The 144,179-nt window shown below is 44.2% G+C and overlaps 1 protein-coding gene across 1 annotated transcript; it reads left to right on the top strand.

Moving 5' to 3' along the window:
• Window positions 1-67,771: 67,771 nt before the first annotated feature.
• Window positions 67,772-138,372, top strand: PAMR1 (peptidase domain containing associated with muscle regeneration 1). Its single transcript, XM_082660689.1, has 11 exons — window positions 67,772-67,876; window positions 89,972-90,148; window positions 95,654-95,782; window positions 105,846-105,960; window positions 110,046-110,263; window positions 112,851-112,958; window positions 129,059-129,271; window positions 131,046-131,112; window positions 134,310-134,542; window positions 135,506-135,798; window positions 137,314-138,372. The coding sequence occupies exons 1-11, from the start codon at window positions 67,804-67,806 to the stop codon at window positions 137,848-137,850; spliced, it is 2,163 nt and encodes a 720-aa protein (XP_082516815.1). The 5' UTR covers window positions 67,772-67,803; the 3' UTR covers window positions 137,851-138,372.
• Window positions 138,373-144,179: the final 5,807 nt, after the last annotated feature.

Below are 144,179 nucleotides of genomic sequence, written 5' to 3'. Positions count from 1 at the left end.
GAAATTGCGTAGTGTCATTCTGTTACTTTCTATTGGCCAAAAGAAGGCACGGGAGCAGTTCAGATTTAAAAGAGAGCAGAGAAATAGATTGAGCTTCTTGATGGGAGCCGGGCCAACCCCACAGTGCAAAGTAGCATGCGTGCAGGGATGGGAAGAATTTGTAGCTGTAGTTTTCAACCTTCTATACTCTCTGCTGTTCCTTTCTTGGGCTAGGATACCAGAAGGTGGAAAGTGTTCTTCCTTCCGCTCCTGCCTCTTCCGTGCGGTGAGCATACCAGGGCAAGCTCTGCCCTTGAGGGAAGTGGCCTGCAGTTGTCCAGCTGCTGTGACCATGGCTAAGTGCAATTTGGAGAAGGAGCAGAGAACTCACTCAGGCTCAGGGTCAATCCCCAGGAACCAGTTTGGGTAGCCAGCAGGACAACTATTATTAGGACATCTGTCTGACTCCTTTGTATATTTCTCAGTTGCTTTAGAACTTGGGGTGGGAAGAAGGCATGATTAATTAATAACTCAAGAACTTTGCAATAACCGAGACTTCCCTGGTGGCACAGTGGTTAAGAATCCGCCTGCCAACGCAAGGGACGTGGGTTCGATCCCTGGTCCTGGAAGATCCCACATGCCACAGGGCAACTAAGCCCATGCACTACTACTACTGAGCCTGCGCTCTAAAGCCCATGAGCCACAACTACCGAGCCCCCGTGCCACAACTACTGAAGCCCACACGCCTAGAGCCCATGCTCTGCAACAAGAGAAGCCACTGCAATGAGAAGCCCCGTGCACCACAACAAAGTGTAGCCCCTGCTTGGCGCAACTAGAGAAAGCCCGTGCACAGCCAAAAATAAAATTAATTAATTAATTAATTAAAAATAATCTTGTTTAGAATAAAAAAAAGGAACTTAGCAATAACCACCTGAAGGAGATAGAAAAATAACCAATGACAAGCAAGGGGAAGTTCAATAAGGACAAAACCAGACCATTGTTCTAAAAGAGAGGGTACAGACAAACACTGTCAGTATAAGTGGTAGAGGCACAATGGGAAGGGCTTTCGCCATCTTTGTGGACTAACTATAAAATGTCCAACAGTTAGGATGTTTAAAAAACACTGGCAAAATTCTGGAAAGCATTTGCTGATTTTGTGTTTCCATTCTGGTTAAGTGTTTTTTTGCAGGATAGTTGCTATATGGACAGGTCTCTTGAGACCGCAGTGGAGCATAATATAAACTGACAGATAGACATTCAAACATTTCCATTCTCTCTAGTTCATCTTCTTCATAGAAAACCCACAGGAGTATATATTGAACATACTCATACACAGACACATTTTCACTCTTGTTGTTGATGCAATTTATAATGGGACACATGAAATGAAGGGTCTCTGGGCATGGGTGAGACTTTTTCAATTAGCACTGCATCCAGAAGTCGTTCTCTTCCTACAGAAATGGCAGTGAAAAATCAGAGCGTTACATAGACGCTCTTGTTCTATAGCAGTGGCAGCAGGATGGAGAGAAGACATTGGTGCGTGGCTGCAGGCAGCTTTCTGGTTAGAGCAGATGTAAAGAATTAGTGCACCGTGGTGGAATGAACATGTGCTTTGATTAAAGAAGGGCCTGGGTTTTCTACTCCTGGATTTACAGATCACTCAGTCTGAAACCTTGGGAAGGTAATTTCATCTTCTTCCATCTCCATTTCTTCTATAAAATGAGGCTCATGATACTCAAATTCACATGACTCTTGCAAGGATTAAATAAGATGCATGTATAACATCTAAGATATTACAGCTAAGATATTACAAATAAACACAGGAAGGAAGTAGCAATAATAATATCCAGAGGTGCACATCTATGGATAAGGAGGGATGTATTAGTATAAGCATTCTCTAGAAGAAACAGAAGTAAAAGAATGTGTGAAAAATATTTTCACACATTTTAATACATATATATATATAGTATACTTACATATACATATATACTTATATGTATACATATATGGGGGGGAGGGGAGAGAGAGATTTACATTAAAGAGGCAGCTCATGTGAACGTGGCCCTGGGGAATCCAAAATCTGATGGGGTAACCTGGCAGGTTGGAGACCCAAGGAAGAGTTGCAGTTTGAGTTTAAAGGCAGTCTGCTGGCCAAAGTTCTTCTTGCTTGGGGGAAGGGGCAGAGTCTGTTTCATTCAGGCCTTCAATTGACTGGATGAGTCCCACCCACACTGTGAAGGGAAATCAGCTTTACTCAGAGTCCACTGATTTAAATGTTTTTTTTTTTATATATTTATTTATTTAGGCTGCACCAGGTCTTAGTTGCAGCATGCGGGATCTTTAGTTGCGGCATGCGGGATCTTTTAGTTGTGGATGCGGACTTCTTAGTTGCAGCACGCATGAGGGATCTGTTTCCCCAACAGAAATCGAACCCAGGCCTCCTGCCTTGGGAGCATGGAGTCTTACCCCCTGGACCACCAGGGAAGTCCCAAACCCCTTCACAGAAACATCCAGGATCATGTTTAATCAAGTATCTCAGTACTGTGGCCCAGCCAAGTGGACACATAAAACTAATAGTCACAGGGAGTTATGCTTTTCGTCATGAACTAGAAAGATATTGACAAAACCCCGTCTCAGGGGGTGACGTTTCCAGAGAGTTAGAGATTACATTGGACTTCAGTTTTAAGTGGCTGATGTGGGCAGCACGTCAAGAAAGAGGGGAGGTAAATGATGGTGAGGAAGGTGTGTGCCTCCACCCGCCTTACTTGGGTCATGTTTATAAGCAGAAAAACCCAGTTCAAGCACCCTTTGTCTAAAGGGGGAGTTTTTTGGAGTGTCTTTGAAGCCAACCACAGCAACAAAATGGAACCTTGGGAAACATCTAAGATCAGGACCCAGAACACAAGCCAGACTTTTCCTGAGTCCCTTGCCTCTGATCTCCTCTTCTCCATTCTTCTTATTCCCTGGAGACTTGCTTCCTCTGCTTCTTGATTCCCGTGGCAGCTGGAACATGTTCAACACACAGGTCCAGTTATCCAAGTGAGGTCATACTTCCTTTTTCTAATTCCTGGGGGAGCTTTGATCAACCCAACTTGGGTAAGTGGCCCAACTCTGATTCAATCAATCATGGTAGAGGATCGAGGGGATGGCTCAGTGACCGCCAGAGGCTCACTGCTGTGGATGAGGAGGGAGTTGAGGGTTTCAACCTGAACTGGGGAGATACTGCCAAAAAATGATCCACTCCCCCCATCTCAGTGGGTAAGGATTCCAGGGAGTTGATCACATCCATGAGAATTGGGGTGGGGCTGCCTACCTCTCTCTGGCACTCTGCCCACCCTCCCTTCGAAGGATGCTGGCCTCTGTGACATTTCTCAGTAGCTTGTCAGTAGCAAAGAGAGCCTGTGAGGAACACCAACCTCCCTCCTGCCTTTAGTTGAGGACACATTAGGGCTTGTAGCTGCTAACACCTGTGAGAAACTGAGAGTTACGCCAGTGCATTGCCTGAAACAGAATGTCATTCACTATTCAGTTCATGGTCCAAGAAACAAAAATAATATATAATGAGGAAAATCTTCTTTGCTTAATTATGGTGAATGTCAAGGTCGAATCCAAGTGCTTTGCTTGAGATCAAATGCTCATTGCTATCAGAAAGCATTTAACCAGAGTGGATGGGCTATTAAAACCCAGATAGTTAAAATGAGGCACCATCCTCTTTCAGTAATTTATTTCCCCAGTGGAAGCGGTAATGTTGGAGCTAGAACAATCCTCTTGTGTTTTTCTCTTCTCTGATGTTCTCTTTAGGCTGATGAGGAATCCCCTAATGAAATCAATACTCCAAGTCTCCCAAAGAGTTACCCACAAGTCTCAGGAATCCTGTTTCCATTTGACCAGTGGCTTAGGAAGATGCTGATGCCCAGAGTTCTCTCTCAGGGCTTTTTATTTGATTGATCTGAGTGAGACCTGGGCACTGGTATTTTCTTAAGGCTCCCAAGTAAAGCGTTTCTAATATGCGGTAGGGTTTAGAACAACTGGGTTAAATGCTCAACTTAGTCAAAATGCCAAAAGCTGATGCTCTGTGTGACCTGAGCTTTCTGCCACATTGCACTGTTCTTTCTTATAGTTTTTATTGAATCCAAATTTATATTCTTCCCTGCTGCCTCTTATTCTCAGAGCCCAGAGTTGCCTCCTAAGAGAGAGCATGTGCTGTGAAGCTCCAGAAAGGGCAAAGTTGCAATAGCATGCTCCCCTTGTACTTGGCAGTGAATGAAATGGGAACTATCCCGCAAACGTCCCTAGCTCCCCACCACGTGGGTTAGCAAAGATCAGTTTCGAAGGCTCAAGAAAGAGATGAGAATTCAGACCCTGGCGTTCAGACCATTATCCTGTAGGTAAACAGAGGTGCCAGTATATCATGGGCAGAACACAAGTCAGTGGGAGAATAGTTGATTAAACGTCTCTGTAACTTATATAGCACCTCTCATCCCAGAGGATCTCCAAGCACCAGATAGACCAATGTATGTGCCACTACCCAGCCCCTATATATGTCATTTTCTACTCCATTGCCTCAGGGGGTGTGGAATGTTTATTGCCTTTTTCATATAGTTATTTCGAAACTGGAGTCGTGGTTTAGACGGGAGGCAAAGAAAGGAACTTTTCACTTCCTTGTCCTTTCAGGGAGCAGAAATCAACTACCCACCAGGAACTCAGCAGCAGTCAGAGAGTAATCTCCCTGCCCTTTGGGGCAAAATTTCTTTGGTTCGTGAAATGCTGCCAGTATTAGAGAATTCCCTGCTTATTCTTTTAAAGTTGGCAACAGTAGGGCAGGCATTGAGATTGAGGGGTGAGCTAGGACAAGATCTAAAGTAAGGGTTACCAAGGCAGAAATGTTTTAGGATCTGCTAGAATCATTGTCTAGGAGAGAATCACTTGCAGGGAGGATTACTTACAAGACTTTAGAACTATTCTTGATAACTCTGCTCTTTAAACTTTAGTAATACTTGGGCCCCTTTGAAAGCAGAAAACAACTTCCACTTCCCTCCCAGGGTTTCCTACAATTATAGTGCTTTCAAACTTATTGGTACAGCTCTGATATATGTATAAAACCAAAAACCAAGTTATATTCAAGCAAGTTAAATTCAGTTCAGTCAAATTCAGTTCAATACAAGCTAAAACCAAAAAGCCAATGTGATTCAATTTAACAACATTAATTTAATGGGAAAGGTGATGTTTTGCTGAAACCAAATTACCTCTCAGATGAGAACATGATATTGACTGCTGCCTCATTAGTTCTTTTAAGTTTCATAGAATTATCCTACAGGGTGCCGTGACCCAATTTTCCACCATTTCTCTCTATTTGAATGGCAATGGAAACTCCCTTTGTGCAGCACACTATTAATTTATTTGGCCTTAAATTGGGGTGAGCACAAAGTTTCTGTGCTAAGTCTACATATGTGCCACTGGAACAAACAAGGCCGACGGGACCCTGTGGCATGATCGATAATGTCAGGTTGTGAGAATGATGCAGAAGATGGTAAAACTAAATTTTAACACTATGATCAAAAGGAAAGCCCCCAATTAAAAAGTCCTCATAAAATTTTTTAAAGACTCTTCGGGGTCTGTGGGAACCATGGACCCCACATTAAAATACCTGCATCCAGAGTCATTAGGTTTAGGCTAATATTGGGTTTAAAGCTGGAATCAGTGAAAAATTCTGGGAGAAAAGCAAAGGAAAATTAAAAGGCAGCATGACAATAAAATTCATTCCTAATTGGAATCGTGGACTCGAGTATGGAATCTTGTCATAGCCATGGCAGACACTGCTGAATGTCCAAGTGTGTCTGCTGTCTCCTTTTCCCTTATAGTAAGAGGCTCCCCCTTGACCCCATTCCACAGGTGCTCTCCGGGAACTTGGCTAATCAGCTAGAGGCCACATTCCCCAGCCTCCCTTGAAGTTCCTCATGGGCATGTGAGCAGATTCTTGCTAACAGACATGGGAGCAGAGGGGTGCAACTTCCACATCACTCCTTGACAGGGAAATTGCTTGCTTTCCACTCTCTTTGCTCCTCACTTTGGCAGGTGCTTGGATGTGATACTGCTGGATCATCACCAACCAGGCAGCATCACCCTAAGAGGATCCAGAGGAAGAAAGTAGAAGAACCTGGGTCCCAGGATAACCTCGTAGAGCACAGTTGTCAGTCTTTCCTGCTTACTGCTATTCTGCTATATCAGAGAGACATAAACCTCTTTGTTGTTTATGCCGCTGTATTTTGGGATCTCTTTGTTATAGCCTCTGAATCTATACTCTAGCTGATACAGAAAGTGATAGCTTAAGATCCTGTTTCATTCACTCAGCAATATATATTATGCACTTATTATGTGCCAAGAATCAGAGAGGAAAGGATTTATTTGAGACTGTGTATTTAGTTCCTGGTAGAGCTGGGGGAAAAATCAGGTCTTCTGACTTTCAGCCCAGAACTCTTGCCATTTCATGCTTCCTCTTCTTCTGGTTCTGTGGCTAACACTCTAACCATTACGATTGATTAGGGGAGGGCCAGTGTTCCCAGAACTGAGTGTGACCTGGTAGGCTTTATTCTCACATGGCTTGTTTGATTCTTGTTTGTTTGGAGTTTATTTTTTTAAAGGGAAGAATAAGGATAGTCCAAAACAAATTAGAGGAGATACTAACCCAGAAGAAATGTGTATTCATCGCTGCAGGACCAACCCCACCCCCTGTGTATAGAGGGATGTACAGGGAAGCTCACAGTATTCCAGGGGTATGACTTTCCAGCAATAACATTGTTAGAGAAAGGCAGGAGCTGGAGTGAATAGAGCTAGCCGATGTTTATGCCGGGGAAGAAAACAAATGGCAGTTGGGTTCAATGCCCCACTTCAGTGTTTCAAAATAGAGTCTGAGGGATGAGAAAAGAAAGGAGCAGAAAACGTGATCGAACACGATGGCTTCTCTTCTCCCTCCCCTTAAAAATCCTTCCTTATTGCATCATCCAGTTTTGTTTTCCTCAAGGTATGATCATGATCAGAAACGTTCATCTTCATTTTTTCATTCACAGTTTTATGGTCCATCTTCTTTAAAACAAGATATTTCCATGGCTGACTTGTTTACCATTGATTCTCTAGTGACCAGAACAGTTAGGCTCTCAAAAGCATTGCTGAGTCAATGAAAGAAGTAGTGAATAAATGAATGAATGAGTGAATAGGAAATGTGACCACACAGAAAATGTAAATTATGAAACATACACAGTTCTGCTTCTTTGGTGACAGTATAAAGATCATATGTTTTCAATAAAGACAAATTGAGTGTTACCTCTTAGAGAAGTGCTATTATTCCAGAATCACCTCCCTGCCTTACTGAGCTCAGAATTTTCATTGTTAAATGCCCTGGTGGTGACCATGAGACTGCTCCTCACAGACCTCTACTACAGGGAGGTTGTGTGCTGACGCCACACTTCCTATTCCCAGCCAACACCTGGCAGGGCAGGGATACTCAGGCAGACATGTTCGCGGGAGACCTAGGACTCCACTGACAGCTGACTTTGGCTTGGAGACTCCCTGACAGCTTTGAAGAATCCTCCTTGGGCTGCATGGTGGTCTAGGGTGTTCCCACCCAACTTTCCTTCTCTCTCTTGTTCACTCAGGGACGAACTCACATTGCAATTGATGGCTCTCCCAGCCTTTTCTGACCCCTGTTTCCCCCAACAAGTCCTTGCATATTTAATCTCATGTTGGAGCCTGATTCTCAAAGGACTTGGGCTAACACAGGCTCTGAGAATAGCTCTGGGGCCTCTGGTGGTGGGGAGGCTGCCTAACTCCAAGCACCATCCAATTTTGAATCCAATGCCCTCTCTCACAGAGCCACCATCCAATTTTGCCTGCCAGAGCCAGACCCAGCTTAAATCTGGAAACCCTAACGCAAAAGCAGAGGTCTAAGGCAAACACTACTTATTAGTCCATACTCTAGATTCAGGCACTGACAAGAAGAGTAAATATTAGAAGACGGCTAGGAAGTTTAACAGGGAAAACAAAGCCATAAAAATCTCTTACGAGTTCAGAGCCTTCCTCACCATGGGGGACGATGTCAACTTTGACAAGCAGTAGCATGGTTACTGAATTTTTGGAGGCAAAAGAAGAGAGATTGGACAATTCAAATGAGAGTAGCAGCTCTTGGAATGAAGGCACTTAAACATACATATCTCTTGACTTTGTTTAATTACAGAAGTGGGAGGAAATTGGACAGGGCATGTTAAAAACTAAATTTCATAGTATGCCTTGGAGAAAGACAATGGATGTGAACATTTGTTTCTGAGGAATGGATTTTCCAGTTCCAACCTGCTGCATTCTCTGGAACACTATTAGCCTGCCAAGGCACTGAAATTTTTTCTCTTTTACTAAATGTAAAGAAAATTTTTAACAATTTGTAACATAACAAAAGAAAATGTATTCATTATCTATGGCTGCATAACAAAGGATCCCCAAATGTAGTGATGTAACAATATGTTTTATATCTCAGTTTCTGTGGGTCAGGAATATGGCAAAGCTTAGCTGGTTCTCTGGCTCAAGGTTGGTCATAAATTGCAATCAAGGTATCATCTGGGATGCTGCCAGTTTTTTTTTAGCATCTTTATTGGAGTATAATTGCTTTACATTGTTGTGTTAGTTTCTGCTGTATAACAAAGTGAATCAGCTACACATGTACATATATCCCCATATCCCCTCCCTCTTGTGTCTCCCTCCCACCCTCCCTATCTCACCCCTCTAGGTGGACACAAAGCACCCAGTTGATCTCCCTGTGCTATGTGGCTGCTTCCCACTAGTTATCTATTTTACATTTGGTGGTGTATACATGTCAATGCCACTCTCTCACTTTGTCCCAACTTATCCTTCCCCCTCCCCGTGTCCTCAAGTCCATTCTCTATGTCTTCATCTTTATTCCTGTCCTGCCCCTAGGTTCTTCAGAACCTTCTTTTTTTCTTTAGATTCCATATATATGTGTTAGCATACAGTAACTGTTTTCCTCTTTCTGACTTACTTCACTCTGTATGACAGACTCTAGGTCCATCCACCTCACTACAAATAACTCAGTTTCGTTTCTTTTTAGGGCCAAGTAATATTACATAGTATATATGTGCCACATCTTCTTTAACCATTCATCTGTGGATGGACACTTAGGTTGCTTCCATGCCCTGTCTATTGTAAATGGTGCTGCAATGAACATTTTGGTACATGACTCTTTGAATTATGGTTTTCTCAGGGTATATGCCCAGTAGTGGGATTGCTGGGTCATATGGTAGTTCTATTTTTAATGTTTTAAGGAACCTCCATACTGTTCTCCATAGTGGCTGTATCAATTTACATTCCCACCAACAGTGCAATAGGGTACCCTTTTCTCCACACCCTCTCCAGATTTATTGTTTGTAGATTTTTTGATGATGGCCATTCTGACCTGTGTGAGGTGATACCTCATTGTAGTTTTGATTTGCATTTCTGTAATGATTAGTGATGTTGAGCATCCTTTCATGTGTTTCTTGGCAATCTGTATAGCTTCTTTGGAGAAATGACTATTTAGGTCTTCTTCCCATTTTTGGATTGGGTTGTTTGTTTCTTTAATATTGAGCTGCATGAGCTGCTTGTATATTTTGGAGATTAATCCTTTGTCAGTTGCTTCATTTGCAAATATTTTCTCCCATTCTGAGGGTTGTTTTTTCATCTTGTTTATGGTTTCCTTTGCTGTGCAAAGGCTTTTAAGTTTCATTAGGTCCCATTTGTTTATTCTTGTTTTTTTATTTCCATTTCTCTAGGAGGTGGGTCAAAAAGGATCTTGCTGTGATTTATGTCATAGAGTGTTCTGCCTATGTTTACCTCTAAGAGGTTTATAATGTCTGGCCTTACATTTAGGTCTTTAATCCATTTTGAGTTTATTTTTGTGTATAGTGTTAGAGAGTGTTCTAATTTCATTCTTTTACATGTAGCTGTCCAGTTTTCCCAGTACCACTTATTGAAGAGGTTATCTTTTCTCCATTGTATATTCTTGCCTCCTTCATCAAAGATAAGGTGACCATATGTGCGTGGGTTTATCTCTGGGCTTTCTATCCTGTTCCATTGATCTATATTTGTTTTTGTGCCAGTACCATACTATCTTGATTACTGTAACTTTGTAATGTAGTCTTAAGTCAGGGAGCCTGATTTCTCCATCTCTGTTTTTCTTTCTCAAGATTGCTTTGACTATTTGGGGTCTTTTGTGTTTCCATACAAATTGTGAAATTTTTTGTTCTAGTTCTGTGAACAATGCCATTGGTAGTTTGATAGGGATTGCATTGAATCTGCACATTGCTTTGGGTAGTATAGTCATTTTCACAATGTTGATTCTTCGAATCCAAGAACATGGTATGTATCTCCATCAGTTTGTATCATCTTTAATTTCTTTCATCAGTGTCTTATAGTTTTCTGCATACAGGTCTTTTGTCTCTTTAGATAGGTTTATTCCTAGGTATTTTATTCTTTTTGTTGCAATGGTAAATGGGAGTGTTTCCTTTCTTTCTCTTTCAGATTTTTCATCATTAGTGTATAGGAATGCAAGAGATTTCTGTGCATTAATTTTGTATCCTGCTACTTTACCAAATTCATTCATTAGCTCTAGGAGTTTTCTGGCAGCATCTTTAGGATTCTCTATGTATAGTATCATATCATTTGCAAACAGTGACAGTTTTACTTCTTCTTTTCCGATTTGGATTCCTTTTATTTCTTTTTCGTCTCTGATTGCTGTGGCTAAAACTTCCAAAACTGTGTTGAATAATAGTGGTGAGAGTGGGCAACCTTGTTTTGTTCCTGATCTTAGTGGAAATGGTTTCAGTTTTTCACCATTGAGAGCGATGTTTGCTGTGGGTTTGTCATATATGGCCTTTATTATGTTGAGGTAAGGTCCCTCTATGCCGACTTTCTGGAGAGTTTTTATTATAAATTGGTGTTGAATTTTGTCAAAAGCTTTTTCTGCATATATTGAGATGATCATACGGTTTTTCTCCTTCAGTTTGTTAATATGGTGTATCACATTGATTGATTTGCGTATGTTGAAGAATCCTTGCATTCCTGGGATAAACCCCACTTGATCATGGTGTATGATCCTTTTAATGTGCTGTTGGATTCTGTTTGCTAGTATTTTGTTGAGGATTTTTGCATCTATGTTCATCAGTGATATTGGCCTGTAGTTTTCTTTCTTTGTGGCATCTTTGTCTGGTTTTGGTATCAGGGTGATGGTGGCCTTGTAGAATGAGTTTGGGAATCTTTCTCCCTCTGCTATATTTTACAAGAGTTTGAGAAGGATAGGTGTTAGCTCTTGTCTAAATGTTTGTTAGAATTCACCCGTGAATCCTTCTGGTCCTGGGCTTTTTTTTTGTTGGAAGATTTTTAATCACAGTTTCAATTTCAGTGCTTGTGATTGGTCTGTTTATATTTTCTATTTCTTCCCTGGTTCAGTCTCAGAACTTTGTGCTCTTCTAAGAATTTGTCCATTTCTTTCAGGTTGTCCATTTTTTTTGGCATATACTTGCTTGTAGTAATCTCATGGTCCTTTGTATTTCTGCAGTATCAGTTGTTACTTCTTTTTCATTTCTGATTCTTTTGATTGAGTCTTCTCCCTTTTTTTCTTGATGAGTCTGGCTAATGGTGTACCAATTTTGTTTATCTTCTCAAAGAACCAGCTTTTTGTTTTATTGATCTTTGCTATCGTTTCCTTCATTTCTTTTTCATTTATTTCTGGTCTGATTTTTATGATTTCTTCCCTTCTGCTAACTTCGGAGTTTTTTTGTTCTTCTTTCTCTAATTGCTTTAGGTGTAAGGTTAGGTTGTTTATTTGAGATTTTTCTTCTTTCTTGAGGTAGGATTGTATTGCTATAAAGTTCCCTCTTAAACTGCTTTTGCTGCATCCCATAGGTTTTGGGCCATCGTGTTTTCATTGTCGTTTGTTTCTAGGTATTTTTTGATTTCTTCAGTGATCTGTTGATTATTTAGTAGTGTATTGTTTAGCCTCCATGCGTTTGTATCTTTTACAGATTTTTTTCCTGTAATTGATATCTAGCCTCATAGCATTGTGGTGAGAAAAAATACTTGATACGATCTCAATTTTCTTAAATTTACCAAGGCTTGATTTGTGACCCAAAATATGATCTATCCTGGAGAATGTTCCATGAGCACTTGAGAAGAAAATGTATTCTGTTGTTTTTGGATGGAATGTCCTATAAATATCAATTAAGTCCATCTTGTTTAATGTGTCATTTAAAGCTTATGTTCCCTTATTTATTTTCATTTTGGTTGATCTGTCCATTGGTGAAAATGGGGTGTTAAGGTCCCCTACTATGATTGTGTTACTGTTGATTTCCCCTTTTATGACCGTCAGCATTTGCCTTATGTATTGAGGTGCTCCTTTGTTGGGTGCATAAATATTTACAATTGTTATATCTTCTTCTTGGATTGATCCCTTGATCGTTATGTAGTGTCCCTCCTTATCTCTTGTAACATTCTTTATTTTGAAGTCTATTTTATCTGATATGAGAATTGCTACTCCAGCTTTCTTTTGATTTACATTTGCATGGAATATCTTTTTCCATCCCCTCACTTTCAGTCTGTATGTGTCCCTTGGTCTGAAGTGGGTCTCTTGTAGACAGCATATATATGGGTCTTGTTTTTCTATCCATTCAGCCAGTCTCTACCTTTTGGTTGGAGCATTTAATCCATTTACATTTAAGGTAATTATCGATATGTATGTTCCTATTACCATTTTCTTTTGGTTTGTTATTGTAGATCTTTTCCTTCTCTTGTGTTTCCTGCCTGGAGAAGTTCCTTTAGCACTTCTTGTAAAACTGGTTTGGTGGTACTGAATTCTTTTAGGTTTTGCTTTTCTGTAAAGGTTTTAATTTCTCATCATATCAGAATGAGGGAGATTGGTTCAAGATGGTGGAGTAGAAGGACGTGCGCTCACCCCGTCTTGGGAGAGCACCAGAATCACAAGTAACTGCTGAACAATCATTGACAGCAAGACACTGGAACTCACCAAGAAAGATACCCCACATCGAAGGACAAAGAAGAAGCCACAGTGAGACGGTAGGAGAGGCGCAATCACAGTAAAATCAAATCCCATAACTGCTGGGTGGGTGACTCACAAACTGGAGAACACTTATACCACAGAAGCCCACCCACTGGAGTGAAGGTTCAGAGCCCCATGTCAGGCTTCCCAACCTGGGGGTCTGGCAACCGGAGGAGGAATTCCTAAAGAATCAGACTTTGAAGGTTAGTGAGATTTGATTGCAGGACTTCAACAGAACTGGGGGAAACAGAAACTCCACTCTTGGAGGACACACAAAAAGTAGTGTGTGCATCGGGACCCAGGGGAAGGAGCAGTGACCCCATAGAAGATTGAACCAGACCTACCTGCTAGTGTTGGAGGGTCTCCTGCAGAGGCAGGGAATGGCTGTGACTCACTGTGAGGACAAGGACACTGGAAGCAGAAGTTCTGGGAAGTGCTCCTTGGCGTGAGCCCTCCAAGGGCCCACCATTGGCCCCACCAGAGAGTCGGGTAAACTTGTGTTGGGTCGCCTCAGGCCAAACAACCAACAGGGAGGGAACACAGTCCCACCCATCAACAGACAAGCAGATTAAAGTTTTACTGAGCTCTGCCCACCAGAGCAGCACCCAACTCTACCCCAGTCCCTCCAGTCAGGAAGCTTGCGCAAGCCTCTTAGATAGCCTCTTCCACCAGAAGGCAGAGAGCAGAAGCAAGAAGAACTACAATCCTGCAGCCTGTGGAACAAAAACCACATTCATGGAAAGATAGACAAGATGAAAAGGCAGAGGCCTATGTACCAGATGAAGAAACAAGATAAAACCCAAGAAAAACAACTAAATGAAGTAGAGATAGGAAACCTTCCAGAAAAATGATTCAGAATAATGATAGTGAAGATGATCCAGGCCCTCGGAAAAAGAATGGAGACAAAGATTGAGAAGATGCAAGAAATGTTTAACGAAGACCTAGAAGAATTAAAGAACAAACACCTAGAAGAATTAAAGAACAAACAGAGATGAACAATACAATAACTGAAATGAAAAATACACTAGAAGGAATCAATAGCAGAATAACTGAGGCAGAAGAATGGATAAGTGACCTGGAAGACAGAATGGTGGAATTCACTGCTGTGGAACAGAATAAAGAAAAAAGAATGAAAAGAAATGCAAACAACCTAAGAGACCTCTGGGACAACATTAAGCGCAGCATTCGCATTATAGGGGTCCCAAAAGGAGAAGAGAGAGAGAAAGGACCTGAGAAAATATTTGAAGAGATTATAGTGGAAAACTTCCCTAACATGGGAAAGGAAATAGCCACCCACGTCCAGGAAGCGCAGAGTCCCAGGCAGGATAAACCCAAGGAGAAACATGCTGAGACAAATAGTAATCAAACTAACAAAAATTAAAGACAAAGAAAAATTACTGAAAGCAACAAGGGAAAAACGACAAATAACATACAAGGGAACTCCCATAAGCTTAACAGCTGATTTCTCAGCAGAAACTCTACAAGCCAGAAGGGAGTGGCATGATATATTTAAAGTGATGAAAGGGAAGAACCTACAACCAAGATTACTCTACCCGGCAAGGATCTCATTCAGATTCAAAGGAGAAATCAAAAGCTTTACAGACAAGCAAAAGCTAAGAGAATTCAGCACTACTAAACCAGCTCTACAACAAATGCTAAAGGACCTTCTCTAAGTAGGAAACACAAGAGAAGAAAAGGACCTACAAAAATAAACCCATAACAATTAAGAAAATGGTAATAGGAACATACATATTGATAAGTACCTTAAATGTGAATGGATTAAATGCTCCAACCAAAAGACACAGCTTGCTGAATGGATGTGAAAACAAGACCCATATATATGCTGTCTACAAGAGACCCACTTCACACCTAGGGGATATTCCATGCAAATGGAAATCAAAAGAAAGCTGGAGTAACAATACTCATGTCAGATAAAATAGAATTTAAAATAAAGAATGTTACAAGAGACAAGGAAGGGCACTACATAATGATCAAGGGGTCAATCGAAGAAGAAGATATAACAATTATAAATATATATGCACCCAACATAGGAGCACCTCAATACATAAGGCAACTGCTAACAACTATAAAAGAGGAAATTGACAGTAACACAATAATAGTGGGGGACTTTAACACTGCACTTAAACCAATGGACAGATCATCCAAATAGAAAATTAATAAGAAAACACAAGCTTTAAATGACATAATAGACCAGATAGATTTAATTGATATTTATAGGACATTCCATCCAAAAACAGCAGATTACACTTCCTTCTCAAGTGCGCATGGAAAATTCTTCAGCATAGATCACATCTTGGGTCACAAATCAAGCCTCAATAAATCTAAGAAAATTGAAGTCATATCAAGCCTCTTTTCTGACCACAACGCTATGAGGTTAGAAATCAATTACAGGGAAAAAACCGTAAAAAGCACAAACACATGGAGGCTAAACAATACGTTACTAAATAACCAGAAGATCACTAAAGAAATCAAAGAGGAAATAAAAAAATACCTAGAGACAAATGACAATGAAAACACGATGATCCAAAACCTATGGGATGCAGCAAAAGTAGTTTTGAGGGAAGTTCATAGCAATACAAACCTACCTCAAGAAACAAGAAAAATCTCAAAAAAACAATCTAACCTCACACCTAAAGGGACTAGAGAAAGAAGAATAAACAAAACCCAATGTTAGCAGAAGGAAAGAAATCATAAAGATCAGAGCAGAAATAAAGGAAATAGAAACAAAGAAAACTATAGCGAAGATTAATAAAACTAAAAGCTGGTTCTTTGAGAAGATAGACAAAATTGATAAACCATTGGCAGACTCATCAAGAAAAAGAGGGAGAGGACTCAAATCAATAAAATTAGAAATGAAAAAGGAGACGTTACAACAGACACTGCAGAAATACAAAGCATCCTAAGAGACTACTAAAAGCAACTCTATGCCAATAAAATGGACAACCTGGAAGAAATGGACAAGTTCTTAGAAAGGTATAAACTTCCAAGACTGAACCCGGAAGAAATAGAAAATATGAACAGACCAATCACAAGTAATGAAATTGAAACTGTGATTAAAATTATTCCAACAACAAAAGTCCAGGACCAGATGGCTTCACAGGTGAACTCTAACAAATATTTAGAGAAAGCTAACACCCATCCTTCTCAAACTCTTCTAAAGAATTGCAGAGGAAGGAACACTCCCAAATTCATTCTATGAGGCCATCATCACCCTGATACCCAAACCAGACAAAGATACTACAAAAAAGAAAATTACCAACCAATATCACTGATAAATATAGATGCGAAAATCCTCAACAAAATACTAGGAAACAGAATCCAACAACATATTAAAAGAATCATACACCATGATTAAGTGGGATTTATCCCAGGGATGCAAGGATTCTTCAATATATGCAAATCAATCAATGTGATACACATATTAACAAATTGAAGAATAAAAACCAGATGATCATCTCAATAGATGCAGAAAAAGCTTTTGACAAAATTTAACACCCATTTATGACAAAAACTCTCTAGAAAGTGGGCATAGAGGGAACCTACCTCACATAATAAAGGTCTTATACTTCAAACCCACAGCAAACATCATTCTCAATGGTGAAAAACTGAAACCATTTCCTGTTAGGTCAGGAACAACACACAGACGTCCACTCTTGCCACTATTATTCAACATAATTTTGGAGTGCTAGCCACGGCAATCAGAGAATAAAAAGAAATAAAAGGTGTCCAAATTGGAAAAGAAGTAAAACTTTCATTGTTTGCAAATGATATGATACTATACATAGAGAATCCTAAAGACGCTGCCAGAAAACTACTAGAGCTAATCAATGAATTTGGTAAAGTTGCAGGATACAAAATTAATGCACAGAAATCTCTTGCATTCCTGTACACTAATGATGAAAAATCTGAAAGAGAAAGTAAGGAAACACTCCCATTTACCATTGCAACAAAAAAAAATGAAATACCTAGGAATAAACCTACCTAAGGAGACAAAAGGCCTGTATGCAGAAAACCATAAGAGACTGATGAAAGAAATTAAAGATGATACCAACAGATGGAGAGATATAACATGTTCTTGGATTGGAAGAATCAATATTGTGAAAATGACTATACTACCGAAAGCAATCTACAGATTCAATGCAATCCCTATAAAATTACCAATGGCTTGTTTTACAGAGCTAGAACAAAAAGTCTTAAAATTCGTATGGAGACCCAAATGACCCCAAATAGCCAAAGCAGTCTTGAGGGAAAAAAACGGATCTGGAGGAATCAGACTCCCTGATTTCAGACTATACTACAAAGCTACAGTAATCAAGCCAGTATGGTACTTGCACAAAAACAGACATATTGATCAATGGAACAGGACAGAAAGCCCAGAGATAAACCCACGCACCTATGGTCAACTAATCTATGACAAAGGAAGCAAGGATATACAGTGGGGATAGACAGGTTCTTCAATAAGTGGTGCTGGGAAAACTGGACAGCTACATGTAAAAGAATGAAATTAGAACACTCCCTAACACCATACACAAAAATAAACTCAAAATGGATTAGAGACCTAAATGTAAGACTGGACACTATAAAACCCTTAGAGGAAAACATAGGAAGAACCCTCTTTGACATAAATCACAGCAAGATCTTTTTTGATCCACCTCCTAGAGTAATGGAAATAAAAACAAAAATAAACAAATGGGACCTAATGAAATTTAAAAGCTTTTGCACGCAAAGGAAAACATAAGATGAAAAGACAATCCTCAGAATGGGAGAAAATATTTGCAATCGAATCAATGGACAAAGGATTAATCTCCAAAATATATAAACAGCTCATGCAGCTCAGTATTAAAAAAACAAACCCCATCCAAAAATGAGCAGAAGACCTAAATTGAAATTTCTCCAAAGAAGACATACAGATGGCCAGGAAGCACATGAAAAGCTGCTCAACATCACTAATTATTAGAGAAATGCAAATCAAAACTACAATGAGGTATCACCTCACCTCATTTAGAATGGGCATCATCAGAAAATCTACAAACAATAAATGCTGGAGAGGGTGTGGAGAAAAGGGAACCCTCTTGCACTGTTGGTGGGAATGTAAATTGATAGAGCCACTATGGAGAACAGTATGGAGGTTCCTTAAAAATCTAAAAATAGAATTACCATATGACCCAGCAATCCCACTACTGGGCATATACCCAGAGAAAAGCATAATTCAAAAAAGACACATGCACCCCAATGTTCATTGCAGCAGTATTTACAATAGCTGGGTCATGGAAGCAACCTAAATGCCCATCGACAGGTGAATGGATAAAGAAGATGTGGTACATATATACAATGGAATATTATTCAGCCGTAAAAATGAACGAAATTAGGTCATTTGTGGAGACGTGGATGGATCTAGCAACTGTCATACATAGTGAAGTAAGTGAGAAAGAATAACAAATATCGTATATTAACGCATATATGTGTAACCTAGAAAAATGGTACAGATGAACTGGTTTACAGGGGTGAAATAGAGACACACACGTAGAGAACAAACGTATGGATACCAAGGGGGAAAAGTAGCAGGGGGGTGGTTGGTGGTGTGATGAATTGGGAGATTGGGATTTACTAATATAGAGTAATATGTATAAAATGGATAATTAATAAGAACCTGCTATATACAAAAGTAAAAAAATTAAAATTCCAAAGTTCAAAAAAAAAAATCTGAATGAGATCCTTGCCAGGTAGAGTAATCTTGGTTGTGGGTTTTTCCCTTTCATCAGTTTCAATATGTCCTGCCACTGCCTTCTGTCTTGCATAGTTTCTGCTGAAAGATCAGCTCTTAACCTTATGGGGATTCTCTTGTATGTTATTTGTTGCTTTTCCCTTGCTGCTTTTAATATTTTTTCTTTTCTTTGTACTTAATTTTTGATAGTTTGATTAATATGTGTCTTAGCATGTTTCTGCTTGGATGTATCCTATATGGGGCTCTCTGTGCTTCCTGGACTTGATTGACTGTTTCCTTTCCCATATTAGGGGAGTTTTCAACTGTAATCTCTTCAAATATTTTCTCAGTCCCTTTCTTTCTCTCTTCTTCTTCTGGGACCCCTATAATTTGAATGTTGGTGCATTTAATGTTGTCCCAGAGGTCTCTGAGACTGTCCTCAATTTTTTTCACTCTTTTTACTTTATTATGCTCTGCAGTAGTTATTTCCACTATTTTATCTTCTAGGTAACTTATCCGTTCTTCTGCCTCAGTTATTCTGCTATTGGTTCTTTCTAGAGAACTTTTAATTTCATTTATTGTGTTGTTCATCATTGTTTGTTTGCTCTTTAGTTCTTCTAGGTCCTTGTTAAATGTTTCTTGTATTTTCTCCATTCTATTTCCAAGATTTTGGATCATGTTTACTATCATTACTCTGAATTCTTTTTCAGGTAGACTGCCTATTTCCTCTTCATTTATTAGGTCTGGTGGATTTTTACCTTGCTCCTTCATCTGCTGCATATTTCTGTGTCTTCTCATTTTGCTTAACTTATTGTGTTTGGGAATCTTCTTTTTTGCAGGCTGTAGGTTCATAGTTCCCGTTGTTTTTGGTGTCTGCCCCCAGTGGCTAATGTTGGTTCCGTGGGTTGTGTAGGCTTCCTGGTGGAGGGGACTGATGCCTGTGTTCTGTTGGATGAGGCTGAATCTTGTCTTTCTGGTGGGCAGGACCGCATCTGGTGGTGTGTTTGCGGGTGTCTGTGAACTTATTATGATTTTAGGCAGTGTGCTATGCTACCATTTTGAAACTCAACTGGGGAAGGATCCACTTCCGTTTGGTTGTTGGCAAGAGTCAGTTCTTTGTGGGCTGCTGCTCTAAGGGTCTCGGTTTCTCATTGGTTGTTGGCTGGAGGGCACCTGTCCTGAGTTCCTTGCCAGGTGAGCCTCTCCATGGGGAAGCTCACAGTGGGTGACATTGGAGTCCATCAGAGTGATCAAGTGATTGGGCCCGAGAGAGGCTGCGAGCAAGAAAGGAGTCAGAGTCTTTTGTAACCTAATCTTGGAAGTGACATTTCATCTCCTGCCATATCCTATTCATTAGAAGCAAGTTATTAGGTGGAGCTCACACTCAAGGGGAGGAAATTATCCAAGGGTGTGAATACCAAGGCGAAGGGATCTTTGGAAGCCATTTCAGAAGCTGTCTACCACACAAAACACAACTGAAGCCTAAATAAAAATAAACGTGACTTGAGGGCATAATGGAAGAATGACATGGAAGAAGGAGAAGAAACCACACCTCCAAGGGTATGATTCTTTGTAGGGTTTTATTGGGTTTTGCAGAGGATGAATGGTTGGTTGGCATTCAAATAGTACTGGGCAAACTTCTCCACCAAAGTATTAATAATAATAGAAGGTTAGAAATGTACCCATGAGTCCCAAGGCTGTCAGTTTGAAATGGAAAATGACCTTAAGTTTTATGCTTTGTTGCTAAAGTTCACATGAGTTGTGTATACTAGGCTATAATATATGGGTTTGTTTGAATATAAAAGTATAAGAACTACTTACTAGGAGCAGAGTTGATTTTCCAAGGCAAGGCACCATGTGGATTTAGTTTGAAGAGCCTGACTAAGATCTCATAGCACCAGCTTCTTTTCCGTGGGTCATCTCTGCTGAGTCACAGAGGCCCATTTCCTCTGTGACATGGAGAAGCTAACTACTATCATCTGCTGATAGGAGAAACATGAGACATTTTGCAATGTCTCTTTATCTTCTCTTTTGTTAGGCATCCAGCCCCTCTGCTTGCTAATCCTTGTGTGGTCTACACACCAGCCATGTTAAACACCCACTTGCTCTTCCTTGAGTATCGCAGCTCTTTCTCACCTCGGGTTATGTGAACGTGTAATTCTCTCAGCCTGGACTGTCTTTTCCTGCCTTGTCTCCCTGTGTGATTCCTCCTTACCTGTTTATATTCCCCTTAGGGAGTCAGGGGTGGTATTGGAGAAGCAGTGACACTTCATCTGAGTTAAGGGCTGCACCTGCCCTGCATTCCTGGAGCCATCCTTGTGCACCCTCATTAGATTGTTCAGACAAATAAATCTATAATGGCCATCTAATATTCAACACTTCCTCCTCTTGATGTAAGCTGCTTAAGGACAGACTCTGACTTTTCTCCTTTATACCCCAGCTGTCAGTATAAAGTATCCACTGTTTGACATATAGTAGATGTTAAAAAAAATGGCTGTAGACTAAATCAATGGTTCTCAAACTTTTTTGTCTTAAGACCTCTTTATACTCTTAAAATGTATTGAGATCTCTGAAAAGCTTTTGTTTATATGGATTATATCTATTGATATTTACCAAATTAGAAACTATAACTAAATAATAAAATATATTAAAATTTTTATTAATTCATTTAAAAATAACCACAAACCTATTACATGTTAACTAAATAACAGATTTTTTCCCTAGCTCTTGTATTTTAAAAGCCTGGGCCTTTGGAGGAACCTCAGTATCTCAAGGCAGAGATAAAAGATTTGGGAGAAAATGTTATGAGTGCAAAGCATCATTTTTCCTCCAGGAGAAGTTCTTCTTGTCCAGGAATAGTTGACCTGGGATTAGGGGGTGTGGGTTGAGAAGAAGTGAAAAGATTGTTGGTGTTGGTGGAGCCCTGGATAGGAGCTAAGCCCAGAGATAGGAAAGAGTGGTTACACACACCAAAGGGACTAAGCTCCATTCACTGGTACCATCTAAGAGAGTCCTCCGGACTCACCAAGAGAGAGGAGGAGAGAGAGGCTCTGTGTGATGGGTCTCACCAGGTGGCACCTTAGATGGCATACTCCAGGGGGCCTGGGAGCAGGAGAATGACTCCAGGCACCCAAATGTGTCAAGCAAGTTGTGGCGAGGGCCCCAGACAAGAGGGAAGGTTGCATCCGATGTGGATCTGAGTTGCTGACTGCTGTGGCTACCAGCCTGGACTATGAAAAACACCAAAGCATGGACATTTTTGTAGATTTCTTTATGGTTATATATGGTAGGGGTGAGATAAGCCCTCCAGAGCTTAGCACTTTATAACCCCTTCAGAACCATGTCACAACCACGGGGAAAAGGGCAGAAGACGTTGAGTTGATGGAGATAAATATCTGCCGTTCAGATCCAAACGGAGCTCAAGATAAAAATGAAGCTGGGTTATAGAAAGTAAAATTAGATTTCTTCATTATATGAATTTCTGGACAGAGATTTGTCCTCGCTACCACCATTTTACTGATGAGGAAACTGAAACTTCAAGACAGCAAGGCACTCGCCCAAGGATTAAAGCTAAGGGATTGGCTTTAATTGGCTGGGATTCAAACACCAGAGTCCTGGTTCCTAAACATGCATTGTTTTGTCTCTCGGAGGACTAAACTGAAGGCTGGAGGTATTCAGTGTCCAAGACCACGTGACCATTTGGGGTAGACTTAGACATGGAACCATATCTGTTGACTTCTCAGCCTGTGCCCTTTTCTAAGACAATAGGATTCTGTATTTCGAAGGAATGTGGTGAATTCCTACAGTGAGTTCTGTTATATGTGAATTTCTGTTGACTTCTCTAAAGGTCATGAGAAAAATCTGTTGATCAAGCCTGGGTATTTTAATCGTTTCTTTGCAGACTACTAACTTTGAAATCTTAGAAAAGTGATTTAACCTTTCAGCTACTTTTTTTTCTGTGAATGGGACTCACAGTATTTGTCTCCCCACTCCTTAAATGTGCGCTGTGCATAGTGACTTGCTTCCAAAGATTACACTATGGAAAGGGGAATTTTACAGTGGAGAAACTTCACAAACACTACCTCATCCAGGTGATCAAAGTCAACGTCATCAGTGCTAAGTCAAGCTGAGAAAGGAACCCTGTGTTGTGCTGACTTGACTTCTGTGGTTTCTTCCACCAAATTCATAGCCGCAGTATAATCATGATAAAAGTGCCAGAAAAATCTCAATTTTGGTCCATAGACTACCAGACCAGTTTTCCTCAGGGTCATCAAAAACAAGGAAAGTATGAGAAACTTTCATAGCCAAGAGGAGCCTAAGGAGAAATGGTGACTAAAAGTAACATCCCTGGATGGGATCCTAGAACAAAAAAAGGACATTAGGGAAAAACTCAGGAAGTCTGAATAAAGTATGGATTTTAGTTGATAATAACATATGCATACTAAGTCATTAACTATAATAAATGTACCATACTGATGTAAGATGTCAATAATGAGAGATTGGGTGTGGAGCATATGGGAACTCTCTACACTCTCTTTGCAACTTTCTGCAAAGCTAAAACTAATCTAAAATTTAAAAGGGTTGATGTAAAAAAAAGGAAAAAAGGTAGGATATTGGTAAATGAGAAAATAACATTGGCTGTAACATGGAGGTATCCTTGAATATGCTTTATTTTATTAAAAGGAAACTAATTCTCAAACTGAATTTTTTATGGTGGTTAAAATACATGTAACGTAAAATTTACCGTCTTAACCATTTTTAAGTGTACAGTTCAGTGGAATTAAATACATTCAAAATGTTTGGCAACCATCACCACCATCCATCTCCAGAATGCTTTTCATCTTTAAAGCTAAAACTCTACACTCATTAAACAGGAACTCCCCATTCCTTCCTCCTCCAGCTCCAGGCAACCACCATCCTACTTTCTGTCTCTATGATTTTGACTAGTCTAAGTATCTTATATAAGTGTACTCATATGGTATTTGTCTTTTTACATCTGACTTATTTCACTTAGTATAATAATAACAGCGCACATAACGTACTCAAAGTTCATCCCTGTTGTAGTATATGTCAGAATTTCCTTCCTTTTTAAGGCTGAATAATACTCCATTGTAGGTATCATTGGCCCTCCATATCCACGTGTTTCGCATCCACACATTCAACTAACCATGGATCAAAAATACTTAAGAAAAAATTCCAGAAATTTCCAAAAAACAAAACTTAAATTGCTGCATGCTGACAACTATTTATGTAGCTTTTACATTGTATTAGGTGTTATAGGTAATCTTGAGATGTCTTAAAGTATGTGGGAGGATGTGTGTAGGTTATATGCAAATATATTTTTGTATGTTCAAGCTTATTTGTAATTATTTTTAGAAACAAAGCACTAGTGACATACCTGTGGGTCAAGAAACTTGAGTTTCAACTGCTGAGGTAGATGGTGTCTATAAAATGCTTTTTGGCAACTCAGGCTTCTTGATTCAGATCTTCAGATGGTGCCTGAGGTTCTTTCCTGAATTCAGTCATTATCTAGTACTCAGTGGGAGTTGTAGCTGGACTTAGCTGATCATTAGCACCACAGGAAAACATATAATTTTTAAAAATGTATTTTGATTAACCCAACGTATCCAAACTATTATAATTTCAATATGTAACCAATAGAAAAATACTCATGAAGTCTTTTAATTTTTTTATATACTAAGTCAAATCGGTAGAAAGGGCACTATCACACACACACACACACACACACACACACACACACACACATGATCACGATCTCTGAATTTTTTAAAATGAAATTTAGGTGAATAAAGGAACGAATTACCTGTCCTTGTTTTCCTCGGCCTTCGTTGTGAACGTCTTGGAGGACCATGCCAGTTCACAGACGCTGTTTCCCAATTAGACACTATGGGGTGGGTTGAGTTGCACCATGGTGTCTGGGACAGCCGTGCCCCGACCTGAGTTGACGCCTTCCTTCATTGAGCAGATATCATTGAGGATCTACCTTGTGCTAAGCCCTGCTAGATACTGGGGATACAGTGGTGAGAGTCCCCTGCAGCTTCCAGTCTACACAAATGAAATGTTAATTACAAAGGAGCTGAGTGCTCTGTGGTGTGTGCTAAGGGTGGGGCAGGTGCAGGCAATGAGGGTGTGTGTTGTCTGTAGAGAATTTAAAAACAGTAATAAAACTGATGGAAAGTTGGTGTGCTTTTTATTATCACCATGAGCCTGCAATTCTAAATGATATTAGTGATAAAATGCTCCTCACAGGAAGACTCTTAAGCACCCAGATTCCCATGCCCACCTCTAGCCCACTAAATCAGGATTTCCGGGGGGTGGCTCAGGCCTCTGAATGGTGAAGGAGCTCCCCAGATGCTATGGACTGAATAATGTTCTCCCCAAGTCCATATGTTGGAGCCTTCATGCACCCCCCAATGTGATGGTGTTTGGATATGGGACCTCTGAGTGAGAATTAGGTTTAGATGAGGGCCTGAGGGTGAGGCCCTCATGATGGGATTAGTGCCCTTACAAGAAGGGACACCAGAGAGCTTGCAAGATTGTAGCCACCTATGAGCTAAGAGGAGAAGCCTCAGAATGAAACCCACCTTGCTGGCACCTTGACCTTGGACTTCCCAGCCTCCAGGATTGTGAGGAAATAAACATATGTTGTTTAAGCCCATTAGTCTATGGTATTTTGTCATGGCAGCCTGAGGTGAGGAAGACACCCGGTGAGTCTGAAGTTCATCCAGATTTGGGAGCTCTTAAACTAGACCAGGAATAACCAGTAGGGTTCTTCTGCCATGCTGTCTGGGAAGGACTTTGAGCCCTCAAAGGAAACAAGTGCTCTATCTCATTGAATAGTGATGTTTACCAAGGATGTCAAGGTGGTGACATGGAGTGAGGGGACTGGGGAAAGTATTTGCCACAAGTGCCATGTATTTGCCATCCTCTAATTCTTTAAAGTTTTAACAGCGTCTTTTCTTATTTCCTTGAGTCCTCTTTTTTCCTTCCTGGCATTGTAGTTTTGATAACAATGTTAACGAATCCTCAAAAAACTTTACACCCTTCCCCTTGACTCACTCACGCTCCTTGGATTTCGAAAACATACTGAAGAGCCAAGAGTCACTGTCTACATTTGGGCTTTTCCTTTTGGTGTATCTTGTTTTTTTCCATTTCTTCTCTTCAGAGTTCTGGAATAAGCTTGGGAGTGATTCATCAGTCAAATGTTCTAACTTTAAAACAAAAGAATCTCTGACATTAGAAATCAGACAATTAAAATGTAATATCGAATTCCTTATCTTTTTCATTCATTCAACTGTCATTTTTGAGCACCTTCTAGGAGTCGGTCTCCATGTTACTGAGCCTTTGGGAGACAGATAAATAGAAGATAAAATCTCTGCCCTAGGGAAGCTTCAAGTCAAACAGGGGAGCCAGATTCCATATCAAATAATTATAATGTGTTGGGGCTATAATGGGAGGTCTAAGGGAGTGCAAAAGAGAGCCCATTTCTGTATGGAGGGGGTGATTAAGGGTTTTCTTGAGTGTTAATCATGCTTCTTCCCCCTGTGGATTCAGTAATTCATTAAACAAATAAATCCTGAGCCTCTTCTATGTGCCAAGCTCTGCTCCAGGCATTTAAGATATATAAGTAAACAAAACAAAGATTCCTGCTCTTATCAAGCTTATATTGTAACAGGGAGATCAAATAGATTGAGGCGTCAGAAAGAGACCAGCATATCGACCCAGCAGTCCCACTACTGGGCATATATCCTGAGAAAACCATAATTCAAAAAGAGTCATGTACCAAAATGTTCATTGCAGCTCTATTTACAATAGCCAGGAGATGGAAGCAGCCTAAGTGTCCATCATCGGATGAATGGATAAAGAAGATGTGGCAATATATACAATGGAATATTAGCCATGAAAAGAAAGGAAATTGAGTTATTTGTAGTGAGGTGGATGGACCTAGAGTCTTGTCATACAGAGTGAAGTTAAGTCAGAAAGAAAAACAAATACCGTATGCTAACACATATATATGGAATCTAAGAAGAAAAAAAAAAGGTTATGAAGAACCTAGGGGTAAGACGGGAATAAAGACACAGACCTACTAGAGAATGGACTTGAGGATATGGGGAGGGGGAAGGGTAAGCTGTGACAAAGTGAGAGAGTGGCATGGACATATATACACTACCAAACGTAAAATAGATAGCTAGTGGGAAGCAGCCGCATAGCACAGGGAGATCACCTAAGTGCTTTGTGACCACCTAGAGGGGTGGGATAGGGAGGGAGGGAGGGAGGGAGATGCAAGAGGGAAGAGATATGGGAACATATGTATATGTGTAACTGATTCACTTTGTTATAAAGCAGAAACTAACACACCATTGTAAAGCAATTATACTCCAATAAAGATGTTAAAAAAAAATTTATTAGCTGGTAAAACGGTATGGGAAATTGTGGTTTGGACTTGTGGCTGGAGTCAGTTGCTCCTCCTTTCTGCCCAAGTTCCCTTCCTTCCCACCGTCTTCAGGGGAGATAAAACCTGTCTCATCCTGCCCAGCCTCAGTACTGACCTTAAGAAGGGAAACCATGGGCCGTTACCTGATGTGCGTACTGCAGGGGTGGAGGAAGGGTCCAGTGAGCCTGAAAGAGAGGGTTTTTCCTAATCTTGGCATTCAGATGAACTACTCCTTCTCACTAGGAGAAGAGTGCAGGAATTGGTGGTGGTGGTGGTGGTGGTGATGGGGGTGGGATGGAGAGGACAGAAGTTCCTGCTTTAGGAAGGAAGGCAAGGAGAGGAGAAGGGCGCCTCCTTACTTTAGATCTGGAAAAAGTACAGAGATAAGGAATTTGATGATAAGGAATTGTTCACCAGGCAGATAAGAAAGAGGGGGTTTCAGTTCAAGGAACATCATATGCTGAAGCATAGGCTCTGTAAATAAAGCCCCTGTAATGTTGCTATTTTTACCTTCACGATATGGATGAGGAAACTGCATTGGACATCTCTTGTGCTCCTGGGCCCACCGTTTTTTCTAGCCATTGCTGCAGTGACCAGCTTGGCGGAAGGTATAACCTACCTGACTATACCTCATCTACGCCACACCACACTTTTCTTGCGTTCTGCTGTTGAGGAGGAAAAACTGTTCCTCTGCACCCTTAGGTACTGCGTAGGGTGGCCTGCGAATTAAACCAACAAAGACAGATTAATAAGAGAACAATTTTATTTGCCTGTGGAAGCTAACAAAAGAAGTAGCTAGCTTGTTAAATGTTTAAAGTTAGAGGCTTATATACCTAACTTATTAGGGGAAAGGGCAGGAGGAGAAACGGCTTCTATGGAAAGAACAAATAGACTTTAGGAAAGACACAGGAATTTTTAGGAGAACAAATGGGAGATAGGAAAGTTCGTGATAATGTTTGTTTATGCAGGTGTGGGTGGTCTTTTCATCTTTTTATGGCCATGAAACTCCCCTGAGAGGGAATTTTTGGCAGCCTCAGTTCTCAGAAATTGCTGCTTTTAGTCAAATGAGGGAAACTCTGAGAAGCCTTCTTTCTGCATCTGTTGATTCTCAATTGCTTTTAACTCAAAATAATCCTTATGCCAGAGTGGCCTATGTTAGGGTGGCAGATTCTGATCCCCACCACTGTCTCAGGACTCTCTGACACAGCTGCATGGGAAGTCTGCAGGAAACCATCTGGCGTTCATGCAGGCGTGATCTGGGCGTGGATGGTGGAGCCCACTGAGAACTGTCTCCTCCTTTGTCCCTTGGGCATTCCACATAGCCCCCAGAACGTCCCTATATCGCTGGGCCCAGCTGCCCACAGGACGGGCTAACTCTAGAATACCCCTTGCAATGGCTTTTCCTCTTTTCCTGTTGTACTTCTGTCACTTCCCAATCCTTTCCTTAGGTCATTTCTCAAAAATACCTGCATAAAAGCCCTTGGCCAGGCTCCCTTTCTGGGCGAACCCAATCTAAGATAGAAACTGCAGTTCAAAAAGGGTAGTGATGTTGCCAAGATGCCACAGATAACATACGGTAGAAAAGGAATTCAAACCTGGGCTTCACTCAAAAACAAATCCTTTTTCCTCCATCTCTGCATGTTTTCAGTTGCTAAACTCTACTTGCATTCACTGCTTGAGTCTCCTGGGCCAACAGCTAAAATAAAGTAGGAGTGGAAAAGAATGATATTTTGTAAAGTTTGAAAACATGGAATTTACATCTGGTTTCTCTGGAATTTAGAGAGCCTTTGCCATCAACGGTTAAATTTGGAAAGTTTTTCGAAATACTGGTTTTAGAATGGTTTTCTTAAAATTATTTGATTTGAAATCTATTTCATGTGGTTTTCATAACATGTAAGTGTTTTTTAAAGACAGTGTAAGCGCGTTGGGCTTCAAACTGGTTTTTGAAACCAGACCACTTAGGCAAAATATTTTTGTAACATTTTTATACTATTTAAAAATTAAAGAATTTTTAATCCAAACAATTTAAAACTCTTTAGAAACCTATTTATCTGAATACCAAGATTTCTGGAGAAGTTTCACACTATTGAACGTCAAAACATTTAGTCAAAATAGCCTGGATCTGAGACAGATTTCAAAGCTGTATACTTTCAAAATGGCTCATCTAGATAACATCCAACGCTCTGTGGACCATTTTATTGTCTCAAAACATTGGTTTCCCATCATATAAATAGGAGCCTCAGTAATAACTTCACATTATTGCAAAAATCAGCTATATATTTTTTTAATTAAAACATCTGTGCAATGTGGAAGTGGATTGAAATGTTTTCTTTGTCAATAATATGGAAACTATTTTGCAAAACTTTCATCCCTGTCCCCCTCTTTCCCTCCCATTGGGTTATAACCGTGGTTGTACATCACTCGATGGAACCAGCAATTTGTGGATTCACCTTGTGCTTCTTCTTTTACTAGTATTATTCCTTGTAATTCTCACAACAGTGCTGTGAGGTGTACACTATTATTATGCCTTTCACAAAAGAACACCCAGGGTCAAAAGGTTTCAAGTAACTTGCCTAAAGTCTTAAAGTTACTGAGGGCAGAACAAGTTTCAGGTCTTATTGGTTTGGTCCACGTCTCAAGTTCTTAACTGTGGTACTTCCTGCCTCATGCCCAGTATTCATAACTTTAACTTACTGAACCAGTCTATCTTGTCTGTATAGTTCCCCTCTTTCTAGTCTGTTCCGGTAGATCGCAACCAAAGAATTGCCACGTCCTTGCATTCAGTTGCCAGATATATTACAAGTAATCTACCATCAATAACAAATGCTAATTTGAGTAAATTATGATTTACAGTGAGACATTACAGTGGATTCAGGATGATCTATAAAGTAATATTGTTCCCACGCATTTCTATTCATATATGATTCTTGAGTGGGAACAAGGGGGAAATGGTAGAATTAGAGAAAGAAATGCCACCATCCAGATGAGCGTAGCATCTTCAGCATCTTCCAGGATGCTGGAAGATCCAGGAGGATGCACCTTCAATTCTTGGTCATTGGCCAAGAATTGAATGCTCTCTTTACACGTGGTTCCTCTAAGTTTAGGCTGGAGCCGACAGGAGGTAATTTAGAGGCTGCCTAAGGGGCAGAATGTGGAAGAGTGAGGGTTAGGAGTGGGGGAAAGGAAGTGACACTTCTGCGTAATAACAGAAAGGAGTACCTTCTTTTCTGTGAGAGATCGCCTCATAAATAGAGAATTATAGGGAAAAATAAAATATTTCTCCTGCCCCTCATAGGATGACTGTGCTGACTCTGAAACTGATGTTTGTTTTTGGAAATGTGAGTAGCTGTGTTTGATTTCAACAGTTAAGAGCTGGATGGTAAGGAGAATTATGAGGTGTGTTTCTCACTTACATTCGTAGACAAATGTCAAAAGATAGCAAAGACATTCTGGAATAACTTGTGGGCTTTAGGGTGGTGGAGGGCAATGTTGGATCCTGCTGGGGCTCCCCGAAGCCCCGACCCGGACTAAGGGAGCTCAACTTGGGGATATTGACTGCTGGCAGAGGGATGCTCCTGGAACAAGCATCCTGGAACAAGACCAGTTTCTTTGGATGAGGGTAGGGTTGTGCCAAAGGTTGTTGGAGAAATTTATGGGAGAGACTGACAGGAGGTGCCTTGATAGATCTGAAGACCAGAAAGCGAGCCTGGGAATGGTGGTGTGCTCACGGGCTGCACCCCGAAAGCCTTAGAGACAGGCCACTTCCGAAAATTGCTCATTTTCTCTTGAACCCATTACATATGGCCCTTGCAGATCAGAAAAAAACTGCCCTGGATCCCAAATTGGGCCCTAATTAAAATAATTTGTCATGGACAGATATATCCTAACTGCTGGTTAGGGCTCATGAACCAGAATTAAACCATTTTGCCTCTGACTTGGTTTAAACCTGTTGAATTAAGTGAAGAACGAAGACAATTATAGAAATAATTTTTTTGTTTTGTTTTGCGGTACGCGGGCCTCTCACTGTTGTGGCCTCTCCCGTTGAGGAGCACAGGCTCCGGACGCGCAGGCTCAGCGGCCATGGCTCACGGGCCCAGCCGCTCCGCGTCATGTGGGATCTTCCCAGACCTGGGCACGAACCCGCGTCCCTTGCATCGGCAGGCGGACTCTCAACCACTGTGCCACCAGGGAAGCCCTAGAAATAATTTTGTCTTCAAATATAGTTTTTCCTGAAAAATTCATTTAATTAAAGCAAAGGATTTTTTTTTTTTTTTTACTTGAATTTTCCCCAAACTCTTTTGAGGTTGTGTTAATAAAGCCACTGTCTGTGGGAGAAGTGCTACGGGGTTGGTGGGGGGGGGGGAGGAGTGGGGGAAGGGCGATCGAGAGTCTGGTGTAGTGGGAAAAATTATAATTTAACAAATAAAATGGCTGGCTCCATGTCTGCATTCCAGGGCACAAGCTGATTGACTTTGTTTTCATTTTCACTATATTTATAATTAATTTCACCTTAGAAGTGGGTGAGTCTTTTGTGAAGGAAATCATCTTGATAAGCATTGATGAATCTTTTGGATTGAGAAGGGTAATACCACCCCACCACCACCGCCGCCCCGCCAACACACACACACCCCGTCCCTGGCTGAGTTTGGATGGGCAATCGAAAATTGCTCTAGAGATAAAGTCATAAGAATTAGGGTTTGGGAAGCTGACAGCTGGAGCAGAGTGGAGAAGATCTCCCGAGAGGGAAAGACCCAAAGATGAAGGAGACAGGAATCCATCCTAGAGGAATTTCCCACAGCAGAGAATGATCCATTTTAGGGGAGAAATGCCAAATATTAACTTTGGACAATGTATGATTGTATCAATATGTATTTTCATCTAGGAAATAGAACAAAGTCAAACAATATGAAAGGATCTAGGATAAATCTAAAATGTTGATTTGGGTCCAACATTTCTTAGCAACATGGTCTTGGGCAGGTGAGTTCCTTAACCTTTCTGTGCTTCCACTTCCCCAACTACAAAAGTAGGGCAGTGATGGTGCCCACTTCACAGAGTTGTTGAGAAAAGTAACTGAGTTCACATCTGCAAGGGGTTAGGAACAGTATTTGGCCTTTAATAAGCACTTTATAAGCCCCATATTTATATTATTATTATTATTATTAAGCACTTTAGAGGCACTTTGCTTTCTTGTTTTCTTTTTTTTTTCTTTTACAGGAGAAAAGCATGCAAATTTTATTCGATGTTAATTTTTACATGACACGGGGGTGGGGGAGAAGTGGTTCCTAGAAAAGAGGACTCAGAGAAGTAGATAGTTCTGAGAGCTTATATACCACGTTTAGCAAAGAGAAATAAATTGTGGAGACATGACAAGACAAAGAAAAAGCATTCTTAGGCTTCCAGGAGCTGCAAACTGCGGGAAGGGAATACAGGTATCCCTCTCCCCACTTTTCAAAAGTTCACTGTGCGCCACTAGAGGCACTTCTCTTAACTCCATGTTTTCCACCAGCTATTGCTCCATTTCTTTGATCCCTTTTGCACCAAAATTTGTTACAGCATTATTTATCTTCTGTCCCTAATTCCTTTCCTCACGCTGTCTCTTGAACCAGTGTTTCTTAAACTTTCTTTTCCATTATTGTCGCCCTAAGGAATCTCTTTGGCTTTTCTAAAAAAATCGCCTCTTCCAACACTTGACATTTAATACCACAGATGAACTATAGAGTTGTTTATCTATGTTTTATACATAAAAAGAGCAAGATTTTTTCATCCCCCAAGAATCCATTTCTCCTCCCTTGGGAGTGCTATCACCCTCAGTGAGAATACATGTCTTAAATCTACTCCAGCCCTTCTTCGCCTCCACTACACAATGGTTCTTGTTCAAGGTCAGATCACTGACCTCTGTGTTGCTGAATCTCCGGTCAATTCTCAGTCCTCATCTTACGACACTTCCCACCAGCATTTGCCATGGTTGGTCACTCCCTCTTACTTGATACACTTTCTTCAGTGGCTTCTGGCACACCCCATTCTCTTGGTTTTTCTCCTAGTCACTGGTTGCTCCTCCTCAGTTCCTTGCTGGTTCCTCTCTTCTTGTCTTCCTCTTAATGTTGGAGGACCCCAGGGCTTAGTCCTTGATCCTCTTCCTTACCTATACTCACTCCCTGTGTGATCTCATCAGATATCCTGGCTTTATGATCACCTATGTACCCATGATTCCTTACTTTATGCCTCCACCAAAAGTCTCTCCAGGACTCCAGGCTCATATAATAACTGCTTACTTGATTCCTCCACTCGGGTGTTTAATGGACCTCCCCCTACTAACATATGCAATATTTAACTTTTGAAATTCTTCCCCCAAACTGCTCTATCCGAGTTCTTCTTCTCTATTTTTCTCACACCCCACCAACACATTAGCAAATTCTGATATCAAAATAAATCCAGAATGCTCCTCGATATTTACCCAAATGAACTGAAATAAACTTACATCCACACAAAAACCAGCACAGGAATGCTTATAGCAGCTTTATTCACAATTTCCAAAACTTGGAAGCATCCAAGATCTCCTTCAGTAGGTGAATGGATAAATAAACTGTGTTACATCCAGACAATGGAACATTATTCAGCACTAAAAATAAGTGAGCTATTAAACCATGAAAAGATATGGAAGAAGCGTAAAGGAATATTACTAAGTGAGAGAAGCCAGTCTGAAAAGGCTACAGACTATATGATTCCAACTATATGACATTCTGGAAAAGGCAAAACTATGGAGACAATGGAAAGATCACTGCTTGCCAGGGGTTGCGGGGAGAGAGGGATGAATAGGCAGAGAACAGAGCGCAGAGGATTTTTAGGGCAGTGAAATTACCATGTATGATATTACAATGGTGGATACTTGTCATTATATATTTGTCAAAACCCATGAAATTTACAACACCAAGAGTCAACTCTAATGTAAACTATGGACTTTGGGTGATAATGATGGGTCAGTGGAAGTTCATGATTGTAACCAATGTACCCCTGGGGTGCAGGACATTGACAGAGGGGGGACGCTATACATGTTGGGGAAGGGAGTATATGGGAATTCTCTGTGCTTGCTGCCTAATTTTGCTGTGAACCTAAAATTGCTCTAAAAAAGTAAAGCCTATAAAAGAAGAATTCAGAATCTGCTAGCAGCTTGGTGAGAGCCACATCCTACTCTCTCTCCTGAATGACAATAATCCCCTTCTAACTGGGCTCCCTGCTATGACCTGTTTCACTATAATCTGTGCTTTTCCTAGCAGCTGAAGGGTCCTACTAGAACACAAGTCAGATCATATTACTTCTCTGCTCAGCACCCTCCAGTGACTCCCCATCTGACTCAGAGAAAAGCCCAAAGTCCTGACTGTGGCTTTCCAGGCCCTCCTTTCTGACCCCCATTCTTTTAGTCTCCCACTTGTTCACTCTGCTCCAGCCACACTGGTCTCCTTGCTGTTCCTCAGACACACCAGGCACACTCCTGCCTCATGGCCTTTTCACCAGCTGTTCCCTTCCTGGAAGCCTCTTCTTCCCTGTGTCCTTGGGACTCCCTCGCTCACCTCTGCAAGCCTTTGCTTAAATGCCGCCTTCTCAATGGGGCTTTCTTGTCTACCTATTTAAAACTGTAACTCTTCCATCCCCTGCATTCTGAGCTCTTTTATCTGCTCTATTTTATTCATAGCACATCATTATTTAGCATACTGTATTGTTTACTTACTTTCTAATTTGTTGTGTGGACAAAGAATGTCCACTGCCATGTCAGTAAACAAAAGATGTGGTGGCCATGAAGCCCTCAGCCACTGCAGCCACCCGCAACTGTGTACCCCGAGGGATTCAGGATGGAGAAAAAAGGATACTGGCCCTAGATAGCTAAGGTGCATATCGAAGGAAAATTTCAGGAAGCCCGTCCTGAAATTATACTCTGTATCTTCCTCCACATAGGAAAGCACTAAATTCATCCACTTCGGATGTCTGATTTTTCTTTAATTAGCAGTAATCTTTTGATGTTTGACTACCTGTTTTGTTTTGTTTGCAAAAGCTCTTCTATATCCTGGCTCCTTTAACTCTTTGGAACAGTCCCTCAGAGCTATCTGAGAGGCTGCATCCTAGGCTTAAGTCCTCAGTAAGTCTGCTGGATAAAACAGAATTTTCAGCTTTTACGTTATGCATTTGTTTTTCCGTGGACAGTTTTTTTTATTTGGTCTCCCCTTGACAAAATAAAAGGTCCATGAAGACAATGATGTGTGTCTGTTTTGTTCTCTGCTCTATCCTAAGTCACTAGAACAGTGCTTGACATGTATTAGGTGCTCAGTCAAAAGTTATGGATAAAGGAGAGTCTCCCTACTGCCTCTGATTCGAGGTCCTTCTGCAGTGTATGCTTCCAGGGATGTTCTGGGCACATATGAGCAAATGATTATAATTTAAGCCAGTTCTCGTATTTTGCTGTGCTGTAATTCTGTTGCTTACAACCTTCAGTCAAAGTCTGCTGCATACAACTTTAACAGTACTTGGAAGGGCTGAAGTGATGGGGTGTTCAGCGTATGGCAAGTGGGATGGAGAGAAGACAAGAACAAAAGGAGGTGAGTCAGGGAATGCAGAGAAATAATTCCACGGAAGCACAAACTCAGTAAAGAGGTGACCAGAAGAAACATATGGCCCCAAAGAACCCTTGGCGTCATTTGAATAATGGTGCATATTCTTATTGCCTGCTCATTTACTATGCTAGTTGAATGAAAACTGAAAGAGCCACCATCCCACTAAGGCTGGAAGACTTGGTGATATCCAGACAGCAGACGTCTTGATAAGAATTGAAGAACTGCCCCGATTCTTCATTTTATTATGCTGATGTAACTATAACCAGGGACAAGCTCTCAAATAATGATTCTTCAGGCTTCTGTTTTCTTCTTTTTCCTGTTGCTTTTATTAGACGATCTCAGTTCTGGTGGCTGGGACCAAAGGTGTTGGGGGAAGAGGATGGACCATTGTGGGACTGGCTAAAATTCTTCAGGATCCAGTCCTGCTGGTCCAGAGACGGGCTCCACTCTCCTCCCCTCGCTGATGCAGTGATTGAAAACACTAGGACTCAGACTTCAAGGCAGGGCTGGCCTTCTCAGTTGATTTTACAGCAGGGCAAGTATGTCTCCTTCTGGCTGAAATGCCTGGGATTGAAGGTCTGGAACATGTATTAGTGGAGTAATGTCTCAGGAGAAAAAGACAATAACATGGAAATACTGACTGCTATGGCAACAGCTGGAATAATAAACAACATTTTTTCCCCCTAGGAAAATCACAGAGTTTGGCCTTGTGGCAACTTTAGGAAGGGAAATAAGTAATACCCCAAGTTAGATCTTGTGTTTGGCTTGATTTTTCCCCCCTGGGTTGAAGAAATTTGCTAAGTGCCTTATTGGGCAAATAGAGGATGTTATGTGTCATTCAAAACTCATGTCTTTCTAGAAAATCTTTTAAACAAAAGGAACTCAGAATGTATGAATTGAAAAGTCAAAATCCCTCCTCCCCCTTCTCATTCTTTCTCTTCTGGGGTAATCACTACACAGGGAATTGTTATAAAATTTCTATATACATACAAATGTATTACTAACTGGTTTCGTGTTTTTGGTTTGTTTGTTATTAAGTGGGTGAGACTTGATAGGGTACATTGAGCAATTAGTGTAATCCTCCCCTCGATTTCTTGCTTCAAACATACTCTAATGATTTCCCTTCTTGGCATCTCAGATGGTCTCACAGCTTTCCAACCACTAGCAAGTATTCAAAAGTCCAGCTCAGTATAAATTAAAACTTTAATTTCTCATCTAATTCAAAGTTTCTTTCCTCACCACCCTACCAGGACGCCTGACCCCAGCTAAGTGCTGACCTTATGGGGAAGGAGGCGTGGCTGTGATATGATCCATTCTTTCCAACTTCTTGCACCATGATGTCCTTTGTGACCTTTGTCTCCTCCAGCGTGGGGAAGAGGGAATTAGAAAAACAAAGGCGCAGTCTTATTTGACTGACATTGTTGTAATCTGTAATACAGTTGCCCAAACACTGGCTCTTCAGAGACCCCATGACCCTTACGCACAGGGAAATCAATCTCTTTTATACCGTTTGATGAATTTATAGCTCCCCAAACTTGCACCCTACCCTAGCCAGCTTCCCTGGGTATTATGGAAATGTATCTGTCAATGTAGGATGATAGAACATGTTTTATTTAGCTTGATTCATGCTTTAAAAATATTTAGACATAGGGTATGTGAGCCTTCCTTTGTGCTCTTGGTCTGGGTCCTGGAAATATTAGGGGTGGTCCTGATTCAGCCCGCAGGGAAACTCATGCCTCCATGACATGCTCAACCTTGGAAGTACAGGCAGGTTCTGCTGCTGTCCTCTCTCCTCTCTCCAGCATCCCAGGGAGCTTCATCCAGCCTCCCACCTTTCCACTTCTTCAGGCTAGAGGTAGGCATTTCTCTCTCCCTTTCCATACCCCCCAAACTCGGAGGGCTACCTTTCAGGTTCTCTCAGAACCTTTTGCCCTCTACTTTAGGTAGCAGCACCTGGTAGTGAGTTTGTGAGTTGTTCCCAGGACACATTAAGCTGAAGGATGGAATGTAGCTGCTCCTCCTGGCAGACAAACTCAGACTCCATGAGTGGTTCTCTTGGGGAGCATCTCCCTCAGTCTGAAGGGGAAGGAGGAAAAACATGCCTGTGCTCTCTACTCCTACGGATTCCCTTCAGACGATTTTCTCTACTGGATCTCAACCTTTTCTTCTATGACCTGCAGGTGGGTGAGCGGGACCCATAGTGAAGGGCCCCTCTGGGTACCTCCTGGTAAGACCTGCGTGGGTGTGTCTAGAACTTCTCTTTAGAATGTGTGTGTGCTCCTCACCCAGTTGTTTTCACCTTTGGGCTTTAGCAGAATTCAAAGGCAATGGGAAAACTCCCACCTAGTAATCTGCGACACATACACATCTACTCATTTATTAATTATTTATTAAGCCCTAAACTTGCCTTTTTCATTTGGATGACTGTTTATATATTTCTTTAATAGCTACATAACATTTCATATGGTACATGTGGCTGTACCATAACTTATTTAACCATTCTCATATTGATAGTTATTTAGGTGGGTTTTTGATATAACAAGGAAGGCTGCAATGAATAATCCTTTAACATATATCCTTGTGCCCTTATGTAAATATTCTTAGAAGTGTGATTGCTAATCCAAAGGGTCCACAGATTTTACGTTTTGTTAGGAATCACATTTTGTTTCATAGGTGGAGCCAAATTACCCTTCAAAAAAACTTTAGCAATTTACACTCTTACTCAATGTCTTTCCCTAAACCCTTGCCTACACTGAATATTGTCAAGCTAATCTAATCAGTGACAAATTCTATCTCTTTGCTATTTTAGTTTGCTTTTCCCAGATCACTAATGAGGTTGAACACCTTTTCATACATTTACTAGCCATTTGTAATTCTGTGAATCATGTTTGTATCTTTTGATGACTTTTAAATGTTTAGAGCTCTGTGTTTTAGTCATAACTGCTTGACTATAAAATATGTGGCAAATATTTTTTCTCTATCTGTTATCCTCAGGATGCTTTAATCATAAATAGATTCTTGAGACCAAAGGATTATTCTGTTGACTTAAGTTAGTATCTCCAGAAAACAGAGTAATGAATTACATATTAGTCAACAAATTTGCTATAACAAATTATCCTCAAATTTCTGTAGCTTCATTCAATAAAAAGTTTATTTTTCATTCTTTTTTAAAAAAATTATTAATTTAATTTATTTATTTTTGGCTGTGTTGGGTCTTCATTGCTGTGCGCAGGCTTTCTCTAGTTGCGGTGAGCAGGGGCTACTCTTCGTTGCGGTGGCGGTCTTCTTCTTGCAGTGGCTTCTCTTGTTGCAGAGCACGGGCTCTAGGTGCCCGGGCTTCAGTAGTTGTGGCACACGGGCTCAGTAGTTGTGACTTGCGGACTCTAGAGCTCAGGCTCAGTAGTTGTGGCACATGGGTTTAGTTGCTCTTGCGGCATGGGGGATCTTCCCGGACCAGGGCTCGAACCCGTGTCCCCTGCATTGGCAGGCGGATTCTTAACCACTGCGCCACCAGGGAAGCCCTATTTTTCATTCTTGCAACACTCCAACATGGGTGTTCCCGTTCAGCTCTTTCCAAAGTGACTCATGGTTCCAGGATCCTTCTACTTTGTGGCTCTGCTCTCCTCTAGATTCTTGAAGTTTTCCCCACTCAGCTAGCAGATGGGGAAGGAGAGAGCACAGGATTTCACAAGATGTTTTACAGACCAGGTTTGGAAGTGGCATACATCACTTGCCCTCTTATTCCTTTGACCAGAGCATAATCATATCATAAAGAAGACTAGAAATGAGATCTAGCTATGAGCCTACAGAAGTCTCTGCTACAATAAGTGGAGCACACCGACATCTCAGCAAATAAACTCCAAATCTCACTGTGTTATTGAAGGAAGTCTAGTGACTCTTGAATAGAGCATAGGATGATCCCTACCAAAGAGTTTTCAACACAGAGTGCTGTTTGAATGTCAAGGATCATGATGCCATTGAAGTCTTATAACTCTTCCTTATGGAACAAAATTCAAAGTCTCTTCAGAGGGACAAGGGATTCTTCTGAATTCTTTTACAAGAGGAAAAGATGATCTCTCTCTCAATCTGAAAACATTTCTGGAGGTTTCCTTGCCCTTGTTAGACTCAGAGGCTTGGCGTGGGGTGTTTGGGTGGAGGGGCCGGGATCAGGCAGCTCCGGCGAGGGCGGGTTCTAGGGGTCATGAGATGAGGAGGCGGTTGGCTGAGAGCTCACAAGCCAAGCTAGAGCTGGGGTGGAGGTGAAATAAATGTTCCAGTGTTGGGGAATCACTGTGGAGGCTGGTGAGGGGTGAGCTTTGGGAATGTAATTCTTGTAAGGGGTGACCTTAATAACAGACAGATTAGGGCAGAGGGAGGAAAAAGTTAAGAACAGCCTGGAACATGGATTTCTGACCCATGTTTAAAATGGGGAGGAGAGGGGCAAATGCTAAGGCTGGTATGGAAACAGCATTCGGAATTGCTTCCTAAAAGTGCCACGTGAATTTCCAGACAAATAAAACATTTTATAATCTTCAGCAGCCTTGACCCTAGCACAGCTCTCCCACACCTTGGCCATCGTGATGTTCTCCTAACCCAAGACTTTATGTCATTAGGAAGTAGTGCTTCACCACCTGGACGGCCAACCACCTGCAGGGGTTATCCTGGGGCTGCTGTTTGGTGCAGGGGCACTGAAAATATTTGGCTACTCAGAGAAGTGATATATAGACATTCATAACTAGAATGGCAGTGAATGACCTCTGGCCTTGTGACCAATGTTCACATTCCATTAGACGGTCTGTTGAAGTCAGCAAGAGTCATGCCCTCTTCTTTTATAAGGGGTAATTAGTCCCAGGATCAAGCGAAAGAAGACAGCAACTTCTCGCCAAACTCCTCAGGCTCCAGTGATGTTCTTGACCTCAGGCAAGTTACCTTCTCTCCCTAGGACTGTTTTACCATCTGAAAAAATAGGGTAGAGTCTGTGGGGGTGACTTACTCTTCCAGCTGTGACTTTCTAGGAACCTAAATACAATGTGTGAAAACCAGAGTTTTCAGGAGAAGGTAGGTTCTGCCCCAGTGTGATCAGGGTGGTCTTCCCATTGCTGAGCTCACGTATAACCCAGTAGTCTTTATGATACCCTAGACTACTCAGGGGCCTTAAAGTCTTCCTTATCACTCACATTGGAAGACAAAGATGTCCCAGGGGGATGCTTACTGCTCTGTTCTGGTGGCTTCACTCCCTGGTACCCCCCACATCCCAGTCCCAACACATCACTGATTTCTCTCCTGTGGCTTCTCCCTGTTTGAGTCATCCTTTCAAATAAATCCATGTTGGCGGTGCCCTGGCTTTAAATTTTGGCTTCTCTCTATATCATGGGGTCCCCCATTCTCTCTGAAACTACACACCAAAGTTCATGGTTAAGTCCTAACCAGTCTTGCAAAGGCTTAAGAGTCCCAGGTGTCCCCACGGAGAGAGAAATTGGACAGTTGTGCATCACAGCACTTGTTCTGGTTTTTCTGTTTGACCAAACTTCAGAGGGTGGCAGATGGTGGTCAAATGACCTTTAGCTCTGAGAGGCCAAGAATCAGCTCTGTGAGAAGGTGTATTTTTAAAAACTCTATTATTTGTTTGGCTGTGCTGCACGGTATGTGGGATCTTAGTTCCTTGACCAGGGTTTGAACCTGCACCCCCTGCAGTGGAAGCGTGGAGTCTTAACCACTGGACCACCAGGGAAGTCCCGAAGTTATCATAATATTTTCAGGTCTAGGATATTCCTATCATTACAAAAAAAAAAAATCAGGATGCACTGTTTGGGGCCTTATATGGGGCTGGGAGTAATCAGGATGATGAACACTGAGCATATTTTTTCCTTATGCCACCCAGCCCCTTCTAATTCAATAATCAGGAAAGGCTAGTATTATGGAGGGAAGTGTTACATTTGTTAATTAACTTCTTCAGCATGGCTGGCACACGCTGACATGACTCTCCACTCTGACCAGATCTTCATTTCCTCCACTTTGTAAAGGCACATCTGGGAAAGAAAAATGAACCTACCAACCCAGAGAGACAATTGTGGGAGAGAAGCTCCTTTGTGGCAAGAGAGAATTTTCTAGAAGAAACTTCTCATTCAGGGAACCCACCCTGGGCTGTGGGCTCGATGAGGGCAGGGTCCATGTCTTAGTCACCATCGTTTCTGGTGCACTTAGGGTGTCAGCATCTGGAATGAACAGGTGAATCCAGGCCTGCCCCACAATGTCCATGACGGACACTCCCAGGGCTGAGATGCCCTCTTTGATAAGTAAAGCCCCACAGTGTTTGCCCTACAATTTGGCTCTTACTGTCCTATTCTGTTGTGTTCTAAATCTCACCCTGTTTCTTACTGTTGGCACTGAACATGGTTTTTGAGATCCAGCCTTATTCCTAGATGTAAGTTATGGTTTCTGACTGCTGTGTAAGATTTCGTTATATATCATACAAAACTCTCTAGAGATGGATATCTAGGTTGCCTCTGACAACTAACTCTAGTTCCCAGCCATCCCTACGCTCAAAGTATTTCCTCATACTTGTCTTCTTCCGAAATGCAATCTGACTTTGTTTAGTGTTTACTTGAATGGTTTCAATCGCAAATTCATTGCTTTCTTAGTGTGTAAGTTCCCTTCGAGCAGATAATCATAGTCTCTACCTCTTAGGGTGGTTGGTGTAGATGAGATTATGTGAGTGAAGTGCTTAGCACATTAGCTGGCAAGCAGAAGGTCCTCAGTAGATGGTATAATCCTTCCAGAGCCTAGAACACATTAGGACTTTAATAAATAGCAATTACAAGAATGAATGTTTAATTACCTCTGGTGATTTGGGGTCTCCTTCCCCATAAAGCTCGGTCCCAGAACACTCGAAACATTAGGTATTCATTCAGGAGATAGTAATTACGATAGTCACCATTAATCCTCCCAAATTGTTCCCCTTTTACAGATGATAAAACTGAAACTCAGAGAGGTTTTGCATCTTGCTTGTGATCATTCAGCATAGTTAGTGGCAGAATTGGGGCTTAAACTGTGGTCTAACTCCAAAGTTTCTATTTCTAAGCACCCTGCTGTATCACCACCCCTGGGGAAGTGTGCTTAGATGATTACTATTTCAGCAGCAATAGCTTTTATTTTCTCTGTGTGCGGATAACAAAGAATTTAAGATTCAATTAATATTTACTGAGACCTCACATGTGCCAGGCCCTGCCAGGGCCATGTTTAAGGGACATTTGTGTAAATTACCGACAGATGCTCCCTGGGTGGATTCAGCAGTGGGCACATGGCTTGGTGAGTAGAAGCCGGGCTGGATTCTGGCCTCTGCTTGTCCCCTACCCTGGGCACCTGTGTGCAGTACACAAACTGCCCAAGTGTATGCCGTACCTCTGGGAACATGCTGCTTACTTCCTCCGTGCCATGCCACTGAATCTTCCTCTCCACAACAGTCCTATGGGGCAAATACAATTCTGCTGGACAGATGAAGAGACTGAGGTTCAGAGTTGTGACGTAGTCTCAAGGCGCAGATCCAATGTTCAAATGGGAGTTCTTTGGCTTCAAATCCAGAGACTGGCTAAATATAAAGCAGAGTGATCGATTGGGGTCCCATGTAGGGAAGGAAAAGAGATTCGGGAATCCCTGGGAAGAACCTGCCAAGTCTGACAACTGCTGCTGGGATGATCCTCATGCTTTGCTGGGGCTGCCTCCCTGGAGAGTGATGGATGTGGTCCCCCATCAGAACTCCAGAGGAGACGAAGTTCCAGGCAGACTGAAACCACTGTCTGGTGAGCTTAGGGCTGTGGAATGTGCGTGCTGGAAGGCTGTTATGAGCTCCTGGAATAGGCTTCAGGTTTCAGGGCACACACTGCTTCTTCTGCACGAGGGATCAGTAAATATACCTGCAGGTACAGAGTAGCACACGCTCAGCCGGGGGCCAAGAGATCCTGCCAGTGGCTCAGTGGAGAGGGACAGGCTGTTGGGTAGTGAGGTGACGATGAGGCCCCTGGAGAAAGCCAGACTGGGCTTGCCCTCCGGCTTGGCACTTACGAGCCAACCTCTCAGAGCTTTGGTGTCCTCATCTCCTCCCTTATTCCTCTGTGACTTTTCTAGTCCTTTGGAGATTGAGTTTATGATCTCCCTGAAGATACACCCATGCCCCAGGGTCAAATCAGGACCTCTGATTCTAGAATGTTCTACAAAATCATTATCTCAAAGAGGTATCTGCCCCCCCACCATGTTCACAGGAGCATTATTCACAATAGCCAGGATATGGAAACAACCTAAGTGTCCATTGATGGCTGAATGGATAAAGAAAATTTGAGATATATAAATAAGAAAATAAAGTATATATAAATGTGGTATTCATATATATATATATATATGAATATTTACTATCCAGCCTTTAAAGAGGAGAAAATTCTGTCATTTGCAGCAACATGGATGAACCTGGAGGGCATTAAGCTAAGTGAAATAAGCCAGACAAGGAAGGATAAATAACTCATAATATCACTGATATGTGGAATCTTAAAAAAATTGCCAAACTCATAGAAATAGAGGGTAGAGAGGGGCTGGGGCTGGGGGCACTAGGGAGGGGTTGGTTAAAGGGTACAAACTTTCAGTTACAAGATGAATAAGGTCTGAGGATCTAATGTATAAGATGGTGACTAGAGTTGATAACACTGTATTGTATGATTGAAAAGTGCTAAGGGAATCGAACTTAGATGTTTTCTCTCACACACACAAAAGATAAATACATGAGGTGCTGGGTGTGCTAATTAACTCTATGGCAGGAATCCTTTGACAGTGTATACGTGTATCAAATCACCACGTTGTATACTTTAAATATCTTACAATTTTGTCAATTATATCTTGGTAAAGCTGGGGGGAAAATAATGTTGTTCTAAAGCACTGGGGACTTTTCTGCCAGTGAAGGAGATGTGTATTTGGATGGGCTATTCTCAAGTTACTCTGTAGGTATCCTTCCCTCTGAAGCTGGGGACTCCCTGCCCCCTTTCCTGCCCCCCAAACTGTGTTACGTGCTGGAAATATTGTCGTAACCATTCCTACTTCGAGGAAGTTTACATCTAAAGGGAGGCAGACTAATAAATAAGCATTTATAATCCAGCATAATAAGAGCTAAAATAGGCACTGCAACACTGGGGGGAATCAGAGAAGACTTCCTGGAGGAAGTGATCTCTAACCTGAGTCCTGAAGGATGAGTAAAAAGCAGAATGGGAAGAGAGTTCTAGGTGGAAGGCACAGTCTGCGCAAAGATCCAGAGCAAGTCAAAGCCAGCTTGTTTGAGGAACAGAAAGATTGGGAAACAAAAGACCCCACAGGGTTCGTTTGTCTGTTTGGCTACATTCATGCTTTTGGACTTTATCCTGGGGGCCACAGGAGGCCTGGAAGGAATTTGAACAGGGATTAACCTGCTCTGAAGTTGAGAAAGACCACTTTGGCCTGATGCAGAAGACAGCGGGGGTGGGGCAGAGATTGCACGCCGGGAGATCTGTTAGAAGGCTGTTCAGATATGGGATTATTTAAGGAAACCTAAAAATCCAAGTCTAACTGTGCTCCTCAGGAGAAAAGCCTTCCTCCTCCCACCCCAGAGTAGTCACCTCTGGAATCTTTGGAATCTCTATGATCTTGGAGGCCAGTGAGAGCCCATAGTTCTCCTGGCTCCCAGGCCAGTGCTGTGCTCCAAACCTTCCCCATCCGTTTCCCTTCCAAGAATCAGTCCTTTCCCCCAGCAGCTAATCTTTCCTTCCAGCATCCCCACGGCCTCCAGACCGATCACGTGTATTTCTTCCTATGCCCTTTAGTTTCCCTTCTGACTCTCCTCTGATTTTCTCTTGACCTCCCCGGGGCAGACCCAGAGATAAATCTGTTGGCTTCTTGGTGGGAGAGTTTAGTCTCGTTTCCAGCTCTGGCAGAGGCAGCAGCTTCACTCTGGCCTGGGACCGCGCCGAGGGGGCAGTGAAGGAGCTCTGGCTGCCGGAAGTTCTTGCTATGGATTTAAACATGGAAAGAGAAACTGATTGTGGTCCCTTCTGTCAGTAATGTGGTACCCTGTCTCATGGTTCTCAACCCAGACTGCAGAATAGAATCACCTTCTGTGGACTTAAAAAAAAATTGCCTGGTTCCTCAGAGATTCTGATTTAATTGTCACAGGAAGAATCCAAGTATCTGTAGTTTTCAAAGCTGCCTGGCTAATTCTAATATGTAGGCAGGATGGATAGCAGTCTTAGCATCACATTTCAGAGATAAGATGACACTTAGGTGGATTGTAGGCTCTGGCTTTTTTTTTTTTTTTTTTTTTGTGCTGGGCTTACCTTGGGCAAAGCATAGCCTCTCTGAGCCTCATCTCTTCCCTCCTCTGGACAGGGAGGTTAATAGCACCTATCTCTTAAGATGGTTGTGAACCTGCCGAGTCAAGCGTTTGCATTGCCTGGTACAACTTTTCTCCTCATGCCCAGCTACTTTAGTGTGAGTTGGATGAGCAGATTTTTAAGACTTAACTGTGAGAGAAGATGTACTCTATGAGGGAGAAAGGTACAGGGTTAACATTTTTGCAAAGTGATTAAATAGAATAAGTTTGTCTCCAAGGTCCCCACCCCCATTTCCACTCCCTGTGCCCTAAGGCTTTTAGACAGGATTTGAGGCCACTGGAGGTCCCTCAGTACCAAGCATGCATCCCCAAGGAGGATGGAGAGAGGATGCTTCTGTAAAATTTTCCTTTACTAAGTGGTTTCAATGCCATTATAAAATAAGACTTTCCATCGCTTTCCTGCCAAATGTGTTTCATTGGTCCCTAGATGTAGCCTGTGTGGTCTTTTCCTATGGGTGGGCTCTCAGAGTCCCTGCCCATTCTATCTTCTGTGATGAAGGGGGGTAATGCAGGGGCAAGAGTGAGTCCTCCCGGGCACAGTTAGCTCGGCCAAGAACTCTGTCTCCTTACTCCCATTGTCACAAGTGTGTTTTCCTGGGCACAGCAGAAATGTCAGTGGAAGAGGATAAGGTCAGTGCAAACTCATCACCACTCCAGGAAAAATAGCTCGCAACACACTCTTCCTAATGAGAAGAGGGATGTGTCTCTCTCAAGACATTTGAGATTCAGAGATTGGGAGAGGCGCTCTGGAACAGCTGAAACTGAGTTCCGAAGAGGTGCTCAGAGATCCAAGTGACAGCTGATGGGAGAAGCCCACGCCTTCACAGTGGTTGTGATAGAATTCGAACTCAAAGGATATTGCCTTTCCATAGAGACCTTCATTAAGATGGAAAACAAACAACGCTTTCAAATCTGAGCCCTTAATGGGTTAAGCTAAAGAGTCCAGCAGCAGTTCAGTTTCTGAAAGTCAAGCTATTTTAAGAAGCAATATATTATCCCAAAGAATTTTTCGATGCTATGACAGAACCTGGATGTCCTATGCACTGACTCACTTCGTAATTCAATAAACATTTACTGTTCCAATGAGCATTTGTTTCTTCTCCTTTACCACAAATACATCGCAGGAGCAGATCTTTCAAATTGCAGGCATTGACTGGTGATGAAACTGCTTCTCACACAGGCAACTCAACGTAGCATGATCCAGGGCGAGTAGCTACATGAATTTAATTGTGTGTCTTGGAAATTGAATGACCAATTCACTGTGTAAAAAGCTTTATTGCAAAATTTAAAACTATCATAGCTTGGTATTAATTATTAACAATTATAAAAAATTAATGCTGACATATAATAATTTTTACTTATAAAATTATTATGACGTCAGCATTAATTTTTATCATTTTCATAAAACTTTATTTAATAATGGTTAATCGCTTTTACTGAGCCAACCTGGCAAAACAGTTAAATGAGATAAAATATGTCAAGTGCTTAGCACACGACATTTAAATAAGCAGGCAAGAAATGGTGGTTCTCATTCTATCATGGGAAAATTATAATTTTTTCAAAAGATAAAGGCATTTTGAAAAAAACTTGAATTTTTCAGAAGAGGAATAAAAGTGGTGCAAGTCTAATGGCTAGTCTGATTATCTAGGAATCACAGTATCCATGAAATTCAGGTCTAGATATTCACTGACACTGTCATTTTGATTGGTTTTGCCCTTTCTTGAATGCCTAATAGTATTAGCAACAACTACTGCAACTATTATTATTCTAAATATTAATATTAGTAGTAGTAGTGGTCATAACTGTAGTTGGTGTTATTTATTTCTGCTTGCCCAGTATCCCAGCCCCCTGATTTTGGAAGTATCTAGATTATCCTTTGGATAATTACCCTTCCCCGTTGGCTTTGGTCTTCGTTGGGATGTCAAAGTGTACACCTTCCTTTGGAAGGTGACTCAGAGATGGTGGAGTTGTTTCATCCTTACAGCAACACGTTGAAGATACCCTCCAATGATTCCTGTGACTTACCTGGGGGCTCTTCTGTCTCCTGCTTCCTAGTTCCTTCCAAAGCTTGGCCATTCAATTTATCCTTTGATTCTGTCAACTATCTCAGAGCTACTCAATATATTTTCTTTTTTTTTTAAGTTAGCCAGAGATGATTTGCTTTGCTTAATAATCAAAAAAAGCCCAAATAGTAAGGTAATATTATTAATAGTAGCTCTGATTGTCATTGTCATTATTTTCAAAGTCATAGTAATAGCTACCATTTACTTGCTATGCGTTATGTTCTAGGGACTATTCAAAGCATTATCGTATTGCATCCTCATAACAATTCAGTGGATATACACTGTTATTTCCTTTTGCATATGAGAAAACTGTAGGTCGGAGAGATTAAGTAATTTGCCCATAGCTAGCAAGCTGTGCTAGCAAATGTGGCATCTCCAACTCTGGCACCAACACCCTCAATCACTATGCTACTTTTCTATGACATGACTGAGATGGGATGTGCCTGGTAATATGCTAATCACTTTACATCAATTACCTCTTAGTTTTCACAGAAACAATCATGTCTCAGTATGGGTTCTGACTGCAGCCATACAGATGAGGAAACAGGGGCTCAGATGAGTTAAATGCTTTGTGCAAGCTCACTCAGCTACTAACATTCCAGCACAAAGCTATCCAGCAAGAAAGGTCTGAGCCTGTTGGCAGAGGGACGAAGAAACAGGCCAGGTCTGTCCAGACTTAACCTCACTTGCTGTTAATAAAACAAAAGAACCTTTAAAAGATGCTGAGAACCAGGCTGCCTTCTGAGGAGTCCCAGAAGGCTTACAGCGGAAAGGGAAAACTTCCTTGTACTGAGATAACTTTGAAACCCTCATTTCTTGGCCAGTTTTGTTTTGTTTTTTTCTCTTTTCTTCTTTGAAATTCCAGGCCTGATTATATCATGCTCTGGACTTGAGTCGGCCAAGGGGCATGCTTTAAATCACTGTGATCCTGATGACCTTACAAGAACATCTTAAAAGGATAAATCTATTTGTTTTACACTGAGATAATGGAAAATAAAGCAACCTCTGCCCTCTCCAGGAGACCTTGCTTGCCACGTTGGTTTTTATAACATACTTTTACAGTTGATTTATCTGCTCTGAAAAATGAGATTTAAAAACTAAAGAATAAAGAAGCCCTCAGTGGTGCTTGTGCTAAAACCACCATTGAAAGCCAAGAACATCATCGTAGACCCTGTTACCAGAGTCGGCAGGTTGATGTGTTTCCATACATGGGAACAAAGGCCTCAAATTCCACTGAGTCTGGAGAGACTTTCAGGGGCTGTATTTTCAGGCCTGTGTCAGGAAATGAATGATGTGGAAGGCACTCGTGTGGCTGCTGTTTGGCCTCCACCACCAACACCAAATCCCACCAGCATTTATGGCCCTCGTCCCCAGACTTCTAGGTCCGCGGGTTGGAAATTCAAAACTTGTGCCCCGAAAGTGGATAAGGCCATTTTAACAGAATTATCTGGCTGGGATGATTTTCTAGAGGATGCTGATGGGGATGGCGTGGGGAGTCATCAAAGTGATGACAGAAGAACACGTCACTTCTGCTTTGCCTTTTGTAGCAGTTATTTCTAGACCAAACCAACTTTTTCATAAATTTCAGAAGCATGGAAGGATGAGATTGTCATTGGACTACACAAGGGCATGCCTGCCAGCTGGTGGAGGTCATTGGGCACCATCTTGGAAACTGGCTACTACTTAAGACTGGCTACTGTATAAGCCTTAAGGACAAAAGCCCTTAACATGGTCCACAGGGACCAGCTTGCCTCACCAGCCTCCACTCCTTGATACTCTCTGGGCTGCATTTCACTCTGCTCTTTTTTCAGTTCCTTGCATGTAACATGTTCCATCCCAGTCTGCCTTTGCAAGTGTTGCTCCCTCACCTGGAATGTTAATGTATCACTCTGTGTCATCACTACCTCTTCATCCTTTAAAGCTCAGCTCCACCAACGCATCCCCCAGGAAGCCGTCCCTGATCCCCTAGACTAGGTCTGGTCTTCTGGTCCCGTGCACTATATTGCTAATAACTGAGTCATCGACTAATTGATTAATCATTAATTCATACAGGAATGTATGGTCTGACTTGTGCTCTCTGGGTCACCAGCAGGGAGCACAGATCATAAAGTCAGACCCAGATTCCAGGTTTCTTCACTCGGAATGCTGGGGTCATACTCTTCATAACCACTTTTTTTTTTTGCTATACGCGGGCGTCTCACTGTTGTGGCCTCTCCCGTTGCGGAGCACAGGCTCTGGACGCGCAGGCTCAGCGGCCATGGCTCACGGGCCCAGCCGCTCCGCGGCATGTGGGATCTTCCCGGACCGGGGCACGAACCCGTGTCCCCTGCATCGGCAGGCGGACTCTCAACCACTGCGCCACCAGGGAAGCCCCATAACCACTTTTTAATCCCTATTCCTATGGGGAGAAAAATGACCATTATTGTACCCTGTCCTTATACAAGGCTCTTTTCATTAGTTCTAAAAATAGAATCATGCTGATTTTCCAGACTGAGCATCTAGCCTATACTTTTGCTTCCATGTCCCCTACATTAACCACAAGAAAGCACTTTCATTAAAGTACGTTATTTTATTCCCTTATCAATTTGATTCCTATTTGTCAGGAAGTACAGAGTTTTAAAAGTTACCAGCAACACTGTTTGTTACAGGTTTTCTTTGGACATCAAGCCCTACTGCTAGAATCCATTGCAGGGGAGAGTTGCAGAAAAGAATTCTCTATTTTTCCCGAGTACGGTGGTTTGGCATACTGGGTGAGCCACTTGGAGCAGAGCTCTTAGTCCTCTGCTTTTTTTTCACTCAACTCACACACACACACATACACACACACTCACTCCTTTGATTTATTTGCTAGGATGATGTAAACGGAAATTACAGAATCATCTATGCGTGTGTGTGTGCACGCGTGTGCTGGTGGGGGAAGTAGGGATATCTGAGCTGAGCCTAAAATGGAATTCAAATATGTCTGTAGAAGTGGTGGGAGGACCACTTGGAGGTGATTTGCAGGAAGGCTTTCCCACCCCTCACTGGGAAGGAAGGGGGATGAATCAGACATGGCCTGTGTCTTACTCCTGTGGAAAGGAGGCTCCTAAGGGAAAGAAAGAGGAACTGTTTGTATTATACAACAGACTCCATGACCCTCGAGGGCACAAGCAGGGCCTTTTGGAGGTCTGGGTGACCCTGTGTGACTCTGAGTGAGGAGGGGGGTCATAGCCTCACTTCGGAGTGGACTGAACTTGGAAGCCCAGCAGCTTGGGGTAGTGGCAGGTAGCACCTTTGTGTGGACATTGGCATTGAACTAGTGTCAGCAGAGTTCAGAGGCTACATGGTGAGCTCTCAGGGGGCTCTGGATGCAGGCGGTATAGGTGGGGAAGAGAAAAACCCAGTGGCTGCAACTGGATGTGTTGTGTCTGCGGTAGCTGACTGATTTGTGACCACCAGGGAGACACCCCCAGGGAACACCAGGACACAAGAGGCTGAGATCTCATGGGGGCTGATGAGCTCTAAGATCTTATGGAAGAAAGAGCCAGTGGGAGTTTGGAGGAACTAGGTAGATCACTGATAGTTTCCTAAGACCACTGAGACTTGGGGGTGGACTGATGCTAAGAGACAAGCAGGCCTTAGGTTGGGTGGCTCCATGTCGTGTGGCTGGAGGGACAGAAGAAAGCCAGCATGCCCAAAATGTCTCCCCTGATGGCACACCCTGGACTCAGAAATGCACTCCTTCAAGGTCATTCCTCTGGTTTGAAGGCTTGTGCTTAGCAAAGATGCTTTACTGGGAGAGTTGGACGCCATGAGTAAGCATGGGAGGAGTTGGAGAAGGGAACAGCAGAGCTGGCAGACCTGGGTGAGGCCTGGGAGGGGAGGTCCACGGAGATGCAAGAGAGGTGAGCAGATGCTAAAATGGGGAATGGGTGGAAACGAAGGACCATGACAAAAAATGGGCCACTTCTCGTTTTAACTGGGCCCTGAGCCCATTTCCCATGCTCCCTCCAGGCAGGTTTCAAGTGGTCCGCTGTGCATCAGTCATGTGCTGGAAAATCTCCTTGCCCTACTTGAGTGGTGGCCTAGCCTGACCTCATGCTTAGGTTCTTGAGCCTTGCTTCACTGAAAAGAGAAAGGGAGAGGAGAGGAGAGAGGAAAGCAAAAGAAAGAGGGAATAGAGAATGAGAGCAGAGAGAGGCAGAGAGCAGAGGAGGGGGAGATGTACTGAGACACACAGAGAAAGAGCAGACATGGGCCATAAATTGCTTCCAGGGTGTGAGGAATGACAGACGCCCACTTTGAAGACCTTCTGGGGTCACTGTTTAAAAGCATCCAGCCATCTGGCCGCAGGTGGGCCTCTCACCTGACCCGTATTAGAGCTCCTTGCCTCTGGAAACTGGCATGATTTATGGGTCCCTCTGGACTCATGGCCAGACAGCCACCCCTCACCTATCACATCCTCCCTGACCCTGAGTTGCCCTTCTTGCACGTGGTGCAGCAGGTGGATTTGAATTTCTAATGACTGCAGACACCTGTGTTTCCCTGAGGCTCTTGCTGTGGTGATGGAGAACAGACCCAGGTTGTACACAGGAGGGAGAGCTCAGTGGAGGAAATATGAGAGACAGGCTTGATGGAGACATGACAGGTCACCGAAAGTGTGCACCCTGTTAGATTTCATTAACTGTCTACACTTCCTTGGCTGCATTCCACTGGTCACCTGCCCAGAAACACAATTGGAAACACAAATCTTAAAGGAGATCAATTTTCCAATGACATATGATAGGAAAAAAATGGGTCCGGAGCCAAATCACAGATAAGCGGGCCCAATCCACCAGAGGGTCATTCATGAGGATCCCGGTGTCAGTGCAGCTCTGGTCCAGCCTGACTTATGGCTGGGAGCCCCGCTGTGAAGGAGAAGGGGGTAAAGCAGGTTTGCAGAGCCCAAGAGGGGCATGCGCCGACTTGGATTAATGGGGGGCCCCCACCAGATCCCTCCCACCCTCTAAATCCTTTGGAGAATAGCATGCTTTCCCTGATGACAGCTCTGTTGCAGTTCATAGAAACTCAAGATTGAAAGTTTAAGGCCCATGGTCAAGCCAGCAGTGCAGAGGGAACAGAAGACTTTGTTACGAGTCTTAAATCCCTCCAGATGCAACGCAAGTCACGCTGCTCATCTCCAAGCTGCTTAGCAGAGAGTAACCCCTTCATTCCCAGGGAACATGGTTTGAAAACCCTCTCAGTCAAGTCAAGCTAAGTCCTTGGTGCCCGCTTTCATGGGTCAGGAGTTCCCTGCTGCTGTTCCTGCTTAAGGGGAAGTAGTCCTTGCTAGAACCTTCATGACTCTCCTTTAGAGCCTGCTGGAAGAACTTTTCCTCTCTCAATAGTCTAGCCTGTGACCTTAGAGGTGGTAGTTTCTGCATTTTTACAGCCTTACTTCTCTAATTGCAGTGCACAGACCAGCGTCAATGGCGTTGTTGGGATCAGTGGCATCATTTGAGTCCTTGTTAGAAATGCAAAATCTCACGTCCCTGTCCCAGTCCTACTGGATCAGAATAGTGCCATGTCAGGGGCTCAGCATTGTGCCTGGTTGCCTGCAAGCTGGATATTCAGAGGTGGCAGTAGTTGGATTGGCTTTGGTAAGCAGCAGTCCAGGCTGTTGTAACCTCTATCTCTACTACTTTGAACGCTCATGTGCCCATCATGTCAGGTGATGACAAATACCGGCTAACGTCATTTTTGTCTACTTGGCTATTCAATGCCTTTCCCACGGTAGATGCTTTCTTTCTACCGTGATCACATTTTCTAGTCATCCTTAGTGCTCACTCCCATGTGCCCATCCACATGCCTCCAATCATTCAGTCCTTTTCATTTCAGGCTCCTGATCAGCCCGCGAGGCCATTTGCTACTGTCCATGAGACTTGATATATTCTCACTTCTGGCCACTTTTTCTTCCACACAGAGCAGAGGACTGGGTGCACCACTCAAAGCTCCACCCACTGGAAAGGTTTTCCCTCAGCTCTGTCATTCGCGTCCACTCCATGATGCCTGGAAGACACCCACCATTCATTTTCAACTTGTACTCACATTCCAAGATGTCCCACCTGTAAACCAACCATGAGATTTTTCTCCTTCAGCTAGTTGTTTTGGGAACCTTCCTAACCATCTGGCCATAGGTACAAGCTGAGAGAGTGGTACTGGGCAATCATGGAAGATAGCATGGGAGTCTGGGGTTCACGCCCATGAACATTTATTGTGCCATCTGGTCCTGCTTGGGATCCATTTGGGGTGTACCATTTCCATCTTAGAATGGCCTGCTATGGGCCTGTGTGATTTCATGACTTGGAGGGTCTGGTAGAACTCAGCTCATGATTACTTGACATTCCAGGGTCAAATGTCCCACATCCACCAGGGCCCAGAAATACTCTAGGATATATTCCTCAAAAAGCACATCCTGCAACTGATATGGCCTTCATCCAGACCCCAGAGCCTCTGTTGTAATTCTCCCACTGGGGTTTGTTATAAGATCCTTACTGTATCTTTTCCCACCACTGACACTTCCGACACCAGTTTGTCTGCCAGATCATATACTCCAAGTGGCAGAGCTACTCGTTCCATAGCCTGAACTGACTACAGATTCCTTTCTTGCTCCAGGCCCACACAAAGTTGGCTACCTTTCAGATTTCCCGGTATATGCACTGGAGTAGTATTGCTAGATGTGGGATGTGCAGCCTCCAGAGCCCAACCCAGAAGGGAATGACAGACATTATACCTCATTCTAAGGGATAAAAAATGCAGCAATTTGTCTTTTACTTTGGACAGTATTTCTCAGCATAATCTTTGGACCCCTGAAAACTTTACCAATGTGCCATGCCCCTCCATCTTCCTAGGGTTTGTCTCCCACCATCTGAAGTGAGCTGTTTCACCAAGGCCCCCAGTGTGCTCTGCAGCTCTTACTCTCCCGGCTCTGCCATTGATAGAATGGATCAATGTGGTATTCTGAAGGATGTGCATCTAGATGGTCCAGATTTCTTCTGACTGTATTGTGACAGCAGAAGAATTAACATAGACCTAGGACAATACTGTAAATACATATTATTGTCCATTCCATGTGAATGTAAATTGCTCCTGATTCTCTTCTCTGATTGGGATAGAAAAGAACTCATTGGCTGCATGCCATTTGCCCAAGTCCATAATAATCTACTGTGGCAAAGGTACCATGAATGGCAAGACAGCCACTATTGGAACTACTTCTCAGCTGAGTATGTGATAATTGACAGTCATTCTAGAGTATCCATCTGGTTTCTGCAGGGCCCTGACTGGTGAATTAAGTTGAGATGTGGAGATATGAAGAAGACCACCGTGACTGCATCAGTACGATCCTTACGGGTGGCACTAATCTCCAACTTCCCCAGGAATGTGATATTGTTTTTGATTCACTGTTTGGGGGAACTGAAGTTTCAGAGGGGAAGGCAATTTCAGAGGCTTTTACTCAGGCTTTCCATTATGATAAACCAAGGATCTCATGTAAGAATTTAAGAGTTGAGTATATTGATCCCAATTATATATTTGGAGACCAGAAAAATCATCACTGGATGGGTAATCCATGGACCCACTGGACCCACTGTAAGTTGGCCTTTGGCCAAAACTCACTATATTAACTTGCTGCCGTATACCTCAAACAGGTGGCCATTACGACATTTCAGGTCTCCAGACATTGATATCATCTCAGACTCTGTCCAATAACCCTCAAAATGTATGGATATTTCTCTTGCCCCAGTCATCTGAGTAAATGGTTGTAGGTATTTTAAGGGAAATATTAAGGGAATCATTAGTATATACTTGCCATGGTGTTGCTGTGTACTTCCTTTTGGGGACCCATCCACCTCTGTAGCCAACAGAGTCTGGAGACGAAAACGGGCTCAGGTCCAGGGATTGAGCAAAGTTCATGACTTCTGTTGAGGTGACCACCTCCAGCCTCCTGCTCATTCATTCTTGCCTTTTTTGATTGTATATTTTAAGCAGCACCCTCTTTGTCTGCCTGTGCCTTTTGTCCCTAGGGGATCCCATGTTCTACTAACCATATCCACAATTCCTTGTGGGTCAAGCCCCCTTGGCTGCCCCTCCAATCTTGTTGGTTGTGATAGTAATTGTGGGGCCCCCTCATTTCTGGTGATTAATAACCATCATCTGGACTCTTTTGCTTTGAGGCCTTATCATTCCCATTGCTATTAGTAAGCCAAGTTCTGTGACATATTCCCTATAGTCAATCCTAGCCTGTAGAGGAAAGCCACCACTTAATGTCTTAGTGATGCTAATATTCATCCCATCAGCATGTTCTTGATGGCCTTCATGAATAGCACGTTCTCTAGGTCCTTCCATGGAACAAAATTTCTGATGTGTCTTCTGTCCTCATGTAATATATCCAATTCAGCATGCCTAGTTCCCTGAGCCATTTAATCTCGCTAGTTTCCATGGTACCTTAGGCATTACCACTTGGTCAGTATGAGCTATTTTTTTTTTTTTGATTTTTGATTTATTTCGGCTGTACTGGGTCTTAGTTGTGGCGCGTGGGATCTTCATTGTGGCTTGCGGGATCCTTTTTTTTTTTTAGTTGCAGCATGCGGACTTCTTAGTTGTGGCATGTAGACTCTTAGTTGTGGCATGCATGCAGGATCTAGTTCCCCAACCAGGGATCGAACCTGGGCCCCCTGCATTTGGAGCTTGGAGTGTTACCCACTGGACTGCCAGGGAAGTCCCAGAATGGGCTGTTTTTTTCTCCATGTCTTTAAGACTTACCTACTAGCAAATTTGCCCATATCCTAGGGTTCTTGCCAAGGCGTTAAATCCATATTCCTGAAGAGTACTCCAAAGTAAATGAACTTTTGCTTGTCCATTCTTATGTCCTGTACTCCTTAATCAAGCACCCTCAAAATCCAATCCCATGGGTACTCCCCTGGCTCATGCTGGTATGTGCTACCTAATTCTTGCAGCTCCATTGGGATTTGTCTCTTTCCTTATGTTCTAAACTGGGAATATGCTGGAATTTAACCCTATTTTCTGGCCTGACAGCCAGGACAGGTCTGGGAGAAAGTCCTGAGGAGGACACCTGTTTTCTTGCAATGGGGAGGCCCATGTTGTCTCTTCCCACAGGAAGGAGTTCTAGCTCTTAATAGGGACAGATGAGCCGTCTCTGAAGGCTCAGAGGATTCAAGGAAGTCAATGGAACCACATTCTTTGGGGGCATCCATCCAGATGACTCAATCTCATGTTCAGTTCAGGTTTTCCCAGGCAGGGCACTGATCTCTGCATAGTAGAGTGGCGGTGACAAAGCATTCCACTCTCTTTGAACCCTGGTGACTATAAACATCAGAACCTGAGTCAGCTTCTCAGTCCACTCTCCCACTGCAGGAACTACGAAAGAGGACCACTGGCTTTCGCACTTAGTATTTAAATTTGTTAATTGCCCTTAGTTTCTCATTATCCCTCTGTAGGCATCAAATCAACTCAGTTAGTAACCAGCTGTTTCTACTGTCCTTAAATGTGCTATTTTTCCATAATGTGCAAACACCTGAATCTTCATACCAGCCCAGGCATTCCCCTCCACCAGGAGGTCCTTCCAAGGAATCACCTGTGAAATTTTTAGCAATTGGGTTGCCACCTTGTGCCAGGATTATCTATACCTCAGATACCATTTGGGATGGGGCCTTCCTTGCCAGCTGTGTGGCAAGTGATCTAGAACGCAAACTCCCTCTTATCACCTCTTGTTTTTGATTATTCCCAGTATCAGTTATGTTGGTTGGTCCCTTTAAGAAGCAGACACCAGGCTAAGATAGAAGTGCAAGACAGAATTCTTGGTTGTAGAGCCTGTGAAAAATAAAGGGGAGAGAGGCAAGAGTAGGCAGGGAGAGCCTTCAAACTGCTGTGCGGGTCTGACATGGTGAAAAGCCAGGGGAAATACAGGAGGATGGGGTAGGAGACCCTCAGACTGGAACGGCATTCAGGATTTCTTGGTCAGCGTGGTAGAGAACTCTAGTGCAAATATTACCTATGAAGAAGTCCTGCATTGGGTAGAAATGGCCAGGCGCCCATACCCTCACCAACTGGGAATAATGTGGCTTGAGTTCAAATGCTGCAATTAGGTCATTTCTGGGTAGGCTTCAGAGGGTCCACGCATATCCTGAAACTGTAAGCAAAAATCAATATGTGTGTCTGTTTCTAGAATCCATAGCTTTTCACTAAATTTTCAAAGAATTCCCTGATGCCCAGAAGGTAGTGTGACAGTGGTGTGAATTCACTTGGTCATCCCAGCATGTTCTCCTGGCCCCTTTCATGTTCCCTCTTTTCTAAAGAGCTGTGTGCCAGCTACACTGGCCTCCTTTGTGTTCCTCAAGCACTCTAAGCTCATTCCCAACTCAGGGCCTTTGTCTTAGCTGTTCCCTCTGCCTGGGATGCCCTTTCCTCAGATGCATTCAACTTAACTGTCAGCTTCTCAGAGAGAAGCTTGGATTCTGCAAACGAAAGTACCTTCCTCCGTCACCCCTAGCATACTTCTCTGTTTCATTTCTAGCACTGAGCCCTTCCATATGATCTCCTCTTTGTTATTTGTTTGTGATATATCTCTGCCCAGTAGCATGCAAGCTCCATGAAAACAAGTCATTCTCTCTTGTTCACCATGCTTTCCCCATAGCCTAGAATGTTCTTGACATGTAGGAGACACTCAAAATATTTTCTTTTCTTTTTTTATTGAAGTACAGTTGATTTGCAGTGTTGTGTTAATTTCTGCTGTACAGCAGTGATTCGGTTATACACATATATACATTCTTTTTTATACTCTTTTCCATTATAGTTTATCACAGGATATTGAATACAGTTCCCTGTACTATACAGTAGGACCTTGTTGTTTATCCATCCTGTATATGAGTTTGCATCTGCTAATCCCCAAATCCCAATTCATCCCTCCCCCCACCCCTTGGCAACCACAAGTCTGTTCTCTATGTCTGTGAGTCTTTCTGTTTTGTAGATAAGTTCATTTGTCATATTTTAGATTCCACATATAAGTGATATCATGTGGTATGTCTTTCTCTTTCTGACTTACTTCAGGTAGTATGATAATCTCTAGGTCCATCCATGTTGCTGCAAATGACATTATTTCATTCTTTCAAAAGGTTTTCTTAAGAATAAATGCTTGTCTTCTCTGTCCATTAAAATATTTTCCAATGTGTCCCCTTCTTACATTTTTTGTAGCTATTTTATAGAACTATAAATATAATTATTAATAATCCAGACATGCAAAAAAATTCCAGACAATAACGGATCCCTATGCACTAGCCTCAGAGATAGACAGATGTTAACGTTTGCCTTCAGTTGCTTCAATTTCTCCTTCATTTGTTTTATTTTTTAGCTAAAATTTCATAGCTCACATTTTGTGACGTGCTTCCCTTTCAGTGGTAACTCCTGCCTTGAAGGTAGTGTATGTCATTTCTAACTATGTTTTAGTAGTTTAATGATATGTGTTTCTATTCACAAACAACATATGCTATTTTTTTTTTACTGAAGTACAGTTAATTTACAATATTGTGTTAGTTTCAGGTGTATAGCAAAGTGATTTGGTTATGTATATACATAACTGAATACATATATATACATTCTATTTTTCAATTTTTTTTCCATTATAGGTTATTACAAGGTATTAAATATAGTTCCCTGTGCTATACAGTAAATCCTTGTTGTTTATCTATTTTATATAGGTAATATGTATCTGTTAATCCCATACTCTTAATTTATCCCTCCCCCCACTTCCCCTTTGGTAACCTTAAGTTTGTTTTCTATGTCTGGGGTCTGTTTCTGTTTTGTAAATAAGTTCATTTGTACTAGTTTTTAGATTCCACATGTAAGTGATATCATTTAATATTTGTCTTCCTCTCTCTGACTTATTTCACTTGGTATGATAATCTCCATCCATGTTGCTGCAAATGGCATTATTTCATTCTTTTTTATGGCTGAGTAATATTCCATTGTATATATGTACCACATCTTCTTTATCCATTCATCTATTGATGGACACTTAGGTTGCTTCCGTGTCTTGGCTATTGTAAATAGTGCTGCAATGAACATTGGGGTCCACATATCTTTTCGAATTAGAGAGTTTTCATCTTTTGTGGATATATGCCCAGGAATGGGATTGCTGGATCATATGGTAGCTCTATTTTTAGTTTTTTAAGGAACCTCCATAATGTTTTCCATAGTGGCTGCACCAATTTACATTCCCACCAACAGTGCAAGTGGGTTCCCTTTTCTCCACACCCTCTCCAGCATTTATTGTTTGTAGATGTTTTTATGATGGCCATTCTGACAGGTATGAAGTGATACCTCGTAGTTTTGATTTGCATTTCTCTAATAATTAGCGATGTTTAGCATCTTTTCATGTGGCTGTTGGCCATCTGTATAACACATGCTATTTTTATATGTCCCAAGATTTTATAGAAATGTGTGCACACTATATGTATCTGTTGGTAATTTGGACCTATTTAAGTATTTAACACTATTGTTGAGCCACAGAATTAACTCTGGAGCTGTCCTATCTGTGGACGTATTGTTATACATGATAATACAATTCCTTGTTGTTTAAGCCACATGAATTGGGTTTGTTGTTATGCACAACTGAAAGCTTCTTCCCTGTGATAGGCTCATTGTATTAACATTTCTCACTGTTGAGTCCTTAAGCTGTGGCTGCCCAGAAGTTTTCATTTGGCTGCAGGTTTACCAAGTATATAGACAGTTTTTGTTTCTCCTCTACCCCAGGTTGCCCAATTCAGAAATCTTTTGTGGTAGTAATTTATTGCCGTGTAACAAATTTAGCAGTGCAGAACAACACAATTTATTATCTTGCCTAGTTTCTGAGGGTCAGGGATCTGGGAGCAGCTTAGCTGGGTGGCTCTGGCTAAGGGGACTCTTGTGAGGTCACAGGCAAGTTGCTGGCTGGGGCTGCAGCCATCGGAAGGGCTGGAGAACTGGCTCCCAAGATCCTTCATGGGACTGTTGTCAGGAAGCTTTGGTTCCTTTCTGTGTGAGACTCTCCATAGTTGACTTCTCCCAGAGTGAATGATCTGAGAGAGAGAGAGAGAGAGAGAGAGAGTCCTACACAGCGCACCACCATACACCCACCCACATCTACGCAGTTATCAACTGGGAGTGGTCTTTGCTCCCTCACTTTTCTCCTCAATATACACCATAATCACTGATCCCATCCTTTTTACCTCCTTGGTGCCTCTCAGATCAAGCCACTTCTCTCCATCCTGTTGCATGCTGGATGTAGGTGCAGAGAGCTGAGTCTGGGGCACAAGTCTGATCCAGTCACTGGCCCTCAAGTTGTTTTCAGTGACCCTCAGAATCAAGTTCATGGTTTTGAAGGCCTGCCTGCACCTCTAGCTTCCTTATTACCCGGACTTCGTCATCTCTTGTCCTCTACTCTCCCTTCCCTCTGTGTTTCTTTAGGTCTGAAGTTCAGTGTCACGTTCTCAGGGAAATTTCTGACCTTCAGACCAGACTGGATCTCCCGGTCACATGCTTTTGGAATGTTCCACCTTCAGTCATGCTGCTCATCACAGTTGCCCAATGTCTCATTGCTATCTGGTCTGTGAATCTGCAAGGTGAGGGACCACACAGGTTTTGTTCACGGCTATCCTCCAAGGACCGGAGATGATGTCTGGCACATAGCAGACGTGCAATACGGTGCGCTGAATAAGTGAATGGGTGATTTTTCACCTGGTATTTGTGCTTTCTCCTTTCCTTCCTTCCATGGAAGGAGACAGGTTACTTTATATGCAAATCCTATTTATCCCAGTGAACAATGTGGCAAGATTGAACCAGACATTCAAAGCAAGGGCCTTTCAGGGGATTTTGTGGGTCCTGTGTGACAAAGACTTGCTCCTTAAGCAAGCTGTAGTCAGTCTTGTGTAAGCCTTTTCTTGACTAGGCCCCTCCTTGAGGCTTGTCCTCAAGAGAAAGAATCCTGCCAAGTCAGTTTAGTGAGAACCTCCCGTCACTGATATCTGATCACCCTTGATGTCTGATTCAGTTCCTCATCCCCCACCATCTCCTGGCTGATATCTGATCGCCCTGACGTGCTTTCAGGAAGAATCCTGTTAAATCAGATTAGCCAGTATCCCCCCTTATTCCTAATGTTTCCTCTTAGTACTTTTCCATCCACTGACCCCGCACCCTGCTCCTTGGTGATAAATCCTCACTTTTGCTTGTTTTATTCAGAGTTGAGCCCAATCTCCCCTGCTTCCTGCAGACACCCATTGCTGCAGTCCCTTAAATAAAATCTTCCTTAGAGTCTTTAACAAACATCAGAATAAGTTTTTCTTCAGCACTTGGACTGGGTCTACTCAGGACAGGCCTCTCGATTTGTCTTTGAACAAATGCACACTCTATCCCTAGACTTCCAACTGGAAGCATAAACATACAAGACAATATATTCTTCACACATGCATTGGCTGCAAATCAATATAGGAACATAACCTAACTTATATCACCAGACCTGTGGGAAATGGTACCTACTTAGTTTCATTTTGAAATGAAACTCTAAAAGTGGATGTTCATGCATAGTTATAACAACAGTCAACCTTGACTGAGCTACCATTATGTATGCCAGCCTCATTTTAATCTCACCAGAATTATAAGGTAGCTATTACCTCCCTTTTATAGATGAGGACACTGAGATTCAGAGGGGCCAATGAACTTACCCAAGTTCATACAGCCGGTAGGTAGTAGAGCCTGGATCCACTCTGGGGCCTGTTGCCCTTTTTTTTTTTTGCGGTATGCGGGCCTCTCACTGCTGTGGCCTCTCCCGTTGCGGAGCACAGGCTCCGGATGCACAGGCTCAGCGGCCATGGCTCACGGGCCCAGCCGCTCCGCGGCATGTGGGATCTTCCCAGACCGGGGCACGAACCCGTGTCCTCTGCATCGGCAGGCGGACTCTCAACCACTGCGCCACCAGGGAAGCCCCCTGTTGCCTTTTTTATGCCACTGTACCCTGCTGCCTTTCCTTGGAGTTATTCTATTTTTTGGTCCCTTCCTCATCGTAAATGGCTCAAATGCATGTAATTGTTGAGTTAGCCACTTGGATCGGGGTCACAGTTTTTGCCAGTGTTCTTCGTAAAGCTTTGCAGTTCCACGGCATGGCAGACGTTTTACTTTAATTTGAAGTTTATAAATACACATATAGAAGTCAAGAATAGGTTTCCCCAAGTGATTCAGGAGCACGTTGACTATGAAGGAGGGAAGTGTGCCCACTTTCAGCAATTTCCATGATGAATGACATAGAGCAAGAAGAATGTGGTTAAAGAAAGAATGACAGACTCACCTACCCCTTTGCCTGGTTCCCAATGGAAAGGGAGCAGAGCTGAGCCAGCCCTGGAGGTGGAACATTGGGGCTCGTTGTGTAGGTGAACAGCCGGGATTCATTAGGGCTGGAGACTTCCATGGTGTGGCCAGTTAGAGCAGGCTCTGGTGGAAGGACACTTTGTCTTTTCCACAGACCTCCCCTTCTCCATCTCTGGCCTTGGTTGACTTGAACTTTGTGTTTCGTACGCTGATGAAAACCACACTTACTGACCACACTACTGACCAGTGCTCTGGGATGCCTCTCTCAGGCTTGCAGGCCTGTAGCACCCCAGCTCTTTACTCTGGCTTGCCCTCTCTATGGTTGCTGCTCAGGTGCTGATCTGAAAAAGGTATAGTTTGGAGACTGGGGAGCTGTTGGCATTCACAGGACAGCCTTCTCTGCGGTTTCTTTCTGTGTATTCACATGCAATCAGCCTCCCGCGGCATTGAAAAAGGTTCAGGTTTTTTAGAGTGCCTCATCCTTTCATGTGAAAATTAGAGGGGATTGTGACTTGTAATTAAATGGGTGGCCCCACTCCATCTACTACAGCCAATTGTTGATTTCTGAGTGTTGATTATAAGTAGATAATTCTTTTTTTTTTTTTTTTTTTTGCGGTATGCGGGCCTCTCACTGTGGTGGCCTCTCCCGTTGCGGCCTCTCCCGTTGCGGAGCACAGTCTCCAGATGCGCAGGCTCAGCGGCCATGGCTCATGGGCCATGGCTCATGGGCAATGGCTCACGGGCCATGGCTCATGGGCCATGGCTCACGGGCCCAGCCGCTCCGCGGCATGTGGGATCTTCCCGGACCGGGGCACGAACCCGTGTCCCCTGCATCGGCAGGCGGACTCCCAACCACCGCGCCACCAGGGAAGCCCTATAAGTAGATAATTCTTAATTCCAGGTATTGTTCCCTACTTCCCAGCATGGCATTTTGCCTCTTTCACCCATAGCCTTTGTAATGATTGATTCCTCCCAGAAGTGGGTGTAGAAAGTGAGGGCAGGAGGGGGAGAGAATCATAATAAAAATAGCTAATGTTTCCTGAGTACTTAGTATATTTTAGGCACTGTTCTGAGCTCTTTACTCCAACCCTATGGGGACAGGTACCATTATTCTCTCTACTTAACAGGTGAGAAAACTATAGCCATCATAGGTGAAATAACCTGCCCAGGTGTACATGTATAGTAAGTGGTCCAGTTGGATTCAACACTAGGCAATATGACTCAGAGCAAGAGCTCTTAAGGCAGAAATAGAAAAAGAGGGAGGGAGGGTCCTACAAATACCCATTGTGCAGCTTATAGCCTAGATTCAACAATTGTCTGTCCCAAACCACTTTCCCCTAACCCAACAGATACTTGGTGAATTTTTCAGTGTTAACTTATGATGATCAGGGATTCTTAAAAAGTTGGGACTTGGCAGATCCCTTTGAGATTTTGAAGAAGGCCATGGCTCCCTCTTACTCCAAAAACTGCATGCAAAATTTTGCATATCATTTCCAGAGGTTCAAAGGCCATGTGAAACTCTCCTCCCAATAGACCCCATGGAACCTGGGTCAAGAATCCTGACTTAGAATAATACTAAACTCTATCAATATGAAAAACTGATTTGACCATAATGGGAAGAGAGGAAGCTAAATTTGGGTAGGAAAATGGAAATTTGTGTAGAGTTGTGTGAACTCAGACAAACTACTGACCTTTTTTGTATCATAATCATAGCTTCCCTCTTCCTCTACCAGCCCATGTTTATTGTCAAGTTCAACAGGGTAATATCTGATCACTGCTTTCAGTTCCCCAGAAGAATGTGTCCTGCTCCTTTCTGAGAATTCCTTTCCAGGTTCCATAGCCCTAGGAAGTTTGCAAACCCAAATTAGTGACAACAAACTAGTAGGGCCCAATTACTCCTGTGGGCATTCCAAAGACAGATGTGAGGGCCTGTTTCCAGCCCCCTAAGCCTGGAGAAGCAAAGACCTGGCACCAGGGACTTCCTTAGGGAGCTGCCAGTCATGTTCATCCCCTGGGGCTCCACCCTAGTGGGGTAAATCGCTGTAGGGAGAGGCTGCTGGGTATGACTCCGGGAGGGTGTGTTTGTGTGTGTAGGTGAGGGGAGACAAGGGAAGAAGGAAGTAGCATTGTCAGCTGATGGGAGAAGCAGATTCCTGAGAGGCTCTAATACCTACAGTTATTTGGAAACTAAGTCACCACCTCCCCACTCCCATTACCAAAGGACTAGAGCTGGTTGACCAGCAACAAAGTAAACCTCTCCTCTTCTAACTTCTTCCCTCTACCCCCTAGGTGTGCTGCCCTTTGGCATTTTCCCCCCTTTTAAGTTTATTTTTGATGCTTGTTTTAAACAAATTTCACCTGTATAGAGAAGCTGAGGGTGAGGGAGAAGGCCCATACCACGGGATGTCCTTGGGGTCAGTCTCAGACTGATAATACAGACAAGGATTTATATTTATGAAGCATTGAGGATGAGCTAGACGCTGTGCTAAGGGCTTTATGTATATAATCTCATTAAATTCTCCAAACAGTCTACAAAGTAGATTTGATTATTATTTCCATGTGACAGATGAGAAAATTGAGATTCAGAGAGTTAGTGGCGAATCAAGGATTTGACTGCTGTTCCCAATCTTTCGGCTGCAGTGGGCCCCAGAAGCAGGGCTGGGACTTAGGAATTTCTCCCTGAGAGGAGCACCTGTGTCAGGGCTCCTGCCCATTTAGTCTGTCCTGAGTCCTGGGATTCTACCTTCGCCAAGTTTCTCCCATCATTTTCCCCTTCAACTTCCACGGCTGGCTCCTTAGTCCAGGCATTACTCCATAGTTCCAGCTGTTCTCTCTAGGCCGGCCTTGGCCTCCTCCATCCCTCAGTCTGGACACCAGGGTGACTTTTCTTCCTGGGACTTGGCTTTGGGCCCAACACCCCCTTCTCCTACTGGCTCTGCCACTTACTGCCTGACCTTGGATGAGCTATTGAACTCTCAATGACTCAGTTTCCCTATCTGTAAGATGGAGATGATAGGTTTATTTATTTTTTAATTAATTAATTTATTTATTTTTGGCTATGCCTCGTGGCAGGTGGGATCCTAGTTCCCCAACCAGGGATTGAACCTGCACCCCCTGCAGTGGAAGTGGGGAGCCTTAACCACTGGACTGCCAGGGAAGTCCCAGAGATGATAGGTTTATTGTGAGGAATAAATGAGTTAATACATGTAAGGTACTTAGATGCCTGGCACAGAGAAATTGATAAAAAATGTCAGCTATTATCTTGTAAAGCATCCTTCCTCCTCACTTCAACATGTCATTTGCTATCTCTGTACCTAGACTGAACGTCCTCAGAACGGAGGCAATATCCTGTATGTTCTTTGATCCCTGAGCCCAATACCCTGCCTAGCATGTGTGCAGGGGCTTTTATGCTGCTGAACTTACCATAATGGGCGCCATGGGAAGATGAAGAATTTTCCCAGAAGCCTGTAGAGGCAAAGGCTAAGATTTCCAAACTGTGATCACCTGGGGCAAATGCTCCAGGTAGGAAGGAGACTTGGGGATACAGGTGGAGGGGGAGGCAGGTTGGCTGCTTTTCTCCTCACATCACCAGTGCGCCCCCTCCCCCTCGAAGGCAGGCTTTTAATCTAGCAGACGCAGTGTGCGCAGTGAAGGCAGGCAGTGGACCTCCCATCCCAGGCTCGGGGTGTGGGTGAGGGTGTTGGGGGCAGGTGCTTCAGGCCTCACCTGAGCGGCCCCCAGCCCCGTCTACCTCCGCTCCCATTCAGGGTACTGCGGGCTGCTCCCCACCCCTCACCGTGCTGAGGGAGCCCAGCCTGACCTGGGCTGGCCTCCGTGCCCCGCAGCTTCCCTTCCAGCCACAGCCTGGGGCCTCTCCGCGCGGCCACACCTCCCCGGGCCCCGCAAGGGTTAAGGCAGCCTCGGAGAGGAGAGGTTTGGGCTGACGTCGCTCTGGCTGAAGGTGGTTCCCCTCGGATGAGGATGGGAGAGCCTGGCGAGCTGAAACCCGAGCTCCCGCTCTGCTGGGGCTTGGGGAGGTCCGTGTAAGAGCCGCCTGCCCGCCGGCCTCCCTCGGTCCCTCCCCGGCAGTCGCTCCGGGCACCACCGCGGAACGATGGAGCTGGGCTGGTGGCCGCAGCTGGGGCTCACTTTCCTGCAGCTGCTTCTCATCTCCTCCTTGCCAAGAGGTACTGTGGGTAGCATCAGGACCCCCAGGAGGGGACTTTTCCCTCTTGGGGTTTGGTAGGGGGCAGGACTGGGGGGTCCCAGGAGATGGTGCTTGTGTGTATGTGGGTGGTGGCTGGGAGGGGGGGCTTCTTCTCAGTGATAATCTTGGGGGCTTGGCTGGTGATGCTGGAGTGTCTGTCTTTCTCCCTGAGAACGGGACACTGTTTTCTGTCATCCCAACTTGTGGGACTGAACTGCCTCATGAAGGGTACCAGCTACAGTTTTATTTGCTGGGTTTTTATTTTAGCTTTTGAAAGCACAAAATCACCTCCGGGAATCCACCCAGTGTCAGGTATGCCCCCTGACATGCAAAAGCTAAATTTCCCACTGGAAGAAGCCCCCTCAGAGGTTTGCTGGAAGGAAAGAGGAGGATGAGAGCAGGGCTTGCAGTGAGGGTGTCCCTCTGGGGCGTCTTACTTGATGAAATCTTACAGTTACAACCCTTCAGAACAGATTCCCAGCAAGGGAGATGTACTCGCTCAGCATATATACACTTCCTTTCTGATAAGAATGAGAAGGAAGAAGGAAAAGCCGAGGTGAAGAGTGCAAGTCGTTTCTGGGGAAGCACAGTGTTTGTTTAGAAAGAGCTGTGGCTTCTGTGTTTTTCACATGTCATTTTCTGAGCCACAAAACCCATGTCAAATGGGCTCCTGGGGCAAGTGAGGCTGAAACGAGACACAGAGGTCTTGGGAGCCTCTTGACCCAGCAGAAACAAGGAGAGGGCAGGCTTGTCCTCTGATTGCTTCCAGGCAAGCAGGGAAGGAGGACTTCTTAGGATCATCTGTCCTATGGCTGGAGAGGCCAGGTGTCAGGAGGTAGGGTGAGACCTCGGGAGATAAGGACCGGTTGAAATGTACACACATGATAAAATAGGGCAACTTTGCCGAGGAGCAGGGAGTGTGTGAGCTTTTGCTACTCTCCTTCTCCGGGGGTTGCCTGTCACCTGTGCTGGTTACCTGTCACCTGTGCTGGTTACCTGTCACCTGTGCTGGTTACCTGTCACCTGTGCTCTACTTGAGAGGTGGATGCTCCATTGCTGCACAAAGCTGGCAAGTGCCTGAGAGTGAAACAGCGTAAGTGGGAGCGGTGAGGGTGTAAAATGCAATCAGCTACTGTAGAAGGGGAGCTGGACCGTGGGGCATATCCCTTCATGATGAACAAAAAGCCAAGATATAAAAAATGCAAAACCCATTTTGGTGAATACTTCCCATCTACCTGTAGCCTGCCAGCCCCAGGTGAAATCTTCCTTGGTGATTTACTCTCAAGCTGGAGAGAGTGTTTCATTTGAATTTTGCCTCACTGGCATCTGGAACAGCCCAAGGACAATAATGTAGGAAGAAGGAGCCCAGGAGGGGGAAGTCTGTTAATCCACAAACGCAGACACTTGCCCCAGCGGGTAAGTTGGTGAATTTTCCTTAAGGCTCATTCCTGTTCCACCTCTGCCTTTTGGAGCCGAACTTCCAGGGCATGGTGGCCCGAGCCCAACTCCAGAGGAACCTGGTTCCTTCTGGAGCACCAGGGCTCCGAGGTCTAGTTTGCTCATCCCTGCATCAGCACGCCCCTGCTTCTTTTTTTTCTAACGTGGCAGGTAAGATGGCTGAAACCCAGAAAAGTTAAAAAGCAAAGCTCAGCTGCCCCTTTTTTCTTGCCCAGGATCTGAAAAACTCATTTTTTCCTGAACTGAGAATCTCTTTTACCTTGTGCTCTGGAAAAGCTTCAGGGAGGGTACGCGGCGTCTGGGCAGCCGAGCTGCTGACTGAACCAGAGAGCAACTTCGCGAGTCTAGCAAGGGTATTTCGTTGTCGAGCATTCGCATTCAGAGGGAACACGGAGGGATGGAGTGGAGAAGGAAAATATTTCTTCAAGTCGCGAGTGAATGAGTCCACTCCCCGCTGGAGTTCTGAATCTGGCCCTGTCAAGGAAAGCTTAGCAGCATATTTCCTCTAATTACTTTTCTAAAAAGAGCATCTGATGAAATGTAAACATCCACGGGGATGGCACAGCAGACGGTTGTTGCTCATCGACTTGGGACACGTGTCTGAGGATGAAAATCCAAACATCGGGCCAAGTGATAACCCAATATAAACAGCATGTGAGGGGAGAAACCCAACTCCACTGACTTCACCAAATACCAGTAGCTCTGCCAGCAGGATTCTGCCTAAAAGGAACAACTCATTTACAAGATGCGACTCTGGGGAGTGAAACCTTAATATGAATAACTTCACAAGTGTTGCTTCCAACAGACATTAGCTGGTGGGGAATTAGCATCAAGGCAGCTGGGGAAGATAATCTGAAGCCCAGATATTCAGTGGGCAGGAGAAGCCAACCGAGAAAGGGAATGTGGAAAGAAAGCAAGGGGGAAGGAGTGGCAAGAAAAATTAGATGTTGGTTTATAATGGGATGTGTTAGCAAATTCCAAGGAGAGAGCTATGAAAATTGGGCCTTCTTGGCAGGGCTAGATTTTTGTGGGGACCATGAAGAGGGTGTTCCCCAGATATATATTCTGAGAACTCCTGGCTTCTCCAACAGGGAAATAATTTGAGAGTGGGATCATTGGTTTAGGGAGCTGGGAGTAACTGTAGAGATCGTTTAGTTTGAGTACCTCAAATGCAGAGGAAAAGGAGAGTAAATGTCTGTGAGCATTTATGATGTGCCCAGTGTTTGAGCCAAAGCAGGGTAGGTGCTGTTTCCAGATGAAGTTTAGAGAGGGTCTGTAACCTGTCCAAAGATATACAGGCACAGTTCTGAAAAAGGTAAACGTTTGATCTAGCAATTCCACTTCTGGGTATATACACAAAATGAGTCAACGCTGGAACTCCAGCAGGTATTTGTACACCAGTGTCCACTGCAGCATTATTCCCAATAGCCAAAAGGTGGGAAAAACCCACGTGTCCATCAGTGGATAAACAAAATGTGGTAGGTACATATAGTGGAATATTATTCAGACTTCAAAAGGAGTGAAGTTCTGACACAGCCTACAACATGGATGAACCTTGAAAACATTATGCTAAGTGAAAGAAGCCAGACACAGAAGGACAAATCCTGTGTGATTCCATTTATATGACGTACCTAGAGAAGTCAGATTCATAGAGGCAGAAAGCAGAACAGTGGTTACCAGGGGCTGTGGGGAGGAAAGATTGAGGAGTTAGTGTTTAATGGGTGTAGAGTGTCAGTGAGGGATGACGGAAACATTCTGGAGATGTATAGTGGTGATGGTTACCCAAGCCACTGAACTGTACACTTAAAAGTGATTAAAATGGTAAATTTATGTTATTTACATTTTTCTGTAATAATGATAAAAAGAAAACGCAAGCAGATTAGCGGAGCCTGGCGTGAGCCCAGACTGTCGAATTTCTGAGCTCAAGCTCATGTGGTACCTGGCTGACTTAAACTCAAGTACCTAACAGCATCATATACTGATGCACATGTGATCATGGCATGGCTTCAGGACACACGTGGCGGGGGGAGGCTTCTTGCTAGCTCCAGTTTGGGTGGCACTGCTGCTCTTTTGGGGGTGACTTTGGCAATGAGGGGGACTGTAGGACCGAAGGATTGGCAGCCTTCGGGTCAAAGGTCTGCAGAAGTAGCTAGTAGGATATGACGCTTAAAAATATTTTGAAGCTGAATGCTTTGAGGCAGGCTGGGTCCCCTCTCTGGCCTGACACCCTGCCTTCTCGATTCACACGTGTGTTCTCTGCTAGTCTCTACTGGCCTTTGCATTTTTGACCTCCATTCCTGGGAGGGATGGGGCAGAAATGGAGAGTGAAAGAGAGAAGGTAGAAGGCTGTGTACTGAATGGGGGGAAGCACAAGTGAGAATTTCGTAGCAAACGGGACTTTTAAAAGAAGGAACGTAAATATATTTTAACTTGTGTGTTTTGTGCAATGTAATCTCAACTCTGTGACCACCAACTCTTTGGTAAAATGTTCTATTCTCAGGAATGCCCTTGAGAGTGAGCTTTTGGTGGAAACTGAGGGTGAGGCTTGGTGTTATGTTTGGGTCAGTAAGCTAGGGACAAAGCACCTCTGGACCCAGAGGCAGATGTGACCTGGAGCATGTAAGTCCCTTAGAAATATCCAGAAGCCTTAGGGAGGGCTTTGGAATGCTCCTGGCAGGGACCATGGGTTTGACTTAAACTTATCTGCATCTGGGTTACCCTGGCTAGACAGCAATGGCTGAGATAATGGCGTCTCATGACGTCTGGAGGACCTAATGACTGGCCTTAAGTCAGAAAATTATTTCCATCTGCCCTACTAGGGGTGGCCAATCCCGATGCATGAGAAAACCTCTCTACCTGCCTCCCCTGAGCCCAGCTCTAGACACTGCAATTGATCTGGGGTATGTGCAAATTGGGAAAAGTGCCATTTCAGTGATAAATGAGAGAAGGTGGTGCCCTGCTCCTCCCACATGTGGGAGAACCTGTCACCCTCACTTTGTGGATACTTGAAAGTCATAGGAGCCCAGATCCCTTTCCTCTTATTTTATTTTAAAGGGGAGGGGAAAGCAATGTTTACATTTTCTAATTCCTGAATTCCATGGCAGAGGACCCAGAGGGCAGCTGGAGCTTTGAAAGCTACCAGACCAGTGGCAGAAAGTCTATCAGAGTCCAAGCCTGGTCTGTGTTTAAGGAGTTCTGTTCGTCAGTCATCATGAGATCTGGGCCAAAGCATTAGGTTTATAATGGAGAGAAAGAAGTAAAATGCAGGAAAAAAATCAAACCTCATATCTATAAACAAAACCACTCACAGAAGGCAGAGAAGTAGTGTTGGCTGCAGATATTCCACTCTCTTAACCGGTGGGACTTTCTACTACTCCCCCCGCACTGCCCAACCCACCGACAATGACTCCTTTCATTGTTCTCGGTTGTTATTCGTGATACAGACACGGAGCCCATGTGGGCTGAGAGTGGAGTAGGTAGGGCTGCACATCAGATTCTTCACCGGGTGATGGTGGAAACACCAATGGTGGAAGCCTCCATACCTAAGGGACCAGATCCCAAGTGATCTACTGAGCTTGTGGTAAATACCAGGCACTCTCCTATATGCTTTACTTGTGTTTATTTAATCCTCACAACACATCTAGAAGCCAGTTAGTAGTGTTATTATCCCTAGTTTACATAGGAGGGAACTGAGAGGTATAGTACTTGCCCAGGTCATGGAGCTGGACGTCCATGATTTGAACCCAGAGAGCCTGACCCCATTATGCATGCACTGAAACACCGCACAACGCTGCCGTGGTCAGCAGGGGGTCCGACTATGGTAGATCTCCTGGCCGAATCATAAAGACCATGGCGTTAGTAAAGAATTCTGGTTATCCCTTGGATATTCCAGGAGCTGAGAATGGCCTCAGGGAGGTCATGTGCTCACCACCGTGGGGGCAGAGTGGATGTGAGAGACAAGGGAGAGACCTCAGCAGCCCCAGTGGGACCACGTGGAAACCAAGAGCAGCCATTTTCTAAAGGAACCAGGAGTGTTAAGCAGATTGCACATCCCGCTAATTTCTGGGGTAGCTGTCCACAGGCTCATGCATCTCATTCTGATTAGATGTGGGAAGTGAGAATTTCTTTGTCCCGTGGTCAGCCTTTGTAATCAAAATCATGTGTCTGCTTGTGGAGGGACAGAATTGAGGATGAGACCTGCTTCAAGCCTGGCCCTGACGCTGGGTAGCGCTTCTCCTTTATGGATTTATTCTGTCAAGATCGTCAATGTGTAAACTCTCAGGCTATGGAACAGGAACCGCAGGCCTGGCGTGAGTAAAGCGAAGCGTGTTTTCTTCTTTTTTTCGGCATAACGCAGTTGATGGCTATTGCAGGGGATGGAAATGGAGACGCCCTCCATGAATACTCAGGTGGGTTTTGAATGAGGATCAGCTGTCTACTAGACACTAATGTCTTGGGTCCTTTGTCAAATGGTTAAGGAAGTGCCCCCCTCGGCTGAGCGGCAAATAAAGACACATGTTTCTGTCACCCTTCTGCCTCTGGAGCTGGGGAGATGCCTTTGTTCCTGCAGTGTCGGCATCTTCATCACTGCCCTCTCCGAGGCTCTGGCTGTCTCAGAGGGCTGCGTTAGTGCTCTGGCAGCCGGCGTCAATGTAAGTAGAAGTCTGGTCGGTTGGTTTGGAGATTGGAAACCCAGGGCTGCGGCTGCCGGAACAGAGTGGGGAACACATTCAGGCAACTTTAGCTCATGGGAAGATGTAGCAATTGTCCTCATCAGCTGAATTTATGATTGGTTACAATAAATTTCCAACCAGTTTTTAATGGAAAACCGCTGGGCGAAGGAGGCATGTTGGCCTGCTTTGCTTCAAGTCAAATCATTTGAGGACTCTGAGGGACCAAGGTGTCAATGTTTTTCAAACCCGGTTCCATGTCCACTTACTTCATAGGACTCCTTTGAAGATGATCAATTAATCCCCTGCATCATGGGATCCCACCTCGGAAGTCAACAGTGATGGTAGAGAACACCTGAGATATCCCAGGACAAGTTGCCTGAGCTTAGCTTCCATCTGGTAGCATCTACTATATCTTTCAATATACCACTTGGCTCACCTGGTTGCAAGCAGAAGGGAGGGCTTGCCTGGTATTAAGTATCTTTATTCTCAGTCTGGCTTTCTGCCTCCCAGTGGGTGATTGACTGCCTGCTTCTAAGTGATGTTCCGCCTCCTTTCTGTACAAGCCTGGCTCCCCCCGCCAATCAATGGTAGAAAAGAACAAGTGAGCAGCGCAAGCCTTTATGGAAATGAGATGAAAACTGCAGTACACAAAGAGCGAAAAATGTTCAGCAGTAATGGACCCAATGGATTCCTTCTACTGTAAAATAGAGACCCCAAAAGGTCATCGCAAGAGCCATTTCTAACATCAGTCTTTGACACAAATAACCTGACCCTGGAAGTCACACATGCCTCATGTATCCACATTCATGTATTTATTCAGTAAACTTTATCAAGCACCTACCAGGTGCCAGGTGTGATCCTAGGTGCTGGAGACAGGATGATGAATAAAAGGCCTTTTCCTTAAGGTACTTTCTTTCTTTTTTAACATCTTTATTGGAGGATAATTGCTTTACAATGGTGTGTTAATTTCTGCTTTATAACAAAGTGAATCAGCTATACATATACATATATCCCCATATCTCTTCCCTCTTTCGTCTCCCTTCCACCCTCCCTATCCCACCCCTCTAGGTGGAGGCAAAGCACCGAGCTGATCTCCCTGTGCTATGCGGCTGCTTCCCACTAGCTATCTATTTTACATTTGGTAGTGTATATATATATATGTCCATGCCACTCTCTGACTTCGTCCCAGCTTACCCTTCCCCCTCCCCGTGTCCTCAAGTCCATTCTCTACGTCTGCATCTTTATTCCTGCCCTGCCCCAAGTTCTTCAGAACCTTTTTGTTTTTTGTTTTTTTAGATTCCATATATATGTGTTAGCATACTGTATTTGTTTTTCTCTTTCTGAATTACTTCACTCTGTATGACAGTCTCTAGGTCCATCCACCTCACTCTAAATAACTCAATTTCGTTTCTTTTTATGGCTGAGTAATATCCCATTGTATATATGTAAGGCACTTTCTTTAAGGCTGAGAGAGCTTATGGCCCAGCCTGGTATTTTCCAAAGTAGGTTTCATGGAATACTAATCCTAAAGGATATTCAGCAGAAGCAAACAAAACCTAGGATGTCATGATGGAATTAGTTTGGGGGATGTGGGAATTAACTATGTGCAAAGAATATTATAGACTTGGCAAAGCCCTACAATAAAGAAAGCTGCTATTAGTATTTACAAAGTTGTTTGGCCGCAGAACCTTTATTCACATAATACCTTATACCATCCAGTGGAACTTGTGCTCCATCATTTGGAAAACTCAGGTCTCTTGCCCATAATGAATAAAACATTGAAGAATATCTTCACTGTTACAGAGGATGGGGTAAGAAGGGAATTTGAAAATCTACAAAACATGAGCTTTTCTTCAGACTTCTGCTGAGAGATGGATGGGAAGTCTGATGTCCTAGTCCCTTTGCACTTGCTGAGATGTTGAAAGAACTGTGGAGGTGACCCCGACCACATTGCTGTAAGAAAAGTCCTCACCAGCATCGACCTGAATATTTCACCAAGAAAACTCATTTCTTGTCCGTAAGTTGTTTAAAGTAATGTGGTTGCCCTGGGATCACTGATCAAACTGAGGTGTGGGTCTGATTAACGCACACCTATGATGATGTGGCAGTTCTGGGGAGCCATAAGAGCTGTGACTTGACTTCTCGACTACATTGTATCCTTGGTGACAGTCACACTGTCTCCTCTTCAAAAATAAGGAGAATATGGGACTTCCCCAGTGGCACAGTGCTTGAGAATCCACCTGCCAATGCAGGGGACAGGGTTCGAGCCCTGATCTGGGAAGATCCCACGTGCCGCAGAGCAACTAAGCCCATGTGTCACAACTACTGAGCCTGCACTCTAGAGCACACAAGCCACAACTACTGAAGCGTGCGCGCCTAGAGCCCGTGCACCGCAACGAAGAGTAGCCCCTGCTCACCGCAACTAGAGAAAGCCTGCGTGCAGCAACGAAGACCCAACGCAGCCAAAAATAAAAATAAAATAAATTAAAAAAAAATAAGGAGAATATTTAGGCATCCTTCTAGTCCCTGGGAGCACTGAGTCCAAGGTCTGTTCATTACCAATTAACCTCTCCCTTCCCCCCTCTAACACATGGGGTTTGTCTCCAGTGTTTTTTTATTTACCCCCCTGTCTGCCAGTTCTAGTATAGCTACCATGACCCTGAGTTGCACAACCCGGAAGTGGTCTGGGCTGTTTACACTGGGGCTGTATCCCATAGAGACAGAATGTGAGTTTGAGCTGTTCATCAACCTCTTGTTTGCTGTTTCTGGGAACAGCTTTATTCCTGCCTTTCCTAAATATTGTTCTTGTTGTCACGCGACACGGCTTCTCCCTTGCCCCTAGCATCGCCTGCCTCCTCTCTCTGCCCAGACTTGCTTCAGAACAGTGGCAATGGATAAGGAATAAAACCAGCTGTTCCTTTTAAGGGCTTCCTGCCTAAGCAGACTTGAGTAACCATATCCTTCTCAGCAAAGATTCAGCCCTTGCTTGCCATATTTATGAATTTCATTTTTTGATATAGACATCTTAGTATGGATATGTTCAAGTTTGAATACACATGTACACAGAAAAATAAAAGTGTAGATATGGTTATGTATATACTTATGTGTGCATATGTATGGATATGTATAAACATAGGGTGTAGAGTATTACGGTTTAAAAATATGGGACAGGTTTGAATCTTGCCTCCGTCATTTATGGCTGGTTTTCTTGGCAAGTTACTTAACCTCTTTAATGTGGCTGTACCACCTCTTAGCCTGTACACTGAGGATAATAGTGTCTTTTTTTTTTTTTTTTTTTTTGCGGTACGCGGGCCTCTCCCTGTTGTGGCCTCTCCCGTTGTGGAGCACAGGCTCCGGACACACAGGCTCAGCGGCCATGGCTCATGGGCCCAGCCGCTCCGCGGCATGTGGGATCTTCCCGGACCGGGGCACGAACCCGTGTCCCCTGCATCAGCAGGCGGACTCTCAACCACTGCGCCACCAGGGAAGCCCCTGTAATAATAGTGTCTTTATATAGGTTTATTGCAGGTGTTAAATGAGATAACCTATTTATTTATTTACTTATTTATTTATTTTTAAATTTTTATTGGGGTATAGTTGATTTATAATATTGTGTTAGTTTCACGTGTACAGCAAAGTGAATCTGTTATACATATACATATATCAACTCTTTTTTAGATTCTTTTCCCAAATAGGCCATTACAGAGTATTGAGTAGAGTTCCCTGTGCTATACAGTAGGTTCTTATTAGTTATCTATTTTATACGTAGTAGTGTGTATATGTTAATCCCAATCTTCCAATTTATCCCTCCCCCTCTTTACCCCCGATAACCATAAGTTTATTTTCTACATCTATAAGTCTCTTCCTGTTTTGTAGGTAAGTTCATTTGTAGCCTTTTTTTTTGTTTTTAGGTTCCTCTTATAAGTGATCTCATATGATATGTCTTTCTCTGTCTGACTTACTTCACTCAGTATGACAATCTCTAGGTGGTCCAGTGGTTAAGACTCCACGCTTTCACTGCAGGGGCACAGGTTCGATCCCTGGTCGGGGAACTAAGATCCTGTATGCTGCGCGGTATGGCCAAAAAAAAAAAAAGTAACCTATTAAAAATAGTATAATGCTTTGCAAAAAGGGAGCACTCAGGAAATTAAAGTCATCTTCTACTCCTCTCCTTTCTGCTATTTTTCCCACTAGCACACGTTTCACAAGGGATTAAGAAGGAGAAATACTGGGTGTTCTATCTATAGTAGGATGGAAGTTACATGGTCCTCTTGAGGCCCACTCCACCTTGGTCCACAGTCCTATCCTATTCATCTGTTACTCTGTGTCAGGGAAAAAATATTCCTAAAGATTCACCATATGTTTATTTCTTTGAGACTTGCTTTCTCCCCTTGCTTTTATCATGCATCTGCCTTCCAGCCTTAGGGTGAAATGCCTTCCACATGCTGTGCCTAAGTTTGTCCATGTTTGAAATATGGCTGGTGGTAGATTCTTGCAGGGGGTTGAGGGGATGGTGTCTTTCAGAGTAGGTGATTCTGGGTCAATGATGTTGTCTCCCAAACATGAGACGTTGCTCACGACCATCTGTTGTGATTCAAGGGTAGAGCCAGCCAGGAATCCTCAGGCAAAAAGAAGTTCCCCTTCATCTTGTTCTAGCTTGCAGAACTGGAGAAGGCAATTCTAATGAGGGCTAGCCTGCGTGAAGCTGCCGCCAGCTTAGGGCTTAGTGAACCATAGGACATGCCATTATAAATGCATCACCCTCGCTCAAACTGACATCTGCTCTTGGCCATCTGCCTTTGGTAGAAGGAAACTCTGGCTTCTGCCTGGCATCAGTGAACCTGGATGTGAAGACAGTAACACTTACTCTGGAAGCTCTTGGCAAAGGGGCGGGTGTGGTTGACCAAGACCCTCTTATAGCCCTGACACACTCTGACTCAGAAAGAAGGTTTTAAAAGTGTTGAGGATTGAGGAGCAGGTGGGATCGTTTGTAGAATTCTTAGGTCTGGGGAAATCCAGATTGGATTTTTAGGGTATAGCTTAAGTTTTATTGTTTTTAACTTAGACATTCTAATACTTTGATATAATATTTGCTGAGTTCTATTGCCAAGTACATTTAGATGCATTGTTAAATTATATTTTTAGTACCCAATGCTAATAAAAAAATAAGATCTATTCAGCTCATATTCCAGTGTTTGAAATAACCCAGAAGCAGCTGTCCTTCAAGGGTTTCCAGCACAGTTGTTGAGGATAATGGCAACTTGAGGCTCTTCCAAGATGCTAGAGTTTGGGTTTTGTTCCCTTTGCCTATAGATGTAGAATTTCTATTTCTGGAAGACAAGCAGCAGGAGGTGAGGTATGTCCTAGTGAAGAAGGTGTCTGAAGAGGAGGTATTAGAAAAAAGAGATCAGGAAATCTAGAAGCAAGGGGGAACCCAGAATGCCATGATATAAGCAAGAACTGACTGCTTAAAATTCCGTGTATGTGTGGGCCTCTGGAGGAGACATTATTACTCACCTCCTTTGCTCCCTTAGCCATCTGTATTTTAGCTACATGTGATGGTTTTTAAAAAAATTTTATTGGAGTATAGTTGATTTACAATGTTGTGTTAGTTTCAGGTGTATAGCAAAGGGAATCAGATATATATATATATATATATATATATATATATATATATATATATAAAATCTCCATTCTTTTTCAGATTCTTTTCCCATATAGGTTATTACAGAATGTTGAGTAGAGTTCCCTGTGCTATACAGTAGGTCATTGTTAGTTATCTATTTTATGCATAGTAGTGTGTATATGTTAATCCCAATCTCCTAATTTATCACTTCCCCCCACGTTTCCCCTTTCGTAACCATAAGTTTGATTTTGAGATCTGTGAATCTGTTTCTGTTTTGTAGAAAAGTTCATTTGTATCATTTTGATTAGGTTCCACATATAAGTGGTATCGTATGATATTTATCTTTGTCTGACTTACTTAGTTTGATAATCTCTAGGTCCATCCATGTTGCTGCAAATGGCATTACTTCATTCCTTTTTATGGATGAGTAGTATTCCATTGTATATATGTACCACATCTTCTTTATCCATTGATGGTTTTTTATTCTACAGAGAATAATGGTAATATCTCAACAAACACACGATTTTTCTTCGAAAGCGCTTTATGCTCATTGCCTCTTTAACTGCAGTGACATTAACAACCCTAACAATCTACATCCATTCTCTTGAGGTTTAGGGGAAATGCCACAGCAAGGTGTCTTGTCTATGATTGTCCAGCAGCATACAAGAGGGACAGATTTGGTATTAAAATTTGGGTGATCTGATTACCAAGTGTGTTCATTTCACCAATGCTGCATTCTTAATCTGTAAAGTCAAAGTTGTGAACTCTCTAGAATCAAAATACTGTGTTGGAAAGAATAAGACTTTGGCCCCAGAAAGCGCTGGCTTCTAATCTTTCTTCTTTCACCTGAAAACTGTGCCACCTGGGACAATTTATTTACCCTCTCTGTTCCTCAGTTTCCTCATCTGTGAAATGAAAAAAATGATACTTCCTTTGAAGGGTGGCTCTGAGGATTCAGTGAGCTGGTATGTTTGAAAGGTTCAGCTCCATTTCTGTGGGGGCTGGGACCCAGGGAGAGAGGAGAATGCACGAGGAGTGACAGTGTGGGGCAGAGTGAAGAGGGGAAGGAAGTGAAAAACTGATTTTTGCTTCCCTACCCCTCCCCAATGTACTAGTGTCAACAAACTAGATTTCTAGGGAATCCATTCTAAGTTTTATCACTGCTGATACCCAAAAGGGGGTGATGGAGGTGTTGACTTTCCAGCTATTGTTACCTCGTTAACAAGAGGAGCTGTGAGCAGGGAAAGACCAAGGTCACTGAAGTTGGGAATCCAGCCAGGCTGGGACTGAGGGTCATGGTGATGGGATGGTTCTCAAAGGCTCAGGAGGAGATATTGAGTCACCAAGGGCCCCAGTAACCGTTCCATCACCCCTGACTCACAGCATTTCTGTCTGGGATTTGCCTGGCGTCTGTTATTGGCCGCATGGAGTGGGTGGTCAGACCTTCAGGTGGTTAGGAATGTTGTGTGTTAGAAATCAATTCAGGGCGTTGAGATAGCACGAGAGGAGGCGGGGGAATGAGTGGGGATGAGAGTGGAGCCCAAGGTGCCTAGCTGCAGGACTCTCTGATTCCTACATCTTTTTTCTCCCTTTGGTCTTAGATGGTTTATAACATGCAGGACAGTAAAACACTCAGTAGAAATTTTCATTAAATGTGGTTAGAGGGGAGGGCTGTGGGGTTTTTGGTGGGTGCAAAGGCAGACCCTAACATCACGGAGGAGCGGGCGCGTGATGAAAACGCCTTTCTTTGCCACCTGCTGGGGTGGCCTGTGGTTTGACAACTGACATTTCCACTGTATATGGAACAGTCTGACTCATGTTTTCATCAAGAATTCTCTGACCTTTTTCAGATTTATCTTAACAACTATCAAGTCAACATATTTCCTTAAAACCTAGTGTTGAAAGCGTGCCACTTGGAGACGATGCGAAGGAGACACAATTGCTCCCTCTACCATCCTGTGAAGTTAACCCCCTGCTGTTTGAGGGATTATCTTGTCAGCAGTAGAAATACTCAGTGTTGGAGAGCCTTAAAGCAAGCTCCTGGCTGATGAGGGGCTGTGAAAATAACGCTGACGGCCATGATGACAGCCAGCTCTCTCTCACTCATTTGTTCATTTGTTCACCACATCTATGAAAGCCAAACCTGTGCCAATCGGTCAGCATTGTTTTCATTGCCTTGGTATTTGCATGGATAAAACAGGACTGAGCGGTTAAGTGTCTTAGGTTTTCCAACGTGAATTCAGGAAAAACCAGAGCTGGACCAATATAACTCAACTCTTTTGCGGGCCTCTCACTGTTGTGGCCTCTCCCGTTGCGGAGCACAGGCTCCGGACACGCAGGCCCAGTGGCCACGGCTCATGGGCCCAGCCGCTCCGCGGCATGCGGGATCCTCCCGGACCGGGGCACAAACCCGCCTCCCCTGCATCGGCAGGTGGACTCTCAACTACTGCGCCACCAGGGAAGCCCCAACTCTTCACTCTGGATAGGAGATACCAGGATGGCTGCCCCAAGTGTGGCAGCTGAGGAATGGCTTGGGCAAAGCCTATGATACCAAAGTACTCTGCATCTCTTTTTTTATTTGTTTACCCCGATTTTAAAAAGAGGGGAGAGAAGCAGTTGCACATATAGGATAATGATGCAGCAGTTTAAAATCACTTTTGAAGATTACTTAAGGTCAAGAGAAAATGTGATTAAAGTAAAGAAGAAGAGCAGTTTCTTTTCTTTTAAAAAATATTTATTTATTTATTTGGCTGCACGGGGTCTTAATTGCGTCACGTGGGATCTTCGTTGCCCCGTGTGCGATCTTTAGTTGGGACCTGTGGAATCTACTTCCCTGAGCAGGGGTTGAACCCAGACTCCCTGAATTGGGCGTGCGGAGTCTTAACTGCTGGACCCCCAGGGAAGTCCCGAAGCAGCACAGTTTCTTTTCTTCTTTTTTTTTTAACATCTTTATTGGAGTATAATTGCTTTACAATGTTGTGTTAGTTTCTGCTGTATGACAAAGTGAATCAGCTATACATATACATATTTCCCCATATCCCCTCCGTCTTGCGTCTCCCTCCCACCCTCCCTATCCCACCCGTCTAGGTGGTCACAAAGCACCGAGCTGATAAAAAAAAATAATAATCATAGGTTACCAGCTTTGAGAGGCAAGAAGATAATCTACACATCTAGCATTTTGTACGTGTGGATATGTATGTCCACTGAAAGAAAACAATTGAAAGATAGACAATATAATATTAAGGTTATTTCTGAATACTTCTTACTCCTTTATGTATGATCTTATTGTTTGAAGCTTTCACAAGGCATCTTTTGCATTAAAATATGGAGTGTTTTATATAGAAAAAAATAAATATTTTGTCCAATGGAAGAGTTAGAGATGAATGAATGCATACGGTGGCTGGAACTTTGTAAGTTCAATTTTGCTATGTGATTATGGGCATGTGCTTGACCTTTTGGTGCCTTGGTTGATCCCAAAGTGGTGCTCTGTGTGTTCTTGGTGCTCAGTTTGCGCTTATTTCCTGGGAAGCACTGACAGGATAAAACTCATTTGCAGCTTAATAACTCTTTGTTCTCAAACATGGAAGGCAAAATAACAGTTGCTCAACTACAGCAGCCCCTGAAACTAGAGGTTGTCCTGGCCTGTTTCCAGGCTAAGGAAGCAACAGGCTGTTCACCCCCTCTCTCAACCTGGAATTCTGTGGGCCTCCCTTCCCACTCAGAATTCCCTAAAAAACGTCTTTGGCGTTTCTCTTTGCTTCTTCCCTACTTAGCTCTTTTCATCACTGGTAAAGTGAAGAGGTTAGAGTAGGTTATTTTAGATTACAAGGAAATGTATTACCTACATCACTGGGTCATCTTGAAAATTAAATTGCATAAACAATATAAAAGCCCTTTAGCTAAACAAATGCTAACGGGATTTAGCATGCATATAGGAAAACATTCAGTAGCTTCTCCTGCTGTTGGTATTTCTTTAAATCCTAGTTTCTGGAACTGACCTTTAGCATCATATTGAAATCCCCTGAAATTTGTACAGCTGAAGCCAAATGACCAATGTGCCCTTTGTCCATTTAATTCTGATAAATGGAGAAGGAAAAGTCCAGGAGATCACTTTTGTCTGCTTATTGTATTTTCAAACCTCTTCAGCTGATCAACTTTAAATATTTCTCATAGAATATTTCACTTACCTGTTTGTTTCTTACATGTATGTTTTATTTGTTTTTGTTTTTGTTTTTGTTTTGCGGTACGCGGGCCTCTCACTGTTGTGGCCTCTCCCGTTGCGGAGCACAGGCTCCGGACGCGCAGGCTCAGCGGCCATGGCTCACGGGCCCAGCCGCTCTGCGGCAAGTGGGATCTTCCCGGACTGGGACACGAACCCGTGTCCCCCGCATCGGCAGGCGGACTCCCAACCACTGCGCCACCAGGGAAGCCCACATGTATGTTTTGGGGGCACTTTCCTGTCTCTGTTCCAGCGAGGGGAGAAGGAAGGGTGATGGACTTACCAGACCAGAGGAGCCAAGTCAACAAAAGCATTAAAACCGTCCCCTCTTCCATCACTTCCGTATTCCTGAGAAGTGGTCTTATCTTGGCAAATAGATTTTCATTTGTGATTTTACTTAAACCCCCTTAACCCTGCAAGTCCTGTAGATTTGGTGCTAATGTCCCTGCGTGACCATCCACTTGTTCTCGTAGCATCCTACATGTCCTCATCACAATGAGTGATCGTGTGTTTGTGGGATCCTTTATCCAATGTCTACTCCTCTACAAAACTGTGAGTTCCATGGGGCTGGTAATGGTGTCTGTTCTCTCCACTGTATCCCAGTACCCAGCCTCCTACCTGGGATGTAGCAGACACTCAATGAATACTTGTGGGGTGAAACAATGAATTCATCAGTTCACCCACACCCTTAGCACTGTGCTCAGTGAGAAAGCTGAGGACCAGAGTGGTTAAATGACTGGCTGTGGGTTAACCTTTCTTCTGAGAAGACACAGTTCGTTAATTCCCTGTGGATACTGTAACATATTACTACAGACTTAGTGACTTAAAACAGTGCAAGTGTATTTTCGTACCATTCTGGAGCTCAAGGGTCTGAAATGAGTCTTAGGAAGCCAAAATCTAGGTGATGGCAGGCCTGTGTTCCTTCAGGATGCTCTAAGGGAGAATCTGTTTCCTTGCCTCATTCAGCTTCTAGAGGCTGCCTGCGTTCTTTGGATGGTGGTCCCTTCCTCCATCTTGAAAACACATCACTCCTGTCTGTCCAGTGCTTCTGTCCTCACGCCTCTGCTTCTGACTCTGACCCTCCTGCCTCCCTCTTATAAGGATCCTTGGGATTACCTTGGTCCCACCTGGACAAGCCAGCATTCTCTACCCATTTCAAGAACCTTAAATCAGTCACATCTGCAAAATTCCTTTTGTCTTGTAAGGTAACATTTTCATGGGTCCTGGAGGTAAGGATATGGATATCTTTGGGGTTACCACACAGAGTCCTTGGAAAGGAGCCAGCTGGCTGACTTGGCAGACAGCACAGAGATGGGTTTCCCTGGGATCATTCCCTTTGGCTAAGATGATACAATACTCTGGACCTTACCTATAAAATTATTGTAACACGTTAGGGAGGGCAGAGGTGGGCTTGCTCATTGAAATAAAGAGAAATGCCATTTTAGGGAATTAATTTCCCAGGTAAAGGGAGGCCCGCAGTATTCCATGGCTGGGCCAGACGTGGACTAGCCACCTGCTTAGGGAAAACAGGCTTTGCCCTCTACTGGAGTAGAGCAGACCTTACTTGGCCTCCCATATTTTATTACAAGGCTTATAAAAGCTGCAAACAACGTTTATTCTGTCAGTGTCCCCCAAGAGTCATTAGTACTTGTAAATTCTTAGAAAACCTAGAAGGATGGAGTGCTTGCCCTCGGGTGGGCAGGGGGAGGGGTAAGACATGAGCCACACCCCGCAGGCATATTAGATGTTCAGAGAGTGGAGAAATCATACAGCTGGACAAGGCAGGGGCTGGTGCCAAGGAATTGAGACCCAAGTTGGGTAACCTGGACCAACTGTTCTAGACCCTTCACTATGGGAGGGAAAGTGCCCCGGTTCCGATATCAGCAAATTATGGGGCGGAGCCAGCTCTCCTGGCTCAGCTCCGAGCTGGACCACTGGACGGAAATATTTGACTGTTGAAGGGAGGGTAGCTCTAGAGTGGAGGCTGGTTCTTTCGACAAGTATTTATCCAGCACCTCTTGCATTCCAGGCCCTTCCCTAGCTGCGGTGAACAAGTTAGGTATTGTTCCTACCAGCTTATGGTCACGTAAGGGAGACAGATGATACGCAAGTAAATGGAAACATAGAAAGGGATTATAAATTGTGTAAGGGCCATGAAAGGAAACAATTGGGATACCGTGATAGAGAATACTATGGAAGGAGGGGCAGAGGCACAAACTTCAGATGAGAAAGTCAGCGAGGACTGTTCTGAACACGTGTTATTTACACTAAGGCCCAACGTTTTGACAGAGGCAGTGGGGAAAGCAAATGTGAAGGCCCTGGGATGAGCAAGACCTTGATGGTTTTGAGAAATAAAAGGTGGGAAATAGTGCCAAGGAAAGGTTGCAGGGCTCAGGAGAGAGCAGCTCTCAAAGGCCTTGGGGGCCATAGCAGAGCATTTAGGGTTTGCTCCAAATGCAGTGGGGAAACAACCTAAGCATTTAATTAATTAATTATTTTTTTATTTATTTGGTTGCACCAGGTCTTAGTTTTGTCAGGCAGGCTCCTTAGTTGCAGCTCGCAGGCTCCTTAGTTATAGCTCCCTGGCTCCTTGGTTGCGGCACGTGAACTCTTAGTTGCAGCGTGCATGTGGGATCTAATTCCCCGACCAGGGATTGAACCCAGTTCCCCTGCATTGGGAGTGTGGAGTCTTCTTAACCACTGTACCACCAGGAAAGTCCCAACATGAATATTTTACGTAAGGAGTTGATATGTGGTACATTCAGAAACTTAGATCCTTGAGAAATATGGATGTCAATAGTGTTTTTCTTCTTAAGCTACTAGTTATCGAATGTTCATTATATGCTGGGCACTGTGTTAAGCTCTTTATATACATAATCTTATCTAGTCCTTTCAGCTGGCTTCTGAGTTAGATAAAATGTACTCATTTCATTGGATAGTAAACTGAGACTGAGTGAGTAAAGTAACTTAGCCAAGGTCATATACCCAGTAAGTAGCAAAGGTGGGATTCCAAACCCAGGTCTGTCTGATTCCAATGCTTAAGGCTTTAAACACTTTTTTTCCTCTCACTAGTTTTTCAATATTAAAAAAATATGATAAAAATAACAAAATTTTCTACATTAGCCATTTTAAGTATACAGTTCAGTGGCACAATATTTGTCCTTCTATGTCTGGCTTCTTTTACTTAGCATGTTTGCAAGGTTCATCCATATTGTAATTTGTATCAGCATCTCGTTCTTTTTCATGGCTGAATAATATTCCACATTCAGAATAATATTTTATGCTTATACCATGTTTTGCTTATTCACTCATCTCTTGATGGACGTTTGGGTTGTTTCTACCTTTTGGCTGCTGTGAATAATGCTGCCGTGAGCACTGGTATATGAGTATCTGTTGGAGTTTCTGTTTTTGATTTTTGGGATATATGCCTGGGAGTAGAATTTCTGGGTCATAAAATAAGTCAATGTTTAGCTTTTGAAGGAACTGCCAAACTGGTTTCTAGAGAAGCTGCATCATTTTACATTCCCCTGAGCAATATACACGGGCTCCAGTTTCTCTACATCTTTGTCAATGCTTGTTATTTTCCTTTTTCTTTTTTTCTTTTTTTGGATTGTAGCCATCCTAGTACATATAAGGTGTTATCTTGTTGTGGCTTTGATTTTCAATTCCCTAATGACTTGTGATGCTGAGCATCTTTTCATGTGTTTATTGGCCGTTTGTATATCTTCTTTGGAGAAGTGTCAGTTCATGCATTTGCCCTTTTTTTTTTTTTTGCGGTACATGGGCCTCTCACTGTTGTGGCCTCTGCCGTTGCGGAGCACAGGCTCCGGACGCACAGGCTCAGCAGCCATGGCTCATGGGCCCAGCCTCTCCGCAGCATGTGGGATCTTCCCAGACCGGGGCACGAACCCATGTCCCCTGCATCGGCAGGCGGACTCTCAACCACTGCGCCACCAGGGAAGCCCTGCCCTTTTAAAAATTGGGTTGTTTGTCTTTTTGTGGTTGAGTTGTAGGGGTCGTTTACATATTCTGGATATTAAATCCTTATCAGACATATGATTTCCAAATTTCCCTCCATTTTGTAGGTTGTCCTTTCACTTTCCTTTGTTGCACAAAAGTTTTTAATTTTGATAAATCCAATTTATCTGTTTTTCTTTTGTCGTTTTTGGTGTCACATCTAAGAATCCAAGTTCATAACAAGTCTAAGATCATGGAGATTTACTCCTACGTTTTCTTCTACTTTCTTTTACTCGTAACCATTAAGTTCTCTTCTAGATTTTTTTTTAATAAATTTATTTATTTGTTTTTGGCTGCATTGGATCTGTTGCTCGGTGCAGGCTTTCTCTAGTTGCTGTGAGCGGGGGCTACTCTTCGTTGCAGTGCATGGGCTTCTCATTGCAGTGGCTTTTCTTGTCGCGAAGCACGGGCTCTAGGTGCACGCGCTTCAGTAGTTGTGGCGTGTGGGCTCAGTAGTTCTGGCTCTCAGGCTCTAGAGCACAGGCTCAGTAGTTGTGGCGCACGGGCTCAGTCGCTCTACGGCATGTGGGATCTTCCCGGACCAGGGATCAAACCCGTGTCCCCTGCGTTGGCAGGAGGATTCTTAACCAGTGCACCACCAGGGAAGTCCTCTCTTCTAGATTTTAGAAGTTATTCACTTCATCCAGCCAAGTTAGAAACATGAGAAGCTCAGCTAAGTAAGTCCTGGTGTCTGTCCTGGAGGGGCCCACAGAATAGAACGGGAAACAAAATCTCAGTAGTGACAATATCATGGTGGTCTATGCTGGTTGTTCCCAAATGCCAGTGTGAGGATCTTTGCTGCCCCACCAGTGTTTGTAGAAAAGAAAAGAGGAATTTTTTCATAAAACTACATGTATTCAATCTAAGGAACTGTCCCTTATTATGCAAGCGGTTCCCTTCTATGATGCTAGAATGTTCTTATGACAGAAGGTTGAGAGAAGATGGTGAGAGTTTCTTTAAATTGGTCTACTTGGCAAATTGAGAATGAACGGTTCTGTGTCAGACTTCCAAATTTAGGGGAGGAAAACAGAAAACTAAACTATGAAATTCAAGAGGTTAGAAGCCACCGCAGATATTAGGGTTGGTTTATATGGGCCTACAAGGCGTGTTGGGGATCCCTCCCTGGGGTTTTTAGGGAAGCCTGATTCACTTTCTTCCTCAAATATCTGACCTATTTCTGCTTCAATCGTCATCTTTGTGCAAAATTTTTAGGAATAGAGAGTTGGGGCAGGAAGAAGAGCAAATCAAAGCTAGGTCTGTTTCTTAGCCTGGATTCCTCCGGGCAGCCTCCGACTGATTCCTTTTATAGTTTTTGCCAAATGATTTTTCTTTTTCATTACCTAAGGTATATTTTAAAAAAGACAGACAGAAAGAAATTCCACCCAGAAAGGAGCACTTTTTTTCTCATGGGAAAGAATGCTCAGTTGTTTTTAGGGACTGAATGAAGTTCTGCCAATGAGTTCACTCTTGTAAAACATTGAAATTCTCCCAAACATACTAATTAAGATGGTTTTTGTCTTTTCTGTTGGTTTTAGCTTTGAAGATACCGTAAAAATGGCATGTTGCAAAATCGAGGAGCCAGGTTTGGAGGAAATGATGTGGTTCCTACTTGGCATTCAGCCTTGCACTTGATGGACCTAGTCTAGAGAGTGGTCACCAAACTTTTCTGATGGCCCAAGAGCCTGGGCTGTACCGTACAGTTGTGCAGTTTAATGGTTCCTTCTGGAATTGCGCAGTGCACAACCTGTGTAGCTGTAAGCCTTGGCCTGATGTACCCCGGCAAAAACAGAAATGAGCACAGACACTCAGGAAATGTATGCTTGTTTATAAGTTATTTATGTGTATGTGTGTCAATCCATGTAGATTATATATGGATGAAACATGATTTCTTTTTTTTGATTAAAAATTAAAAATGAATAGCAGTTTTAACAAATTTCATCTGCGCCCCAGTGGATGGTTCTGAACATCCTTCAGGCAGGGTGACACGTTTGTAGGGCAAGGTTGCTTCTTGGCAGTAAGGTACTTATGGGTCTTACCTGTTCCTGCCAGGCCCTCCATCTCACCTTCTGGTTTCTGTTTCAGAGTACACAGTCATTAATGAAGGCTGCCCCGGAGCTGAGTGGAACATCATGTGTCGGGAGTGTTGTGAATACGATCAGGTTAAATGTGCCTGCCCTGGAAAGAAAGAAGTGGTGGGTTATACCATCCCTTGCTGCAGGAACGAGGAGAATGAATGTGACTCCTGCCTGATTCACCCAGGTGAGTGTGCAATGGGAGACCTCAGGTTGCCTTCATGTTTTCTGAGGTCAGTAATAGGAGCACGCTGAACACTTGAATTCTGACAGGTAGACATCAGGAGGCTGTGATGCCATGATGATTAAAAGTGGCATAATTCAACCCACTCTAACTACAGGCAAAGGAATTGGAGGAGTTAGTACCCTGTTCAGTGTTAAGCTTACAATGCTGTAGATTTATCTACTTAGTCACTCATTTAACAAACAGACTGAGCAGCTCCTTTATACCATGACAGGTAGTGGGAATACAGTGATTTTTAAAAAGACACATTCCTGGCATTTCCAGAGCTTACAGCTTAGTGGGCGAGATGGAGGAGTAAACAGGTGGCTGTAATGCAGCCTGGCAGGTGCTGTGACAGAGAAGCATGGGTACCATGGGAGTCTGGATGCGGATGTGGGTGGATGACTTATTAGAGGAGGTGATATGTGTGCTGAAGATGGAAGCAGCAAACTGAAAAGCATGAAGGGGAGCCAGTCGAGAGGTCAGGCCATAGAGAATAGCATGTGATAAGGCCCTGTGGCAAGAGAAAGCATGGAGTTTAGGGAATCGCAAGTAGCTCAGTCTGCCTGGAGGTGTGTGTGTGTGTGTGTGTGTGTGTGTGTGTGTGTGTGTGTGCGTGCGCGCGCGTGTGTGTGTGTGCGCGTGTGTGTGTGTGTGTGTGTGTGTGTGTGTGTGAGATGAGAAACATGGAAAGAGATAGATCAAAGACTGAGAGAATAATCTGAAGGAGAGAACAGGGGGCTCCAAGCCAAAGGGCTTTGGAGGCTGTGCTATGATGTTTAGGCTACATCCTGAAGATATTTGGTAACATTGGAGATCTTTTCATTAAAAAGGTAAAAGCTGGGCTTCCCTGGTGGCGCGGTGGTTGGGGGTCCGCCTGCCGATGCAGGGGACGCGGGTTCGTGCCCCGGTCCGGGGGGATCCCACATGCCGCGGAGCGGCTGAGCCCGTGGGCCATGGCCGCTGGGCCTGCGCGTCCGGAGCCTGTGCTCCGCGGCGGGAGGGGCCGCAGTGGTGGGAGGGGCCGCAGCGGTGGGAGGCCCGTGTACCGCAAAATAAATAAATAAATAAAAATAGAAGTGACCTCAGTATAACCTTTGCACATTTGATCCAGAAAAGAAACCTACCGTTCCAATTCCCTGATGGTGAGAATGGTTTGTAGGGAAATAGTTGAGTAGTGCCTCCAAATTTTCTAAGGAAATTTTGAGAGCTAAGCCAGGGTCTCCTGACTAGGGGTCCTTAGCAGGGATTCTGAAGTCTTTGAACAATTTTCAATATTTTCAAAAGCCTAGCGATTACTGTTATGAGGGTGGGGCTTTGATTTAATGAGCTGGCATGAGGTCGTGGAATAAATAAGAGACCTTCATAGGCAGTGCTGTGCGCTTCCTACTGCATCATACAGAAGGGCATCAACGTCTGCCACGCCTGCACCCAGCATCTTATTACATCATACAGGAGGCGCCCAATATTACCACGTCGACTGGTGCTAGGAAGGATCTTCCAGACTGAGTAGTGAAGAACTGTCCCATATCAACCATCTGGTTGCCCTGAAAGGAGAGGCGAGAGAAAGGCTTTTTTAGAAAAAAAGATTTTCAAAAATAGTGAATTGGTGTCCTAGCAGTCCCTACTGGTGATCAAAGAGGTTTCTCTGTGTGTGTGTGTCATTATGAATGCAGGCATTTTAATTTATTTATATGATTTAATCCATTTCAGTCATTATTTATTTTAATGCACACAACTCATAACACTGGGTGCCCCTTTATGTCTTTCTGTGTTCTTCTGACATGACTACACTGTTTTTGAAGACTTCTTGATTTCTCGCATGACAAGATATTTTAACCTCTTCTTGTATATTTTCTACCCCAGATCTGGAATCAGCCACTTCTCAAAACAACTTTGGTCTGAGACCACGATCTGGTCACCTGAGGTGTGCCTTGCTATTGGACTGTCATTGTTACAAGGTTTTGTTTGTATGTTTTTTTAAGTGGATGGAGCTGGAAAACATGTATTTTTTAAAATGAATTTTTGCTGCTACTCAAGTTCAAATGTAATATTCCAAGGTTGTTAATTAACTTCTTTGATTTTATATTTGTATGTCTTTTCTCTCATGGTGAAAATCCTGTTTCCTGATAATATTAACTTAATCACTTACTTGCTTTATCTTATAATTGTACAAAACAGTTACAGCACTATTGGTATTAGTAATAAGACCACTGATGATAGTGATTTTTATTCACCTTAGAATATATCTCACTGAGTATATAGAGTCAAAATACTATGTTTTAAAACCAATTGATGTAGTTCTTTTGTCTGTGGTGTTATAACATCTACTTGATGTGTAGTTAGGTTTATTGTTTCTATCTGTTTTCTATATTTGACAATACAAGCAAATATGTGTGTGCATTTCTGTATCTTCCCCTTCTTGCGCAAAAGACAGCATGCCATAAACACTGCTAACTGCCTTGCTTTTTTCTCTTAACAATATATGCTGGAGATCACTCACGGACAGTAATAAAGCAGTTTTTTTTTCCGTTTCTTTTTACAGTTGCATATAACTGCATCATGTGGATTACCATAGTTCATGAGTCTTTGGGTTGTTTCTAGCTTTTTGCTGTTATAAATACTACTATAGTGGATGGCCTCAGGCATACATCAGCTAGTATTTTTGCAGCATATCTTTGGGGTACATTCCTGGAAGAAGAATTGCTGCATCAAAGGGAGGTGCATATGTCATTTTGCCAGCCTTTGCCAAATTCTCCTCCAGGCATTGGCATTCACAGCAGCCGTACATGAGCGTACCGTTTTCCCGAAGTCTTGCGACAGAGTGTGCTGTTTTGGAATTTTGTCAGTCTCAAAGGTGCGAAATGGGATCTGAGCCTGGTTTAAGAATTTCTATCACTTCTATCATTATGCTGGACAACGATTCTTTCTCTTGTGATGGCAGTAATTGCACGAGGATCGATGTCCAGGGGCGTGGTGGTGGGGATGGCAGTGCTGACGTCCAGCAGTGGCCAGCGGCACTGGGGCCCTCAATGGAGCAAGGTGGCTGTGTATTTTCGTGCGTTTCTAGGCTGTGTAGCTTGGACCTCGGTCCTCTAACCCTTCTGGCAATACCGTGAGCTACTTAGCATCTTTTTAACACAGCCTTGTTCATCTTAAGCACCAGGCTGGATTTTGTGGCTTGCAGCTAATGGCCCGGATGTTACTGTGCTGAGAGCTGGCAGGGTCGTAGAGGGCGGACTCTGAGTCCATTGGCCTCCTTGGTGGCACAGTGGGTAGGAAATCGGACGGGAATGTGGCACATGGGCGAAGATGGCCTTTAAAAGACCATCTTTTAAGGCAGTCTTTTAAAGGACCACTGGGACCCAGTTATGGGCCATGTGAAATTTGATGAATCATATTAGCAATTCTTTTCTGGTCGGAAGAGACACTGGGAGAGGGAAGCAAAGTCAGGATGGTGTGCAGAGAGAGAGCTACAAGTCTCTCCCCTACAGAAATCACACATATGTACACTGCATGTATATACTACAGGCCAATGAAAACCTAATTTTAGCCAAAAGCAAAGAAGTATGCTCTTAGCCCAAGGAAATGCTGGTTATCTTGAACGGCTCAGAAGCCTGGATTATTCATCCATTCATCCATTTATTTATTCGCTCAAATCTCAAATAATAATATTTCTGGAACTCTTATTATATGCCAGATACTGTATTAAGTGGGGGGGATATCATGTTGAACACGGTGCAGCCCCTGATTTCAGTCTGTACAGGAAGACAGGCAGTAGGCAGTTAAAATTGAGCATGCTATATGCTATGGTGGGGATAAGCCAGGAGGAGGTATGGGAATGCAGAATAATAATAAGAGTTCATGTTTGGGGGGTACTTGCTATGAGCCAGGCCCTTTACAAGTGTGAATTTAATTTATAAGACAACTTTATGAGGTAGGCACAGTCTTTAACCCTGGGCTTACAGATGAGGACATTGAGGTACAGAGAGCTTACGCAGTTTGGTCAAGGACACACAGCTGGACAATGGAGGCGCCAGAACTTAGCGCTCCGTTTTAATAAGTGAGATTGGATTATCTCTACCTTTCCTCGCTGTCCCCCACCCCTCAGGAGACCCTTGACTAGGGTCTGCTCAACCCTGTCTGGTGTGGCCTGCTGGCCGGGGGGAGCCTGACACCTTCCAGGGTGAGCCCATTACTAGGCATTAAGGTTGTTTCGGACGGCACACTCTGGTTATAGAAGTGTATGCCACAGAAGAATATTTAATGGAATGGGAAGATGGTTGCTATCTAGTATCAAATTAAAAGGTAAGTTATTAAAAACAGAATGTACAGTATGTAGTATAAGCCTAATTTAAAAAAATGTGTTCATATATATAGAAAGAATTACTGATCATTTTCTCTGGGTGATGGAAGTTTTGGTGTTTTTAATTGAATTCTTTTTGCTTGTCTGAATTTTCTAAATATTCCATAATAAACATGTAATATTTTTATAAAGAGAAAAAATACCCTGTTTTGATGGATTCTACCTTTTACTCCAGGTTATTTCATTTTGCATGAAAACATCGGCCACAAATGAAACAAGCCAGACACAAAAGGCCATATATTGTATGATTCCATTCATATGAAATGACTGGTGGATTACTGGTTGCCAGGGGTTAGGGCCGGGGGTGGGGCTTGGCGGATGGGGAGTGACTGCTAATGAGTATGGGGTCTTTTGTGGGGAAGGTGATGAAATGTTCTAAAGTTAGGTAATAGTGACGGTTACGCAACTCGGGGGTATGCTAGAACCCACTGAATTGTACACTTCAAAAGAGGGAATTTTATGGTATGTGAATTATCTCCATGTAGACTTCTTTATAACTAATGCATTAGAACCAAAATGTGCAATCCGTCTGGAAGCTCATTACTAAATGTTTTTGACATCTCATAGTACTTTTCAGGTTACTGACGTTACGTGAGCTATGGCATCCCTGTAAAACGTGAAAAATTTACAACCAGCAAGAGGGTTTTCCTTCAGTACAAACAACAGTGTAATTTAGATTTGGTTTTCATATAGTGATAGGCATCTGCTGTCAATTAGTCTTAAATTTGGAGGTATTTTCATCAGTGTTATTTGCTTGATAAAACATAGTGATTACAAAATAATTTTAAATAGCATTGTGTTCTATTGAAACTTAAAGTTCATAATTATGACCAGAAATGGAATTAAAAAAAAAAAAAAAAGCCATCAGCCACTACCTAGGAAGTTGGTTCAGACCACCCTCCTAAACTCCTCAGTCTGAATTCTGGTGCCTCTAGCGTCTTCCTAGGAACGAGCATTTTTAAATAAGGGCTTTGGTACCTTTCTAGGCCCAGATGCCCTTAGTTGAGACAAGGTCCTGGGAAGGTCCGTAGTTTCTCTCTCATGCAGCCCATTAGAACCTGCATGTGCTTAATCTAACACCCTTCTGCTTGGAAAATTTTCAGGTTGTACCATCTTTGAAAACTGCAAGACATGCCGAAACGGCTCGTGGGGGGGTACTCTGGACGACTTCTACGTGAAGGGCATCTACTGTGCAGAGTGCCACGCGGGCTGGTACGGAGGAGACTGCATGCGTGAGTAGACCCTGACATAGCTCCATCTCTAGCGTGTGCTCCTTTAAAGTCTCAGCTTTGCCATGGACTAAGGTTTATCTTATTGGACTCTGAATTCTGGAAAATTTGTGGCCAGAGGGCTTTCTAGGTAAGACTGTAAAAAGCAAAGATGTGTTTCCATCTGTTGGGTATGGATTGTGGACTTCTGTTTGGAATTGGCCACAGGAGGTTTCTGTCTGTTCTTAAATCTTCCCCTCTCTCCTAAATGAAGCCAATGCATTCTGCACAGAGCATGCCTCATGTCCACTGAGAAGCAATTGCGTGTTGTCATTGGTCAGCAAGCAGTGAATAAGGCTTCAAAAATGCTAAGTCTGTAGTGCATTTAACATATGAATTTCTATTGGAAACCTTCTTGAGTCCTGGGTTAAATTCCTGGAACCCATATCAAATGGTCATCATGCCACGTGTCCCAGGAAAGGGATTCTTTCTGGGTTCTGCTTGATCTCCGAGAATTACTAAATCTTTATTAGTGTCCCCCTCTGAGTCAATAATCCTTTGAAAATGGAGTGGAAATCTAACCTGTCTCAGTTTAAGATTCCCCTCTGCAGCAACTGAGAGTCAGGATCTGGAGCAATGTACAAACTGTCGTCGTTTCGTTAAAAGCCTATTTCACATGTTTCCTATTTGAATCAGGAGCAGTCAGGGTGGTCTTAGAGTCTAAGTAATTTTACTCTTATGAACGATATTTCCAGTCTGCAGAAATAGAGGATGGAGTGCTATTGGTGTTCTTCGCTTGATCAAACCTGTTGCAAAATACAAGAGTCTGGGGCAAAGGGTGAGGAAGATACCTAAGTCTATGTGATTTCAGACCCCATATTCTCAACCATAGTACTCACCTACCTCCCAGTGGTGAGTTCTTCCTAATAGCTCTGTTTTCTCTGCAAAGCAGGGTATGAAATCTCTAATGATAGCAGAGTAGAAGGGAAGCTGAGGCTTGAGAGTACCAAAGTTTTGGGACAGCCACGTGATGAATGAGGAAATGCACCAGCTAGCGATGATTTAAAGCATGTCCAAGCAAGGCTGAGCACCCAGTTGAAGCTGGAACTCCTGTGTAGGTGATGCAGCCAGGACAGGTGGATGATACTCTCTGGCAGCATGGTAGCAGAGATGAATAAAAGCAGTCATTTGGTTGATGCAAGAGTTGGCTGAGACATGATTGTCCAGGGGTCCAGGTTGGGTAGGGCATGAAACCAAAAAGAACCGGGTAAAGAGAATAGGGACTGGAGGTCTCGATGAGATGGAAAAGCAGGCTTAGTGATAATAAAGCAATGGAACATGTAGATGGAAGAGGTATTGTGGTCAGAGAACAGAATTTCTAAGTTGAAGCTTTCAGGGGTGGTGGTGATAATGTGTTCATATAGATTTGTCAGTTTTTGCTGTGTAACAAACAACCTCAAAAGGACAGATGTGTATTTTTCTCTATCCTGGGTCTGTGAGTTGGCTGGGGTTTAACTGGTTTCAGCTGGGTTGGCCTGGGTTGAACTCTAGGGTTCAGGGCTCAGACCAAAGGGGAAACTTGGCGTGTGGTCTTCTCAGAGTGGGTCACAGAAGCACAAGAGGCCAAGCCAAACACACAGCCAAATTTAAGGCCTCTGCTCACATCACGTTCACTCATATTCCAAGGAAGTCACATGGCTAATCCCCAAATCAGTCAAGTGTGAGAGTATATTCCGTCCCAAGGGGAAGAGTACAAATATTTCCTAAACAATACTCTAAACACTCTGTGTGAGTAAGTGGGTTTGTTTATCGGACTAGGCAGAGAAGGGGAAGAATATTTGCATGTGCGAGGTCAAAGACAGAAGGACTGCATTTGCCCCAAGAAATCCTGTAGGTGTGTCTTTCCAAATGGTACCTATTGGTTGAGTCCTGGGTTTAGCCTCAGTGTAAGAGCTGACTGTGTATGGAGTCTGATTGGTTGGATTGGTCATGGTGGCCATGTGTAGGATCAAAGCCTTCTCAAGGACAGCAGAACTGGCTCAGGGCAACTGGTCATCACAACTAGGCAGGCAAAGCAGAGCACACATGCCCCCATTCATTAAAAAAATGCTTAATGAATAAATCTACCCATAACCATTCAAAAAATATTTCTTGAATGGATGCTCCCAGGTGCAATGATGAGCAAGACAGATGTAGTCACTGCCATCTTAGAGCTTGAAAATTAGAGAGGAGAGACCAAAAAACAAAACAAAACAAAAACCAAAACAAAATAAGAGTGTGGTCAATGCTATGAAACAAAGTGATGGTCATACTCCTGTCTCATTCTTTGTTGGTTCAGTTATGCTTGTTCAATTCCGTGATGTTTGTTCTGAAAGCCTCATTCCATACTGTGTATGTTACCTGATTACTGTCCTCATTCCACCCAGTTATGGATATTATCTGATCACAGCCACATACACAAAGGAAGCATTTCTTATGGATCACCGGGCTGGTCACCAGGGAATACAATGAACCCTCCGTGAGTTTACAGTACATTCGTGGAAACAGGGCTTGACCCTAAGAAGACATTGATATGTTGTTATTAGGTTCTTATCACCTACAGCTCATACTGGCACTAAATAAATGTGAAGGGAATTCATAAGAGGAAGTAATTCATTTCAGTATTTGTTGAATGCCTGCTCAGTGCTGGGCACCATGCTGCCTGCCTCTGTTAAGGGGCAGCTGAACACTTGGGTGGTCTGTGCACAGCTGGGGCACAGTGCGGGAGCCAGGTGGCAGTGCAAGCATTTACCCAGTAGATGGCGCCCAAGCGATCCTTTCAGGCCCTTTAATCCTGGAGGAGGAAGGCTTCCTGCTGAGCCCCGTTGTAGCGCCCTGGCATTTTTTTCCTGAGTGCCATATAGAACCTTAGAAGGAAAGAGGAGTGCAAATGCCAGAAGGTATCAGCCTCTTTTATATTTGAGTTATAGAGCATTCAGTACTGAGCAGTCGTGGTAGCACCTTTATTTGCTCCCTGTCCTTGACAATGCTTGTCACAGTTGGTATTAACCTAACTTCTTAGAGTCTTAAAATCCATTAGGTGATTGATTGATTCATAACCACTGACAAGTTCCATTAACCAAGAGAATTGGAGAAGGGCTGGAGGTCACTGAGCCCAGGAGACAACTTTCTTCACATCTTCCTGGCCAGGAAATATTGGTTTAGTAATCTCAGAATATTCAGGCTAAGAAGCTGATTCCTTCTTTCTCCAACTTTCTATTTTGAGAAGTTTTAAATACACAGAAAGTTGAAAGAATACTTCATTCATCCTTTACCTGGATTTACCCATTATTATTATTTTCCCACATTTGGCCTGCTCTCTCTTCTTCTGCACTATGGATTCATGAATTTTCTTTTTTTTCCACATTTAATAGTGCTACCATCATTTTTTAATGCTCAAATTGTCCCAGAATTGGCCACCGAAGACCCTTTAAGCCCACTTCATCACATCATTCACTGAGCACTTCCTTGCTTCTTGGCCACCGTAACCCCCCACCCTCTCCCAAAATGTTTCAAGTTCACCTTGATTGTTTACATACAGGTCCCGGAACCAGCTATTTCTCCACGAATCCTGGTTCCTTTTGTGGGGAATGGTATTTAGGAACTGTGATCTGGTGCTGGCCATGAGAGACACTGATCTCTAAAGTCAAAATCAAGGCTTCCTTTCAAAGCTTCTTAAACAGGAAAGTTGAGTTCTTAAGTGGAACCACTCTGCTGACTTCCAGAGTGAAGTTTATTTAACTTGGCCTTCAGACCAAGTTCCTAAGCCACCAGATGAGATGAGCGTGAGAGGGCCCGAGAGCCACCCGGATGCCATGCTTCTAGGTAGCACTGAAGTGATGCCAACCCTTCGGGCCCCAAAGGATCTAGGGGAGGTAAGAAGGTTAGGAAAGCAACGTAGATGAGAGAGGATTTATGGGGAGAGATTATAGGCCCTTAAAACTTTTTTCTTATCTTAGTTATATTATAGATAGAAGCAGAGGAGCAGAGGAACTGGCCATCAGCTGTGACCAAAACTGTTTGTGGGGCTGGAATATCAGGCTGGTCCTTGAGCCATAACCAGGAATGATCAAGAGCAAATGAGAGAGAGAGGGGGAGAGAGGGAGACAGGAAGGGAAGAGAGAAGGAGGGAGAGGGAGAGAGGGAGGGAGGAAAGGAGGGAAGAAAAGAAGGAAGGAGGGAGAGCAGGAGGGAGAGGGGGAGGGAGAGAAAAGGCTCACAAATCTGTGTGTGACTGAGTTACTGATTTAAGGAGCCATCTTCCTGGGAGAGCATAGAGTCACCTGGGTGGAGTTACTGAAAACTGGCTCATCTTCCTCTGGGCTTTTGTGTCCTGACACTTCCAGGAAAGGAACAATGCCCAATTAGGAACAAATTGGGGGTGGTATTATGTGGTAGTTAACAGCTGGGCTTGGAACCATTAGGACCTGGATTTTAATCTCTCCCGTGACTTTGGGCAAAGTTACGCAATCTTTGTAAATCTCAGTTTCCTCATTTACAAAATGGGAAAAATAATAGTGCCCCCTCAGAGGATTTTTGTGAGGGTTAACTGAAGTGCTGTCTATAAAATTCCTTAACATGGAGTCTGGTATATAGTAAGTGCTCAATAAATGGTAGTTGCTATTGGTATTATTACTAAACCAGAGCCTTGAAGGGAACTCTTTTTCTTTTTCTTTGTTGGGAAGGAAATCAATGTAAGGCCAGAGAGGAAGAATAATAAAATGGAACTTCCCAAGGTACAAGAGAATATACACTGGCCATGAGGAGGTTATCTTCTCAGGACCACTGGTATGGGGGGATGGGCTTCAAAAATGGTTTGATTGGGCAAGGAGATGTTCGATTTAATCCGGCATAGTCATTCATTCAGTTAACAATTAATTAAGCATCTACTCGATGCACACAAAGGTGTGAGCAAGACAGACAAGGTCCCTGCTCTCACAGAACTGTGTCGTGGAGGAGACAAACATTTAAACCACCATTATAAAGTATCAGATTGGTTGGGAATATAGGCCAAATCACAGGATGAGCCATGAAGTCATTCCTGGACATCTAATGAAGACCTGAGCCCCTGACAAAAGCCATCACTTAGCACTTATTTTGAACCAGGTATTGTTCTAAGTACCTTCACGTACAAACTCATTAATCCGCATCACAGCCTTTTATAGGTGAGGGCATTGAGGCACAGAGGGGCTGAGTAACTTTCCCACTTGCTGTCATGCAGCTGGTAAGTGGCAAAGCCAAGGTGCCAGTTCAGAGGCTGGGCCCCAGGGCCCAGTCTCTCATCCTCTATACTAAACCGCCTCTTGATGTGAGAGGCCCGTGAGGTCCTCACTCCGAGTGCCTGTCTGAGGGCCTAGCAGGTCAGGGTAGGATGAACCAAATCACATGGAAGGTGTGAGCTTCCTTGCGGCTCCCGGTCCTTCCCATGTCCTCATCCAGGCTTTTGTTCTGCCATCACTGTCGGAGCTCCTGGGCCTACAGGCTTTAGGGCTTCAGCCCATGATGTAAAGAGGCTCCTAGGAGCCCTGGAGCGGTGGGTCAGAACCTGAGCTGTCACCTGTGATTCCTGTACCAAATTTGTGTCTCAGATCCAGACAAGACTCGAGACGCGACAGCATTAGGTGCCATTTACGGAGGGTTTCTGTGTACCAGGCACTTGCTAATGCTCTACACACAATATCTATCTCATTTAATCCTCAAACAAATAAGAACTTATCAACAACAACAACATGGTAGCAGGTCCTCCTATTATGCTTATTTCCACGTGAGGGAACCTTGGCTTGGAAAATCTAGAGAACTTGTCTCGGCTCCCACAGCTTGGAAAATCTGAACTGAGATTACGACCCGGTCGTGCTTCCAGGCTGCCCCTTAACCATTGTGAGTCCTGTCTCCTGAGTGCTGTTTGAAGGAGGAAGGAAAGTGCAAATGGCTTTTTAGGTCAGAATGCTTTCTTTAGTCCTTCCCCCGCCCCCATCCAAGAGAAAAGATTAAAGAAAAAAAAAAAAAAAAGCACTGCTTCTCAGAAGTATGTTGTGTCTCTCTCCTGCCTCTCCCTCCTTGCTTCCCCAGCTGGAGATAACAAGACTTGTCTGAATGCTGGGGGTGTTCATTTTTGCTGGGAACCTTCCGCTCTCTTTCTAGTTTAGCAGTTCATGAAGGTTTCCTTTCAGCTCTGTAGAGGCAGAGTCTATCCAGCTCTCTCTCTTGTCTGGGTTTGTAGCCAAGGGGAAAGATGGGGGAGGGGGCGGCCTTGGAGATGAGTCCAGGATTCGAGATCCCAGGGGACAGTCTGGCTTGGCTGGCAAAATTCCCTGCACACACACACGCGCGCGCACACACACACGCACGCACACATACACACACCCTCTTCCCCTGCAGCAAGACATGGTCAGGGAATCTGAGCACTTCGTCTGGGCCATTGCCTCTCTGGTCTTTCAGACTCAGGACCACCTGCTTGGTTGGCCAGCCGTACTTCCTTGGCGGGGACGCTCACCTGTGTTTGGTGTTCTGCTCTTGACAGAGGGTGCAGTGAGTCTGCCCCGCGCCCGGACCCTCTGACTCAGACGCCCACGTGGAGGTGGGAGTCGCTTGGTGTGAGGAGGGAGCAGAGCGCCTTCTCCTTTTCCCGGTGCCCAGTACCCTCCGCCCAGAGCACATCTCTGAGAAGTGGCCTCTTTGTCTCTGGCTGGTTGGAACTTGTCCCCGCTCCTGGGACCGACTCTGCCCTCCCCTCTGGAGTGAGAAGGAAAACATCATGAGGGACCGAGGCGTCACATGTGGCCGGGAATCCTGGCTGCTTCTGAAGGACGGCCCCTGGGCCCCAGGAACAAGTGGTCTTGCATCTCAGGTGGCCGGGGGCCAGCCCCCCGGGGTGAGTGGGGCTCCCGGCCCGCTGGAGGCCGCACGAGACCCTGGGGCTGGCCAAAGACCGTGTGGTCTTGCCAAGAAGACCTGCCTGGGGAGGGGCACCAGCTCCCCGTGGACCTGCGGGGTGGGAGGGCAGTGACACTGCTGTCTGATTCCAGGGAGGAAACCAGAAGCAGGCTGGCGGCATCTGCTGCTGATTCCGACTTGGGGTCCCTGCAGGAGGTTTGCTGCGGAGCTGGGATTTAACACCTTGTGGCTGGGAGGCTGCCAGTCCCAGAGGGGCGGAGACTGTGCAGGAAGGTTTCTTTTTTTGTCTCTCACACCCAATGTATCACTTCCGTAGCCGGGCAGCAGATGGGCGGATGGGGGCCATGAGGAGTGTGAGGTATGCAGGCAGAAGGCACGTGCTCTTCCAGAAGTTGGGGGCTGGGGCAGAGATTCAATGTATTTGGGGGACGGGTGGTGGTGGAAAAATCCTGCTGCTTCAAAACCGAGTGGGAGAAGGCTGGGTCAGGAAACCCTACGACAGTTTAATGCACTAGCAGAGACCCAGCCTTGGTACTAGACAGATCCAAGTTCAAATCCCCACTCTGCCACCAAGTAGCAACAGCTAGCATTTGCTGAGTTTTCTGCTCACTGCTTCCCATGTGCGTAATCCGATTCAAGTCTCACAAAACGTATGAAGTAAGTGCTAGTTACTCCCATTTGGCTCCGGTCTAGTGAGGTTCTGCGAGATGAAGAAACTTGCCCAAGGCCACGCAGCCCCGTGACGCTAAGGCTGAGACTCAAACCAATGACAGCGGGACTCGGGAGTCCCGTCGTAACCACTGCTCGGCAGTTAGAACAGTCGTCTGCAGTCTTCCGACTTCCTGGCCATCCAGCTGTGGGGAAGTCACCTAACTTCTCCCATCCTTAGTGTTCCTGTCTGGGGACTGGGGAAATGAATATCGTTCTCCCAGGTTTCTTGTGAAGATTAAACAAGAGAATTTGTGTAAGTCTCTTAGCCAGTCCCTGGCCTGTCACAATATCATCATTCATTCATTCAACAGCTCTTTTTTGAGCACCTGTTATATGCCAGTTTCCATTCTAGGTGTACAAGCTAGAGAAGTCCCAGCTCTACCAAAGGGAGTAAGCAGATAAGCTAGATAATTTCCGATAGTGATGTGTGTTATGAAGAAAACAAAATCGAGTAAAAGGCAGTGACTGTAGAGACGTGAAGGTCCATTTTAGCTGGGTGGTCCAGGAAGTTCTCTTTGAAGAAGCAGCAGTTGAGCTTAATTCCCAAAGGAAGGAGATGTGGAAGAAGATGAACCTTGTAGGTTAAGGGAGCAGTGGATGCAAGGCTTGGAGCTGGGACAGAAAGGAGGCCGTGTGGCTGGAGCTGCATGAAGACCAGATGGGTGGTGGTAGAGACCGGGCAGAGGGCAGGGCTGGGCAGTCCGTGAGGCAGGGCCCTGGATGCTGTGGGAAGGGGAGGCACAGTGGCCAGCCTCTGGAGGGTCGAGTCGAGAGAGTAATGTGATCTAATTTATTTATTTAAAGGTGGCTTTGGCTGCTACGTGGAGAATGGAAAGTTGGGAGACAAGGATGGATGTGAGGAGGCTGGAATTGCAGAGAGAGAGAATGGAGGCCTGGCCCAGACAGGAGCCCCACATGGAAAGTGGTGGAAGATGTTTCCCATGTGGTGCTGGGCAGCAGCAATAAACACCCTAATGATGAGATGACTCATGCTGCCTAGCACTCAGTTTTGCAAAAGTCACAAGCTTCAGACCTCACAGCTTGTCAAAAGCAGAGTTGGGGCTGTATTCCTAACACTGTAGAAATATTACTAACATCATCCTGCCATGAGACACCATCCACTGATGTTCATATTTTTCTTTTGAGCAATGAGAATTTATTTGGGGGGGTTATTGAAGATAACCGCGTGTCCAGAATTTATGAGGTTAAACTGGGTTCTGTGTAGAACAGGGTTAAATACACTTTTTCTGTAAAGGGGCAGATGGTAAATATTTTCATTTCTGTGGATTCTCCTGTCTCTTTTTGCAGCTACTCAACTCTGCCATTATAGCTGGAAACTGACCTTAGACAATGCATTAAAAATGGGTGTGGCTCTGTTCCAATAAAACTTTATTTCAAAAACAGGCAGGAAGCCGGATTTGGCCCATGGATCATAGTTTGCCAACTCTGGTAGAAAATATAGTTTATTTACATGACCCAGACAACATTTTTTTCTATAACACCAATTCAAGACATTTCCCCCAAACTCTTTTGTAAAACTAAGGTGCATCTTACACATCTCTGCTTAACACTAGAAGATATGATATAATTTAATGAAGACTCTGTTCCGTGGTTTTCAAATCTTGGGGATTCCTCGGAGGTAACTCAGGAGACCAAGGTGATAGTGAGAGTGGAGGGCTTGGGGCCCCAGCTTCTGCTTCAACCAGGAGCCCCTCTTGGATCCATTTTTAAAAATTAAATCGGTGGTCTTCATAAGAGTTTGTCTGAAAAAAAAAGGGGCTTGGGAGGTAGAAAAAAATTGAAAACCACTAATCCAGTCCAAATGGTTGGAGTTCATGCCCCCCTGCAGGTGTTTATCACATAGTTGCTCACAGAACAAATTAATACATACATTTTCTAAATGGATGGAGGGGGGTCAGGAAGGAGTTGCTTTGGGGTTATATTTGTGGGGTAGCGAATGTGCAGGGAACACAGACCAAAGGGTCTTATGCAGATTTAGACTCTGGACAAAGGCCACAGTGTCCCATGTAGAGCTGCGGGGAGGGCCTGCTTTCTGAGCCTGGTAAGGTGGCAGCAGCAGGCTGGCATGCGGCCGTCTTAGAGAGGCAGGGGAGAGAGTGGCTTGGACTTTACGTCCAGACACAGGTTTAAATCTCTGCTTTGTCACTTAGTAGCTAGACAAGTTATTTATTTAATCTCTGGTTATCTGTTTTTCCATCTGGAAAACTGGAATGGTACTACTTCTCTTCTTAAGCTGTTGGCTGGATCAGATGAATTAACAATTCACTGCCGATTGCCTAGCACGTTGCCAGGTGCCTGAGAAGTAGAAATATCCTTCTCCATTCTGTTCTCAAGGGTGTGGGATGAGCTCAGAGGCTTTGCGACCTTTTACCATCTCTTTCCTGTTGACTCCAATTTCCATTCCCCAATCTTCTCTTCTTAGGATGTGGCCAGGTTCTACGAGTCCCGAAGGGTCAGATTTTGTTGGAGAGCTACCCCCTGAATGCTCACTGCGAATGGACCATTCACACCAAACCTGGGTTTATCATCCAGCTAAGGTAAGGGGCTGGGGTCAGAATTGTTGTTGTAAAATTACGAAACACAGTAACAGGACCAAAGTTGTAAAATTATGAAACACAGTAACAGGACCAAAGGTCCTGGATCCTAGTGACCAAGGGCTAATCATCAGAACTTCATTTTTAAAAGCAGAAAATGTATATTAGAATCTTTACCTCTCAGTGATTTTGTGGGCTAAGGCCTGGGTAAAGCTATAGTCAATTAGATGTTTGTCACTCACTGCCCGACGACAGTGAGGCTCAGGTGACGGTGACCCAAGGATAATACCAACACAGCAGGACACCGAGAGCAATCTATCCCCCAACCCCCAGATCCTGACCAAGCCTTCCTATTCACTCAGTACTGGACTAGACTCTATGGGAGGGAAGGGAAGAAATAAGGACAGGTCTAGCCTTTAAGGGATTTGCCCTCTAGGCTGGGGTTCATGCTCATCACAGCTCCTTTCATTGCTGTTCTCAGAAGACAGCCACCGCCCCTGCAGCCAATAAACTGATTATTTCACATGCGTGGAAGATAAGCTGATTCTTCTTATAGAGCTTTGGGGTCCTCACAAATGTGACTCATTTATGCCACAGTCCAAAGTATAGACCCAGGTTTATTGTAAGTATAGATAAATAACACGAGTGCATCCTGTTTTGTGAGACCTCCTCACTGCTGCATCCAGGTGCCTGAAACAGGACCCGGTACACACCACAGGTGCTTGGTGGATTCTTTTTTAACATCTTTATTGGGGTATAATTGCTTTACAATGGTGTGTTAGTTTCTGCTTTATAACAAAGTGAATCAGTTATACATATGTTCCCATATCTCTTCCCTCTTGCGTCTCCCTCCCTCCCACCCTCCCTATCCCACCCCTCCAGGCAGTCACAAAGCACCAAGCTGATCTCCCTGTGCTATGCAGCTGCTTCCCACTAGCTATCTACCTTATGTTTGGTAGTGTATATATGTCCATGCCTCTCTCTCGCTTTGTCACAGCTTACCCTTCCCCCTCCCCATATCCTCAAGTCCGTTCTCTAGTAGGTCTGTGTCTTTATTCCTGTCTTACCCCTAGGTTCTTCATGACATTTTTTTTTCTTAAATTCCATATATATGTGTTAGCATACGGTATTTGTCTTTCTCTTTCTGACTTACTTCACTCTGTATGACAGACTCTAGGTCTATCCGCCTCATTACAAATAGCTCAATTTCGTTTCTTTTTATGGCTGAGTAATATTCCATTGTATATATGTGCCACATCTTCTTTATCCATTCATCCGATGATGGGCACTTAGGTTGTTTCCATCTCCGGACTATTGTAAATAGAGCTGCAATGAACATTTTGGTACATGACTCTTTTTGAATTATGGTTTTCTCAGGGTATATGCCCAGTAGTGGGATTGCTGGGTCATATGGTAGTTCTATTTGTAGTTTTTTAAGGAACCTCCATACTGTTCTCCATAGTGGCTGTACCAATTCACATTCCCAGCTTGGTGGATTCTTGTTGCATAAATAAAGTTGAAAGAAGTGCTCCCTGCTTCCAGTGTATCTTCTCTCCCCTGGCAAGCACCTCTGCTCTTCCTCTCTAGGGAAGCAGAGTGGCCCACTCTCCCCTGGGACATCTAGAGACATTGTCCACCTAGCTCTTCCCTTTTCTAACCAGTGGGGAGGTTGGTGGTGATGGAAATCTCTAATCTTCTAGGGCACAGGCTTTCAGTAGGTGTTTTCTGGGTGGATCAATGCACCTGGAGGTTACCACATGCCAGCTGGCTCCTCCATGGTGTTCTGTCCTTCAGGAGGGGCAACACGATACCCGCTTGGGAAAGAGCCAGCAAATCAGGTCCCCTTCTCAATCCTTCTCATCAAAGCTGTGCTTAGTGGCTGGTCTTCTTGCTCCCCCAGGTCCTGGGGTTAGGAGTAAGCTTCTTTAAGTGGACTTTCCCAGAGGAAGGTTAACTCAAGGAGGAAGTGAGGGGCCACACAGTTCTGCTGAATGGGCTCCAGGCTGGGTCTGGCAGGATGATAATGGCAGGTGTTAAATGCCACATGTTAATTTTTCAGCAGCTCAGGGACCAGGACCAGTGGTCCCCTCAGGGGCCTCTGAAGAGCTTCTCAGGAGATACAGGGTACAAAATAAATCCCCTCCCCCTAACCCCGCCAAACAAAAGTCCAAAATGGTGGAAGGATTGAGAAGCGCATCACCTGCCTGGGAAAGGGCCCTAGGAAGGATTGGAAATATGTAGATTTCTTTCCTTCCAGTCAAACCTGGACCTGCTGGCCAGGGATAATAATAAGGACATAAATACTCTGAAGCCTAGTGTTCAGCCCCAAAGCTGGCAGTCCTCCCTGATGCCCCCCTTTTCCATCACCTCCCACAGCCAGGTCATCACAAAATCTACTTCCTTACTTGTAAAATAATCTCAAGTCCATCCACTGTCTCTATTGCCAACAATTCCTTTGTTTTCTGGTTTCCTTGCTTATTGTCTGTCCCCCAGATCCGAACTCCATGAGGGCGGGCACTGTATCTACTTGGAGCACTGCTGTACTTTCAGCACCTAGAACAGCGTCTGACACAGTGCAGAGCTGCCACAAATGTGTTGAATAAGTGAACAAATGAATGAATGTAAATACAGGTTGCAATGTCTCATGTTTCAGTTTCAGAAAAAGCTGTGATCTCTGTTGGGTGGTGGCCTTGTCCCCCCTCCTACCCTTTTTAGACTAAGATACCAAAGCCCAGAGAAGGAAGTGATTGCTCAAGGCTCACAGTGAGTTGGTAGTGGCATCTGGATGAGAAGTCAGATCCTTACATGCTACAGCATGTTTCACAAAGTATGATTAACAGGACGTACACTCCCTAGCAAAAGATTTTGTGATAAACATCTTTGAAAAATAAACACTAAGTATACTCAGTGATTGGGTTTCTTTTTCAGTAAGACCTTTAAGAGCATTTAGAGTATCCTGATTGCTCTCTAACTCTGGCTCTTGAAGTTTTTACCCAAGGTGGTAGAAATAGCCCAGGTCCCAACTTTGCAGGTTGTAGTTCTGAGCTCTTCTGTCTGTGCCTAACTTCTCCAAACTGTGAGGGGCAAGAGACAGACGTACATTTTGTGAACTTGATACTTAGGCATTCCCTTGGGAATCTTCTAAAAAATGTCTTTTCCTCTCTTGCCCTGGGATGTGACTGCCTCTTTTCTTATCTCTTGGAAATGGGAGCTTAAGGTTACCTTCTGCTTTTTTGATCTGCTGCACCCCAGTATTTCCAAACCTAAGACCCCTTTAAGGTATCACAGATATATCAGATCTCTTTCAATTCTGAAATTTTGATATGGTGCTACTTTTTCTACTCTTTGGGGCAAGAATTGTTACCAAGAGAATAATTATCTTCTGATCCTTCCGTCAGACAGAAGAGCGTGCAGAGTTTTTTCCTTTACTTGGTCTTGCAAGACAACATACTCTTTTCCACTCTCCAGTTGTAAAATTACGATAGAGTATCCATTGTCATCTATTCAGCAATATTTGTTTAGTCTCTATGTGCCATGCACTGCGTTAGGCACTAAGCAAACAGTGGTGGAATAAGACAGGTGTCACACTCTACCCTCGAGGAATTTGCAGTCAAGGGGAGGAGACAGGCATGCGCACACACTCACAAAGTCAAGGAGATAAATATGAGAAATTAAAATGTAGCTACGCATTATGAAGAAAACAATGGATCTCCTTTAGAAAGAGTTGTCAGGGAAGCCTCTTTGAGGAGAGAATATTTAAGCTGAGACCCGAGGATAGGAAAGAACCAGCCACGCAGCCTGGGAGGAGAAGTGCTCCTGGAAGAAGAGCCAGTGTGTGCAGAGATTCTCCGAATGGACTCCCCTCACCTGGGCGTGTGCGTACACACACCTGCACACAGAATACCTACCTACACACATTAAAAGAAACGTATCTGACCTCAAGTCCTCCAGGACCATTGTCCTATCACATCAGGCCAATGACACCACTCTTCAAGAGACCTGTTTCTCATCTGGCCTTGAACTTGCCCAGGGGTGTAAGGACTATCTGGGGCCCACCTGTTTCCTGCTGTCACCCTCTCCACCCACAGGATTGTCATGTTGAGCCTGGAGTTTGACTACATGTGCCAGTATGACTATGTCGAGGTCCGTGACGGGGACAGCAGCGACAGTCAGATCATCAGGCGTTTCTGTGGCAACGAGCGGCCGGCTCCCATCCGAAGCTCGGGTTCCTCGCTCCACGTCCTCTTCCACTCAGATGGCTCCAAGAACTTTGACGGCTTCCATGCCGTCTTTGAGGAGATCACAGGTAAAGGCCAGGGAGACGAATGGCGCATTTTATGGCTGTGCTCCAGACAAACGTTCCTTTCTGTGCACCCCCCTTCTCCCTGCCCAGCCTTGTTAAAACCCAGCGTGCTGGGTTCTCAGAAGCAACCTGCACATTAAGAAGGTAGAGAGAGGAGCTTCCCTGGTGGCGCAGCGGTTGAGAGTCCGCCTGCCGATGCAGGGGACACGGGTTCGTGCCCCGGTCCGGGAAGATCCCACATGCCGCGGAGCGGCTGGGCCCGTGAGCTGTGGCCGCTGAGCCTGCGCGTCCGGAGCCTGTGCTCTGCAATGGGAGAGGCCACAACAGTGAGAGCCCCGCGTACCGCAAAAAAAAAAAAAAAAAAAGAAGGTAGAGAGCAATGGCAAGGGATATTTCAGAAACGCTCACTAGGACCAGAGCTAAGCATTATTAACTCCCCTGTTTAGATGCTGCAGCACAGAGAGACCAGGTAATTTGTCTGTTGTTGCACAGCTCTGGGGATGGAACCAGGGATCTGTACAGTTTGGCTCTAGAGCTTCTGTTAGGGGCTGTCATGGTTAAGAGCATTAGCTTTGGTCCCTAGCAGATTAAGCCGTGTGGCTTGGACAAGTTCTACTTCTCTGGGCCTCATGTTCCTAATCAGGGAATAAGGACATAACCCTAGATCCTGCTCCGTTAAGGAGGTGCTGGAAGACAGAACAGATGAAGAGCTTAGCACTGTGTCTGGTACAGAGGAAGCCCTCAGTAGCCGCCTTGCCCCAGGCATGCCCTGAGCCTCCCTTTGTCATCTTTCAAATAGGTGTTCAAAGTCTTAAACAACATAGGAAATGCCACATACTTTATGAGTAACTCTGAGTCTGACTTCACCTCCTGTCCTGTTCATTTAGGAAGTAGGATTTGGCCAGAATGAACAAAGTGCTCAGTCCTCAGAGATTGGATTGCATCAGGTTTTACAAAATAAACTCGAGAAGGAAGTTCTATTATTTTAATACTGAATTTTAAAAATTGCAATTGACCATTATAGCTTCCTTATGGAAGGTGTGATACAGAAGTCTCAGGAAGGGAGGCGGGCAGTCGTGGCATCCGCCCTGTCCTTTCAGCAAGACCAGCAGACAGCCCACCCTCCCCAGCCTCCTCGCGCGGAGAATGGTCCCACAGGAGCTCTAGGCAGTTGCTCCTGTGTGACTGCCTCCTTCCGGGATGTCAGTCTCCTCTGCAGCTGCTCAGAGCCTGGGAGTTCTAGAAGCTTTGCTGCTGTGGTGCGGTCGGCCTGTGGCTGAATCCTTGCCCCTCGGTGACGCCCTACCAGCTGAGGCTGAGATACATCTGGGGGTGTTTATGGCAGTCAGCAGTTGGGGGCAGCAGTGGCTCGCCAGCTTGTGCCCCTGTGACTGAGGGGAGAGTTAGGGGGGTCTCTTCTTCAACCTCCCCTGGAGAACTCTGGAAACTCTGGTCTCCATTGTCAAACAGTCAGAGCTCTTCCCGTTCCTCAAACACCCGAAGCGTCCCGCCTGTGCTCAAGTTACTCCCTCTGACTAAACCCACCTCCCAACTCCTGCCCATCAAGTCCCACCCTTCGAGGCCCTATCGGATTTCTCCTCCCCTGTTAAGCCTTTTCCCTTGTTCTGATGGGCTGTGGCTTTGCCTTTTTCTGAATGTCTTCTAGCACTTTCTCTCTTTTCTGACACTAACTGAATCATGCTTCAGTTTATAGTCACTGCCTACTCTTCTTCCAAAGGCTCTGATCTGGTGAGTGGGAGCTCCTGTTCAACTTTGTATCCCTCCAGTGCCTTACACAGAGCAAACACTCGATTTGGGTTTGTTGAACTTGACCGAGTGATATATTTCTACACCAGGGTAAATGAATGTGGAATTGGTGGGTAACAAGCAGACTAGTGTTTCCCAAAGTGTTCTCTGTAGAAAAATAGTCCCCAGGACACTCTAAAATGCAGTCTCTCAGGTCAGATAAGCCTGTGAAAGGTGGGACGTTATGTGCATTCTTAGAAATTCACAAGGCACCTCAGAATGTGGAGTGTTCGGAGAAGTTCTGCAGTAGAGAATCTGGTTAATTATCATTTAACACCAGTAGCATTTCCCCACCCTATCTGAGATCTTAACTCTCAGTATCTCAAGGGACTACTGTTTACAGAATGCGTGTCTGGAACTTCTTGAGTGCACTTTCACTAGTGTCATGAAGATCATCTTCCGGTTCCTTTCCCCCAGTATCCCGGATACTGAGCTTCCTTGGAAAAAACGATGATCTATTACCCAAGGCTGCTGTCTCCCACGGAGCGCCTACAGGAAGGGGTGAAGCCCGCCTCCGCTTTAATTGTGTGGTGCGCCTGTGTGTGTTGTCTCAGACTCTTAAGTGTCTGGAGCATACTTCTGGGACCTTGGAAAACATCAGATAACATCAGCAGCATTTGATTAATGAGCAGCTGTTTTAGGCAACCTCAAACAATGGTAACATGATATCGATAAAAGGAGTTAAAAAATTGCAGGAAGACTGACGAACAAGTGAAAGACCGGAGGCTTGAAGAAACTGACTCACTGCCCGGGGCCCTGAGAGAATTTGCCTTTTCTCTTACAGCCTGTTCCTCGGCGCCGTGTTTCCATGACGGCAGTTGCCTTCTTGACAACACCGGATCTTACAAGTGCGCCTGCCTGGCAGGCTACACCGGGCAGCGCTGTGAAAATCGTGAGTTTGCCTCCAGAGTGGGAGTTAAGGTGTCACGTGGGGCTGGCATGGAGAGGGTTTGGGGAGCTTGCCGGGGGCGTCGTTCCCTGCTGTCTACCGTGGTCCCTCCAAGATGGTGGATAATGTGGGCTTTGCCATTGAGTGGATCTCACTCAATGGGCTGGGCTACCTTTGAGTCAGGATCTCTGGAACCACCCAGTTTTGTCCTCAACTGCTGCAGATACCTCTCAAAAAGATAACGCCTTCAGTGGCCTTGAATAACATTCCGAGCTCAAACACAGTGAGAAAGTGTCAACGGTAGAAAGCCACCATCATACGCCCACCTGGGGCCCAGAGTCTGAACTCCCTGTCCATCCCAGGATCCAAATTTTGGAGTCATGCCAGCTATGGAATTCCACACATCGTTCTCTAGGACGGCTCCCCTTCTGCTGTCACCACTCAAGTCCCACCTCCTGCCTGAGCTGTATCCTGGCTGTCCCACTGAGTCACCCACACTCTCAGACACAAGTCAGAAGCAGAACCATAGTAGTATTACCGAACCAAACGTGGGTCTGCTCGCCCACGTGCAGTGAAGCCAATCTACTGACACCGGGTTGTGGTGAAGGAAAGTGCGGCATTTATCGTGGGCACCCTACAAGGAGTCCAGGACAGCTAGGGCTAGGAAAAGCCAGAAGTCCCCGAAGGGTTTCAGCAAAGCATTTTTAAAGGCCAGGTGAGGGAGGGCGGGTCACAGGGTATGTGATCAGCTCGTGTACAATTCTCTGATCAGTTGATGGTGAGGTAACAGAGTGGCGTCAGAGGGATAAACATTATCAGTCCTTAGGTGCCAGTAGGTCTGGGAGCTACATGCCCATGATCATCAAGTAGTTAATTTCTTCCACTTGGTGGTGGTTTTAGCATCTGTAAAACAACCCAGGAAATGTGCACCAGATACTATTATCTAGGTACTTCAGAGAGGAGCTACAGCGGAGGATATGGGGGGGGAGTCTGTCCCGGGAAGGGTCCATAGGGTCCTGTTCAGTTACAGTAGCCCTCATTAACCCTGGTTCAACCAAACAGCAGAAATAAGAAGAAACAAACACAAAGGAATAACTCACTCAGAAGCAGGTAGAAGTTTCTAATTCATGTTCTTGAAAGGCAGATCATGACTCTTCTCCGATATTAGACTCAGACTTTTGCCAGAGCAGAGAAACTAGAACATGTATCTGATGGGGCAAATCCATTGCCCTGGGGAAGGGTACAAATGCTGACCGCTGACCACGGCAGCATCAGGTGACATCCAGCCCAGTGGTGCAGTACCCAGGACTGTGCCATTGGCAGAGAGGAACTTAAAATACACACTCTGACTAGGAATCACCTATCAAGGGTCTCTGGTAACCGAGACCCTGTGTGTGTCCTAACAGAAGTTTGAGACTTAAAACAGGTACCACAAACTGCAGCTGTCAACATGGAATGAGACGTTTGGAAGAACAAGAAGAATCAAAATGTGGGGAAAGCCAAGGAGGGCAGCTAATGACCTAGGCAGGGTTCCCCTGAAGCAAATCCTGACATGCGGATGTGTGTGGACATGCCCCCAGGCGAAGCTGGTAAGGGAGTGGGGAAGCTGGGCCAGGAGGGAAGGAAGCCAAGCAGAGTCATGATTTCAGGCAAAATCCCAGCCTTACTGTTAACAGGCAATGGACTCTGGAATGTGAAGTACATCTCAGACTGTGTCCTGGCTTTAATGCAAGGCAGCTGGGCTTTCATAGCCCAACTGCAATCGGTGATTGGCTAAGGGCTGCCTTGGGCGAGCAGGACATGCTTAAGTTTCTACGCTGTGTGCCAGAGTGGTTCCAATAACCCTTGAGCAGTGGAAGAGTTGGTAGGTGCAGGCCATTGGAAGTAAAACAGTGTAGACTGGGCGGGGGAGAGAAGGTAAAGGGCATCCAAGGACAGAGCACCAGCAGCGTTTGCTACCATCGCTTCTAACTAGCGTGCACAGGTAACTTTGGGGTCATCCTATATATAAGGGGCCTGGTCTGACAGCATTCTATAAAGTTCATGCATTTTTTCAATTAATTTCATGAACTTGCCTTGCAAACAACGTAGACAGAAGCCAGTTTCGGTAGCGTGTCCTTGAGTGTACATTTCATTCTACTCAAAGCACTCCTTGCTTTGGTGCGGCACAGCTGACCTGAGTGTGATTATGCCGGCTTCGTAGAAAATGATGTTCTGCTTTGTGGTTCCTGCCTCGTTTAAGTTCACTGGGTTGTGTGCAAGGTAGAGAAGAGAAATGCTGCTTTCCCTTTGTTTCAAGAATTTGTATATGGAGTGATTCTGGAGTCTTGACAATGGCAAATCCTGAGCTCTACCCTTTAGATGCAGAGGGGGAACAAAAAAGGAAGGCTTAAATTCTTGGTAAACTAACTGTACGATATTAGAGCTTTGATAAATAAAGGTAAAATTGGAGTGAAGTTAAAACATCACCAAATTAGTCAAAATGCCTTTAAGAAGCTGGATCAAATCATGGAGGGGGGGTGGAGGGGGGGAAGGAAATTGGTCCAAAAGTTTTGAGTAAAATATTTATGAGTAGCTTTTGAGCCAAAAAACCCCGACTTCTCATCATTGTTATTCTATCCAGCAAAATACCAAAACAATTAACCACGACGAAAAACACGTAAAATATGTCATTATGAACTGATTCCTAGCTTGGTTCAAAAACTGTCTCAAATCACTTTTGGTCTCAAATCACTTTCCGTCTCAAAACATCAGTACAGATGGTCAAGAGAATTCTTCCTAGCTACTTTACAAAATGTTGTTCAAAAACCGTGATTTCCGTAGTACCCTATAGCTGTGACTGGGTGAAGATATTGGTGGTGGATATCTGATATGCCATTTGCTAGCATCAATGTAGGGGACCAAATGTTTGATTATTTTCTGTAAGATTTAGGTCTGTTTTTCCTTTTAGGAAATTCAGCATGAATTCCAACTAACTCAGTGAGGGAATGATCACAGTTGGCTGTGGCAGTTTACCTTGTAATTTCTGAACAAATGTTAACCATTTTTCCTAAGCAGTCTATCATCTAGAAAATGAAAAGAAAAAAAAAACTTTACTTTATTGTTTTTCTCATGAGTATATCAAAAAACCGAACAAACCTCCCTGGAGGAAATTCTTTCAAAATTAATAAGAAACTGAAGCATTCTGGGATTCTCCAAATTCTAAATTGTCCAGATTGGACTTGGCATATGTTTTTAAAAAATGGCTTTAAGAGCACCAAAGCCGGGCTTCCCTGGTGGTGCAGTGGTTGAAAGTCCGTCTGCCGATGCAGGGGACATGGGTTCGTGCCCCAGTCCGGGAATATCCCACATGCCGCGGAGCAGCTGGGCCCGTGAGCCATGGCCGCTGAGCCTGCGCGTCCGGAGCCTGTGCTCCGCAACGGGAGAGACCACAACAGTGAGAGGCCCGCGTACCGCAAAAAAAAAAAAAAAAAAAAGCCAAAGCCAGTATTAATAAGAATTGCATCTTTTGTTTATGTAGTACCAAATCTGATGAGGGGGAACCACTTCATAGTTGCTGCTTTAATGCATTGCTCTCCTAAAGGTTTTGTGGAAAGGTAGATGATCCTTTAAGCAAATGAAGGATTTGAAGTACAGGGTGCAAGACCCTGATCTCGGTCAAATTGAAAACCAGAGGCCAGAATTCCTCATTTCCCACGTTGTTCACAATCTCTCTGACACCATTCTCACCACCCGGCTTGATGAGACTCCAGATGATGGATCGATGAGCTGTGGTTACCATCCTGTCTCATTATCAAGTCCTCCCAGAGGGCTTCCCTTCCCAGGTAAAGCCCACCTGTCTCTCTTTTCTAGAGTCCCGATTGACCGTCTCTTGATATGAGCTATTCTCTTTATCTTCTTTGTGTCTGTGTATGTCGGTGAGTGGGAGTGGAATAGAAATAGATTTTCTACTAAACTACAGAAGAAATATGTACTTGTAAAAACAATCAAACAGTACAGAGGTATATAAAATAAAAAGAGAACATTGTTTTCCCTGACCAATCCCGGTTCCAAGGGGAACCACTGTTAACAACTAGGTGAGTATCCTTCCAAACTTCTTCTATGACATGCAAACCTAGGTTGTCTATATGTTTTCAGCTGGGGGAGATTTTGTCCCCTGCTCCCACCCCCAGTGGACTTTTGGCAAACTGGAAACTTTATTGGTTGTCATAATAGCAAGGGGGGAGAGTGCTACTGACATTTGGTGGGTAGAGGCCAGGGATGCTGCCATCCTACAATACACAGGACAGCCTCCACCACAAAGAGTTATCTGGCCCAAAGGTCAGTAGTGCCAAGGTTGAGAAACCCTGTTTTGAACAAAAGTGGATTAAAGTATACATACAATTTTTCAACTTTCTGTTTTCCGTGCTCATGTCATAGATATTTTTTCCAGGTCATTCCTTGTTGGTCTCCCTCATGGGGGAAAGAAATGACTGCTCAGAACTCCGTTGTATGGGTGTCTATACAATCATACAATCACTCCACCCCTTAATATGGACTTGATATCACGTTTAATATTTTTACTATTATGAAGAAAGCTGCAATGAATAGCCTAACATGTTTCTTTGCTCACATGTAGAGCTATTTTTGTAAGACAAATTCCTAGATGTTGAACTGTTAGTCCGAAGCGTACACGTATTTAAACTTTGGAGAGCTGTTGTCAACATGGCCACCAAAAGGTTTTACCAGATTTTACAAGATGAACCATTTTAAATGCCAGTCCTCAAACTAAGAATCAGAACTTGCAGGTCAGAAGCCAGGATCTATTCTTGTCAAGCTGGAAACGGATTTCTTTTAGAAGGAATTCTGTGGGTCTGAGGGGAGAGGTCTCGTTCAGGTTTTGTGTTGTCGTAGAAGAAGAAGAAGACACTGTCAACACAGCTTTGCCCTGTTCGGTTAGGGAGCGGGTGCAAGAGCCCCGAGGACAAACTTCAAGGACGGCTACCGCAGCCTTCTCAAATTGTTTTACAAGGAGCAGCAACCTTCCCCTGCTCCCAGGTGAACTCCTCTGAGAACAAAAGGAGGGGAGTGGCCCCTCCTGGGCTTTGGGGCCAAGCTAACCTCCTGCCAGCACCCTCCGTGACCCCAACCTCCCTGGGCCACCGTGTAAGAAACTGGGGCCCCTTTCTTTCCCTCTGAAATTTCCTGTTTCTTTGTATGGAACACGAGGACAAAATAAGTTCTTGAGTAAACGGTCGGAATCTTGTTTTGAAAAAGTGGAGAGCGAGGGATTCATTGCCCCGCTCCAGTTTCCATGTTGCCTTTGTTCCTCTGGCCCAGTTGACGGTGCCGGGGTCTCCCCTCTGCATCCTAATGAAGGTGATGAAACGGGCTAAATCTTGGGGCACAATGCTCATGCTGCAGGCTCTGACGCGCCTTTGAACAACACGGATCGGCTTCCACCAATTAAAGAAAAATGGTGTCTCTGGATTCATCGGGGTTTTGGAGCCTCAGAAGGTTTCCCACTAGCCTGTCCCAAGGACTGGGAAGAAAAGAGCCCAGGATGAGAGGCACACTTTATACTTCAGCTTCAAAGGGCCAACCCGCGTTTCTCCGCAGAATAAGTGATTGGGAACTTTGGGGTTTTCAAGGAGACGTTAACACGGATGCAGCGAGGATGTACTGAGACCCCTAGTGGGTCACGATTGCCTCTCGCATCACAGATAAATAATGTGCCTCAGGTTACCTGGAATTCATGCAAATTCTTGTAAGATCTCTTAGGGGAGGTATGGTAAAAATGGAATTATTTCACTGGCTTTTTTTACAGTTCTAAAGGCCTGTTTCATCCCTAACATGTGGAAGACAGGTGCACCTTTGTTCACAGTGAGATGATGCAATCCTGGGTGAAGAGCTTGGACTCTGGTCAGAAAGACTTTGGTTTGGTTCTAAGCCTGCAATTAACCAGCCCAGTAGATCTCGAGCAGATCATTCATCTCCTATGAGCCTCAGTTTCGCCACTTATAAATTCCAGGAAAATATTATCTAATTCTTCTTAGGGGTGATGGCAGGGATGGAATGAGATGATCCAGGTAAGGCACTTATATATTGATATTGATGTTATTATATTGAATAATAGAAGCAGTTATTCTTATTACTACTTTTGGCCCCATGTGGCCATTTCAAGGTTTGGCAGAAAGCAGGGATTCTCTAGACAAGGGGTTAGGGTAACAGCACTAGTTTCTACAAACTAGATGATCATGACAAACCTTTCTTAGGGTTTAAGAAAATTCTCACAAGACTTTCTAAGTTTTCTCTGTGAACTCTTCCTCCTGAATCATTGCCAGACGCTAAGTATTGCTACCATTACACCAGTATCCAGGCAAGAAAGATCGGGTTTTAAAGGACAAGTAGATACTGCCAGTGCCACTGTCATAAAGGAACCCTGGATCCCAGGAGAAGACATGCACGTTGCCATGATGGGTGGGGAGTCTTTGTAGCCAGAACAGCCAGGAAGGGCCTGTTAGAGGTGATAAGTGGAGTAATGTCAGGGGGAACTAGATTGGGAAACTCCAGAGCAGGTTGCCCCAAGCATCAGGTTATCTAGTCAGCCTCCTTTTTTTCTCATGGGACTTTTTAATGGTCACTCATTTAACATGGGGTGGGCTGTATGTCAGTCCCCTGTGGTTATGCAGGAAACCTCCAGAGCATCCCTTACATATTTTATTAGAGTAACAGGGTAGAAAAGAGAATACACAGTCTGCCCTGAGAAGGTATGAGGGGTATAGGGATAACCCCAAGGGAAACAGTCCCGGGGAATCTGTAGTTGTTACCCACCAGCACTTGGTAACCCAGAGCCTTCAGAGAGTGGAGGAGCCCGGAAAGATGACGAGCTAGTGGACGGCTTACTTCTTACACATCCCCTATACCTGAGCCTCCCACCTCCTCTCCCTCCCTAACATGGAGGTGAATCTCTGCCATCCTTCTTAGCATGTTTAGAGGGATGCTGTCTCATTTGGATTTAGATCTGGAAAGCCAAAGAGGTCACTGAACACAGTAGAAGCTGCCCTTGTATAGGTATCAAGGTATTTGTTTGTTTGCTTTTATAATTTAGGGGAAATTTTCCTTTTCATTTGGATCATTCCTTCTTGGTAATTCTGAGTCTCCATAGACCCAGTGACATTTTAGTGTTAACTCTGCTGGGCTCCATGCGCCTGTGGGCCTCTTAACCAAGGCATTGCCTCTTCTCATTCAGAGTAAGATGATTGGGGTTGGTATATAAGGGATGCATTTTGCTAGTCAGTAATTGTTTTAGGTATGGATGGCATTCCAGCCAAATAATAAGAGGACAGGTCAGGCCTCCTAAACAACTCTCCAGCCTGACTGTCTCCAAGAGTTTGGGGTGGAGCGCCCATGAGTGTGGAATGGGCCACGTCCACCATTGCTTTACTAAGACTTTGCCTGCTCCTTGTTGGGGCCCCTTGTCTTTTGCTTTGGCAGACGTGGTCACTGAGGCAGGACCTAATGCAGGGGTGGATTTTGTTTTGGTTTTGGGTTAGGAGGTAACCCATTAGAGCTGGGATGGACGGTATGCCCATGCAGGGAAGTGGGAGGAAGATGCAGAGTAGAAGAACTTGAGAGCAGAGCAGAATTAACTTCTGACGGAAGCAAACATCCCTGCTGTCACAGACCCTGAGACTCCAGCCCCTTGACAAAGGCTACAGAGTTCCCACTTTTCCTTAAAGCCTCCTGCCTTGTGGGGTGTTCACTACCTGTCCCTCACCCTGCTTCAGAAGGTGAAAGCTTCCTCTCTGCAAAACACAAGACATCCTTATTGGTATCCAAGTATTAAAAATTACAGCAGTAGTTATTCTCACGATTCTCAATATAGGTCAAGCTCTGTGCTTTATGTAACACTGTCTCTTTCATTGTCACGACATCCCCCTGGGGTAGGTACTATTATCCTCCCCACTTTGCAGATTCATCCAGCCAGACATTTTTGAGTGTCTGTTAGGTACCAGGCACTGAGGAGATAAGGCAGGGCTCTTTGGCGTATTTTCCCCCTTCATTAGGCAGAACTGTAAAACAATTCCAATCTTAGCCTTTTTCTGGTGCAGAGGAGAGTGGTCTTGTCATACATTTCCCAGCGACAACTTTTTCTAGAAAAGCCTTTGGTAATGGTGATGGTGGTGAGAATTACTAAGTTGGCAGGATCTCTTAGGACTCACATGTTCTCAGAAGCTCAGGACTCCTCCGCAAGGTCATTCTCTTCATCCCCAAGGCTAAACAGAATAGTATTGCCTTGTTTGGGCCATTTTCATTGGGATGTATTTTATATTTGAAAAGTTAACCATGAATGCCATGGGGGACATTTCCCCTGGTAGTTTAGTGTTATTACCCACCACCACCCCCAGCCCCATCCCCAGGAGCTGACTCAGAAACCTGAGATTTGTGGGAGCCCTAAAGGACTTACTGAGCACACCGGCTAGGTAGAAGACGGCTAAGTTTCTATAATTATGTAGGTTGCTCATCGGCTCTGCCAAATGAGGATGTGTGAAGTTCATGTTTTTGTTTTGTTTTTTTCAATTAATTTTTATTGGAGTGTAGTTGCTTTACAATGTTGTGTTAGTTTTTGCTGTACGGCACAGTGAATCAGCTGTATGTATACACATATCCCCTCTTTTTGGATTTCCTTCCCATTTAGGTCACCCTCAGAGCATTGAGTAGAGTTCCCTGTGCTATACAGTAGGTTCTCATTAGCTATCGACTTTATACATAGTAGTGTATATATGTCAATCCCAATCTCCCCATTCATCCCAGCCCCCACCAAAAGACCAGAACTTTCTGAGGATGTTTTGAAGCTGACCCATCTCTTGGGCACAGGGAGTTTCAGCTGTCTAATGAAATAGGCCATCCAAATACTAGAGAAGTGGTATCCAAAAGACACAGTGTACCCAAAGCCAAGGACAATACTGATTAAGATCAATAGCCTCTGCCTCCAGATTGCTGCCAGATGAACAAAGAGCAGTGTGTGCAGTCCAAGCATAATTTCACACGGGCAGCCTCATTCACAACTTTGGAAGGCTGGAAGCCATCAGGGCGGCAGGGTTCCATGGGCTGGACAGGGATCAAAAGGGTTTTCAGTGGGGGTTTATATCACCAGTTGGTATCATTATTCCTGGTCGGGGGAGACCTTTGGGGAAGTAAAAGATATTGGGTCCAGAGGCACCAGACGCAGATGTTAGCTGAATAGGAAGAAGTGAGGAAGAGATGTGAGCCCGTCCAATGGTTGTCTCTGCGTGTTGGTCTCAGATTAAGTTGGGTTTCCAGAATGAAGGAAGTCCCGATGAGAAAGTTAATGCCTTTCCCAAACAGAACTTTAATTCTGTCACAAATCATTCCCTTGACTTTTTGATGAGTGAGAATGGGTGGATACCAAGAGTATGTTAAGGACTGAGACTAACAGCCCAGCTCACACTGCCAGCTAGATAATGGGGTAATGAATATTGTTGACATCTTTTTCCCTTGCTGGAACTCTCAAGATAATCTTACAGCTCTGAAACCCAGCTCCTGTTAAAGAGACACAGAGCAGTCCTCTCAGCTTTTTGCTCAGGTGGCTCTCTGGCTACCCTAAATATATCATTAATATAAAATTAGAGGAAAAAAGTATGCTTTTTTTTAGGTGCAGTTTTGTAAATCACATCAAAGCATTCCTGAAAGCAAGCAGGGTATAAGTGATAATTAACGTAAAACAATTTAGAAGTGGGACAAGAGCAAGCGAAGGAGAACACTAGGTGGTGCAAGAAAATTCATCAACGAAACGGACAGCCAGCAGCCCTTCACCAGCTTGCTCTCCAGAGAGACTTACGGGGCTTCCAAAAGGCAAAGCGGTGATTGGATTCTGTGGTTCTCAGGGGCTTTTTCTAGATGTTGTCTTCAAATTTGAACTTCCAGCTTTGAGACCAAAGGAAAAGACAAATCTTCTTGAAGTCTGGTATATCATACTGAAATTCTAGACTCATTCATAAGAAGATAGTTTGTGAACAGGGATATACTGGTAGAGAGCAATATAATGGAGCAAGAGGTATGTTTTCTTGCCACAGCTGGAACTGCTCCCTGAGTTTTGTGATTATTTGGGGAATGGGAAAGTGGGTCCACTCCCTAAATTAGGGATGAAGAGTGTGAACTTCCTTTTCTTATAGTCAATATAGTTGATCTGACAAGAGGGCAAAAAATGTGGTATTATTTGTGTGCACCAAAAAGCTACTTTTCCTTAAAATGTCTCTACGTTATCCTGACATACTCCCTGACGTCTTCATCATTGTGTCCATTTCTTATAGACCTTCTGGACCTGGTCACATTAGCTACTTTATATTGGGTATGAATCTTCGTGCACCAGTCAGGGGAGAAGAAGCTACGACTTTATTTGCTTTAAATCAACTTAAATCTAAGACCCACAATTCAGGCCCGTGAGAAGTTCTATACCCCAGGGTTGTAAAAAGGTCCCTGGCTTCCCACAGACAGCACCAAATCAACAGGGAGAATCCTTGGATGGTGGATTCCACGTCTACACTGTTTAGCTTAGGGAAGTCCATTGTCTTAGAGCACCTGACCCCTTCAGGTCAAAACAGCCCTGCTGGTGGGGGTGGGGGTGTGATGCTGGAGCCTGAGATATCTGTGGAGGCTGGAGAGCCTCTGATGAGATTGGAGACCCTCTGATGAGATGCAGCCTTTCTAGTTGCAGTCATCCTCCCAAAGATGTCCCAGGAGTGCTGAAAGGCAAACAGGGCCCTATGCCCAGGGCTGAGATAACAACCTCTCTCGGGTCTCATCACCTCCCCGGAGTGTTGCCCTAGGGAGGCATGAGGGGCTCTGGTACTCAGGGCTAAGAAAACAGCAGAGCTGTCTTAGCTTAGTTTCTCCCCAAACCAGACCGTGAGCCACATTTGGGTTCAAATGGTTTATTAAAGGAAGTACTCTCAGGATCAACCAGTAAGGGAATTGCAGAAGCAAAATAGGAAAGAGGAAAAAACCCAGCACGAGTGATTTCAACTGAACTCCCAGACTCAGCCTGATCCTGTGGGGTGCTGGGAAGTGTAAATTACACCTCAAGAAACAGGAGTTGGGCTTTTGTACTTCCACACCCATCAGTCACTGGCTACAGCCAACCCTGGGGTGGGCATGAGAGAACAAAAACCTAGGCATTTTTTTTAGCTCTTCACATGGGCAAAATGGTGCCCATGCACAAGGGGCAGTCCTGTGAAGGTGGCAGGTGCCAGCTCTCAGCAGCAAAGCACACCTGTAGAAGCTGAGTTGGTAAAAGGATACAAGGAGACCTGGGTGGGGCACCAGTAGTGATCACTGCAAGAACCATCCCACAGCCATTGCATCTCCTCTGTAAAGTGGTATCACAGCCAACTGCCTAATACTGTTGCCCTGAGAAAAAAAGAAAACGAGGGAAGGTCTTTCTTTAAATGTTTATCTGAAACAGTATCCATAGAAACGCATCCCAAGTACTATTTTGTTCGAAAGAGAGCCTGTAAAGGCATGCTAAACTTAATGTGTTCATATCCCTGGGCCGAGTCCCAAAAGTAACAGGACAATGTGCTATTTATTACTAATCATGTGATATTTTACTTAGTGAAAAGCAAGAGCTTGATGGTCCTTCACACCGGAGATGCAGATGTTTTAAAGTCTCATTTGGCTTTGTGGAAAAACATCCATCCTACTGAGGAGAAATAAAATCCAAAGTTCTTGAAAAATCAAATAGAAAAGAATCATGAGTCTGTTCAGTGGGGAGATAACAAAGGTTTCTAACCAGAGAACCCACAGGGGTAAGGGAGAGGGAGTTTGGAAGGCTAACCCTGGGGAGATGCTCTTTTGAGAGGCAGATGCTCTATGAATCCAACAGGTAGAAGTCTAAACAGGGAGAGAAAAGGATGGATAGAGGAAGTCTTAGAATTCTCTTCAAAAACATCATAGGAGGGCTTCCCTGGTGGTGCAGTGGTTGACAGTCCGCCTGCCGATGCAGGAGACACGGGTTCGTGCTCCAGTCCGGGAGGATCCCACATGCCGTGGAGCAGCTGGGCCCGTGAGCCATGGCCACTGGGCCTGCGTGTCCGGAGGCTGTGCTCCGCAAGGGGAGAGGCCACAGCAGTGAGAGGCCCGCAAACCGCAAAACAAACAAACAAACAAACAAAAACATCATAGGAGAGGGTACAGAAGGAAGAGAGAATAATGCCCAGTAGATGTTTGATATAGGAATATAATTTTAAGGCTTCATTACACAGGATTAAAATAGATGAATGTACAGAGACCATGGTTGGTAACCAGAAGTCTGAATCAACACACTGGACCCAGATCTGGAAGCCCATCACATTACCAAGAAGCCAAAAAATATTGCTTTATACTTGAATAGGCCCAATAATGGGCCTTTAGATTCCTTTATGGGTTTTTCTTTAAGGTGTATGAATTTGGGGAATTGATTTTTAAAGGCAGTAGGGTGCTTTGTAAATAAAGGCAAAAATGGGAATTAGAGCCTATGTGTAGTTTAAATTACTCCTCAAAACCAGCCCAGCCAGAAAAATGTTATTATCTTGTTTTATAGATGAGAAAAGCAAGTCTTGGAGAAATTAATTAATTTTCCCAGGCTCTGGTTTATTAAGTGGAAGAATGAATACATTTTCTGATTATAAAACTTCTAAAAAAAAGTAGAAAGAAGCAAAAAACATTCTCAGTGTTACAAACCAGAGATAATGACTGTAATTATTTTAAAGGATGTTTTTGCAGTCTTTTAACCCTTTGGCTCCTTAAATTGTTTTTCTTTGGTTTTGGTTTTTAAGTTTTATATGATATGTCTATGTGTGGTTTTCTTCATATTTATCTGGTTTGGGACTTTGTAAATCTGTAGGTTGATGTCTTTCATCAGAAAAATTTCAATTATTATCTCTTTACATATTGGTTTTGCTCCATTCTCTCTCTCTTCTTCTGGGATGCCAATTACACGTATTTATTAACCTCCTCACTGTATCCTTACATTTTCCTTACAAATTTCACCTTTTTGAGTCTTGGGGTTTGTTCTGAATCTTTTCTTTGAAGTTATCTTTCAGTTTGTTAATCCCCTTACACTGTATCAGGTTTGCTATTAAACTCAGCCACTGAATTTTTACTTTATGTCATTATAACTTTTTGAGTTCTAGATTTCTCCTTTGGCTATTTTTTAAGGTTTTCAGTTTTCTACCAAAGTTCTCAATTTTGTCTTTTATTTCCTTGAATATATTCAGTCTATTTATTTTTCAGTAGTGTCAGACAACTACATTATCTGAATCCTTTATGAATCTGTTTCTAATGTCTGCATTTCTCTTGAATTTCAGCTGTACAGTCTCACCTTCCATTGAACCCTCACTTGGAAGCATCATTCAGCTCAACCCTGGTGACATTTCATGAGCATAACTTAAAACCAAATAAATAGTTCTCCATTCTAAGATTTTAGCAAGTTTAAGGTGCACCGTTGATTTAATTATAGCTGTTCTGGGGATTGGGAGTAAAGAAATATTACAGGAAATGTAGGCATGTGACCTGATTTCAGACACATCACGTTATAAAGGAATAGGCATTTAAGAATTATATAAATATGGTAGAATTCCTCAGCCGTGGGCAGACCTGTTTGGATATCTTGAGTCCGTTTCCCTTTAAATCTTCCTTTAAAGCCTCTTCAGTGAGAGGAAGAAAGAACCTGAATTGTCCTAAGGCTTTATTACCTCCAAGAGCTCGAGAACTCTCCAATGTTCCTGCCAGTTAAACGCACGTGAAATGTAACAGAAATAGGATCCATGAGAATCCTGCACGTAGGAGATCATGGAGTGGGAGCCAACTGGACCAGGAAGCTACTTACTTCTAAGAGGAGAAAAATGCAACGATTAGGCTTACAGTAGAAGCCTCTTCTTGCCTTCTGCTGAGACTGATGTGGCTAGAGGCTAGTTCGTTTCCTTTCAGTATTCCAAGATGGGTCTTAAGTATCACCCGATCGTTCTTGGCCATGAGCTCTAGCAAGCAAAGCTCAAAATGGATGAGGAGCTACACTTGAATTACACAAATCATAGCCCTTTGATATAGCCTAACAGGCCACAGATTCAAGTGTCTGCCGGAGCCAGGCAGCTGGTCGCTGGGGGCCTGTGGCCGAGGCAAGGCTGTGTGGTCCAGTCCAGGCAGGGAGCTCCTCCCCACACCAGCTGATTCTTGCCGTGTGAGCATACAGACCCAGGGTTTCCGGAACTGAATTTTGTCAGAAGCCAGGAACACAGATTTCTGTGAGAAATGCCCTGATTTTTATGTTGACAGTGAATTCCATTTTCTAAAATTTGCATGTATAACACATGTTTTGGAGATGATTGAAGTCTGTGGGCTTTTGCTGGTTGTTTCTGGGCTACACGTTCAGCATTGAATGAGTCTGTACTATAGGAAGGTGGCCCCATGACTGAAGCAATATGGAATGCTTGCTCTCGCGTCATAGAGGGGTTCCTGGAAATAGAAGCACTGGGGGACTTTCTGAGTCCACTTGAAGCTTTAGAAAAGTGCATTGCCCTCACTATACCATTTCAGTCTAGTTTTTGTTTTTGTTTTTGTTTTGTGGTACGCGGGCCTCTCACTGTTGTGGCCTCTCTGGTTGCGGAGCACAGGCTCCGGACGCGCAGGCTCAGCGGCCATGGCTCACGGGCCCAGCCACTCCGCGGCATGTGGGATCTTCCTGGACTGGGGCACGAACCCGCGTCCCCTGCATCAGCAGGCGGACTCCCAACCACCGTGCCACCAGGGAAGCCCGCATTTCAGTATTTTTTTAAACAGCTCACTCAGTGAGGTCCTTTTTTGACACTTAAAATGGGGCTTTGGAGTCAACCCTCAGGGAAACTGCTCAAAGTACATAGCCCAAAACACACTGAGTGTCATTGAGATCATCTGTCATGTGATCTACAGGCAGTCTTAGAGCAGACAAACCAGAAACTTGGACAATATTAGCAACCTTGCCAAATTGCACAGAGGAATATTCATTAATTTTTCATTCTCAAATATTGTAGAAGTATTATACGAATGGACATTAATTTCTTGCCTGGAGGCAAGCGAGTAAGTTGTTTGAAAGGTAACTGGGACATTTATGGGAAGTAAAGCATGTCCAGTGCATAATTGTACTGCGTGGGGAATGAACCTGTGTCTTAGAAAAAATGATTAAAAAGAGACTAGGGAGACTGATAGAGTGATTGGTACCCAAACTCAGTAATTAAATGTTGAATTCTTCAGGGGACTTACTCTGTGTCCTTAGGCAAGTAATATTCAGTAATTTGCCATAATCCATTTGAGAAAAATATGTTATCTAGCTGATAGAGTATTTCCAGGATATATCTAATATCCTGTTCAGTGCTTAGAATAGCTGGTGATGCCAATTTTACTCTAAGTAGCTGTGCAACATGAATTAGAGAATAGAGGTATCTTTGTAATGAATATTGTTAAATGTTTAGATGGAACGTTATATTTGGAGATCAAGGGAATTTGTTGTATCTCTGAATTTATATTGTCCTCTAGTGTTCTTTAATTACAACTTCTAACACATTAATGTTCCAGCAGATGAAATATAAAATCTAAATTTATATATGTACTCGTTTCGAATCTGTTCTACTTTCTGGGTACAACACAAATAGGAAACTGAATAGTCTGGTTTAATTGCCTGAGCTTTAGGGAACGAAGGAGATGATATTACAACACTGAAAACCAATAACCCTTGTATACTGATCATAAAAACTTAGGCAAAATGTGTATTTTGTCCAGGCCTGGCCATCTCCCACAGTTTGAGAAACAAACGAACATGATTATATGAGAGACCGTTGTAGTGTCAAATTTATTTGTATCTGGGATGAAACACTTCTCAATTTAAGAATAAATCGTAAAAGCAAGGGGAAGATATGTCTAATGCATGCATTTTTCTATTATGAGTTTTCTCTTAGTAATTCCTTTGAGTACCATTGTTCGCAGGTTCTGTATCACTGCGTTTTTAACTCAATGGGACTTGAAAAGATTTGATGCTAAAATGGAATGCTTCAGACTATTAATAGCTCTCCTTTCCTTTCCACTTTCAGTCCTTGAAGAAAGAAACTGCTCAGACCCTGGGGGCCCAGTCAATGGGTACAAGAAAATTACAGGAGGCCCTGAGCTTATCAATGGGCGCTATGCAAAAATTGGCACCGTCTTGACCTTCTTTTGTAACAACTCCTATGTTCTTAGCGGCAATGAGATGAGAACTTGCCAGCAGAATGGAGAGTGGTCGGGGAAACAACCCATCTGCATAAAAGGTAACTTGCAAATAATTTTGAAGTCTGTAGAAATAGATGGAGTTGCTGGGCATTTTGGTAGCTCTCATACATGTTTTTGAGCCCCTGGAAAAATGCCTTCTCTCTTAAGTTCTCACTGGAACCATACATTACTTTTAGGTTGGAAATCATCCATAAAACATTTGCTTCTTTTTTGAACTGCCAAAGGACCTGCTTATCCTAATCACAATGACTTGATGTGATCAAGAAGAGTGATGTAGTTAACAGAGCAGTTTAGGAAAGATGACAAGGCTGAGTTTTATACATGTAAACCCAAGCATAGATTTGAAGCAATTAAAATGCATTTATATGGCTACATTTATCTACTCTCTATGCAATATTAAATTAGTGCAAGAAATAAAAGAACGCAATAGACACATCATCCCTGCCAGCCTATGTGGAGGGAGGTTTGAGATGTTAAGATGTTTAAAAGCATCTTAAAAAGACAGTAAACCCTTGAACATTCAAAGGAGAGTTATAGAACAAATGAGTGGTGTATATTCTGAGAAGGAGTGAAATAGAGACGATTGCATGTAGCAGAGAGCACTGGAACCTGTCTGGGAAGCAGGGAAGGATTTATAGAGGTAAAGAGGAGTTGGGATGATATTCCAGTTAGAAGACAAAGGGAAGGTGGTGTAGGCAGAAGTGAAAGAATCATGGTAAACAAAAAGTGAATCAGTCCTGGAATCTGGGAGGTACATTTTAAAAGGTAGTTGGGGGCCAGAACAAATGGAACGTTGCATAGGGAAGTTTGGACCTTACCCCACTTGAGAGTGGGCATGCAGTTTCTTGCTGAGTTGATTCCCTAGCTGCTCCAGGTCGACAGCCCCTCTCCTTTTGGTGGCAGGTCACAGTTATCTAGCTGTTTCCTGGGAAGAAAAGCATCTCCTTGGCCTAGATTATCCAGATAATTGCTTCAATCCTCCACTTTCCCTTCTGAGTGTTTGTCAACAACCTGAATCATGGGAAAGGAACGAAAGAAAGATTTGTGAAAGGAAGAAATCACTTTAGACTTTAGCCAGGAGCAAGCTTCATCCTCACCAGCACAGACTCTGATTCTTGATTTCATTAAGTATGGAAACGGTGTTACATATGTCCTTGGAGATTTTTGTCAACTCTTCTTTTACAAATTAATACAAGCAGAGTTCCCTAGGTTGCTAATTAGACGAATGTTGGCTGCTTGATTGGGAAAGTGAGATGGGAAGGATTCCTTTTCACTTGTGAAGAAAGAGAGACTTCAAAAAAATTAAACTGGGCTTTGAGTTGCCCTCAAAGGACCTTTAGGAGCCTTAGTTGCAGCACATGGAGGAATCAGTTACTCAAGATTTATTGATGGTTGACACTGCTGTCTGGTTTTAAATGAGAGCCTTGTGATTCACTATGCTGGGCTATATTTTAGAACCTTGACCTTGGCTTTTATTCTGTATTGATTAAGTTCGCCAATACTATCTATGTGAACAGATAATCCTAATCTATTAATTATCATTGTTTCATATCAGCTGGGGGGAGCATCTCTGCAGAGGTGTTTATTCTACTTGGGTTCTTCAAAGGGGGTTGCCAATTTAGATAAAACTCAGCATGCTCTTTTGCTAAGCGAGCTGTCCAAGTCTGGCTAATGTATCTTACCTTTGAAAGCCTGAGGAATGTGCACTGGTCTCCAGAAAGGGTGGTCAGGTATGAATCTGAACTGAATGATGTGAACAGTTAATATGGAAAAGGATTATGCAGCATTGTCTTTTTTTTTTTTTTTTTCTAGCCTGTCGAGAACCAAAGATCTCAGACCTGGTGAGACGGAGAGTACTTCCAATGCAGGTTCAGTCAAGGTGAGGTTGAAACACCTGAACTCTGCTTTAAAGGCGAATGAACGTTCCTCTCCCACCCCCTTTCCCCACTGGTGTTTGGCCAAAGACAGTCTGAGGTTTCTTAGGGACACTCAGTGCTGACTGGCCAAGGAAGAATAGGGCTCGTTAGATGGAGGCTCGTTAGCCAGCTGCCTTTAGCCAAGAGGTGGCAACTGTTGGAAGATGCACAGATTTCATTGGATTGTGGGAAAGTAAGTGGTGGTGGGAAGCCAGACTTTAAGACGGTCTTTGAGGAGCTGGATTTTAATACTCGAGTCTTCCTGAAATTACTACGTATTTACTATGCAGCCAGCTGTGGCTTAGGAAGATGTTCTTGGTAGTGACCAATCAGATGAGGCAGGCTGGTGGGGCCAGGAACCGGAGATGAATGACTTGCCCCTGAGGAGGGATGTGAGGCCTCAGGGATACCCACCCAGCGTTTTTCCTGGAAAGATAGAGGTGGGGACCCCTGGTGGCAGCTGTGGAACCTTACACCCATGGCTCCAGAAGGAACCTGCTTCCACTTGATTTCAACGAGGCTTAGTGCCTGGTTTCCTTCAGTTCCCTGCTTAGTTTTTACCTGGCAGAGGGACCTTCCAAGACCATCCTTTTAAAAATAGCAACCCCGGGCTTCTCTGGTGGCGCAGTGGTTGAGAGTCCGCCTGTCGATGCAGGGGACACGGGTTCGTGCCCTGGTCAGGGAGGATCCCACATGCCGCGGAGCGGCTGGGCCCGTGATCCATGGCCGCTGAGCCTGCGCGTCCGGAACATGTGCTCCGCAACGGGAGAGGCCACAACAGTGAGAGGCCACAACAGTGAGAGGCCCGCGTACCGCCAAAAAAAATAATAATAAATAAAAATAACAACCCCACCTCCACCCTGACCGCTGAGCTGACTTCTTTAGCCAGCGCTCTCTGACCTTTACAGAGCTCTCCAGTTTTCACCTTGGCATCCATCTCCACCTGTTGTCCTACTGATATTTTGTTCATTTATTTGTTCAATTTCTGTCTCCCTGTACCCCACCAAAAAAATGTGAAAGTTATAAGTGCAGGAACATTTTCTGTTTGGTTCACTGAACTTCTAGTTCCTAGAAGGGTGCCTGCCACATGGTGGACACCCTCAAAATACTGAATGAATGAGTGAATGAATGAATGGATTGGATCAGTTGGTTCAAGACCTGCTGTCATCTCTCTTTAGCACTGGGTATTCTTGGGCAAATTCCTAAGCTTACTGAGCCTTTAGTTCCTCTTTTGAAAAGTAAGGGTGATCACAATAACATTTGTCTCTGGGGACTGTTAAGGATTAAATGCAAGGCAAATAGCTAGCATTTACTGGGTGTTTGCTCTGTGCCCGTTACAATTCTGAGTTCTTTACATATATTAGCTCATTTAATCTTCACTACAACCTCTGAGGTAAGTATTATTATTACCATTTCATTTTAGATTTTATTACTTTTTATTACAGATGGGGAAACTGAGGCTCTGAGAGGGTGAGGAACTTGCCCAAGGTCACATTGCTAGAGGAAGGAGCAACCCAGGATGTAAATCCAGGGTCTTCAGGGGCTGCTCCCTGATGCATGAAGCTTGAACTAAGCCTTATATAAAGGCCTTAAAAACACCTTGCACCTATGAACACCTGTAAGCAGTATCTATTGCTTTTAGAAATGGTAACAATGAATCCCAGTGACTGGAGCTGACCCCAAACAAGTGATCTGAAATATTCAAAGTTCAGGATATTCCTTCATCTCTCACTCTGCCTCTGGCTCTCTCATTCCCTTTCCTTTTCGGGCAAGGCATTTCCTTGGGGACAGTGGCAGTGGAATCCAGTATTTCTACCCACCCTCCTTTCTGACCTTTGTGATTTACCTGGGGCTGGACTCTCCAGTAAGTATTCTTCCCAAGGAGACATCTTGGAGAGGAGGCCCAGAGCTGTTAAAAAAGACCACCACCGGGCTTTGCATTTTGTAAAGCGGTTGTAATGGGGGCTTAGGTGACAAGGTGCCAGGTGTCTCATGTAGATGAGAAAGCAAGCCTAATACTTGGTTGTAAATATCTTTCTGGAAGATACGCTGCTGAGTGGGGATATGATGGTCTCCAGCAGCCGGGCTCACCCAGGAACCCCCAAAGGCAGCGCAAAACCTTCAATGGCCAAAAGCTGTGTTTGTTTGCAAGTCCAGAAGCTCCCTGAACTGCAGACCTGGTTCTAAACTTGAGCTAAAGATTTGTTGGATGAAATCAATGTGGATGGAATGTTTGCTCTGAGCACAGCACGGTACAGACACGTGAAACAGATTTCTTACGATGGATTGGCATGGCAGGGAAACCAGGGTGGGAACCATGACTGCCCTGTGTTGCCTGGGGTACTGTCTTAGCTTCCTGTGTGCCCTTCAGCACTCCTACCTACCTCTCTGGGCTTCCTTCCTCCATTCATTAAATGGGATGAAAACACTGATTCCTAAAGGAACTCTAACTTGTCACTTAACAGTCATTATGCACTGATATAAAATGAGCACAAGTTGTGTAGTGTGCATAGCTTACTCCCAAGAATCCCAGAGTGGTCTCTGGGTGCTTCAACTTCAGGGCTCATTTAAAAGACCTTTTCACATTCGCACACAACGCTCCTTATTTCTCCCAATCAATGTGCTCTGAGAGAAGGTTTTATTCTCTGAGGTGGACTAATTACATCTGCTAATTGCTAAATCAATTCCTAATACTGCCCCATTATGATAATGGTTAGAGAAAAGCAGCCGCTTGGATTTCTCCCCTTGAAATTAACTTCCTTTTTTGTTTAATTTCACTATTAATTTTTGTGTGTGTGCATGTATAGCATAGCAGCTATTATGTCAGATATTATGCTCTTTGGTTAAAACCCAGGGCAGCTGGCGGCATGCCAGAAATGGAAATGGAGGAATAAGTTGAAGGTTGAAGTGTGCAAAAAAATCTGCTCAGTGGTAGAAGAGGCATTCGTGTGTGTGTATGTGTGTGTGTGTGTGTGTGTGTGTGTGTGTGTGTGTATGAGAGAGAGAGAGAGAGAGGTGTGAGGGGAGAAAGGGAGAGAGACACACAGAGGATGAGATAGCTGTTTTCCCTTCCTCTGTAAGGAATGGGCTTGGATACTAAAAGAGCCACAATGACTGTCTCTGGCCCTCCTCTCTCTCCGGGCCGGGTGCTCCGATGTAGGGAGACGCCATTACACCAGCTATACTCATCAGCCTTCAGCAAGCAGAAGCTGCAGGACTCCTCTACCAAGAAGCCAGCCCTTCCCTTTGGAGACCTGCCCCCTGGGTACCAATACCTGCACACCCAGATCCAGTATGAGTGCATCTCACCCTTCTACCGCCGCCTGGGCAGCAGCCGGAGGACATGTCTGAGGACTGGGAAGTGGAGTGGGCGTGCCCCGTCCTGCATCCCTAGTGAGTCAATGCCTGTCCTTGGTCTAGAGCAGCTTAGATCTCCTATTGCTGCCTATGAAAAGCCACTGACCCTATTGAAGACTTTTTTGGGAAAAACTCCTTGTCCAGAAGAATGGCCCTCTAACACTTTCCCTAGCTTGGTGAAGTCTGAAATTCCACAGTTAGAGCTTCCTTCCTTTGGCTTAAACATGTTACCCAGGAGAAATAAACTCATTAAATCTTAGACGAAGTTTTTGGGAAGGGGGGCATACTTTTTGTGGAAAATTCTTTCATATTTACTTGGTGAAAAGGGACAGAGCAGTTATTAAACACCAAGTGGGGAGGGGGCTAACGATGCTAGAGGGCTTCTGGTGATACCTCCTTGGTTACCCTGTCTAACCCAGTTTTCGTTCTCATCACCCAATGGTATTAATTAGGTTATTGTTATTAATTAGATTATGAGGTATTGATTACTCACAAGGTTATAATGATGATGACTGCAGTAATACATGGAAGTGTCTGGAATAGGGTCTTGCACATACTAAGCTACCCCCATCCTCTCTGTCAAAGAAGAAGAATATGGCTTAGTTCGAGGTGGTCATCTTTATAGCAATAGTCATCATATTTGAATTTAACTCTTTATATACATCATCTCATCCACTCTCCTCAAGAACCCTAGGAGACAGTTGTGATTACTGTATCCATTTTACAGGCAGGAAGACTGAGGCTGTAAGAGATTAGGCAACTTGCCCAGTAAGTGGCTGGGATGGTAAGCCTCCAGTCGTAATCCTAGACTTTATAGTCAACCATGTCAAGGTGGTTGATTAATGTTTAAAGGGAAAAGAAAAACGGGTTATATGCTCTGTGGTCTTGACATCCATAGGGTCCACCTTTCCAGATTTGTGCTCTGTTGGGTGACTGACACATTCCCCTTTGGATGGGAAGGTCTGAGTTTACATTACTGAGCTGATGCTTTCTCCATAGTCTGTGGGAAAACTGAGAACGTCACTGCTCCGAAGACCCAGAGGACGCGCTGGCCGTGGCAGGCTGCCATCTACAGGAGGGCCGGTGGGGTGCACGGGAGCAGCCTGCACAAGGACACGTGGTTCCTCGTCTGCAGCGGTGCCCTGGTCAATGAGCGCACCGTGGTGGTGGCTGCCCACTGCGTCACCGACCTGGGGAGGGTCACCGTGATCAAGACAGCAGACCTCAAAGTCGTCCTGGGGAAGTTCTACAGGGATGATGACCGGGAAGAGAAAAGCATCCAGAGCTTGCGGGTGAGAGAGGGCTGCAGCCTGGAAACCGGGTCTCTGGCTCAGCAACTCCCAGTACTGGGCGAACAGTGACTGTGTCGGTCCTGTCACTCTAGCACTTTGGCATCCAGCCCAGAGCCTGGAAATATTAGGCACATAGTAGGTGGCTAATATATATTGACAGATACTAGAAAGGGGCATCTAGAAAGACTATGGAGTCTTTCCCCCCTAAAATTGTTTTAAAAATAAGATAGTAGGGCTTCCCTGGTGGCGCAGTGGTTGAGAGTCCGCCTGCTGATGCAGGGGACACAGGTTTGGGCCCCGGTCTGGGAAGATCCCACATGCCACGGAGCGGCTGGGCCCGTGAGCCATGGCCGCTGAGCCTGTGCGTCCGGAGCCTGTGCTCCGCAGCAGGAGAGGCCACAACGGTGAGAGACCCGCGTACCGCAAAAAAAAAAAAAAAAAAGATAGTAACAAATATCTTCTATCATTGGGGTCATCGAAATGTAACCACCTCTTATGTTTAGGACACTGTGCTAGGTAGGCTTTGAGGAAAAATAGAGACTCCTAATAAATTTGTAAGATTCTTCTCTTTCCCTGCCTGCCTCCCTCCCTCTCTTCCATCCACCCACTCACCCATCCAGCTCATCCATCTGTCCATCCATCCTTCCATCCATCCATCCATCCTTCCATCCATCCATCCATCCATCCATTCAACCATCCATCCATCCATTGTTGAGTTCCCACAGCATGCCATTCGCTGGGAATACATACAGAACTGAATAAGGCATGGTTTTTGCCCTGAAGAATCCACAGGCTAGGGGAAGAGACAGACCAGTATATCGTGACTAGTCCAACACAATAGAATCCCTGAGTAGATGAGCCCAAATGTAGTTGAAGGAATAGAACACATCCGTGAGAATGTTACGGCATATCACAGATGTAAGCTCCTGGAGGCCCCTGTCAAAGAAGATGATCAGCAAGGATGGGGACAGTTAGGGGAGACTTTGTGGAAAAGTCTGTGGACCACCCTGGGTGTAGCTCTGTCTTACTGGCTTGAGGGTAAATGCAGTGTTTACAGTGGACCAGATGTTGCAAACTGGTAGCCTGTAGGGGTTTGTGTTTTGATAGTGCTAACATATATTTTTTTAATCAGTTATTTGCCAACATTTAAAAACCAGGAGGTTTCAGCCAGACATCTGGAGTCTATTCTCTGGCAAAATGAGCACTTCTGCATGGCAGTGGCCAGCTGGAGCGAAGTGGCAGCTGCCCCCTCTGCATGGGGCATGCACTCCCGTTCCTGAAACCTCACCTGTCCACTCAACTTATTTAAAACAACCTGCCAGCCAGGCGGGCCTTTCAGTTTACAACCCTGGGAATAGAGCAGTTGCTTTCTGTGATCCCTTGAGAAAAGTATCTCTGTATAATTGTAGCTGTCTCTTAGACATTTTCTCCCAATCATTTAGCCCCGGGGCTTGCCTGTTCCTGTCACTATGGAGTTGGTTGCTCACAATTGCTGTCCATTCCTTACCTTGGTAGATTTCTGCAATCATCCTGCATCCCAACTACGACCCCATCCTGCTGGATGCGGACATCGCCGTCCTGAAGCTCCTGGACAAGGCTCGCATCAGCACCCGCGTCCAGCCCATCTGCCTGGCGGCCCCTCGGGACCTCAGCACCTCCCTCCAGGAGTCCCGCATCACCGTGGCGGGCTGGAATGTCCTGGCAGATGCGAGGAGCCCCGGCTTCAAGAATGACACGCTGCGTTCGGGGGTAGTCAGTGTGGCGGACTCGCTGCTGTGTGAGGAGCAGCACGAAGAGCACGGCATCCCGGTGAGCGTCACAGACAACATGTTCTGTGCCGGCTGGGACCGCGCTGCGCCTTCTGACATCTGCACAGCAGAGACGGGTGGCATCGCAGCCGCGTTCTTCCCGGGGCGGGCGTCCCCTGAGCCCCGCTGGCATCTGGTGGGGCTGGTCAGCTGGAGCTATGACAAGACATGCAGCCACAGCCTCTACACAGCCTTCACCAAAGTGCTGCCCTTTAAAGACTGGATCGAGAGAAACATGAAATGAGCCTCAGGCCCGTCGAGAAGCACTTCCGTGCATCCTTCCGTGCGTGTGTTGCCCAAGGCATCGTGGACCTGAAATGTGAATCTGCCCATGAATTTGGCTGTGCCAGGGCTTCTGATGTCACACCAGTGGAGGGCGAGTCGAGCTTACTTTCTGGTAGGCCACTGCCTCCCTGACTGCTGGGACCCTTTGGAAGATACCAGGGCTGCTTGCAAGAACTCAGTTTCTTCAAAATAGACTACATGAATAGCAAAGCAATCCTCCCCATTCAACCGGCCCCAGTGGCCTTCCCCACCTGCCCTTCAGTGGTGCGAATGCCATGGTCAGCTGTGGTCGAGAGAGGTCTCCTCCAAGGCTCCAGCCAGACAGAGTTCCAGAGAGCCGCCTGCAGGACAGTCCCGGACAGCGGAGCCTGGCTGCGGCACTGGTGTCCGTGCACACTGCCACGTCACGGGGTGGTCCTTTTCCTTCCCAATCCCCTGTACACACTTTAATAAAACAAGGGTTGGCTTCTGACCCACGGAACGAATGTGCCATGGCTCTGATTCCTGCATGCAGCCTCTTTGAGCTACGTGTGTTGGGACCCATGGCTGGGTGGCAGCCCTTTAAGAGAGATCCTAGATTATCATTCCCAAATAATGCATAGAGCAAAGCCGATGCCATCTTTTCAATACCAGTGCTTGCAACTTGCTGGGCCTTCAGGTGGGGGAGAGGGAGGTTGGGCACCATCAGATAAGGCACAAACAGAGGAAAATACCAGGGATTTGAGGATTTCTAGTGTCCCCTCTTGTTCTTATGCTCTAGATCAAGCACAAAACCCTGCTTTGAATCTCTAGAAATCTTTAGGACCTATTTTCGTAGCATCTGAACTGGAAGCACCTGTATACTCACGCTCGATTGAGATATGCCAAGAAACTGCAGCTTCATTCTTCTCTATAACTTCTATGGTTTTCCTTTCAAGCCCCACCCCTGACTCCCACTGGATAGTGGAGGAAAAAAAAATGAATTGAATCCAATCCAATCCCTGAAATGATCTTTTCAGGAACATTCTCTGTTTTGGGTGACTCACTCTTTTATCCTTTCTCCCCTACCCTCCCCAGTTTCCTCCTTTCCAAGATGTCCCATGGAGGCTTACGTGGCTTCTAGCCCCGGGACACACACAGTAGGACTCCTGAGTTCCTGCTGGCTCTTGGGTGTGTGTGGTGGGACTTTCTCATTCCTGGGCGTTTTGCCTGCACTGGGTGCTCGTGTCTGTAACTACTGCAACTTGTGCTGTGTGCTCTGTTTCCCTGGGGCCGGCGGTCCTCCCCGCTGACTTAGGTGCTCGTCAGGTCTCGCTGGCACTGATACTCCTGAGATCCGGGGGGACTCCGACTTGACACTGGTTTGGGTTCCTCAGCCTCCTGGCCACAGTGACAGCCTTCTCTGGTGGCTACCCAGCCTGGCTTTCAGTAACCTCCTCTTCCTCCCCTGGGGGCTTGTGGGAACTTCTTGGTCTTTTCCTCACCTCCTGAGGCCTGAGAGTCAAGGGTTGGTACATTCACCTCCTACAGACCCCAGCAGAAACATTACTCTTTCCTCCACTTATCAGAGAAAACTTTGACCCCAAGCACTTTAGCCCCAAGGCGGGAGGTCACGTCTGTCTTCCAACCTGCCTCCTCAATTCTGTGTCTTTACATAATTCCCTGAGCCAGAAGGGAATTTCTGGTGCTTTCTCTTTTGGTCAGGCTTTCTTGGGGCTTTCTGTAGCTCACGTCGTCCTCCTTTCACCCATCCGCTGCATCCTCATGGCTTAATCTCAGGGCAACGTATTACTTATCAACTTCTGAGTAACAAACATCCAACACGTAATGGTTAAGCTGGAGAATTGGATTTGACCGATATATATCAGGCTGCTCAAAGGGTTTTTTTTTTCTTGTTTTTAAGCCTAGAAAGTTTGGATCTCGAGAGGTGTAATGGAAGTCAGATCAAAAAGATCTAAATTCAAATTCCTGTCTTTCAACTTCTTTTAAGTGACCTTGGGCAAGTCACCTAACCCCTCCACCTCAGTTTGTCATTTGTTAGGTTGGCATGCTAAACTCTGTATTTTGTGGTAGCTGTGATGATGAAATGAGCTACTGTGTAAAGCGATGAACATAGTACCTGGCATACAGTTTGGTGCCTATAATAACTGGCAGGGGCAGGGCTGTCCAGCGGGGCACAGCTCCATGAAGCCTCCACGTCTGCCACGTCTCACCTGGCTGTCCATGCTCATACTTTCCATTCTTTAACTTGTCCTGACCCCTCACCTGGACCATCACGTTCCCTATTTTCTTGACACTCTCTTTACTATCTAGCGTCATTTTCCATCTTTGCCTCACCACTCAGATTTGGTTCACATTGATGTCATCTCAGCTATGACTTTGTTCCCTTTAGAAGCTGAATCTGGCCCCCAGTCCTGGTGACACCACCTGGGGCTGCTTAGTTCATAGCCTCATGGCCACTTGCCACTCGCCCTAGATCTTTCTACCCCAGCACTGCTCTCACAGGCTGCAAGCACTCAACCAGGCTAAACTAAGACTCCAGGTCAGGACGAGAGAGTCAGACACGAGCCTGTCCCTTGGCCAGACCCGGCACTGGAGGAATCTCACCCATCTCCCTTCATCACATGGCCCTTTTTTCTTAGGATAGAACTCCAAGGATGAGGGATCTCTTCTTATTTGGAAATCTGGGGTGTATATCAGTCAGGGTTTTTTCAGACATTCAGAACTTTTAAGGGTCATCTAGAATAAGGGGTTACGATGGCCACATACAATTGTGGGCACTCGTGGCAAAGTCTTTTACAGGCTGTTGCCTTTGCATCTGATGTTGGATCTGGGTTCAACCGGCCAGCCGTTGGGAAGGAAAGCTGGGTGTGAAATTGGCAGAGCAAAGACAAACTGGAACCCACGAGGACAAATGGAAACCTATGTTTGTCTCTTGCTGTCCCCAACCTCGATGATTTGAGTGACCTGCGCACACACACACCTGGTCCAGGACACTCGGAGAAGCCGGAAGAGGATTTCCAGCAGGTATGGGAGGAGCTGTGGGCCTGGGTGATGTCCCGCGCCAGCAAAAGGTGAACGAGCGGATCAGTGACGTTGTGTATGAGCTGCCACAGTGCCCGATGCTCTTCACCAATTTCCAGAGCACGGAGACAACTGCTGCTTCACTCTCCTTTTCAAATCTCATGTCAGTTTCTCTTGTGCCCGCTCTCACCTGGAGCCATACAGGGAAGGGACCTCTGCAAACATAGTTCCAGCCTCTGAGTTGACACGGAACAAAAGTCATCTAAGTCATCGAAGATTAATGCATGAAATATTAATGTGGTTGTCAACGGGGGACACCTCTGTGGAGAGCTGGGGAAGGCTCCTGATTCATCCAGAATGGTTTGGTTCTAGTTTCTTTTGTAGTGGTTTTTTGTTTTGTTTTATGCACACGAAGCCCCTGACATCTGACATTCTATCGGGGAGGCCTTGGTGCCTAGGAGCTGGCCTGGCACTCACAGCAAAGCTGTGGTGTTCTCCTGTTGAAGGTCAATCATCTCACAGGATGCCAGTATCAGTCACGATCATTCTGTGACTCTGACGGATCAAGACAGAAACAAGACTGCTTTAGAACTTGTCTATGAAGAGACAAAAGCAAGGTTGTTATTCAAACCAAAACATACCAACTATCCCCCTCTCCTGGTTAAGAGGAGTGACTGCGACTTCTTTTCCAATGACAGTGTTAGCCTCTATTCTTCCTTCCTTCTAGATAAAATTTATAAAGACAACCAATTATAGAATTGTCCCCACTTAACTGTTAGCATGCGATCCAGAACAAAACCCCACTTCCTCGGAACCCTCCCCCAAATCACCTAATAGAAGCCCAAATCCTATAAGAAGTTCATTCTAATCCTCCCTTGATGAAATACCCCACATTTCCCCATGATGTGCCTTCTCTTTCACTTCAAGGAGCAATAAATTCAACTTGTTCAACTATAGGTGTATTTCTGGTGGTCTTTGGCTGTAAGGCATTGAAAAATATATAGACACACACATATACATATAGGTATCCAAGTAAGAACCTTGCCTAAGTCATACAGATTTTACTTAAATTTCCATACTCTATGTTAACATTTATATGATGCATAAAATTTAAGTAAACTCAGTGTGATTTAAGCCAGATTCTTGCTTTCCTTAGGAGTGTCCAGGTTTACATATCAAGTGAACTTTCAAGAATTACTGAGTAGTCAACCCATATTGCTTTCTCTCACATAAACTCCAACAGGAATCGAGAGCAAGGGGCACTCCAGATAGGCCAGTGTTTTCAGTTAACTTGTCACTCACAGGGTAGTTAGAACTTCAGTTGAGTCTCTGGAGTGGTGGATGGGAAGGAAGTAGAATATTGTAAATACAGGAAGAGCTTGGAAAGCACATAAGATTAAACATGGAGGGGAACTGGCTTAAAGAAGGGCCAATTCTTTCCCAACATGAATCCTTTATTGCAATGACAGGCCAGGTTGGCCAGCCAAGGTGAAGCCAGCCAGGGTGAGGCCAACTGGTGGTGGATCTCAAATGCTAGGATCAATAATTTGGCTTCTCACTGCCTATTTGCAAACATCAAGCTCATGTTGATGTCTCCAGGAGCGTGAAAGGATAGAAGTGGAATTCTAGAAAGGCCCATCAGTCTGGCTGTGCTAGACAGAGACAGTGGTTAGAAGACCCAGCTTGATCTCAACTCCCAGCCCTGTCACTTACATGCTGTGACCTTGAGCATGACATTCAATCCCTATCCCACAGTTGTTCCATCTGCAAATGGGAGCGAAATGAAATGAGGAGTCGGTGAGTTAATGTGCATGTGAGTGAAGTATGTAGAACAGCATCTGACCCACTGCACTCTATAAATATTGGCCACTGTTATGATGGTTGTTGTTTCCTTGCTGTTCTTGAAGGAGGGGGAGACTGGAGATGGAGAAACCAGTTATAAGAGACATTACGAGGGGGAGAGAGAGGAAGAGAGGATTTAGAATGCTGTTGCGGTCCACGCATGTGGAAATACGTTTGGCAATCTGTGGGGTGAGCTTGACAGCAGGGAAGGGTGGGCAGAAATAAATGGGCGCCACAGGTTAGAAGAACCAAGAGAGTTGAGAGCGAAACGCAGTGAGACTGTGTAAGTGTAAGTGGTCTGGATAAATTTCTAAGAAAAAGTACAAGAGCTTGCAGTCAGCTTTTACGCATTTCCCCATCTGCACGTATGTATGTGTACGTGTTTGCTGGGGAGTGTTTTTTTTTGGGGGGGGTGTACAGGCTGGACTTTTTAAAAGGGATCAGGTGCCGCTGGACTAGTAGGAAATCTGCAGCCATCTTATCAACTCCTTCTCAGCGTGCAACCTGTTGTTCTTTGGAGTTATGGGTATGAGGTTTGAATATGAATCTTTACAGTCCTTGGGGACATAAGAATTTTCATGCTTTCAAATTCATCACCTACTCAGAACTTAATGGGCCTTCCACAGTTACCACCTACATCCGAATATTAGTCGATAAAATCTCTTCCATCCTGAACTCAATCAAGGATTGTGAGTTCATTGATTTTCTGCCTGTCATTTATCCATCAACGAAAACTGAGTGTTAAGGATTGAAATACTAAAGGTGGACAACATAGGCTTGGTACTTGCCCTCAGTCATAGAATCCCAGAAATACATGAATAATCAGAAATCATGGTGACTACCAGGAAGGAACATACAGCATCTTGTAAAACTGTATAACAAGGGTAACCGATTTAATCTGGATGGGGCGGGGTAAAAGGTTGGCTTTCCTGAGGAAGTGACGGCTGAGCTGGGAAGGAGGTGACTAACGAATGGAGGGTGGGGAGTGGGGAAGAGCATTCCAAGCAGGGATGAGCATATGCAAAGACGTTGAGGGGAGGGCTCTTGGCATATTTGAAGAACTAGAGAACCAATAAGGCTCTCTAAAAGCGTGGGAAAGTGTGAGGAGGGGAGCGGTGTGATGGGAGGCGGGAGATGGAGTTCTGGTGTATATGGCCACCTGGGCAGCTGGGAGAATTAGGTGAGAAGGCACTGCTAGGACCACACTATATACGTCAAACCCCATGAACTCCTAGAAATGTGCACTAGGAACTATTAGTGAGGCCATCAACTCGTCAACTATAGCCTTTGGCTTTGACTTTGGAGTTTTCTGTTGTCCTTCTAACCTGGACATGAATGAAGACCTTGAGTCCCATGGCAATAACACAACTGCATATTGTTCGAATGGAGAAATATCTTAAATGAGTATGAGATAAGCTAAAAGAAGAAGGCTGACAGTCAATG

Source organism: Grampus griseus, assembly GCF_964374135.1.
Source record: "Grampus griseus genome assembly, chromosome: 8".
In the NCBI taxonomy this organism is placed as follows: domain Eukaryota; kingdom Metazoa; phylum Chordata; class Mammalia; order Artiodactyla; family Delphinidae; genus Grampus; species Grampus griseus.
This window is presented reverse-complemented; position numbering and strand designations above follow the sequence as displayed.

Excerpts from the sequence above, each read along its gene's own strand:
- PAMR1 (XM_082660689.1), top strand. The coding sequence starts at position 67,804 with ATGGAGCTGGGCTGGTGGCCGCAGCTGGGGCTCACTTTCCTGCAGCTG. Across the intron at positions 105,961-110,045 it reads GGGTTTATCATCCAGCTAAG|GATTGTCATGTTGAGCCTGG; the intron begins GTAAGGGGCTGG and ends CTCCACCCACAG. Across the intron at positions 134,543-135,505 it reads TGCCCCGTCCTGCATCCCTA|TCTGTGGGAAAACTGAGAAC; the intron begins GTGAGTCAATGC and ends CTTTCTCCATAG.